Here is a 144,179-nt window from a genome sequence, read left to right on the forward strand (position 1 = left end):
TCTACATTAAATTAAACGCAGAAAACCCTGTTTTATTTATCTATTTAACAATCACAGGTAACCAGGTGGGACACAGCTTTAGTGTAAGTGGATTCCAATTAGTAATCACATTGCCACAGCATGGCAGGTGCTATCAGTACTCCACTCACCAGGGATGGGGTTCCATTGCCAGGTGGCTGGCACGGAATCCAGCTCCAAAACCCTATTTTAGAGTCTCATTTCTGAGACCACTTTCAATACAAACTGTGTAAGGTCGAGTTGGAGATTTGTGTGCAGAAGGATTATTGGGGACTCTTGGAATAACCTCTGTAATGGAGTGATGGAGGCAGGGTTGAGCTGAGGGAGAAGTTGAACTGTGAACAGTTGGCAATAGGGGCCTCCAACAATCCCATGGGTGCTCTGGAGCTGGGCTTTCCTTTCAAATTCATTCTAAGTTGAAACAAGGGACAGGCCTTGTTTATTGGGCAGCCACTAAATGGGATGCCCCTGGAGAGGAGGCAAAACCTGGGGCGAGACTTTGGCAAATGGACTCAGCTGTGAGCTAACAGCAACCGATAAGCTCAACAGCTGGGGGATTGAACGCCTGGGTCCTGAAGCAGGCATCTGGGCCATGGGCCAAATTACTCCCTACAGGACCTTTCCATTTCATAACATTGGAAAGCCGTTTAACAAAATGAAATATTTAAAAAATTAGTTTCTTTGCATGTATAATTATCAGTGAAGTAAGATTTTCATTGCCAAATGCTAACTGTGATAGGATTTGAGATACTTATTCAACAGGCTATGCAATACAATCCTGAATGCTGAAGAACATAAACAGGGTGTGTTCTCCCATGCTGCTATTCAAAAAATCTTAAAATTTGCAGTTGTAACCTGTTTACCTGCAATCTTATATCCCACCACTTTAATCAGAGAAATATTTAAGTATGTGTAGCACACAGCAGATAGTGTTTTCTATTTAGTACCTAATACACAGGAATATTTGAACATTTTTAAAGGCTTTCATTCCTGAAGTTTCTGGTTAATATGACAGGTAACTATCTGTGGTTTTTACAGGTATGTTAGTAATCTTATACCCGAAAGTGTGACTTCATATTGTGGTATAATTACTTAGTCACGTCAGGAAGTTATACTTCTCCAAAAGATAGGAGCAATAGAAGAAGGTGGGACATTTAAACCTTTGGAATTATATACATGGCAAAAATTTTATGGGCTTGGACCTATGACTTGAGCTTGGCTTGAGAAAATGTGCATAAGTTGATTCTTGCTGTTTTTATTGGCTTAAAAAGGAAATAAATAATGTTAAAAAGTATTTTAGAAAGCATGACTTATCTCAACTGCGATAACTCGAAGTTAGCTGACCTTGAATGAGGGTCACATCAATTTCACAATTACTCTTTCCTGCAACAGAATGCCACATAAATATTCACTCTGAAAGCACCCCTATATTATATGGTTTGGTTTCAAAATGTAAAAAAAAAAATTGTAATAGCATTCAAAAGGCACAGAAAGAGTAAAGATTAATACTGTTTTAATTGGTTTCTCACAGGTTATGCCCAACAGTTTAAAGTTAGGCAGTCCTACTGAATTCTGAAGTGTTTCTCTATCTGTAGTATGGAACACATTCAAATTAGAGCAGAGATGCGTCTGGGGCTAAAATATAAGCTGTCTAAAGGTCACAGCACAATCACAGCAACAAGGAGTCTAAGGAATTCTGATCATTATAATCACTATAAAATATTATTCCTACTTGTATTTCCTTTTTTCTCTTGAAGACAGGTGGCATAGCTTTCTACTGGCACATAAATGGTGGCATAGGATGCAAAACGGTGGAACAAGAAATAGAAATGCTAAGTCACTTCAGGGATTTAGCAATGGCCTTCGAAATACTTCCAGATGAAGTATTTCTGTAATATTCCTATTTCCTATTACTTGAGCAAAGATCAAGAATCACTTCTAAACGCCGGTTTCAAGCCTTTGTTATCTATGTATAGTAATGAATAAATCTGCCTCATAGTTTCATCCTGTTTCATGACTTCATAGTTGCCAATATTCTTGAAATCGACAACCACAAATCATAAAGAATCATCCCACTCTGCCCGTCCCTTCTGCAAGACGATTACTTCCCCTTCTTTCCAAATGAATTTCCTCCAGGGAGTTTCTTCTGCACTAGGTGGGATAGGAGAAAAATGCTTTTATAATCCAAGTTCATCATACCCCTAAAGTATATTAAAATGTGAAATTAATGATGTTCATCCTCCTCACAAGAAAAGAAAGCCCATTAAATTTGATTCAAAGTATAAATTTATGTCAGCCAGCTGTCTTGAGACCTAATCTATGTCCTTTTATTGAAGTGTCCCTGATGCTTTTTGAGCTGGTGGTCATCTTAACATCCAAACAATTTTTAGAAGAAATTAGTTTCTTCAAAGCTGTTGGTTATAAGAGGATATTAGACCAAAAAACAAAACAAAGCCAAACAAAAAAACTGTTACTAAATGTTCCTTTCTACATTGGGAGTATCAAAGAAGGATACACACAACTGTTCTTTCTTTTAACTGCTTTTGTAGTCAGTGGAATAACCTGGAGGGCTCACAGTTGCCATAACTATATGCACCTGGTCCCGTACCCATATGGCTAGATAATATTTTGAGATATTTATGGGTTGTTGTTTTGTTTTTCCCATCCTTCATTTTTCCCTTTCCATTCTACCATTTAAGTTGGTAGTAAGCTTTGTGTGTCAGGGAAGAATGCAGGGTAAGTCCAGAAATTTTATTGGCCGTCGTTTCCAAAAGTCAAAAACCTAGAGAAAGAATAAAGCCTGAGAAAATAAGCTTGGAGAAGCAGAAGAGAAAGAGACATGATTCTCCTTATTAGTGAGAGCTCCAACCTAGAGAACCTAGGCTGTTGGCCTCACTTGCGAGAGGAGCTGTGCATTGCTCCCTGGCCTCAAAGAGCTGGTCTCCTGATGCACTTCAGGCCTGCGGTTCCTGGCCTTGCAGGAGGTTCCTCTGCTCCATTTGAGGCAGCACAGTGCCTAAGTGCCAACTGGAGGCCTCAGAGAACCACTGTTGGCTTGGCCACTGAGGATGGCTAGAGTGACCAGAATAGATTGGAGATTGTTATTTCCTGGACATCATGTAAGATGATCAAATTTTAGAAATCCTGGGGCTCTTCTGTGGGGCTCAATAATGCTGCAAAAGTAGTTTGCCACCATTACAGTGGGTTAAGGACTCAGAAGTTTGTTCATTTAAAAATTTATTTAACATATATTTATTAAAAGCAACCAATAAGTCAAACACTGTTCTGATGGCTTAGACACATTCATGAACCAAAAGAAGATCCCTGCCCTCATGGAGATGAAATTACTTTCTGAAGTCATATTTATGTGAGCAGTCCTGTTCTTCACTGATTTCCTCCTTCTGACCCAGGGCCCTTTGCCACCCCCAGCCTTGGGGCAGAGAGAGGAAAACAGTCCAAGGTGACTGTTAGGGACCCGCAGGTTGGGACGGGGCAGAGGGAGAGAAACACTGTGGACACTATGATGAGGGAAGCCCCCGCCCCCCCCGAGGAAGAGTGCTGACAGGGGCATACAGCTCACAGGATCCTGGGCCGCAGAATTCACACAATTCTTCTTCTTTGGATCCGCAATTTTGTCTTCCTTCACCTATTGCTGCACTGACTTTTTCCCCTCAGGTGACGCTTTCCCCAACCCCCTCCCTTTCCGCTCCAGCTTTGGTGATAGCTGGTGCAGTCCACACCGGTATTTTGTCTCACAGGCTCTTTGCCAGGATTACTTCACAAGCTGCTTGTCTGTGTGCTAATGTGATGAGAACAAGCAGGCTTGTCTCCTAGAAACAGATTCTTGGTGACACCAGTTGTGATTGTCTTTTGAAAAGCTTAGTTCAAAAGGATAATGTCTTCAGACCAGATAATTTCTGAATTTGCCTGTTTCACAAGTCACCTTAGTATTTTTCTGGTCTCTCTGACATGGTGCACAAGTGGAACAATCAATCATCATTTTCCTTCCATCAAGGGCAACTGAACTTATGTCTCCATTGGAGAAGAAGTAAAACAATAAGCAATCAGTCTACATTTTGTAGAGTATTTCCACTTCAATTCAATTTATTTTTGTCCTTTGCTTTTCAGTGTGTCCCATATAGGCTTTATGTGGTCCTGTTGTAAGCACTGTACTGTCAATGATTTAGTGAGAAGCAAGTCCAGAAATATCTTAACTACTCTTCTATAACACTATCATGGGAGTAAATACCTTCCATTTATTTGCCCCACACAGAAAAATCAGACTTCCTTCATCTTCATAACAGCAACAAAATGTGGTTCGGAATTGTGATACAGGAGCACTGGAGTAGGAGTCATACACCTGTTAGTTGTCTCAGCTCAACCCCACGAGCTGTACTCCTTAGATAACTCACTTAACACTCTTGGCCTTGGTGTCCTCATTTTACAGACAAAGGGGTTAGGGTGACTGGCTGGTTCAGAAGAGCATGTGACTCTTGGTCTTGAGATTGTGAGTTCAAGCCCCCCAGTGGGTATACAGATTGCTTAAATAAACATTTTTTTTAAAAGGGGGGGCTAGATTAGGTTATCTCTAGAACCCCATCCAGCTCTAAAATTCTGACACCTATCTTTATTATTTAAGCTGCCACACTAGAAAAGAGGTTTAAAAGCATGTTCATCTATTTCCTCCTCTACTTGGTTCATTTAAGTAGTAGAAGCCATTTTAAATAGTGTCTACATGGCTGACAAGTTTAAAAAGCGAAGATTTACAGGGTCCTGTCTGGGTCAGTTGGTAGAGTTTGTGATTCTTGATCTCAGATTTGTGAGTTCGAGCCCCATGTTTGGGGGTAAGAGTTTTACTTAAAAAAAAAAAAAAAGATTTGGAAAGTGACCACTAACCAATGAAACATAGATCCTATTTACAGAAATGTTTGATCGGGACCCAAGTAGCTGTGTTCAAATTCAAGCCGTTTGTTCCCCACTAATCTTATTAACAGTTGTCCATGGGTGAAGACCAAACTGGAAGGGTCTCACTAACAGAAAACAAATGAGAACAATTCCTCTGCTCATAGCTATTTTCCCAGAAACCAGAAAAAATCTTACATACCTGTGCCCCTCTTTCCACTAAGCGTCACACATAACTCTTCTTCAAGCACGGAGTTTAAGGAAAATCTAGGGGAGCAGAAATCATGGACACTCTAGTTGATGTCAGACTATGACCAAATACATAGCACACATCGTCAACTGAGACACCTTCCCTATGGACTGCTAATATTATTTCACACTACACATTTGAGAACGCACCCTGTTAGTAGGTGACCATGAGCCCTGGTTTAGTTGCCTCTTGTCTCAGCCTAATTCTTAATATGACCCTTTTTACTCCCCAAAGTGTCCTGTTTTGACAATAAATTATATGGTCATTCTACCTAAAATTTCTACCCTGGAAAACCAGTTAGTCAAAACCTTTTTCTGAGTTAAGAGTTTTTAAATATGTTTTGTGGAGGATTCTTAGATATGAATTGATTCTCCTTAGTAATATGAGTTTTCAATAGTCAAAATGGTAGGGTGAATGGGCTTACAGAGCTGGGACATTGAAATTAGTAAGACAGTATTGAAATAGCAACATGTATGAAGAACAATGAAATGTTTAAATATTTGGTCCTGATCATATGAAATGTGGGAAAAGACAGGCAAAAGGATGCATACCAGGTTATTATGGGGAAAATTAAATATCCAAATAATGAGAACTGATTAAATATAATATGGTAAAACCTGTACTGGCATAGTTTTTATCCATTAACATTGTGTTTTTAAATAGTAAAATCAGAAACAAAAGTGTACAGATTTCACATTGAGGTGGAATAGAATTCTCTAAAATAAAAGAAAGTAGGATCATGATATAGAGGTTAAGAATTTCTGTTTGAAAAAAAATAGGATGATCACAATAAAAATATTTATAATGTATGTGGGAAACAACTACTTATTAAACAGACCTCGAATTTATTTTTTTAATATTTTAAAAAGATTTTATTTATTTATTTGACAGAGAGAGAGACAGGCAGCTAGAAAGGGAACACAGGCAGGGGGAGTGGGAGAGGGAGAAGCAGGCTCCCAGCGGAGGAGCCTGATGTGGGGCTCGATGCCAGGACTGTGGTGGGATCACGCCTTGAGCTGAAGGCAGACGCTTAACGACTCAGACCTCGAATTTAATGAAAAGAAGCCTGATATTCCAATAGGTAAATGCATAAACAAATCACACACAAACATATACAGAAAGTCCAATGGCCAGTAAGACATTTTAGAAAATGTTCAGGCTCACCAGTAATTAATAACCAGCTATATAATTTAAAGCCAGATTTTCCTCATATAAAATGATTTGCTGTTTGAAGTGACTGGCTTCTAATGCAGAAATTGATCTTATAAAACTACAGATATTCAAAGATCTAAAGCATATATCTATACAAATAGGCCAATGGTACTACTCAAATGAAGACTTGGGCAGGCTTGGAAGCACAGAAAAGATCCACGAGGAGACCCTTGGTAATCCTCGCCCACCCACTGTGCAGGGAAGAGATGGAGACGAAGGTTTCTGACTTGGAATATATCTGTGGTGACAACTGGCAGGTTGAACCCTAATGTCAAGTTAGATACAAGGGTCAGGAATAATAATAATAATAATGAATATTATTGAATGCTGTGTGCTAGGCATTGTGGTAAGTGCTTTACACGAATTATGTAATTCTCACCAAAACTCTTAAGAGAAATTTTATTATTTTTATCTAGTTCACAGATGAGGAAACATCAGTACCTGAATCCAGATTTTTCTGACAACAATGAACATCTTCTTAGCCATTCTGTATAAGACTTTTAAGTAGTTTTTCATTCAAGAGATATGTACTAGACCTGTATTAAGTTCTGAAAATTTAACTGATAGGAAGACAGAGGTCTCTTGTCCTTATAGAGTTTAGAGTGTAGCAGGACCTTATGGTCTGATGGTGCTGCTGACAAGCTCAGGCTTGCCGTGAGATGAACACATTAGGCTCTCTTAGCCTGATGCCATTGACGCTAATTCTTTTGGACTGACGTTTATGTCTAATTCCTTCCATATGCCTTTCTGTGCAGCAGGGGCTGGAAAACTGAAAGCTATCTTTCCCAGAATTGCTTGCAGCTAGGGTTCTAAGTGAAAGTTGGATTCCTCCAATCAGATATACTCATGAGCCATATGGAGTCAGCTGTCAGGTGGAGGCCATCAGTCTTCCTTCCTTCCTTGCTTCCTCCCTGCCTGTATCCCTCCATTTCTTTCTTTTTTCTTTTCTTTCTTTCTTTCTTTCTTTTGTGAGAATATTGAAGTTCTACTCTTTTAGCAGTTTCAAGTAGACGTTACAGTGTTATTATCGACTATAGTCATCATGTTATATATTAGTTCCTTAGAATTTATTCATCTTTTTTTTTTTTAAGATTTTATTTATTTATTCGACAGAGATAGAGACAGCCAGCGAGAGAGGGAACACAAGCAGGAGGAGTGGGAGAGGAAGAAGCAGGCTCATAGTGGAGGAGCCTGATGCGGGGCTCGATCCCATAACGCCGGGATCACGCCCTGAGCCGAAGGCAGACGCTTAACCGCTGTGCCACCCAGGCGCCCCAGAATTTATTCATCTTTTAACCAAACGTTTGTACCCTTTTACCAAGCTCTTCTTATTTCCCCCACTTGTGAGCTGCGGCAACCACTTTTCTACTCTTTCTACGAGGTTCACTTTTTTGGAGTGATTCCATATATGGGGCACCTGAGTGGCTCACTTGGTTAAGCGTCTGCCTTCGGCTCAGCCCATGAGCCCAGGGTCCTGAGGTCCAGCTCCCTGCTCAGCGGGGAGCCTGCTTCTCCCTCTCCCTCTGCTGCTCCCCCTGCTTGTGCTTTCTCTCTCTGTCTCAAATAAATAAATAAATCTTTTAAAAAATCTTCTTCTACCTTCAGTCAGTAATCCTTGACACCAATAAAGCAAGATTCTTCCCATCCAGTTTCTCTTGTTCTTAGCCTGGAGCAGTGGTCCAGTGGCCTCCAAGTCTTTTTGGTCATACACCCCTAACTAAGAAAGTTTGAGCAAGCAATGTCTCGGTGTGTGTGTGTGTGTGTGTGTGTGTACATGTGTGAAATGTACCACCGAAATATTATGTACATCATAAAACATCCACAAATTGAATTAAAATATAAAAATCAAAATTCTGGTTTTTTTATCTTGCATGCCATTGTGTGAATTTGCACCCTCCACGGGCTACACACACTACATTTTAAGATTAATACCCTGAAGTTCAGAGCAAAGTTCAAAGGAGCCAACCTTCTGCAGTGATAAATCTTCTTTGGCTCCTCCCACAGGAATATTTTTTTTTTAAAGATTTTATTTATTTATTTGACAGAGACAGCCAGCGAGAGAGGGAACACAAGCAGGGGGAGTGGGAGAGGAAGAAGCAGGCCCCCAGCGGAAGAGCCTGACGTGGGGCTCGATCCCAGAACGCCGGGATCACGCCCTGAGCCGAAGGCAGACGCCTAACCACTGTGCCACCCAGGCGCCCCCACAGGAATATTTTAAAACTAGTTTTTGATGGCTTTTTAGTTTCTTAGTGCCCACGAATAGTCCTTACATTAAGCCAGAACTAACTTAATCCTTGATTTTTCTTGTTCTTTTCTGACTTATCATATTTCTTTTCCTTCTCTTACTCTCTGTATTTGCAATCTTGTTTTCACTCAAGCAATCTATTTCCAACATATTTTAACATTTAAACCATATGCATTTACATTGACTTTACAAAATATTGTTTCCAGCAATATTGACAGGATACACACACAAACAAGGAGGGAGGGGATTTCCTTTAGATTCTGCTTGGATTCTGCCCAAGATGGAAAGGACCTGGAAGCCTTTCGGAGACTGGATAAACTGCCAATTGGATGAAAAATTGTAAAGTACATTGGGATTTTCCACATGTAAAAATATATAAAAGAAACATGCATAGAAATAAAACCTGTACTACATTTCACTAGAAATAGCTCTTTATCTAATACATAATAAGAGCTGTGATCTCAGCGATTTGGCCATCATATCCTCGATCGATGTCAAAAGCCTACAGGCTGGCCAATAAAAAAAAAAGCAGTATATTGTTAAAAAGAAACCCTTATGGGTCAAATTTGAGGCGTTTAAAGATACATTCACTTTTCTTTCAGAAGACAACCACTGTTACCAGTTCTTTTGCATCTTTTCAAATATATCATATATAACATTAGTAATAATGTACTATATAGACCATTCTGCATCTTTCTTGTTTTAAAATTATAGCTTAGCAAAGGTTCTAGTCAGTAAAGGAAGAGGACCCTCATTCTTTTTTATAGTTTCATGAAAAGCTGTAAGATAATTTGTTTACTCAATTATTTATTTAACCAATATTGATGGTCAATAGCACCAGTCTTTAGTTATTACAAATATTGCTGCATGAATAATCTTACACATGCCATTTTACGTATGTCCTAATGCGTCTGTAGTATGAATTCTTAGAATTCAATTGCTGGTCAAAGAATGGTTTTAACTTTTATAGGTATTGGCAATTATTGCCAGCAATAAATGAAAGCGAGTAATGTGTTCTTTACGATGCTAACGACAGTGCTGTCTAGTTTAGTAAGCACTCACATATTCATTCGGTGATCCAATTATGGTTGTAAAATCAAAGCACAATATGGGACAGAAATGGGAGAAACACAATCTTCAAGACTAAAACATGATGATTATTCTCCATGATGAATTCAAAATCAGCTCATGTTAGACAAAGGAGTTTCTGAGTTTATTGTTCCCTTGTCCTGGGCGGGGAACCGAGAGAGAACTCAGAGGTAAACTTATGATCTAAACTTTACTCTAAGCCTACAAGCTTGCATCACTTAGCTGCCATGGATGGCCCTGACTTAAAAAAAAAACAACAAAAAAACCCTTCGTTTTAAGAAAGAAGGGTAATGTCATGCTTTCTAAATAAAAAAGCAAGAACAAATCACTTTCACAGAACTGTTTAGAGGAGGAAAAAAGCTTGCTTTGTCTTCCAGGTGTGCTCTTTAAGAAATGCCTGTTAATGCCTCAATTGAAGTCAACCTACTGAGCAGAGAATACTGCTCAGCATTATCTCCAGTTGAAAGCATTCAAGCTATAAATGAAATCCTACTGGCAGGGAGGACGGCATCAAGATGTCCATACCTCTGAGTTGAAAATAGACAAAGACTAAGGAGTGAACAGCAGATGTGACTGTTGGGCAAGATGGTCGGTGCTCTGGCACTTGGGTTTCCATTGAGATATGTCACTTGGCACCATTTATATCTTTACCTCCAATGGTGCAGATTATAAGTGTCACTGCCTTTGTGGTTACATCAGCTCTGTTAGAAATGCAAAAGCTCTGCAAGAGGACCAAGCCTTCTGCTCTTAACGACACACACGGAACTTTGCCCTGCTTTGTGAGCTAAACACATGGACTCGGCTGTATTCGCTGATACATAAATTCGCTGATATACATTCGCAGAGGACAGACAGGCCCTGTCCTGGGATAATGAGTCAGTCGGGCCCAGTGTTGCTGCTCTGTGATTCTGTGATGCTGACCCAATTCAAACAGGTCTAAACTCAGTTCTACTCCTGTTTTTTCACGCATGGCTTAAGCCTTGAATCAACCTAGACCGTTCACTCCACAGTGCTTAGCTCAGGCCACTGCACGCTGACCTCTTATTCATGATCTTAGTGCTAGGGGCTTTAATCTTCACTCTGATCTGCTTGCCCACAATTTGAATTTTGCAGGGACCTCAAGCAAGGGGTAGCTCAACACTTGCATCTTCATCTGCTTTGCTGTTACAATCAAGATAGCCACGTGCTTCCTCTCTCTGAGAGCTGGTGCTGATCCCCAGAGCCTTTGTCCCCCTCTAGCAGCTTTACTGGCCTTCTGGGGTCCTGATTAGAGTCTCTCCAAATCAGGGGAGCCACAGAGTGCAGTCAAAATACAGGCTTTGGAGCAAGACAAATACAATCTTGAAGCACAGCTTGATTCTTTCCGGCTGTCACTCTGAGCAAGTCCCTTAGCCACTTTGCTCCAGCATTCTCACCTGTAACATGGCGACAGCGGTGTTAACATCACGAGGCTTTATTGATAGGAGTGGAAGCAATAATGTGCATAACATTTTTGGCAAAGGCTGACAGGATCTAGGCACTTTATTTTTATTGCTCTATCTTGCAGCCACCTTTAACCAGAGCCTTTTCCCCTCCAATCTATGAGGGCTGTGGCGGTCCTGATGACTTGTATATTAAAGAGATGAGGGGGAAACAATTTTTCTTCTCTTCCAATACGACAGATTTGTGGATTCTTCCTCTTCACGATCCTGAGTAAAAGACAGAAGTGTTCTTAGGTGTGCTGTTGGGGTATGGCCCAGGTAACCTTCTCCTCAGTTGAGAGGGAGGGTCTCCTATGGAAGGTCCCAGCTTGAACTCTTCTTTTAGTGCTAGAAATGGTTTTTCACAGGGGTCCTGCTGGCTGTGAAAATGCAGACTTTCAGCACAGAGCTTACACAACCACGATCTCCATTATTATCTTTGGATTTAATAATAGTGTGGGAAGAAAGCGCATTAGAAATTACTCTTTCATCACGCATATCCTTACCTTGAGAAGGCCAATAAATGTTAGTTAATGTACAGACCAATAAAACTACAGATAAGTAAATCAGACTACTTTGTGCACAAGGTCATGAGGAAAAGTAACAGGTGCGATTGTTGACACCAAGCACTCAAAAGGGGAGTTTTCTTGCTCTGCGCTGAAGAGAGATGCAAAATTGTTAGTTACTATTCTTTTGCAAAAACCTTCCAAGTCTGATGACCATTACTGAGTTTGTCTTCTGGCACTTCTTACCAAGTTAAAAAGCTCTAATTTTTAAAAAGGCTTTTAGATATTCTGTTTTTCAATTGCTTGATTCGACTTTAAATTCTTCTTAAATATCTCCATATTTTTAAGTAAAAATTGTGGTGATCACAGTTTTCCAATGAGATTTAAACCACTGCTGATTATAGTTGCAGTTATCTTGTCCGATGCTTTATCACCTGGAAGATTAGAAACCCATGTTTCTGATGTACCAAAAACAATCTGCAATCTAAACTTGGATCCAGGAACCCCCGCCCAAGAGAACGAAGTTTAGCTGCTTTGAGAGTTGTTGGAAGCCTGTAACTAGTTCTTTCGTATGTGCCTGTGGGGATTTGGAGTTTGGGAAGACAGGGAAATGTCAATCAGTGGCAAACCTAAAAGGCTGGCAATAAACAATGATAGGTAGCTCCTTTTCTCTTGTAAACCTACGGAAGGAACCAAGAGAAGAAATACAGAAACATGTGAGGCAACAAAATCACAGGATAGTTTAGACTTGGAAGGAACTTGCTGTTCTTCTGGTTTAAACGCTTTACTCAACAGGTGATGCTCCAAGACTGTGATGCTAGAAATTGGCAGGTACAACTCTGACATAAGTTTAATTTTAATACCAATTTCATGGATGATGAAATTGAGGTAACTCAGACAGTAAGTGTAGAGCTGGAATTTGGACCTGCGTTTGGTTGTGTTTGGGCCTAAGTTTTAGCCTCTGTGCTCCTCATACACATACATCTACGAGGTGTTTTCTTGCACTGATTCACTTGCATTTGTTCATCATGAATGACTGTATCTGCCCCATTGTGTTTTGCTTATATTCCCTAAAGGAGTTAGGTGGTTTTAGTGTAAGGAAAAGACATTCTCTTATGTTTAAGAGACTTGGACTAACACTTGTTTCTTTCCCCTCTCGAGAATTTATAACCTACAAGGTTTCCCAGGAGATCAAATTGGCAGAGGAAAAGGGCCAGGAAGTCAGGCAAGGGCACAGAAAGGCCAAGCCGAGGATCCTACAAAAAAATAAACAAACAAACAAACAAAAAACTGGGGGTAAGATGTGGGGAGTAATTACCGAAGGACACACCTAGTAAACTAAAATACTGAACATAATACTGGTCATGCTTCAAAATTGGAAAATAATGTTGATAAAGTCAAACTGAGAGGCTGAGTCAAAAGGATGCCCCTATGGGGGGTGGGGGAAGGACTCACTGTTTTCCCACAGGCTGGCTTGAAGTTTTAAACATTTCATATATCCTTACATGATAAGTAGACAGGAGGAGAAAAGAAAAGTAGCAGGTCCCTACATAAGACACATAGCAAAAGACATATTTATTTCAAAATATAAGTATTAAATCTCTACCACTTCACCCATTCAATAATTAAAGTTTATTGAGCACCGATTCTGTGCCAAGCCTTGCATGAGATGCTACATATCCGTATATAAGACCCCACTCCTGACCTCAATCAATTTATGGCCCAGCAGGGGAGACAGTAAGCAGATGTCTGCAATACAATGGGCAGGCAATAAGACCATAGAATTTTACAACGATTTAAACAAGCAACTCAGCTTGGGGTATCTGGGCTATAATCACAACAATTCCTTTTGAGTTGTGGGATCTTTTGAAGGATGAGTGGAAGTTTATCAGATGAAAACAAAGGGGAGAAGATATTTCAGGTGAATGGCACTGCATGAACAAAGACACAGAATTATGAAAACACAGGGATGGAGGGTCTGGAGAACTGTGCGAAGTTAGCATGGCTCTAGCTAGAGGACCGAGGGTGGCGGCTATTACAGTTGACCCCTGAACAACATCGGGGTGAGGGGTGCTGTCTCCCTATGTAGTTGAAAACCCGCATCTAAATTTTGGCTCCTTAAAACTTAACTACTAATAGCCCACTGTTGACCAGAATCCTTACCAATCACATAAACAGTCGATTAACACATATTTTATACATTGTATGGATTATATATCTGTTCTCACAATCAAGCTAGGCAAAAGAAAACGTTAAGAAAGTCACAAGGGAGAGAAAATACAGTTACAGTACTATACTGTACATATTGAAAAAAATCTACATTGAGAGGGACCTGCAGTTCAAACCCATATTGTTCAAGGGTCAGCTGTATTATACTAGCTAGTTATAATGAAAGTGTTAATAGTTATTATAACAAGTTAGTTCCACATATGCTAATGCCAGACTGGAGTGCAGGTTGAGCAAGGCTGGGTCTATGAGAGTGAAAGTTTCTGTATATGATAGATTATTAAAGATAAGATAAAAAGCAGCTTCATATCAGAACGGTGGACAATATAACCAAGCCTATCATTTCCGGAGTTTAAGGAAGTCTTGACAACAAAGAGAGACAGCGAAGCGGACCACTTCCCCGAGACAGCGGTGGTAAGTGCTTTCTTGAAGACCAGATGAAACTGAGCAAAACACTGTAGAACAAACAGAATGAATAAACAGACGAATCTGTGCAATCCTCTTGGATTTCCTTTTAAAGAACATGTCTAGAGAAAAGAGTATGGCATTTGGAGTCTCAAAGTCTGAGGTTTGCATTCTGGCTCCGCCATTTGCTAGCTACGTGGCCGGAAACAATGTAACCTCCAAGAGTCTCAACCCCCTCCTGTGGAAAACGGAGGCGCGGACAGTGCCTTGCGGAGACGCTGCAGTGAAAGGCCCAGCACAAGGCCTGGCACGCAGTGTGAACCCCCAACATGAGAGTTACCCTTGCTGTGATCTCAGCGGGCTTGCTTCGAACATGTAATTGAACTTGCTGCCTTCTTCAGAACAACTCTAGAATAAGTCCTTTGAAATAAGCTATGTTCCACGAACCATGGGTGTGGGAGGGTTGTATGTGGTTGGCGGTATGGCTACGGATAGGTGAGCAGTTTTTGAAATAGTTTTAGAACAAAGAAAAAAAATCCCACTTTATACAGCAGGTGAAAGATAACTATGTAAAGCTTTTTACCAGTCTATGTTATACAGAGATCGTCAACTCTCAATGAAGCCACAGACCTTACAAAACCTAAGTTCCACAAGTCAGGGTCATCTTTATGTTGTTCAGTATTATCCCTGGTGCTGAGCGCTTACCTGGCACATAGCAGGCACCAAATAGCCATCTGTTAAATGAAGGAAGAAAGAAAGGAACGGCATTGAAAGGGTTTGGCATGCTCAAAAATGGCATAACCTTAACATAATCTAAGGGCAAGTTGATAAGCATTTTGGGGATATATTGCCTTCTTTATATTGACACTGAGATAATCGAGGTCATATTTTCCCACTAAATATTCCTTAGTACAGTGGCGCCTGGGTGGCTCAGTTAATTGACCATCTGACTCTTGGTTTCCGCTTGGGTTCTGACATCAGGGTTGTGAGATCGAGCCCTGCGTTGGCTCCATGCTCACTGGGGAATCTGCTTGAGATTTCCCCCCTCCCTCTCTTTCCTCCTCTGCTTGTGTGTGCTCTCTCTCTCAAAATAAATAAATAAATAAATAAATCAATAAATCAATAAATCAATAAAATCTTTTAAAAATTTTCCTTAGCACCATTTTCAGAGAGAAATATTCACAGGTAAAGTTCTTAGAAATTCCCGGTGGGTAGGTTTATAGAGTTCACATCTGAATGGCCATTGTTATGTAAAAAGATTGAAGGAACCCAAATGATAGTGCAGTTTTACATTCCTCCTGTAACAGAAACCCAGGAGCCCTCAGATGATTTCTGTTCTCTTCTCTATTTTCAGCCAAAATAGGTCCTTTCTGCCTCTCTCAAACTTTCCCACTATTGCATAATCCAGGAGGTCCCCGCGGACCTTCCCTTGTTGTTAAGCAGAACTGACAGAAGAGTGATATTTTCTATTTAAGGAAGAGCTTGGAAGTTACCAGCGGATTCTCAAATAGCACTGAAAAACAAATGCTGGTACCATGCGCAAGATGTTTTGTCCCTTTGACTTTTACTTTCTTGCCTCTAAATGTCAGCTCTTAAACCGCAGCCTGGTGACCACTGACGTGGGGTCACTTGCTATCAGTTCTTTAGAAGGCAAAATTTAGGCTTTTATTTTTTGTTTTCAATACATTTAAGAAAGAATGCCTCACATCTGCATAAACGATCCTGGAAATTCCATCTTGAAGTTTCATATTCAAAATGGTATAGTACCCTTGTTCCTTTAAGAGGGCCCTGATTAAAAAAAAATGCCTCTAAACAAACAAACAACAAACAAAACACAACCCACACCTCACAAGGTGAAGAGGTTCTGGACAGTATGCAGTTTTGATAATATGCCATTTGGAGAGTGATCTCTCTTTTCAGTACCTAACTGGCATTTTTTCTCAATTAACCTAAATTATTGCTAATATTTTTCATAATTATTTAAAACATGTTCATGTCATCACATTTAAATCCTATGAAGGGCAGAGGGACTAGACCTTTATATAAGCAAACCTCCAAGACACTCCAGGTTTAGTTCCAGACCACCACAGTTAAGTGAATATTGCAATGAATTTTTTGGTTTCCCAACACAAACAAAAGTTAGGTTTACACCATATGGTAATCTATTAAGCGTGCAATAGCATTATGTCTGAAAAACCAATGTACATACCTTAATTTAAAAATACTTCATTGCTAAAAAGTGCTAACCATCATCTGAGAATTCAGTGAATGGTCATCTTTTTCCTGGTGGAGGGTCTTGCCTCAATATTCATGGCTGCTGACTTATCCGGGTGGTGGTGGCTAAAGGCTGGGGTGTCTATGGCAATTTCTTAAAATAAGACAACAATGAAGTCTGCCCCATCAATTGACAAATTCCTTTCACATATGATTTCTTTGCAGCATATGATGCTGATTTGATAGCATTTTACCCCTAGCAGAACTTCTTTCAAAATTGAAATCATTCCTCTCAAAACCTTCTGCTGCTTTATCAGCTAAGTTGATGTAATATTCTAAATCCTTTGTTGTCATTTCAACAATCCTCACGGCATCTTCACCAGGAGGAGATTCCATCTCAAGAAACCACTTTCTTTGCTCATCCATATGAAGCATCTCCTCATCCATTAAAGTTTTATCATGAGATTGGAGCAGTTCAGTCTTATCTTCAGGCTCCACTTCTAATTCTAGTTCTCTGGCTATTTCCACTACATCTGCAGTTCCTTCCTCTCCTGAAGTCCTGAACCCCTCACAGTCATCCGTGAAGGTTGGAATCAACGTCTTCCAAACTCTTGTTCATGTTGATATTCTGATCTCTTCCCATGAGTCATGAATGGTCTTAATGGCATCTAGAATGATGAATCCTTTCCCCAAGGTTTTCAGTTTACTTTGCCCAGATCGCTCAGAGGAATCACTACCTATGGCAGCTGTACCCTTACACAATATCATTTTTAAATAATAAGACTTGAAAGTCAAAATTCCTCCTTGGTCCATGGGTTGCAGAATGAATGTTGTGTTAGCAGGTGTGAGAACAATATTAATCTTGTATGTCTCCATCAGTTCTGTTGGGCGATCGGGTGCACTGTCAATGAACAGTAATATTTTGAAAGGAATCTTTTTTTTTCTGAGGAGATCTCAAGGGTGAGCTTAAAATATTCAGTAATCCATGTTGCAATTAAACCATGCTGCTACTATCCAAGGTTTGTTGTTCCGTTGATAGAGTACAGGCAAAGTAGATTGAGCATAATTCTTAAGGGCCCCAGGATTTTGGAGATGGTCAATGAGAACGGGTTTCAATTTAGTCACCAGCTACATTAGGCCCTAACAAGAGTTAGCCTGTGTTTTGAAGCCAGGCATTGGCTTCTGTTCTCTAGCTGTGAAAGTCCTAGATGGCATCTTCTTCTAATATAAAGCTGCTTTGTCTACATTGAAAATCTGTTGTTTAGTGTGGCTACTTTTATTAATTTGCTAGATCTTTTTTTTTTTTTAAGATTTTATTTATTTGAGAGAGTGAGAGCATGAGCAGGGGCAGGGGGAGAGGAAGAAGCAGGCTCCCTGCTGAGTAGGGAGCTGTACCCCAGGACTCTGGGATCGTGACTTGAGCCGAAGGCAGATGCTTAACCAACTGATCTGCTCAGGCACCCCTTTTTTTAAAGATTTTATTTATTTATTTGAAAGAGAGAGAGCACAAGCAGGGAAGAGAGGCAGAGGGAGAGGGAGAAGCTGACTCCCCACTGAGCAGGGAGCCTGACACAGGGCTCAATCCCAGGGCCCCGAGAACATGACTAGAGCCAAAGTCAGACACTTAACCAACTGAGCCGCCCAGGTGGCCCTTAGGTCGACCTTGATGACTTGCTGCTTCACCTTACACTGTTATGTTATGGAGACGGCTGCTTTCCTTAAACGTCATGAATGAAACTCTAATAACTTCCAACTTTTCTTCTGCAGGTTCCGCCCCCGCCCAGCCTCCACAGAACTGAAGAGAGTCAGGGACTTCCTGTGGATTAGGCTTTGGCTTAAGGGAAAGTTGTGTGTGGCTGGTTTGATCTTCTATCCAGACCACTGAAACTTTCTCCATATCAGCAATAAGGCTGTTTTTCTTTCTCTTTCTTTCTTTCTTTCTTTCTTTCTTTCTTTCTTTCTTTTCTTCTTTCTTTCTTTCTTTCTTTCTTTCTTTCTTTCTTTCTTTCTTTTTTCAGATTTTATTTATTTATTCGACAGAGATAGAGACAGCCAGCGAGAGAGGGAACACAAGCAGGGGGAGTGGGAGAGGAAGAAGCAGGCTCATAGCGGAGGAGCCCGATGTGGGGCTCGATCCCACAACGCCAGGATCACACCCTGAGCCGAAGGCAGACGCCCAACCGCTGTGCCACCCAGGCGCCCCTGTTTTTCTTTCTTATCATTTGTGTTTCACTGGAGTGAACTTTCAGTTTCCTTCAAGACCTTTTCCTTTGCGTTCACGACTTGGCTAACTTGTGCAAGAGGTCTGGCTTTCAGCCTTTCTTGGCTTTCAACATGCCTTCCTCACTGAGCTTAATAATTTCTAGCTTTTGATTTAAAGTGAGAGACGTGTGACTCTTCCTTTCACTTGAACACTTAGAGGCCATCGTAGGGTTATTAACTGGCCTAATTTCACTGTGTCTCAGGAAATAGAGAGGCCCCGAGGGGAGGGAGAGAGATGGGGGAATAGCCAATTGGTAGAGCAGTCAGAACACAAACATTTATCAATTCAGTTTGCTGTCTTAGGTGGGTGTGGTTCACAGTGCCCTAAAACAGTGACAATAGTAACATCAAAGATCACTGATCACAGATCACCATAACAAGTATAATAAAAACTCTGAAATATTGTGAGACTTATCAAAATATGGCAAGAGGTATGAAGTGAACAGAATGCTATTGAAAAAATGATGCCGATTGACTTGTTTGATTCAGGGATGCCAAAACCTTCAATTTGTAAAAAGAAAAAAAACAGTATCTGGAAAGTGCACTAAAGCAAAGTGCAAAAAAGGAGGCGTTCCTGTAATTCCAATTTAACCAGTCCGTGGATATGGGCTTTTCCGGGGGGGGGGTATTATCTTGGGTTTATGGCTGTCTTCAGCCAAAGGCAAGTCCCAGAGAGGGACTCAGCTCAGAGAAAGTGATTGCTAACACTCCCAGAAGCTGGAAGGGTGCGCTCCAAACCCGAGGCAGGGGATCCTGCTGGTACACCTTGGCCTTTAAGCAGAGATGGAAGTGGGACAAGGGTGTGTGACTCTGCTCAGAGCTCTGGCTGTGTTCATTTTTAAATCATGGCAGCTCATCTTTAATTTTTAAATTAGTTTTAAACTTTTAAATCATGACATATATCACACTAGAGAACTCACAATATAGGTATACCAAATAGACCATTTCCAATACCTTGGAAGCCCCCACATAAGTCTCCTTAATTGTATCCTCTCCAGAGGAAGCTGCTGAGCTAACTTGTGTATTAATCATTTACTGTCTACTCTTTATAGCTCCCCCCCTTTTTTAAAATTAAAGACACGAGACAGATTGGGTTAGAGGAAACCATTCAACCTACAACATGATTTTTTCCCCTTACAATCATCTTATTTCAAGCGTGCTTAAACACATCTCTACACGCATTACACAATGGTTGTCCCATCCATTCACCGATACAGCACTGCCCTCGACATGCCAAGCAGGGAACACCCCTGCCAATATCTTCTTTACATGTATTCTTAAACACTTCTCTCATGCATTCTTTTTATGGCTTTTTAAAGACACATAAGTATCTATTCCTAATCAATAATTTTTAGTTTAGTTTAAATGGAATCATCCTACTTTAGTCTCCTCATGCTTAACGTGATCTAATTTAGTTTTCTTTTTTATGATCATAGCTGCAGCTTGTTCTTTTTTCTTTTCTTTTTTTTTTTTTTTTAAGATTTTGTTCATTCATTTGACAGGGAGAGACCAAGAGAACACAAGCAAGGGGAGCAGCACGAGAGGGAGAAGCAGACTCCCCGCTGAGCAGAGACCCCGATGTGGGGCTCAATCCCAGGACCCTGGGATCATGACCTGAGCCGAAGGCAGACGCCTAACCGACGGAGCCACCCGGGCACCACAACTTGTTCTTTTTCTTTACTGTATATTATTACATTGTATGATGAGTTACTATGCAATGTGATTGATTTCTTTTATATTGTCTGATGTTGTTGGTTGGAACTTTAGGTGCTAACTTGTCTATGAGAGTTTGTTTTTTAAAAGAGGTTTTATATTTAACCAAAGCCTTAATCTCTAGTTGTTGACTTCCAGACAGGGGCACAAAACATATATAAATATCCTTTTCAAATAGGAACTTTTTGTTTTGATAGAAATGTCTTCCACTTAATCATTAGAGTCTGTTGACCTGTGATGGTTAGTTTTAGTTAAAGCATAACTAACATCATAAAAATTTTTCAAAAATAAAATCAATGTTTTATATTGATAAACTGTGATTCTACAGTAGAAAGACTACATGAAGAAATATGGTAAAAATAATGAGGTTCAAAGAATAAGCAAAATCAATACTAATTGTGGTACACAAAAACAAATTTTGTGTACGAGCATCCCATGAATAACTCTGATCATTTGAGTTTTATTGCTGTGATTATCAAACATGGGGCCTCAGCCCCGAACACACCTATTCAAGATGATGAATCATGGGCAGTGTATTAAGAAACGTTGAACTTCAGCCTACAACTCTAAGGAATTTGGCTAATTGCTTGGGTTTTTACCATACAGTAATGTGAACAGTTTTTCAAAAAAGATTAATTTGCTAAGTATACATTGCTGGAAATGACCTTTCTCTAATGGTTTTCCTGATGAAGAAGAAATTCCTACAAGACTCTTTGGCCCTCAGTATAATTTCAAGTAGCTAACGACAGAACAAATCAATGGCTTTAATTATCTGCTGGCCAAAACTAAACTAAAACTCTTGAAAGCAAAAGCCCCAGCAGGGGTTTGTTCAAAAATCATTTTAAAACATCTAAAATGGCTAAATATTCTTGATTCAGAAAATTTTCTTTGAAGGAGGATATAAATTCAAGATCTGGAAGTGCCTTTCCTTTCCCATGAGTTCAGATTCATTAAACTCTCAGGTGCAATGGTTTTTCCCCAGGAGGGAAAAAGGAAGAAGGTGTGTGTGTGTGTGTGTGTGTGTGTGTGTTGCGTGTGTGTGCTTCCCCCCAAAGGAATGCTGTTCTCTAATTTTTAATTATTGTAGACTTTTTGTATCAGGGCCAAAATTCAGCACTGTCCTTACGATGTTTACAAAATGATGGCTCTATAGGTAATAAAGTAACGCATGAGAACATTCATTACTCTGTGTGTGCTTGCAGGACTCTGCTAACTCTACTCAGGCAGGAGAGATTTGCTGCCATCATGTTTAGTGTGCGAGCTTGTGTGTGTGTTTGAGTAAGTAGTTCACCCCACCCAAGTAAGACAATAAAATGTTGTTAGAGATTCGGGAAGGGGACCAGGTAGCAGAAAACACATGTGCTTCCAAAGTCCATTACTCTAAGAAGGATAATCTGTGAGAAAGAGCAGAGGGAGGTCATCTGTGGTTTGGGTGGCTTGGGTAGAACCGAACGGAACCATCATCTAGACCCCTTATCCACGTCTGGAATCTCTGACTAATCGCACCTGAGACAGCATGCTGGTCCTGGATTTCATACCAATGAAATTAGCCATTCTGAGCTGGTAGTCTGCTTTCTTTCCTTTTATTTATTTATATAACTTAAAGATTTTACTTATTTGAGAGAGAGAGCAAGAGAGTGTGTGAGCATGAGCAGGGGGAGGGGCAGAGGGAGAAGCAGACTCCCCGCTCAATCCCAGGACCCCAGGATCATGACCTGAGCTGAAGGCAGAGGCTTAACCAACTGAGCCGCCCAGGCGCTCCTATTTAACTTACTTTATTATTTCTTAAAATTCCAGTACTGTTTAATACAGTGTTATATTAGTTTCAGGTGTATTGCTTTCTTTAGTTATACAGGTAACTTTGTAGCCTTGCAAAGACTCTAGACATCATAGAAATGATGACATAAATCAAAATAATAATTTTAATACTTCTCCGTACACCTAGAGGTAAGTTTTAAAATCACCATTATAATCTGCCTCTATTTGTTACTTAACACATTTAATACAATCAAGGAGATCTGGCATTTTGTACTTGTGATTTTATTTATTTTTTTAAGTATTATTTATTTTTTTTAGTAATCTCTACACTCAAGTTGGGTTCGAACTCATGACCCCGAGATCAAAAATCCCATGCTCTTCCAACTGGGCCAGCCAGATGACCCTGTACTTGTGATTTTAATTTGAAATATTTAATTAATATTAGTCATGTGATTTTTATGAGGAAGGTATTAGATATAGTTTGAAAATAGTATTTGCCTAAAGGAATTGGATATTTCAAGTCTTTATGCTCAGGTTTCTTAGCACAATTTAACTTAGGAAAGTTTAATTAAATATTTGGATCTAACATGTTGGGTGTATGAAGGCCTTGAGATACATTGAATTTCTATGATTATTGTTTAACATGCTTAACTGAAATATAATTAATTGAGGTATTAATTATTTGGAGTAAATTACTCTGTTGAACTTATTATTTATTGGAATATTAATCGAAGATCAAGTAAAAATTTTATAGAAAAATTATGTGTATTGAAAACAACCAAATATTTAAGTTGAACTCCATGTTTAAGAAACACAAATCTTTATGATATACCAAAGATCCCTTTTTAACATTAAGGAACTCAGCAAATGATTAGGTTTTTCTGGGAAACTAATTTCCCCAATTCCTGGCAAGTATGAGTGACTGGAATACTCTCTCAGGGTTTGGTACAGAGAACAGAATTCACTCGAACACAGTAGAATTTCTATTCATACAACAGTGTACGAGTAGAAAGACTTTGGGGGTTCACACACTTGTGCAAGAGCTGGGAGAGCAGAAGTCAGGAGGCCAGCTGCTGCTGGTCTTACCATCACACCTGTTGGTATCCTGGCTGCCAATACGCATGGAGCTGGTGACTGGACATGGGTACACTTACATCTATTGGGACTTGCTTGCCAAAAGCTATAGCAGCTGGAACGTGGCCTCCGTCTTCCTCCCCACCTGCATCGTACTGGCAGAACCTAAGCTGTATCCCAAACTCTAGCAGTGAGAGAGTGAAAAAGGTAGCTTCTTGCCTCCTAGCCCCTAGGACACAGGAGGGAATTTGGAAGAGGTGGGACTGGGTGTCGAGATCCCAAAGACAAGATCCGTGAAGCAAAAAGGCCACCAATCCATACAGGCCTATTTATTATGACATGACATTATTTCCTAACACCACAGCATGCAGGTCAGAAATTGGATGCCTTTCATCAGATAGAGCTCCTGGGGGATACAGAGTATTAGTCAACCATAGGTGGTTTTCCAGTAGAAGTTTTAAAAATGTTTGTGACCTAAATTAGACTACTTAATGGCTCTTTTCATTTTGTAGAAACTATTTCCTCTTGACATTTGTCAGCAAATACATTGTAGAAAACAGGCTTCCCTAGTCACATAGTTTTACAAGGATTACATTTCAGGCACTACATTCCCTCCCCCCCAGGCAATATGTCCCAGAGTCTGCTTCCCAGAGGAAATAGGACACCCTTAAGGTCAAACCTGGGCCTTCCAGTTCCCTCTTGGAAACGTATGTATTTTCCTATTAAGTAGAATTAATTTCACAATGTGGCTGAAGACTGCTTTGTAAAGAGCCTTATCAACAGAATAAATGGATCTGAAGTCCAAAATTAACTCACCAAATTTACTTCTCTTTTTTTTATGTTCTTGCTAGCAGTTTAATCTTCTAGTTGGCGTTTTGATCTAGGACAGAAGCACTGTATCTTCTGGATTGGAAATTTTCTTAATTTGATTTCTCTCTATATAATAGTGTCAAGAAGTGATAGTTACAATTAAGTTTGATTGCGAGATATAAAAACTAAAATAATAATTGCTTACACCCAATAAAATTTTATTTCTCTCTCATGTGTGCAGTGTCTGAAGGAAAGTGCCCCAAACTGGTATGACCAGGTTCCACTGAGATCCTATCCTACCACACCAGAGTGTGGCCTTTATCCTTGTGGTCCAGGCAGGTAATACCAGCATTCCAGGCAGAATGGAGAAAGGGGGAAAATGAGGGCAAAGGGCATGTGCCCACTGTGTTAAGGAAGGTTTTGAGAGGCAGGGGGGATCATACATTACTTCCATGCTGCTGGCTAGCATTTACTCGCATGCCTTCAACTCGGCTGCCATGTGAGTCAGGGAAATACGGTCTTTACACTGGGCAGCGCGTGTCTTGTCAAAAATTCTATTGTTGGGACAAGGCGAGAAAGGATGTAGTGGGGGCAATGAGCGGTCTCTGCCACACACATACTTTCATACACACAAAAACACCTACTTCGGAAAAGTATCAGGATACTCTAAAAAAAAAAATCGCTTTTTTTTTTAGAAAAGGAAATTAAGCTCTATTGTTTGACCCGATGCATTATTTACCCAAAGTAGCACAAATGCCTTTCTTGAATAGAAAAACTTATTCAATATTTCCTCCTGGGTTAGCAAGAACACATTATCTGCCACTGCAACTCTGGCAACCAAGGGAGTCCTTTCACTCTGTGCTCCTAGGTTTCTCTGACTTGGGTTCTTCAGGAGGACAGAGTTTGGTGTGGATTACAGATCAGCAGAAGAAAAGTGAGAAGGAGGAGGCATGAGGAGGGGCTGGAGGGGACAAGGAGATTCAGCAGGGAAGTCTTCTCTCTCTCTCTTCATTTCCTAACTACATTACTTGGAGTTCCCTGGTTTGAGGGTTCTTTGCTTTTCTTTTCCACTTTCCCACTTTTCTTGCCCACTACGGAATTTGCTTTCTGCTCTAAGATGGTTCCTGGGCCACTGTGAAAAGCAGGGAAATGAAACTGGAGGCAGAAGTTGAAGGCTGGGGACGCCTGGGTGGCAGCCCCATCTGCAGGAGGTCGTCAAGGCTACCTTGTATTAGTGCCCAGGCACCAAGCATAATGAAAACATCACCTCATTTTATTCCCTGAACAGTCCTACGAAGCGGTAATTGTCAACTCCATTTTACCAGTGACTCAGAAAGTTAAGGTAACTCCCCAGAGTCACACAGCCAGGGAGAGATAAAGTCAGAATTCCAGTCCATGTTGTGTCTACTGGCCAAACTGACGTCTCACTGAGGAAATCAGATTATCCAGGCACCTCAGGCTCCGCCCCAAGTTTCTTCTAAGATGATGTGGTCCATGAAGGTATAACTTGGGTTCCATAATCACTAAAGGTGAGGAGTGATAGATGTCAAGAAAAGGAGAATGAAAAAGAGGCACAGTACTTCTGAAATGATTTTATTCCATCCCTACCGTTCAGCTGAGCACCAGTTTTATCGTCTTTCATTATTCTCCTTGAAGTCATGATTATTGGTTTAACTGCAGTTCCCAGCTCTTCCATCATTCTTTGTCCACAAGCCCTCACGGACTTTGTCCTAAATGCAACAGCCATGCAGTCAAACTCGTTCTTTCCCCTGTGGCATTTGAGACAACACTTCTCTTACAGGCCAAATGAAGTCAGGTTGCTAAAATAATGTTTAATTCTTAAAAAAAAAAAGTTGAATTCTTTCTTCTTCAAATATCCTTACAGATGGCAGACGATGTTGGTTGACTACTCTGCTGCCCCTTTTGTCCTTGCTCAATAAAACCCCGACTGTGTCCAAGTATTTCCCATCCATGTGTCTCAGGGGAGGTAGGCCCAGCCTTGGGTGAAACGTGGTCGGTTTGAGAAAGGAACAGTAGTTTCATTTTCCTCACCAGGAATTGATTTAGGAATGGACAGGTGATAGAATGCCGGGCCATATGAAATGAGGGATATCTGATGGAGGCTTCTGGGAAATTTTTATTAAAAAAAGGATGCAAGAAAGGATTGCTTGCTCTTCTGGGCTTTAGACACGGCCCTGTAAAGGTGGCATATTTGGAGCTGCTGCAACCATTTTGTCAACGTGGAGAAATCAACCAGGGGACAAATGCAAAAATGCTGAGGATGGCAGAGCAAAAAGATTGAAGGAATCTAGATATTTAAAAAAAATATTTTATTTGAGAGAGTGAGTGAGAGAAAGCATAAGCGGGAGGGAGGGAGGTAGGGAGGCAGAGGGAGAAACAGGCTCCCTCCTGAGCAAGAAGCCTGATGCAGGGCTGGATCCCAGGACCCTGGGATCATGACCTGAGCCGAAGGCAGATGCTTAACTGACTGAGCCACCCAGGCGTCCCAGGAATCTAGATTCTTGATGACTTCAGTGAGCTGCTGAAATAACCAAGCCTGAGCCTCAACCTGGTCTTCCTGTTACACAAAGTAAATACATTTATTGTTTAAGCCTCTTGAGTTGAACTTCTTTGTTACTCAAATGCAAACGAAGTCTCTTAAGCGATAAACTAAAGCAGGAGAAATAGAACTATGAGATGAGGAAGAGGGTCACTTTAGGTATGAGCCACCAGAAGTGCGAATGTGCTACTTAGTATGTTCACACATAATTCTTATAAAAAGCTGTTCAGGCAATACCACAAAAATAGATCACTTCTATTTTTAAAATTAGGAACTGCAAAAATCTCTAATTAGAGCAAGAGGTAAAACAAATTCCCAAGAAAAAAATTGTCAATTTTCTAAATATTAAAATTTTCACACACTCTTATTAAAGGATCTCAATTCTGACAAATCCTTCTGGCTAAAAATGCAGGTATCTTCTTAATAATCCTCTGCCTCTCAGGCTAACCATTTCTTGTTTTATGAGAGACCTATTCCAGAAGGTCTGTATGGGTCTAGAGTTCCCCGACTGTCACCCTATGGATGATGACGTTCATTCCCCAGTTCCCAGATAACACGAAGGATACTGTAAACTGTACGAGTGTCCATCACAGAGACGTCTGTTTCACTCAGATGCACGAGCACTTTCTCATAAAGGTGCATCTCACTGGTCCTCAGCTCCAGGAGTAAATGTTCAATACATGGATGTTGAAAGATAATTAAAACAAAACTCCCAAAGGATTACTTGTTACTGGGAAGAACATCGTATTACAGTTGTGGGAAAATCTGCAAATTTGAACTTGTTTTTTATTCCTTGCCAGATGGACTGTATGTTAGTAGCTTACGGTGAAATTCAGGCCTGTGAGAGATTTACCTGCTTCTTGATGTGAGATTTATGATGAGGTTTGATCAGCTGCGTGTAGGAACGTCTGTAGCTGCCTCGACCTGCTCCTCGGGGCTAAGAACTGCCTTCCGAGCTGCCTTCCTGCCTGTAGATGACCAGACTCCGGGTGGGGATGAAACAAAACATTCAGGAAGTAATCCTTAATCTATTGAATCCTTGGTTTTCAGATTTCACTAAATCATGGCTAAACCCAGGTTTGGTTACTGAGTAATCCGGGCCTCAGATGAACCAGACTGGCCTGCGAAGCAGAGAAATCCCTCCTGTCCTCCTGCCTCTGGCCCAGATCACAACACCTACAACAGAAGAATAGCTTCAAGAGTCATCTGAGAGACAAGGGTGTATTGATTCAAACAAAAATCTCCCATTCTTGGGAGATTTCATAATGCACATTGCATGTTAGGGACTCTGAGAAGTCTTGCAATCAGTCTTTGTATAACTCAGCCCTTCTCAAACTTATTTGATTTGGGGCTATTTCTTCTCATATAGCACTTATAAATACCTCCCAAAAGACTTGTTTCCTGAGGAACAGACATTCAGAATCACTTGACTGGGCCATATTTGTTTTCCCCATTTTTACCTGGCCTTCTAAGGGATGGGTGTGTGTGTGTTGTGTGTGTGTGTGTGAAATGGGCAGCTGGAGGGAAGGGGTTGGGCTTTTAACTGAACCAACCATATTTGAAAAGAGAAACTCAAGAGAGAAAAAAAAGCAAAGAACCCTCAAACCAGGGAACTCCAAGTAATGTAGTTAGCATTTATTGGGTACAGACTGTCAGGCAATGTTTTAAGTGCTTTACAATTAAGAAAACATTTAATCCTCAAAACAACCCAATGAAGTAACTACTACTATCATTCCCACCTAACAGATAAAGAAGGCCGAGATTCAGAGTAACTAAGAAACTCACCCCAGCTATTAAATGGAGAAGTCACACTTGGAGCTCAGACTGGCTGGTTCTAGAATCAGTCTTCTTCACTCTCCAAAGAGAGATAAGCCAAAGAGATCCTCACATCTTCCCACTTGGCTTCCTATGGCCTCCCTGCACTTTCTAGCTGTATTCCTTTGGAACATGACCTCTCTTGGCTTCACGTTATTTTCATGTGTAAAATGTAAAAAAAGAAAGAAAAAGGAAAAAGTATATCCTTCATGAAGAGACTGTGAGGAGTGCTCAATATATGTCCACTATTGTTCAGTCAAAGCTAGTCTCACAAGTCTCTACCTATCGGCCCTGGCCTGTCCTCTACTCAGAATAAGACTGTCATCTTTTATACCATATATGTATTGTATAAAAAATATATATCTTTTTTTTTTTTAAAGATTTTATGTATTTATTTGACAGAGCACAGGCAGGGGGAGCAGCAGGCAGAGGGAGGCGGAGAGGCAGACTCCCTGCTGGGCAGAGAGCCCGATGCGGGCTCGATCCCCAGGACCCTGGGATCATGACCTGAGCCGCAGGCAGACGCTTAACCAACTGAGCCTCCCAGGTGCCCCAAGTCCTTCAGGATTTAAAGACAGGTAACACGGCACCTTTCTTCCAGGCTAACTATTACTGGATTCTTTACGTGTGTCTCCCAGACCCTGGCTTCAGAATGCTTTCCCTTCCACTCATACTTTAAATAGCTCTTTTACCAACGTATAGCATTTTGATATCTTTTTCCTGATTATATCATAAAAAGAGAGTTTTCCTTTCTCTTACGGTCCTTAAAAGGTTAAAGTTTATTTCCTAAGAGATGAAATTGTCAGTACCACTATAAACTAAAACATTAAATCTAAAGCAGGATTTTATTTTGAAAAGTTTGTTTCCTTTTTTATTTATTTTCTCTTCCACAACAAATACTTTAGTGCAACAGTTACTGACTCTTAAAATGGGTGAATTACAGGATCGTGCTGAGCGTTAGCTGAACGACTGACTGCATATTTTTCTCCTCTGTTACTTTAATAAGAACTGCATCTTTTCTGATGCAAGACGATACTTTAAGGAGGATTTGACCAGATGTCCTCTAAATTCCCACCTAATCCTTAGATCCTGTGATTTGAGGCTTCTGCAATTTTGTTGAAAGTACAAACATACTGAAGTCGTCCTCATTCCAAAGCATAATAAGTTCATGACACATTTTATTTAGAGGAAATTTCATTTATAACTCTAATACAAATAAATTATATGTATATAAAGATATATTTAAATATATTTATTTTCTATTTCCTTTTTTTATTCTAAGAAATTGCTTCTTCAGAGGGTGATTAAATTCATTTTAAAATGGTTTATCTACTCATGCTGCTTATTTTCCCATTTGACATGTTAATCCCCTATCTTGCCAGATAACCCTTTGGTTATTTCCATCAGGTATAAACAAATGTTTCCAGTGACAGAAAGCCAGGGCAGCGACCTCCCATATGCCAGAACACCATTAAGAATCCTTAACAAGGCAGGAGCCCTTTGGAACTCTTAGCACAAATACACAAAAAGGCCCCGTTCAGCCTGTCAATTCCCCTGATGACATGGGAAGGTTGGGACACATATTTAAAAAAAAAAGAGCTTTTTGTGTGGACCTGTGATCAAAACTGATATTCAACCACACAAGGACCTCCCTCAAAGGTATCCACAGATAGTAAAGTAGTGAGGTTTTTGATAAGCAGAGTGAACAAAGCAGGACATGGGGATCAAACACAGCCCATCTTGTCAGGGTCACAGACCCACTCAATTTACTAAAATCTACCACATTTGTATGTCTCTCCATTGTTACATGTTTTAGTCATTAGCTAATTCCAGTTTTCTTACAGGAAGTGTTTCTTGGTAAAGAATTTAGGGCTTTAAGTAGGGAAGAAATAGAAATAATTACAAAATATTAAAACTTTAGCAATGGAAGTTTATAAGGTCAAATCTTCAAATGTCATGTCAGTCATACCACATATACCATGATACACAAATAAATCAGATATATACAGATACCAACGCAGACAACATTATTTTGGCCTCCTTTCGTGTTTTATATCGAAAGCTCTACTAATACCTTAAAAAACACAGAAACTTCTTGAACATCCATCAGTTACCTAGAGGAATAAAAATGTTCCAAATGTTATTCATCAAAACTCTATAAAAAGAGATGATTTCTCTCTTCAGTATTTAAAAATTGGTATCTAACTAATTTCATTTTGAACTAGGTTAGTAATGAAAGTCTTCTCCATCAAGCTCTTAAAATTCAAAGAATTTTATCTTCTAAATATAATAAAGACTTAAATACACATTCAGATTGAATATGGGAATTTATTTTTCTATTATACTTCTCTGGCCAAAAGGAGCTGAAGGATTTTTTCCTTCTTACTTTTTTATAGCAAACATTGTCAGGTGTTTTTTTTTTTTTTTTTTTTTTTTAAAGCAAAATATAACAATTGTAGTTGAGAAGACTAATTTTATGTAAATGGTATTAATCACAGCTCAGTTAAAAGAACACTTGATACAGATTCGCTTCAACAGATGATGTCAACCTTTCAACACTAGTATTTCTCGTATCATTTCTGGGTGGCCTTGACATATTTTTCCTCAACATGATGTCTTCATATTTTTGCTCTAGAATTCCCTTGACTTAAAATATTGGCTTGAGGAAGATCCCAGGAGATTGAGAGGCTTTCTGCTATTTTTTAAACGTTGGGCAAAGTTGGGTTGATTGATAACGTAATTCATTAAAATGAGCTGTGTTTTCAAGTGCCCTGGGTTCACCCAGCAGTTTGAGAGGTTTTGGTTCCTTTTGTAGCTGAAGAGTATAGAGTCCATTTTTCTACCAGCCCACTGAAGTTGCTGAAAAAGTCCAGGCAATAGATCATACTGAATCCTACTATTTAGGAGAGATCTGCATTTCATAGTGTTGTCATAGGGTAGGTATTTCCTTGAGCGAGACTCATATTTACACAGTGTCAGAGGGGACACTGAATTTCATAACCACAGTTGCCTTTCTCTGTGAAAAGATTTTTAAATTTGCTATGATCACTTTATTTCAATTTCGTTTTCTTAGAGTCATGCAAGCTCTGTGATCTAAATTTCTTAAGTTCATTTCAAATCAGAGAAAAAAATTCAAGAGGATAAAAACAAGCACAAAGTAAACAAACGTATAATTTTGCCATTAAATTTTCTCCTGGATAACTCTGCAAATTTTTCTTGTCGCTTCCATTCTGTTTCAACACTGCAGAACAATACACTCGTGCCTCAATGGCGAAGCAATGTGCATATGAGTGACAAAACGTGGAAATCAGAAAAGGAATATACACGTAAATCAAACTTTTAAAATGCTAGTAATACCACTGCCTCCTTCCTTACTCGTTGTTAACGTTCATTCCACATGGATTCACATTTTGGTTCCGGAAGGTCCTGCACCATAAGCCCAGATCACAAGGACCACAATCTGTGGAGGGTAAAAGCGAGCCTGTGGCCAGTATCTACTGGTAGCAAACTTTCAGAAGTTTTCTGGAAGACTAATAAAATTATATTCTGCTTATTTGTTTTTTTGGATTCTGGGGACCTTGGAAATAGAAAAGGCTAAGAAACAGGGCATGCTTTTTTGAGATTTCTTGGGCTGGAAAGTAGAAAAATAGGTGTTTTCCTTTGGGGCTTTTTTGTGGCTGAGAATGGTGAGGCTGAGATTTCTGAGAGCACTTTTTCGTTTTCCTCAGTCTTTAAGGGAGTGGTAGGCTTTGGCAGTCCGGCTGTTGACAAAATCTGTCTTCTTAAACTGAGCCTTTGGAATAAGCAAACAGAAACGTGAAAGGTAACAACATTTTCACACAAGAAAATGGAGTTTTTAGTGATGTCTCGCCAGGGGCAGACACACGGGCTATTACGATCTGGCTGTTAACTGCAGCCTACACCTTTTTAGTGTTCTTACCTTCTTGTAGGCATTATGGAGCTCCGTGTGTGTCCACAGAGAATAGAGGAGAACAGAAGCAGCTTTACTTGCTTTGTTGGAGGCATAACTGAAAAGAGGAAAAAGGCATTCCAAGATCAGTGAGAATGTGTGGGGCTTCTGGATGCTGTCTTTGGACGTTCCGTAAATCTTCTTTAACTGCTGTTTCTTGGTGGCCGTCCATTAAGTGAAGCCACTCACCATGACAAGAGATTTAGATGGTGAGCTTTGGAGGCCAGGGGCCACATTGAGTTTTATTTTTTTAATTATTAAAAAAATCTTTTAAAACACTAGCACAGGCCAACAAATAGTTTACAGAGCATATTCCTTTTTCTTTTTTTAATGATTTTATTTATTTGAGAGACAGCGAGCAAGAGTGAGAAAGCACAAGCAGGGGGAGTGGCGGAGGGAGAAGCAGGCTCCCCCTGAGCAGGGAGCCTGATGTGGGGCTCGATCCCAGGACCCTGGGATCATGACCTGAGCTGAAGGCAGATGCTTAACAAACTGAGCCGCCCAGGTGTCCCGACAGAGCATATTCCTCATATTTATAAGGACCATATCCTTAGATTTCATAAGTTCTTGATTTATAGAATACAATTTGTATATTTATATACACCATTTACATTTATTTTGTATTACATTAATAAATAAAATTAAATATATTTATATTAAATATTATATATTATTATATAATATTACATATACACTATAGAATAGAAATATATTTGTACATTTATAATACATATATGTAGAATATGAATTCGGGAAAGCATGGCTGAAAAATATATCTACCTCCTAGAATTAGTGACTCAAAGAAAAAAATGCATTTATAGCCATTTATACGCAACTAATCTCCAGCCTAGCCCCTAAATAACAGGTCAGCTATACGACACTCTGGCAAGGAAGGAACAGCAGCCACAACTGGTAGAAGCCCCTTGTTGATAGTTTCTTTTTTGTTTTTTTTAAAGATTTTACTTATTTATTTGACAGAGAGAGAGAGCACAAGCAGGGGGATTGGCAGGCAGAGGGAGAGGGAGAAGCAGGCTCCCCACTGACCAGGGAGCCCAATTCGGGGGCTCGATCCCAGGACTGTAGGATTATGACCTGAGCCAAAGGCGGACACTTAACCGACTGGGCCACCTAGGCACCCTGATTTTTTTTTTTTTCTTTTTTTCCTTCCCTCTCTTTTTTTTTTTTTTTTTGAGACAGGGCAAATGGACACTGAGGGCAAGAAAGAAGTAACAGAGTAGCACATTCCCATCTGTTGCTAAGGTATCAGAAGTTTCCAAAAGTGAGGGCATATATTCTCACACAGTTCCTATGCCTGAATACTCAAATAATTAAAACCATATGGTCCCATGGAGATTTGCTTATAAGCACGGATGACTACTTGAAATAATCATTTCTGTTTTACAGCAATCATTCAATCCTTCCAAAAAGATTGAGCAACTGCTCTCTGCCAGACTCTGGGGACAGGTGAATATTCTGATGAGGGGAACTGACATTCTAACCAGTGCTCCTTTTAATCCTGACTCTGCATATGGTATTCCTTCCCCCTGAGGTCTGCCAGAGTGGGGCTGCAGAGCACAAGGACCTGCCTGCACAGCGCTTGGGAAGGAGACGTGTGTTCACTCCAGGACACCACAAAGCCCCATGCTTGCCTGGGGGGCGAGGCGCACATTTGTCTACCGAGGGTAGAGTCTGTTTGCTTTACAACTCGTTGGAACTGGGGTATAACATTTCGTCTCTTTCTTAGTTATTTACAAATTAACTTGTATTTAACAAGTCAAACAATTCAGAATTGTATAAAGAGAAGAAGATGCCCCCTTTGGGTTCCACGCCTCTAAATTAGCTAATAGTAATAATTTCGTTACACAAGGTTTTCATTCTCTTTATCAATTTTTTTTTTTTAAATGGGGAAAATTGAAAGACACAGAAACAGGGATGTGGGATGACTTCTATACATTAGACCTTCTATTCTCAAAAGGGAATAAGAGATGGAAGAGATTTGATAGAGAAAACCGAGAAAGCAAGAGTTTCTGATTATGTGGCCTCCTACTTCTTGTGTTATTGCTGTTTCTTCTAAGCCACCTGGGGTGACACTGGCTCCATATCAAATTGAGGAAAGGGGCAGTCCCTGTCCATAGGACTCCCACTTTGCCTATGTTTTGCTTGTCTTAAATCATAGCTGTGGCTCTGGGAAACAAATTAATTCATTAGGTCAATAAAAGACTGGAATGTACTACCCAGGGAAACTACGGAGTTCGACTATCTGGATATTTTAGAAGAGAATGGGCAACTATTTGGGAGAATTCAGTTTTTCACTTGCTTGGTTATCAAGGATCTTGAACCCGATGATGGGGCCCAACTTTACAATCTCGTTTTTTGGCCATAATGCCCACGGTACTTGATGTGTGGACATTCAAAACTAGATTTACATATGAGAGTGGTGGTGAGGAATGGGGAGAGAGCCAACAGGCAGATACTATAGGACTTACGCATCGCCTGAGCTGATGGTCATGATTTTCTGCAGGCCTCCAGTGTTTAGAAGATCCCGTGCATTCTGGTAACTATTTTGGGTTATATTGTTCAGAGTGTAGCAGGCAGAGGCTGTAGTCTCAATGAGAAGGTCAGTACTTGGGACTGTGTCAGGAATTATGGAAACCAAATCAGGTAGGGTTTCTTTGGCTACAAAGTGAAAAAAAACAACACTTGATTAGAAGGATTGTTCCTTAATCTCAAGATCCGAATACATTTTGGGTAAAGAACATTTTAAAAAGAAACACAACTGGTTAATGAGCATCTGGAAAGATGTAATCTCTAATACTCAAATTTAAGAAAGATTCTTAAAAAGATTTTTTTTAAAGATTTATTTGAGAGAGAGAGAGACCACATGTACGTACGTGTGACTGTGAGTGGGGGAAGGGGCAGAGGGGGAGGGAGAATCTCCAGCAGACTCTCCGCTCAGCTTGGAGTCCAATGTGGGGCTCGATCCCATGACCCTGAGAGAATGACCTGAGCTGAAATCAAGAGTTGGATGCTCAACCAACTTAGCTACCCAGGCACCCCCAGAAAGATGATATTCTGTGCTCAGCACATTGGAAATCTTTTGACAGAAATGACAACAACAATTTGACAGAAGTGTCAAGAATTAAACATTTTTTCACATTCTTTGATTCAGTAATTCCACTTCTGGAAATTCATCTTAAAGACATTACTTTAAAGACAGAAAAAGCTTTATGCAGAAGTTTTTATTATAGTATTATATATAAGTGAAAAATTATAAAAAGCCTAAATAACTCAATAATAGGAATATGATTATCTCTAACATGTCTGCAAAGATTATGTATCCCAAAAATATTTATGAAACATGTATAACAAGAAAATATTTATGTTAGTATTCTGTGTGAAAAATCAGTACAGTTATTTATAAAGAATATATAACATTTGGAAAGAAAATATTCCAAAGAAACCTGACAAGAAATACATTAAAATATTAATAGGACTTGTTTTTCTACAATACTATATTGATGGTGACCTAAAATTTTAAAAAATTATCTGTACTGCTTAGATTCTTCAATGCAAAAATAATATTATTATTTAAAAAAGAAAAAAAACCCCACTATTTTAAATTTATGTTTTCACTCTATATGTAAGTTCTTGGTTGTAGGGTTTTAATTTGGCTTTTTTTGTGGTAACAAAAGAGGTATTAATATTTGATGATTTGATTATAACTTGTCAAATATATTGGTATAGATTTTAGGTAATATGAATTTATACTTGATTTTTTGCAAGAATTCTTTTCATGTATGTTTTCTTCATTTTCTCTTACTACTTCGGACTCTTCTCAAATGATGGAGAGCATGCTCCCATGGCTCCTCACAACTCTTTATTACGGTGCTGTGTTGATCATGGTTGTATGACAAATACTTCTGCTTAATTTTGTTGTTTCTTCATCTGAGTTGATGTGTCCCGATGACCTGCACTCCTCTCTCTAGGGCACTGCATTGTAACTAGACATGTGTCTGTCTGAATTCCAAAGGGGGCTACGGGTCCCTGAAGACAATGATCACATTCACTTCCGGATTTCCAGCATCAATCGCCATGTCTAAAATGGAGAGGGATGCAATGAAAGGAACTGAGTGACTGTCGTCCTTTGATAATAAGTGGACCTGATTGACAGGAAAGATACACCTTCTGCTCAGACACCTGAACTCTGGTTTTCACTGTCCCTGAAGTATCACGGCACAGTGTTCAGAGATCAGAGCTCAGCCTCTGAAGTCACACTTCTTCAGTTTCAGTCCTGTCTCTGCCACTCAGTGGCTGTGTGGTCTGGGCAAGCTACTTAACCTCTCAGTGCTGCATTTTTCCCAATCTGTAAAATGGGGGAATAATAGTGTCTACTTCACAGGGTTGGTAATATACATACATACATAACTGCATACAAGTAATTAGGAAAGAAAATATGCAAGAGAAACCTGAGAAGAAAGAGCATTAGGTATTATATGCATATGTACATACACACATAACTGGGCCTGGATAAATATATTTATTTTGGGACAATTAAAATGGGATCTTTAATAGTGAAATATAAAATTAAAGGCCTTATCATGATATTGGAGGGTTACAGCTCAATGTCATATTGTTGAGGGAGATTTTACTTAATCCTTAAACTCAATGCCTTAGAAAGCCAAGACATTAGTTGGATGTCTGAAAACATCTGTAACTATAAGTAAATGGGAACTGAGAATCTCAAGATGTGTCCAAATATTTCCTTATAAATATATTATTTTATCTGATCCTTGTAAAAACACCGTGAGGTAGTGATTATTAATCTCATTCTGTTCAGACAGCTAAATCACTAGCCGAGGTGGTGTGTGTGACGAAGTGGCATTGTAGGACGTAGATCCGTGTCATCTGCATGAGATCTATTATTCTGTCACCATACCCAGTGTGCCTATCTTTAAATCTGTAAGAAAATATAAGTTTTTTAGAAAGATTTTATTTATTTATCTGATAGAGAGAGAGTGTGCGCGCACAAGCTGGGGGTGGAGGGGCAGAAGGAGAGGGAGCAGCAGACTCCCCGCTGAGCAGGAAGCCCGACCCAGGCCTCAATCCCAGGACCCCGGGAGCCTGACCTAAGCTGAAGGCAGACACTGAACCAACTGAGCCACCCAGTTGCCCCAAGAAGATATAAGTTTTAAGTTTATTTCTGTAAATCTAAGTAATATGTGAGGATTTCATTCCAGGTCAGCACATGGAAAGTTTTAGTCTAGAAGTCTCTCATGAGAAACAGGATTCATGTATTTCAAACTGATTTTCATTTATTCCTGGCTATGAATACTCTGAATCAAGATGGGTCCTGTCACTCAAATTATATATTTGACATAAAGCTGACTTGGAATTTAAAAAATGCGTTTATCTTGCGCAAGTCTCTTCTCTATACTGTCCTTGAAATGAGAGGACCTTTATCAGTGCATCATCTTATGAAAGCATGGGCTACACAGAAAACCCACAATCATATGGTCAATTACTCTTCGACAAAGGAGGCAAGAATATGCAATGGGAAAGTACCAGTCTCTTCAACAAATGGTGTGAGGACAACCGGACAGCAGCATGCAAAAGAATGAAACTGGACCACTTTCATACACAAAAATAAAATCGATTAAGGACCTCAGTGTGAGACCTGAAGCCATAAAATTCCTAGAAGAGAGCACAGGCAGTAATTTCTCCGACATCAACTGTAGCAACATTTTTCTACATCGCTCTCCTGAGGCAAGGGAAACACAGCAAAAGTAAACTATTGGGACCACATCAAGTGAAAAAGCTTCTGTTCAGCAAAAAACAACCAGCAAAACTAAGACACAACCTACTGAATGGAAGGAGATAGTTGCAAATGACATATCTGATAAAGGGTTATTATCCAAAATGCATCAAGAACTTATACAACCCAACACCCAAAAAACAAATAATCCAATTTAAAAAATGGGCAGAAGATATGAACAGATGTTTCTCCAAAGAAGACAGATGGCCAACAGACACATGAAAAATGCTCATTATCACTTATCATCAAGAAAATGCAAATCAAAACCACAATGAGATATCATCTCACACCTGTCAGTTTGGCTAAAATAAAAAAAAGAAAAAAAACCTCAAGAAACAACAAGTTATTGACAAGAATATGGAGAAAAAGGAACCCTCTTACACTGTTGGTGGGAACGCAAATTGGTGCAGCCACTGTGGAAGACATTCCTCAAAAAATTCCTCAAAAAATTAAAAATAGGACTACCCTACCATCCAGTAATTGCATACTGGGTATTTACCCAAAGAATACAAAAACACTAACTCAAAGGGATACATGCACCCCTATGTTTATAGCAGCATTATTTACAATAGCCAAATTATGGAAGCAGCCCAAGTGCCCATGGATAGATGAGTAGATAAAGAAAATGTGGTGTGCGTGTGCACGCATGTGTATATTATATGGAATATTATTCAGCCATAAAAAAGAATGAAATCTTGTCATTTGCAACAACATGGTTGGAGCTAGAGAGTATAACACTAAGTGAAATAAGTCACTCAAGGAAAGACGAATACCATATGATTTCACTCATATGTAGATTTTTTTAAAAAAAGATTTTATTTATTTGAGAGAGAGAACAAGCAGGGGGAGCAGCAGAGGGAGAGGAAGAAGCAGTCTTCCTGCTGAACAGGGAGCCCGATATGGGGCTTAATCCCAGAACCCCAGGATTATGACCTAAGAAGACACTTAACTGAGCCTCCCAGATGCCCTCATATGTAGAATTTAAGAAACAAAACAAAACCAACAAAGGGGAGAAAAAGGCAATCTGAAAAACAGACTCTTAACTGTAGAGAACAAACTAATGGTTCCCAGAGGGGAGGTTGGTGGGGGAATGTATGATATAGGTGAAGGGGATTAAGAGGACACTGATCTTGATGAGCACTGAGTAATGTACAGAATTGCTGAATCACTACATTGTACACCTGAAATGAATATAACACTGTACGTTAACTATACTAGAATTAAAATTTTTTAAATTGCAAAGAACCCAATAAAGATGATCTCATTAGAATTTTACAGATAAAAGCCTCACTACAATAACAGGCTACAGAACATAAATCAAACAAAACTAGACTTTTGGAGCAAAGTACTTCATTAGTGAGAGGATTTGGATCAGGTTGGTCATAATAAACTCTGCTGTGACTGTCCATAATGGTCCTTTGGCCCTATTCATTAATAAAGGAGGCAGCCAGACCTATTGAACATAACACTGGTTCTCCCTAGAATGCTCAGTGAGCATTACCTACAAGTTACATGCCACTTTAATTAAGAGGACTACTAAAATGACAAACTAGAATATAGACATTGGAACAGAAACTTGCCTCTCTCTCTCCCTCTCTCCCTTCCTTCCCTTTCTTCTTTCCTTTCTTTCTTTCCATTTTATGGTTTTACAAACTAGTGACAAAAATATTATACATGTTAACATGCATGTCACACGCATGTTACAAAAGAGATGGAAGAGACTAATATTGCGGTGGGTGCAACCAAGATATTCCTCTAGGTTTGGCCAAAAGTTAGAAATCAGAAACAAACTTGGGTACACATTACCAGTCTCTAAAACATGCCTAAAATGTAATGAAAAATTTATCCAAAGTTCAATGATTCTGTATCATTCAGTTTGCTTTTGTTAAAATTAACTCTAATAATTTATTAGCTACTAGATGTTGTATGATCCAAATTTAATTATCATTTATTTATCTTTCTGTTCATCTAAACTTTAATCTGTCTACAGGCACAGAGAGATGTCTGGAATAATGTTCACCTAAGATTAACAATGATTGTTTTCTGAGTGGTGAGAGGAAGTATTTTTCCTTTATTTGTGGTGCTTTTCTGAATTGCTTGAATTTTTGAAAATGAACATATATCTTAAAAAAAATTAAAGTTATTGTTCTTTAATACAACCATCTGAAACAACAATTTCCCATTTATCTAGCTTCTGGTTAAAAGTGACAAGTACAGGAATGAGAAGTCACATTGTTAAGCCATTAAATTTTTTTTTTTAAAGATTTTATTTATTTATTTGACAGAGAGGGAACACAAGCAGGGGGAGTGGGAGAGAAAGAAGCAGGCTCCCAGTGGAGGAGCCTGATGTGGGGCTCGATTTAAGTCATTAAATATTAAGAGAAAAAAAGTGTAAATATTATAATTACTCAGGTGAGCCAACAAAATTTAAGATGCAATGTGTCAAAGCCAGAACTCACTCAAAGTAGGCAAACAAAGAAAATAAATAAACATTAAGTATAGTGAAATGCAAAAAAACCCTTTCTCTGCTAAGGCCATCTCCTGCTCAACTGAAGAATTAAATAAAGTGTTTATTTATTAAAAAAAAAAAAAAGTAAAGTGTGGGGCTACATTTGTATCCTCCCCACAGTTAGAGGATGGTAGGACATGGGAGCAACAGCACTTCTACCCTGAAGGCACGAGCATAATTCGGGGAGTGCAGTTACCCTCCATCAGCACCGTTTTAAAGATGGAGTCAACATTTCCTTTGGGAAAAGAAAAAAAAAAAAAGTCAAAGGATGATATACCTGATTAAAGTGCAGCACGGAAGTCCACAAAGGACAATGAGGAGAACACTTTCATAATTTTCAGAGTGCCTAGGGCAAGGTTTCTTTTAGATTCATGAAAAATTTCCAGGCTCTCTCCGGATTTATAATGGGCAGGAAACCATTGTATGAAACCGCCTGTCCAATATTGTGCTGCCGGCTGGCTTTGGAAATGATGTTATTAAAACATAAGCACAGACCTCAGTCTCTCTGGTGCTGCGTGTCTGTGTGTATTCCAAATTAATCCAATGCACTAAAACCAAACAAGAACCTGTTTATAATTTTGGTGGAATTTTGTGGAAAACCGAATTTGAGTTGTCAGGAATGACTAATTTATGGAGCGTTAGGAGGCATGACTGATTTTGGCGTTATCTTCCTATTATCTCATTTTATACTTTTTGACTTGATTCGCAACATTTCTCAGACATTTCTGTGTATAAGGCAAATGAACAAAACATTATATTTGATAGTTTAACAAGTTATCTTTGTCAATAATATAGACTCAAAAAAAGGAGCAAATACTTCATTGTACTCATTTTAAAATTGTCTATGCCAATTTTTTTTAATTTTTAGAATTTTTATTTAAATTAAATTTATTTAACATATAGTGTATTCTTAGTTCCAGGGGTAGAATTTAGTGATTTATTGCGTATAACACCCAGTACTCATCCCATCAAGTGCTCTCCTTAATGCCCATCACCCAGTTACCCCATCCCCCCCACCTCCCCTCCAGCAACCCTCAGTTTGTTTTCTATAGTTAAGAGTCTCTCATGGTTTGCTTCCCTCTGTTTTTTTATCTTATTTTTCCTTTCCTTCCCCTATGTTCATGTGTTCTGTTTCTTAAATTCCACATGAGTGAGATCATATGATAATTGTCTTTCTCTGAGGGATTTATTTCGCTTAGCATAATCCCCTCTAGTTCCATCACATTGTTGCAAATGTATGCCGAATTCAGTATACACTCAGTGACTCCTCCTTTTTGTCTTTTTTGCATGTCCATCCATTTTTTTCTAGTGCAACAGGGACCAAGCTTCTCAAGTGAGGACCACCATGTGTATATTTTCAATGTTTTAGAAGAGCAGTGCTTAAGCAAGCTAAACTAACTGAGTGGGTTAAAAAGACTCCCCCTGATTGCACAGCCGAAGGCTTTTGAAAAACATCAGACATGTTACCTACCTTGTTAATTATAGTTAGTTCTAAAATTTCTCTTCTATAGTAATTAAAACAACAACAACAAAATGCTGGATATTAAGAAAAATCCTATTTGAGGCCCGGGGAGAAAGCCTACCTTGATGCCTGGGTGCGAAGGCCAGGTCTATCACACTTCACCCCTCATATTTTCAGTTCATCATTGTAGAAAATGTGATACATTTTCAATATGTATTCACAACATCGAGACAATTTGTTGACTCACCAATTTCATTCTGCAGAGAAAGATTCCGAGACAAATTTCTCAGCAGGGAGACCGCCGTCTTTTTCACACTTGGGTCACCGACATGCAGCATCTTGCGGGTGTGCTGAAGGCCATTTTCTTTCTGGACGACTGTCTGAGCTACTGACGACGGCATCTGTGGTATGAGACGTGTCTTATCGATACTATTGCATTTGACTTCACACTAATACTGAATTTCTGTAGCCTACTAGAGACTGAGCAAGATGTTTTGAAAACTAGGGCTGTGGTGAAACAGTTGAAGGTATTTCCTTTAAATTCTTATTACATTTTTGGGGGTACTGGGTGGCTAAGTCTGATCAACGGGGGGGAGTCTGCTTCTCCCTCTCCTCCTGCCCCTCTCCCTCCTCATGCTCTCTCTCTCAAATAATAAATAAATAAGATTTAAAAAAATAAATTCTTATGTTCTCAATTTAATTATAGGATAAAAACAGCTATCTAGTATTTTTAGATAGAATATTGGATTTGGGAATCATGGAACACTACATCAAAAACTAATGATGTACTGTATGGTGACTAACATAATATAATAAAAAAAAGAATATTGGATTTGGTTAGTTGCTATTTTTGCATGTTTAGAAATAAAATGGGCCGTCTTTTCCTATCCTTCTTTATTCACATTTTCAGCTCAGCATTATGAAAAGGATATAAGGACAATGTTTTAGAATCAAACACCAGTGTCATGAAATTAGTTGCATAATGTTTTTTTTCCCTTTTCTATTTTCTTGAACTATTTGTTTAATTAATATTTCAGCATATTTGCTGGTTGTTCCTTTGGTCACCTTCTTGCTCACATTTTGGCATTTTATGTATTTTAATGAACTTACTCATTTCTAAGAAGCCTGCTTATTCTGAAGGAGATATTGGGGTTTTAAAGAAAAGACGTACGGCTAGTTAGATTACTCTAATTTTACGTTCTCAATCAGAGGCTGTATGTGCAAATCTTATTTGGAATCAGGCTGGCCACCTACTTTCAGGGGGTCTGAGTACTGACCAGAACATTCCTGGCATCCATAAACCTCTAATACTGGGGTTTGTGTCTATCACTTTATAGATTTGTATTTGAAGCTAACTTGAGGCCACCTGCCAAAAAGTCCTGTAATTCTTGACTATTCTTCAGGGTGACTATCTTCTCTGTCTATCTTTCCGAAACACTGCTTATTTCCTCCTTCCTCCCGCAGACTGTTCTCCTTACATTCTCCACTATACTTTTTAGAACAGGGGGTCTTAATATAGGGCCCTGGATTGGTTTCAGGGAGAGGACAGGAGAACCTTAAAACTATTTTTGTATTGGGCACCTGGCTGGATCAGTTGGTGGAGCCTGTGGCTCTTGATCTTGGGGTTGTGAGTTCAAGCCCCACGCTGGGTATAGAGATTACTTAAATATTAAAAAAAAATCATAAAAAACAAAAGAAAGCCTATTTTTGTGTTTATAATAAACTTTCTCAGGGAAAGGGTATATAACTTTTATTAGTTCTCAAAGTGTCCACTACTCCAAAGAAGTTTAATAATCATTATTTTAGAATGTTTTATTGTAAACAAGTTACACTTTGTCTTTCACTAATTTGCAGAGCACTCCATTAAACTATGTGCTCCACTCTGAGAAGAATCCTTCCTCAGTAGCCATCCAGAGAGGAGGCTACTTATTCTCTACCACTCCTGTGACTTGGGCGCAGAGGTAGGTAAGCGTTCCTTTCTCTTCCCAATGGCCTGTCTAGATAGTGTCTTCCCTCCCATACAAGAGCTCTCCTCTTCTGAGTCACTGTCATCCAGCTCTATCACCCCCATACCGTTTTCTTTGTCATCTTGAAGCCTACTGGTCCTTTCCCAGCATCCACTGGTGGCTTCAGAGCCTGGCTTAGAGCCTTCTCCACCTCCTACTCACTGTAGATGACCGCATTAATTACACCACAGTTCCTAGACTTCCTAAATGTCAATGACCTTCATCTCTCCCATGTATCAGCATTCACTTCCATGGTCATACAGAACCCGTATTCACCCCACAAAACCTTGATTCTGAAAACATAAACTCCAATGCTAGTCCCTGAACACAACTTCCTGTTGTCTTTGCTCTCTCTCCCTCACTCCTACCATATTTCTTCTTCAGCCTCATCAAGAACTCCAGTGCCTTTATCTCAACCTTTACTCCCCACACCTCAATTTGTCAGTCCTCTTCTGCCTTACCTTTCTTTCTTATTTAGACTAAGGTACATGAACCAACACATCAAAAACTATCTTTCGATACCCTTCGCTCTCTGTCATCCCAGCTTATTTCCACCCACCCATTAAAACTGCAAAACTGATTTTATGCTTGGCCACCAAATACTGCTAGAGTAAATAGTGCATTTGTGCAATGATACTTTTTTTTTTAAAGGTTTTATTTATTTTTTATTTTTTTAAAGATTTTATTTATTTATTTGACAGAGAGAAAGAGAGAGAGAGAGAGAGCACAAGCAGGGGGAGCAGCAGAAGGAGACGGACAAGCAGGCTCTCCCCTGAGCAGGGAGCCCGATGCGGGGCTCAATCCCAAGACCCTGGGATTGTGACCTGAGCTGAAGGCAGACGCTTAACCAACTGAGCCACCTGGGTACCCCTGTGGAAGGATATTTCTGCAAATTTATGGTCTCCAGTCTTCACTAGGAACCAAATGTTGCCAGTCAACTTTCTAAACTGCCTGTTGGGGCTTCAAAGCCTTACACCAGAATGCTCCTCCTAAAATTTAATCTGATTATGTTCCTCCTCAGGTTTAAGCCCTGCAGTGACTCTCCATTGTCTCCAGAATGATTTTCAGATGTCTTCATATGGCCTGGCATCCACTTGCCTCTCTTTCCTTATCATTACTGATTCTCTAGGCTATAGCTATACTAAACTGCTATCTCTCCTATTAGAACACAAGCTCCTTTAAAGGAGGACATGGACCTTATCCATCACTTTTTCCCCCCTCAAGGCCTTGTATGGTGCCTAGAACATGAGAGGTCCTATGTAAATGTTTATTGAACTGAACCATATGAATAATATGTTATCAAGTTTTCCTAAAGATTTACTATCATCTCAGGATATCAAGATGTATTAAAAAGTCACAAGGTAGGGGCACCTGGGTGGCTCAGTCAGTTAAGCATTTGCCTTCAGCTCAGGTCATGACCCAGGATCCCAGGATCAAGCCCCACATCGGGTTCCCTGCTCGACGGGGAGCCTGCTTCTCCCTCTCCCTCTGCCTGCTGCTCTGCCTCCCTGTACTCCCCCCCTCTCTCTTTCTCTCTCAAATAAATAAATAAATAAATACATAAAAATCTTTTAAAAAAAAAGTCACAAGGTATTTATTTCTTAAAATTTTTGCTTTAAGATATAAGATGCTTTTAAAATTGAAATCTTGCTTTGTATGTATATTATACTATACCACCTAATGATATATTCTTATATATGATAAAGGGTTCTGGTGTTAGTATATATAAAAAATCATTGGGTGGCTCAGCTGTTAAGCGTCTGCCTTTGGCTCAGGTCATGATCCCAGGGTCCTGGAATTGAGCCCCACATTGGGCTCCCTGCTTGGTGGGAAGACTGTTTCTCCCTCTGGGGCGCCTGGGCGGCTCAGTCGTTAAGCGTCTGCCTTCGGCTCAGGGCATGATCCCAGGGTCCTGGGATCAAGCCCCACACTGGGTTCCCTGCTCCGCTTCTTCCTCTCCCACTCCCCGCTTGTGTTGCCTCTCTTGCCGGCTGTGTCTCTCTCTGTCAAATAAATAAAATCTTAAAAAAAAAAAAAATCATTGAAACATACAAGTCCTGATGAAGTCTGGATCCTCAAAAGATGTTTAATCAACGAGGGGAAAGCATGGCATATTAGTCTTGTTAATTCTGATTCATTGAGGGAAATGAGAAAGTCCAAAGTGCGACGGTCTTTACAATTTGCTCAAAAAGGAAAGTAAACAGATTTACCAAATAGAGATTTTTTTTATTCCAGCTCTAGGAAATATGTGAGAATGACTATTAATAAGCTGGTCAACTATTTGCAAATAACATTTTAGTTCATATTGTCCTGATTACTAATGAGGTTTTAAGCACCTCTTCAAATGTTTATTGGCCATGTCTATATTATCTTTTGTGAAGGGCCTGTTCAAGTCTCTTGCTCATTTCTATTGGGTTACCTTTTGATTGTTAACTTGATGAGTTTTTTTATATTTTCTAGACACCAACCTTTGTTATTTATATATGTTGCAAAAATCTTTTTCTACTCTGTGGTTTGCCTTTTTACTGTCTTAACAATGTCTTTTGATAGCATAACAGCATAAGTTATTAATTTTAATGTAGTCAGTTTATAAAATACGTACTTCATAGTAGTCCCCTTTGTGTCTTATTCCAGGGCATGAAGATACTGCTCCACAGGCTTTATTGTTTTGTCTTTCATATTTAAATCTCATTGCTGTTAGTACTTGTTTTCCAGTAAGGTCTGAAGGTAAGGGATATGTTTTGTTTTTTTCCAACAGATATTAAATATTTTTAAAGTGTTTTAGAAATTTGAAAAATGGTTATTTCAATGACTTTTAACTTTGACTATGTGATGTTTAACTTATTGCTATTGATACATAACTGACATATAACATACATTGTAATAGTTTTGAGTGTAAAACATAATGATATGATATACCTATATACTGCAAAATAATTACAATAAATTAATATTCATCACTGCACATGATTACACTTTTTTTTCTTCTTCTGATGAGAACTTTTAAGATCTATTCTCCTAGCAACTTTCAAATCAAACAGTACTGTTAAGTATAGTCACCATGCTGTGCATTACATCCTTGGGACTTATTTATCTTTTTTTTTTTTTTTAAAGATTTTATTTATTTATTCGACAGAGAGACAGCCAGCAAGAGAGGGAACGCAAGCAGGGGGAGTGGGAGAGGAAGAAGTAGGCTCATAGCAGAGGAGCCTGATGTGGGGCTCGATCCCAGAACACTGGAATCACACCCTGAGCCGAAGGCAGACGCTTAACCGCTTAACCGCTGTGCCACCCAGGCGCCCCGGGACTTATTTATCTTCTAATCGCAAGTTTGTACCTTAATCTTTTCTTTCTTTTTTTGTACCTTAATCCTTTGATTTATAATGTACTTTTAATTTATACTGTACTTACAGAGTTTGCTAAATGGGTAAATTTTATTAATTCTTTCTCTTTCCTTATTTATTATTAGAATGACCACTTTATCTGAACCAATAAATTTTATTAATGTAGTTTTACTGACTAGAAATCAGTCATAATTTAATACTTAAATTACATAACCTATCTTTTAGGAAGCTATCTATTTTACTTTAGGTTCTTTGCCATTTCAGGCACATGGCCATCAACTGCTAGGGCTATCTCAGTTATGAACACAAGGTTAATGGACTGGATGCTTTCTCTGAACAATTTTAAATGCCTTGCTTTTTGTGTTTTTCTATTCAGTGATTCTTTTTAGAAATTATAAAAAACAAGTATTTTTTTATCATACTATTTAAGCATAACAAAAATAGGAAAAGTAATGATTAGAAAGGATATATGTATAGATATATATTTATATATATCAAAATTTTAATAAAAAGCATCTTGTAACTTTAAAGAACATATAATTGTCCCATGGTGCTAATGATTTTCTCCTATATATCTCCAGTCAAATTAACTCTTAACAACTCTGAGTATACATGATACCAGGTCAGTGTAGGCCTCCTTTCAGGGGACCAGACTGGTTTAATATTAGGTATGATTTTAAATGGACACAATTAGGACAGTTATGAAGATATTTCCAATGCTTAGATTCCTTTCGGACTTGGAATGTCCTGGTACCTTAGATTTCTGTTTATTTATTCATCCCAGTTAGATTACTACCTACCACAGGGATTTTGTCTTATTCACTGCTACCTACTTAGCACTATGCTAGTTAGTACCTGCTACATAGGAGGCGCTCAAAAAATGAACGAAGGAACTTAAGATCTAGGTAATAAACTACGTATTCAGAACTTAAGTGGCACAAATATTTCAATCCTTGGGAACATGGAAACACCTCTGGACTGTTTGGATTCCATGCGAGATCTTGGAATGGAAGAGGCTAAAATGCAGGCTTAAAGGGTCAGCTCATACTGAACCATACTCAGCACAGGGAACTCAGACATGCACACACATACACGCACACCACTTAATTCCTGACATTTTCTTTTAAGTTGGCTGAGAGTTAGTAAGAGGGCTTCTGTAGTTTGGGAAAGTGAAAGAAATAGTTTTGGGAAACCTCGCACGGGAAAATGAGAAGGTATGATGACTGTGCATCATTCAGGGCTCCCTGGTAGTTTCTTGTTCCCTCCTCTCTGTGCACAAGTAAATTTTGCAGAAAATCAAAGAGATGAAAGTTTGGTCATTTTCTTTCTTTCTTTCTTTCTTTCTTTCTTTCTTTCTTTCTTTCTTTCTTTCTTCTCTCTTTCTCTCTTTCTCTCTTTCTTTCTTTCTTTCTTTTAGATTTTAAGTAATGTCTACACCCAACATGGGGCTCAAACTTATAACCCCAAGATCAAGAGTCCCATGCTCCTCTGAATGAGTCAGCCAGGTGCCCTACGTTTGGTCATATTCTTAACCACAGTGCTGAGATAAGAGAAATACTGGTTTTAGTGTTTCACAATTTTGTTCAAAACACAGCAAGCTTCTGTGTAAATACATTAAAGAATGAATATGGTTTCTCAAAAATAAATACTATTTTTGGGGCGCCTGGGTGGCACAGCGGTTAAGCGTCTGCCTTCGGCTCAGGGCATGATCCCGGCGTTGTGGGATCGAGTCCCACATCAGGCTCCGCCGCTATGAGCATGCTTCTTCCTCTCCCACTCCCCCTGCTTGTGTTCCCTCTCTCGCTGGCTGTCTCTATCTCTGTCGAATAAAAAAAAAAAAAAAAAAAAATCTTTAAAAAAAAAGTATTGAAATATATCTTTAAAAAAAAAATAAATACTATTTTTGTTATCCATAAGAGTACTTCTCTCTGTGGGGATGGATAATTGGAAACTGGACATACAATGAACAATTTTATGTGTGAGGGGGTTTATTCTAACTTCATGATCAAGATAAAGAATATAAGCTTAGTTCAAATAACTAAATATTTATAGAATCCCTAACTATGTAGTGAGGTGTAAAATACATGGGGAGGGGAATAAGCTTTTACTGTTTTATATATTTTGACTTTGCTGGTATAAAGTAAGTGCATCAGGAAGAGAAGCAGCTCTTTATTTTGTAGTTGAATTTCTGGGATGTAAAGCACAGATGTCCTCTCCAACTCCATACACAGTGGACATCTCTTGTTTTTGCCTGGCCAGGACTCATTCTTCCTTCTGGTAATGAGCCGCTCCTTTAGCATTCCAGTCCATGTGGTCCCAGTGGCAGTGACCCTGCCTGCTTAAACCTATGCCCCTGAAATTCACAGGTGGGCACATCACCCAGACCTGGACAGTCACAACATCCCAGGCTCCTAGCCACAGGTATTGCTTCAGATATGAGCAAGTGAGACTCATTTCTTGAGTTCCAAATGGAGCTATTGAGAAAATAGTAGTTTCTTTTCTGTTGGGGACACTGGACTGGATAAAATGAAAGTCTGGAATCATTGGTGACCTTTGCTATCATATGAGAGGAGCCTTTGAAAATAAAAAAGGGGAAGAGAGAACCCAGAGATAGAGTTATAATTACAATTGCTGGGGCACCTACCCACCATGACAGAAAGAAGACCCACCTTGACTTTCCAGTTAAATAAGCCAAGACATTCCTCTTTTTTGCCCAGGCCACTTTAGGTAGGATTCGGAGACATATAATTGAAAGAGTTCTAAAATAAATATCTAGGAGTCTTTCACTCACAGCCTGATGTGGCTCTGCAGAAATTGAGGCTGAAAGTCCTAGAAAGCTGGACGTCTTGCTGGCAATTACTGAGAACTGTCTTGACTAAAGAGAGAAAACTTTTGCTCTTACTTCACTGTCTTATCTCTGAACCTAATGTAGATACGTATGTCCTACAATGTCATTATTTTTAAAAAGCAGAAGAACAGGGTGATACTCACTGGTCCACTTCCTGCTGTGAGATTCTGTAGAGCTCCCAAGGATGCTTCCTGAGTGTAGTTTCGGACACTCTTGGCGATCAAGGACAAATACATCCGTATCACGATGGAATGCCACAGCCATTCCACACCCTTAGGGTTGCTCTTTTCTTCTGGCATTGGCATGTCCTGATATTGCTAACCACATACACAGTGAAATCCAGAATTAATGCCTTCAAGTGATTTCTACAATTCCGCACCCAAACTAAGGGACCAGAAATACCATCTAGTCTAGAGAGACTGACAATTTGCATAATAACAAGCCCCTGATATGGAAATGAAAAAACAAATATGTATGATTTCCAATCAGTTAACTTTTAGCTCATAATGTCTATTTCTCCTTAACAACACCCAACTTTACTTTTCATAGTAAGAGAAAACTCAAGCATGAAGGATAGGCTGTTCTAGAATAGTTTTCAGGCTGCTGTTAAGCTAAAAGCTAAATTAGTCACAACCACTGTAGAGATAAGAAAAACAGGCCTCTTCCCTCAGTCTTGTTAAGTTGTCTGGGATAACATCAGGATTCTAAATTTACCAGTTGCTCTCCAAGTTCACAAATATGTACCATGATAGTCTGAGGAATAGGAGAGGTTACATTCTTCCAGTTTTCATGGAATGCCAGTATGGACAGTATTCCTTTGTATGGATATACTTTTAGGATACCCAGAGCCAAACATAAGGGTTGCTTTTAATGTTAAGCAATTTATACACCATTGGCTATGCTGCATTAAGCTTATTTCCTAACTTATAGAGCAGATAGCAGTATGATATGGTGGCTAACAGTGCAAATCTGGAGACAGACCACCTGGGATTGAATTCTGTCCCCTCTACTAATTTCTTGGATTTTTCTGGGAAAATTAATTAGCCATTCTGTACTTCTGTTAACTTGTCAATAAATGAGGATATTAATAATACACCTCTTAAGGTTGATGTAAGGATTAAAACAACTTAAAAAAGTGCCTGACATATACTAAGTACTCAGAAATACACACATACATAATTTTTCTTTCAAAGTCCTCCCAGTATACCTCTTTTATTTTCCTGCTTCGACTGCCAAAACACCCAATACTTCTGTTGTTGTCAGTCTGCATAGTCCGGTTGTGGATATAGATACTCTGGGAATATCTATCTGGGAGCTCTGCCTCCAGCTGGTAGGAGAGGTTATGAAGAATGCACACACAGTTCTCCGTGGCCTGAGAAAACAGGACGTGAGCAGTGATCATACACATACAGACACCCCTTTGCAGGTGTGCTATCCCAGGACTTCCTGCGCCTTTAGATTTTACACAGTTTAGTGGATGCCGTGGGGTGTGCTCGACTGTGCCCGGGGGAGTCGAATGAGTGTGGCTAGATCATAAATGGTCACAAGCACAATGCTAAGAAGAAGAGGCTGAATTTCTCAAACCACCGGAGAGCCTTTCTAGTTTACTTCTAAGAGTGTGTTCCGATGATTCCATATTTTAAGATACGTAATTTAGTAGCCATGTGGAGCTGGAAACCAGAACTGTTCGTAGGACCAGTCAGGAGGCTACTGCATGGTAAATATGAAAGATACACAACCCAGGGCAGTAGAAGCAGCACCAGGGAGGAGGAGTGAACCAACTGGGGGGTGTTTCCAAGGTGGAACGCACATGGTTTGCTGCCTGATGGATACAGGATGTGAAGGAAGGCAGGCAGTTGGAGATTATGCAAATTTCTGTTTTATTTGGTGGATGGGGATAATTATTAAGAAGGATTATTCAGAGAAGGAGTAAGTTTGGGAATAAGGGAAGAAATGAATTTAAGTTCGTTATTGCACATGGAGCACTTGGGCTCCTTTCAAATATCTACACAGAGTTGTTAAACAGGTAGTTGTAAATTTGGGTCTGGAAAGTAGACAGAAAAATGGGGTTAGGTAGATATTAATATTTCTAAGCATAGATGGGGAATCTTAAGCTTAGCAAGTGAGTTAATGAATAAAGCTAAACCCAAACAGAATGCTTCCAGAATTCTCTGAGGCATCTTAGTAAGACAAAGTAAGTAATTAAAATGAGAGGTATTTAACACACGAATCACCTTGTCATCTGGCTGATAGTCTGCAATGGTTCCTCTGACATAATGGACCAGGGAGTCGATCAGTCCGTCACACCTTCTCATCACTTTCCTCCCATCAGGGCCTGCTGAACTCATGTTTCTATCAGGAAAAACAGACAACCAACCATAAGACTTAAGCTGTGTATCTAATAGGCCTTTGTTTCAAAGCTTTATTTGATTGATGCTTCTTCCAAGTGTTTGGAAAACTGACAAATTTGTAAAAGCGTGGCAGACAAGTCCTGGGGTCAGTTCATTATCAATTGCCCGACGGTCATCGTATCTGGACACAACCTCTAGCTATATTCCTATAGTATGCCGTCGTGTCAATAAAACCTTTCTGTCTACTTCACTCCAAGCACCAAGGTCACAACATCATTTCCTTAATCTGCAATCTGTTTTTGAGAGGGTAAATATGAAGCAAACACTTTGCAACTAAGAAAATAAATGACACACTCAATGTAGCAGTATACTAGATGTCCAAGTCCCAACCTGTTCGGTGTCTTAACTCAAAGTAACTTAAAGTGACTTAAATTCTCTGGGCTTCAGTTTCCTCATTTGTAAAGACGTAATGTTGGACTCTATTATTTTGGGGTTATATAGCTTTCAGTGTAAACAATTATTGACAAATATCAAACCAGATTTTCTAAAATGTGATGATTCTATAATTAAAACGGCAGAGAGATGTGACAAGAATGCGAAATTCCACAGTGTGTAAGACCTAAGGCAAAAGCATGACCTACAAATATCTTTGCACTTAGTCTATTTCTAATTTTGTGAGGCCATGACACCTTTCTATAAATAGTAACTACATCTACAAGTGGAGGCTGCTTCCTTATAGAGAATTGAAACTTATCAAATATAGCAAAGTAATTTATTCGGGGATCGAATTTCATATTCAGATCATGTTTATTTTCTAGTATGATGATGATGATGACGATGGTGATCCTTTGGATTAAGATTTTGTTAGCATTAACAATCAAAAAAAGTTTTCCTCAAAAATGTTAATACCTCTGTCAACAAAAATGGTAAAAGAACAGCACCTTCAGATTTTTAGAATTTTGAGAACCATCCTTGCTTACTGCCTTTTGTTAACTTTAATCGCTAAGAACTATTCCTATAAAATGTATCAGACCAGTATTTTTTTTTAACTGATACGTAGAGTATTCAAAGTATATTCAAAAGTTTTTGTTTCTAATGCCTCTGTCATTCTGAACATCAAAAGAACTACAATTCTGAGAACTTTCTGGGTCTAATTTTCTTCATCTTTAAAGTAATATATTGCATTAAGTGATTTCAAAAAGACTTTCTGCCCCAAAATACTGCTTTCGATACATGCTATATCAGAGAACAAATGTACCCAGCATGGTATCAAGAAAGGAACACACAGCATTGTACCCCTGCTCCCATGAAAATCACATCTATAGGATGAACTCGACGACAGAAGACCGTTTTAAACCCACAGAGATGCAGTTTCATGATTCAACCTAATAGTTGAGGAGATGAGACTAATATACTTAAACTAAGGCTATCCTAACAATTTAATGGTTGTGGATTGATACCATGAACTTTTAATTTTAACAAAATCCTTTGTGACTTTGGTTTTCATTTGACTATTCCAACTAAAGATTTGCCTCCTTATTTAATTTTTACCGTACCTGAAAAACTGACACTTTGTCCATTAAAAAAAGACAACGCATGGGTTTATAAACTGTAAATCAAACCATTTTTACTATAGTTTTTTTCTCAAGAAATGATCATTTGAACCAAGATCCTGTATCTATTCTCTGAAGAAGCCTGACAGAGACTGAAAAAAGCGTCTTTTCCAGTCATCTTATTTTACACATGGAGAAACGGAGGTGCGAAGAGTTGAAGTTACTTTCCCCGGTGACAGCACAGTAGTGGTAAAGTCGGAACAGGAGAGCTGTTCTTTATGCTGTTCTCAGGGGCGACTCCAGAATAGAGCACACCTCATCAGCATTCATTCACTCTGCCATTTGCTTAGCAAATACCGTATGTCCCCCAACTCCAAGACAACGTTATCGCATGTTTTAAAGCTTCCCCTTGACCTTTTCAACCTCTGGCTTGGAGAAATGACAGTAGTTTAAAACTGCTTTGACAAATCAAAAGGTTTCTCACTAGCTAAACCCGCCACATACCTTGCAGATGGATGACCTAGCTTTGTTAAAAACTTCAGGGTGTTTATTTTGGGTGCGAACGGTAATTCGCTTTGGCGGTACCGCCAGTTCACAAGCACGGACTCTTGTCTCGTAGTTTGGTATTATCCAGACTCTACTTGCTTGAAATGGGACTTATCAGGGTTTTCTGGCAGTTGATACCTTTGTTGACAGAAAGTGCAACCCCACTGCTTTAGTATTTGCTCCTGCATATCAAACATAGCTCCTACCTTACTCAACGGGCCAGAAATATGAACGATAAGGGTGGATTATTTTATAGCGCTATATCCATGAATAGAAGTCACTAGTCAGAAAGGAATTTGTTATTGAACCACTCTGCAAACAAGCAGTAATTATTAAAGTGATATATCTATCTTAAGGCACTAAAATATTTTTTTCAACAGCCAGTACTACTTAAGTTTGTGGGAATCAGAGAATTACCATGGCTAATCTTAGGCAGAATAGAAGTTTTTACAATGTCTCTCTCAAATCCTGAGAAATATTTATTTATAACTATTTCCTATACATAGCCCAAAAGAGGTTTCATATGAAAAATCTCCCCAAGTTACAAATGAAACAATATCAGATATCAATATACGGAAACAATTATCTTCTTGAAAAGTAAAAGAGAATGAGCAAACACACTACTCAATAAAAATTGATTATCAGAGCTACCAGTGAATATATTAGAAATGTTTAATTTAGTGTCTATAATTTTATTTTATTTTTTTTAAAGATTTTATTAATTTATTCGACAGAGATAGAGACAGCCAGCGAGAGAGGGAACACAAGCAGGGGGAGTGGGAGAGGAAGAAGCAGGCTCATAGCAGAAGAGCCTGATGTGGGGCTTGATCCCAGATCACCAGGATCACGCCCTGAGCCGAAGGCAGACGCTTAACCGCTGTGCCACCCAGGCGCCCCAGGTGTCTATAATTTTAACTCAATTAGATGATGGTTTTACTTCCAGAGGTATAATCTAGCCAAAGTCTGAGTAAATATGTGGGCAACTTCCAGGAAGCTAAAATATGTATGCCGTTGTACACTGAATTTTAAAAACCAGATCCTTGGACCGGGGTTGGAGGCTGGTGGCCCAGGCCTCCCGAGAAGGGAGAAGTGGGGAGTATAAACTCTTCACACAAAGGCAGGATTGTTTTGGAGCTCTTCACCTTCCCTGAGCCAGAGTAGGAGGACAACAGCTTGATCAGTTACTTATGCTTGACATGAAGAAGACTTTTTCTAGTAATAGGACTTGCGAAGGGTGGGAAAAAATAGAATCTGAACCTCTGCATGTCTCTAAACAAAACTTTACAGATTTAGGAAGATTCAGGTGTTTAATCTAAAAGCAAATCACTGATTCATGACTCTCTCTAGGACCACTTATCTCACACATTCCTGAGTGTCATAATGAAAAGGAGAAAAGAAAACTAAGCACCCAGAACCTTGCTATAATTAAAAGAAGAATGGAATGTCTTCGTTAAGATTAATGACAGGGTGACTAAACCTTAAATTTATAGGGCAAACCAAAGAATGGACAATGTCAAATGATAAAGACAACTGCAACTTAGTGTGTGTGACAGACATTATAGCAGGCACTTTACAAATACCGTTATCTGTAATTTTCACAAAATTCTCCAAATTAGGGCATGCTAAAATTTCATTTGGAATCCTGACCTGTGACTCTTGTTTAAAATCGTAATTACCTGCTTCTAGTAGGATTTTTACTGGCCCTTCCATAAAAAGTTATGTGTGTGGCTGCATGCAGGCATGCTGTTACAGCTGGCTGGCCAGCACCGAAAGGAGGTTTGTTATAACACAGAACGTCCAAAGCTCTGTGTGTGGTGTATGGTCAACTAGCTTGGGGAAACGAACACTGCATGTTAACTATACTGGAATTAAAACAAATAAAGTTAAAGGCTATAATTACTTACCAGATAAGAATGGCAGACAACACAATAATATGGTTAAAGTGAATCTTTTCAAGACACTTCACCACCAAGTAATTCTAAGAGGCAGAGATTTTTTTTTTTTTAAATGGGGCAATATCTACTGATAATAGGTTAGTTTCCTACTAACGCAGTTTACATGTGTATCACATGCAAGACCTACTACCTATGGGGCCAGTCTTCAAGGTCCAGCTAGCATCCTGACGGAGGGATCATCTCGACAGTTTTACAAATACTGTAGGTACATCTTCATGTTCACCAACAACTATAGGAGTTCTAGTATCGTGTATCGTAAACTGTGCGATAAGGCCCTAGTCCACTAAGTGCTTGGTCAGAGTCCATTCTAAGACCCAACAGGCACTTGATAAGAGACTGGTGGATAAGGAGGCATCCTTCTTCCTCTTGTTATTTGAGATTTAGGTCTGGGCTTTTGTTTGTCTCTCAGCTGATATCTATCAGACAGTTGGGCCTTGTCTGTGATTACCCCAGAGAAAGCAGCAGAGGCAGATTGTTATGGCCCAGAACAAAAAGGGAGCCTCATTTGAACTGGCAGAGGGACAAAAACTCTTTGCCAAGAAAAGGGCTCGTCTGTTACCCTACAGTCAACGTCAGTTCCTGGAGGTATCTGCAAACATCAGTCAAAGTCAACTGTTCGGTCTGCAAACAGAAGCATCATTGGGAGGTAGAACAAAGCTCTCCCATCTACACATCTTTTTCCTTCCAGGACAAGGAACATTAACCAAACAAAAGTATGTCGGCATCTATTACACATCAAGAAACCAGAAGGCAGAGGAGGAGAAAATCTATCCTTAAAAATCCTTTGGTTTTGCTTTCCTGCACTTTTTGGATCCTCCAAAAACATTCTGAATAATCAATGAACCCAGCAATCATCTGGTTGGTAGGTAACAGTCACTTCCTTTGGATTTAGCTGGTTGTTCAAGGTAGAATGCCAAATTCCATTCTGAATCAATTATAAACAGCAAACTACTTTTTAAAATATACCCGGGAGCCACTGGAACTTGAGTAGACCTTCTTGACACGTAAAGGAGATGTCTCGGATGCCAGACAAGGATTGATGAAGATGCTTAAGGCTTAGAGTAAAATCATTTGATGCTCAGATGGTCTGCGACTCCAAAACAGGCACAGATTTTAACCACAGGATAGCAACAAATTCATCTGGGCTTTATCCAAATATATCAACCTGCTCATTTTATTTATCATGATGAATTATAAATTTTTTAATAGTTCTATGATGATAGTAAAGTTTTTTTGGAAAAAAATTTTCAGCGACATAAGATGTAGTTAAAAATAAACTGCTTCCAATTAAAGCCATACACAGATTACTTTTAAATAGGAGGATGCTGAGAGAGTAAAGCTGAAAAGGTCTCACACAAGAAAAAAAAAATCTTTGTTAACTATATAAGCTGACAGATGGTAACCAGACTAACTGTGGTGATCAGTTCACAATGTCTACAAATATCAATCACTATGTTGTAATGAAACTAATGTGTCGATTACACCTCAAAAAACAAACATAAGGATGCTTTAAAAATTCTTGACAAGTCAATCTTGGGAATTTTGTTGTTGTTGTTGTTTAGGACTCAAGTCACATACTGACTGATACAGAAAAACAGGCAAATACAGTCCTCTTGATATAATAAAAATTATTCTTCTGTTACCTTCATTGATTTTTCTTCCTCCATGTTAGTCCTATTTATGTATCCTTAATAATTATCCCACAGCTGAGCCCAAAGCAGGTAGTCAATATTTATGTGTTGATTGATAAGAAAAAAGAGTTTCTTTGGCAAAGAGAAATGTCATATTATTACTAAGAAGTACGACTCCTAATCTGAGCCTATCTGCTAAGGACATGAATAGGATAGTGGAAAATTTAGTCTGAAGAACTGAGACATTTGCAAGGGTTGTAGTTGTGCTGTTTGACAATTCTAATTCGACCTATACTCTTAAGAACACTGGGTTCAGGAAGATCAGAGAGGGGTGATCGGGTAGGCACAGCAGTGTTTGCTTGGTTTGTATGTTTGATTTGTTTGCTTTACTAAATTACTGTTGAGAGATTTCAAACAGAGATTTCAATGACCTAAAACCCCAGAGACTTAGCTTATAAAACAATCATTTTTTTAAATCAAGATTTTATATATCCATTTAAATACCACTTTTCTTAAAAAAGATTTTATTTCTTTATTTAAGATAGAGTGAGAGAGAGAGAGCACAAGTAGGGGAAGCAGCAGGCAGAGGGAGAAGTAGGCTCCCCACTGAGCAGGGAGCCTGATAAGGCTGGATCCCAGGATTCCTGAGCTGAAGGCAGATGCTTAACTGAATGAACCTCTTAGGCACCCCAATATCCATTTAAATACTGCTTACATCTTTTAAATTTACTTAAAGAGAAATTTACAAAATGATTTAATTCAGTAAACTAGACATTTGTTTGTATATTATTGGGGATCAAGAATTCCTGTCCCCTTTGAGGTCCTTCTGGCTGGACTAAAAATCAAATTGACAGGAAACAGATTAAGAGGAGAAAATCAAATAGCATATGTACAGAGAATCCACATAGTCATGGAAATTCTAAAGACAGGCAAAATGAGATATATATATTATTCTAAACTGAGGATAAGGGGGTAGAGTCCTGGGACTTCAGAAGAAAGGAATGCAATTCACAGGGTGAAAAGAAGAGATGTTTGGTAATTAGATGTTTGTCCTGCCATACAGAGGGGACACTCGGATCAAATTTACCTCTGCTAATTACTCTTATTCTGGGAAAGACCCCCAATTTAGAGTTTTCTATGTAGTTAATGAAGGGGCATAAGTTTCACTTGAGCACAAAGGTCTTGATTGCCTTCAGCTCAAAATAATCTTCATGTCAAAGTGGCCCATCTTAGGGTGGCCTATTCTTGGCCCCACAATATCTGAAATACACAACATATAAAATACAATTATGACTGATAGTATAACATTGCTAGAAATATTGCCAATTCCATTATTTATGGTATAGGGGAGCAAATTTTGCCACCCCAAGATAGCCTCTTTGACATGCTATTTTAAGCTGGTTATTTTTAGGAAACAGCAAACACAGGAGAAGTTCTGCCAACCAAGTGGAAGTTACCCTTTTGTAAGAGACATTTACATTCTCTTACAATTTGTAAGGAAAATCTCCATTTGGAAGGGTGTCTCTCTGCTATATCAGGAAGAGAGGGAAGACTAAATCTCTAGAAATTTATCAAAGGAGAAAGCATGGATTTAAAACTGCATAACAGCTTTATTCTTGTTTATTGTGCTTTGCCTGGTAACCTCCCTTAACTGACTCCCCACCCCCAACATCTTTGTCTTCAGCTGAAGATGATATTTAAGGTGATGGCTTGGAGCGCCTGGGTGGCTCAGTCTATTAAGCTTCTGCCTTTGGCTCAGGTCATGATCCTGGGGTCCTGGGATGGAGCCGTGCATCAGCGGGGAGTCTGCTTCTCCCTCTCCCTCTGCCCCTCCCCCTACTTGTGCTTTCTCCCTCTCTCAAATAATTATATAAAATCTTAAAAAAAAGGGTGATGGCTTTAGGCATTTTGCGGAGTTATGCAATTTTCCTGGTTTCTCCCATGTTTACAGGAGGTATACATGTTATTAAGCTTTTGTTAGACTTTCTCTTGCTAATCTAAGCAAATTTGATTATTAAACTAGCCAGAAGAACTCTGAAGGGTAGAGAAAATTTTTTCCTCTCCAACAACAGACTTCATATTTCTATATTTACACATCAAATTAAGAGTTTAAATAATTAACCAAATAACTGTGTTTGAAGTTGATGGTTCAATTGTCTTTATATTTCTGGAAAATCATACTTTAGGTTGAATTACGTGAATACTTCTATCAAGTTTTGGTATTGTTTACACTATTTTAACTAACGTTCTTCTAGTTTTATATTAAATTATTTTCCAGAAATAAAGAACTACATTTAGATTATAGCTTTAAAATGTAGTTCTCACCTGCTTTGGATCTACAATCTCATAAAAAATTGTTATTTGATACTCAGGGAAATTATTAGACCCTCATTTAATTAAGTATCTTAATTATCAAATTCTTAATTGTTTAAATAATCATCTGGCATGTATTTGGCTAAACCAAATAAATCCTCTTCTGTCATGAGTATTTCGAATAAGGGATGAATTAGCACAAGTAAATAGAATGAAAATATACAATTAAGAACATACAGACTCAGGAAAGTTCTGAAGTTTGATATGCAGATATGTGTAAAAAATGAAAATTAGTAACATGATATGTTGTGGGTTTTTTTTTTATATATTGGACAAGATAGAAGTATTCGAATACATTAAAATTTTACATGGAGACATTCTTTTTCCAGAGAGTGGGTATATTGATATTCAAGATCCCCTTTCCCACCCTGTGACATTACTCTTCACCTTGTGGCTAATTAGGAACAAGATTAATAGTTACGGCTTTTCTTTCTAAAGGTAGTTTGCTTCATCAGACCACTCAAATCCACCCCAGTTACATTTATAGTGGTAAGTGACAACAGAAGTTTCTTTTAAGACAGTTATAAATTTTAATACATGTATTATACATTCATCAAAACACATTTACTACACCATGACATGTGGGGGAAAATGAAGTTTAAGTAACTTGCAAGAGAAATGTATTACCAATTGCTTCTCTTCTTTAACGGGCATCTATAGGCACAAAATACAAGAATAAGAAAAATCATCCTAAGCAAAGTGGCAAAATTCTAGGATGGCCTTCAGTTATGGCGATATGATGAAGGTGCCAATGTTATATGAGTTTCTCATTATAACTATATTGAATAATGATAGAGGTGAACCAGTAACAGAATGAAGAGCTGAAGATGGGGAGGGACATTCAAACACCTACTCATCCTTTAAGAGCTCCTTAAATGTGACTGCCAGTTAATTTTTCCCAATGCTCAGGCAACAACAGTTAGGCAACTCAGTGCCTCCAGAACAGTCTTTCATACCTTTTATACTTCTTATCAAATGGATTGTGATTTTCCCTTCAGGTGCCTGTCTTTCCCACTAAACCTGGAGTTCCTCCAGGGCGAGGTAGGTCCCATTCCCCTTGAAAATTTCAGAAATTAAAACTGTGCTTTGAATATAGCAGGCATTCAAGGAACAAATACAGTGTTAGATAAGAGGAAAGACAGACCAAATGGTAAAATACCAAAGAAAGCTGGGCTAGTTTCCTTTCTCAAATTTCTGATAATGGTCCTATAATTGTGGGAGAGTCACTGTCAATTTCTTCAAGAATGAAGGAGACTGCTAACAGAGGCTGCCGAGATGTGTTTGTGTTTGGTCGGAAGTGTCTTCCAGAACTCTGAATCACTGCTCCTGGAAAAAGCATATTTTTCCCATTCTTTACTCTGACAGCTTCCATCATTCCCAATGGTCTTATACCGGTCCACTTAAGTCCAACCAGAACCTGGAGGCACTCTAATTTCTGACCTCTAAGTTGTTTCCATCCCTTTTTCTTCAAGAGAACAAAGACTCAGGGAAGACAAGGGAAGAGAGGAAAGATGGGAGGAAGGAAAGAAATGGGAAGGAAGAAGCCATGAGGACGACATGGAGGAATGGAGAAATAATGATAAATCTTTGGTTGAAATTTGAAACTTCCTCCTGATAATAATTGGTTTTATTTGTCACATCCAAAGGTTTTCCAAAGGTGTGCCAATCAGCGAGGTGGAACATACAGATTTGACAGCCATGTCACATCAATTCCTAAGAAGTTACCTATACTAAATAGAAAAGCAGGGGCTCATCACAATGAGTGTGTATGTAGGAGAGGTGTTAAATTGAAGAAGGCAGCTCATGCTTTTTGGTAATTTACAATTCTATGAATGTCACATAAGTCTTTTGGAATCTGAAATATCTGAAAGAGTATCCTAGTGATTGCAATAAATTATCAAATATCAAATACTGTTACACTTCTTGCCCTAAGTAAATGAAAATAACTGGGGGGAGAAAAAAGAATGGGGCATTTTAGCACGTTTCCTCCATTTAAAAAAAAAAAAAAAAGGAAAATGCTGAAGCTTTGTAATACCTTCCAAGAAAACAAAGGATTTGTCTCCTCTTTGAAAAGGGATGTGTATAGAAAAAAATATGCCTCTACCCTAATTACCTACATTTTGGTGTTAATATTAACTAATAGAAATTCAGTGCCAGTGGTGTGCTGGTAAATGTTTACTTAACAATCAGTTTTCTAGGGGCAAAGGAGTGGGGAGACCTCTGACTTGTAGCATTTGCCAATTTCTGTAGTGTAAATACTCCCACCGTGGCTGATTACAAGCTACCAACATGATGTCATTGCTTGTGGAGTTATTAAGAGATGCTGACAATTGCTTTCACTGGCTCTAGCACAAACTGGAGTATACCATTTTATTTTTCCTCTCCTAACTTGGATTTTACTACTCATTATTGCCAGCATAATATTGTTTAAGATGTTTTCCTCATTGCAAAATTTGTATCAACTTTCAGTGAGTAACTTTAGTCATGAAAAGCATGTTATTTCCAAAGGAACCTAAAGAAAGCACCAAGACCCATGCTGGTAAATGCTGCTGCAGACAGATGCTGACCCTATAGATAATCTGATACCTGACAAATAGGCTGCACCTGCCAGTGTTGGTCTTCTCGAAGGATAAACTCTGCATGTTCCCCTATGTGAATGCAATCTCACTGTACCCGCTCCAGGTGGGCAGAGCCAGAGTCCCTGCTTCAAGTTCATGAACAAAGCAAACATCTCCCCCGCAGAGCAGATTCACTCTACACCACTGCTATAGGCAGACCGAGGGAAGTCCCTCTCAAAACTGATCTCAGTGTCAAGTTAGTAAAGGAAAAAGGTCACTGGTGTATGCAGTTTTTCTCCGAAGGAGACTGAAAAAATTTAGTTACACTAACCTGAGTCAACCACAGTACCAAAGATATTGCTCATGTTGCCAATTCATTGTTGGCTCTACATGCGCTGGGGGAGAGAATACCTCAAATAAACTTACAGCAATTAAGATATTTGCTAACATTTATGACCTTTTCATTCAGCAAGATTCACTTTTGTTAGAACCAGTCAACACCTGTCTTAAAATCTGTTTGGAGAAGCTGTGGTCATAAATAAGCAACTACTCAGCGGACACCTCTATTGTTATGGAAATTGAGACTATTTGATCACAGGTTCCCTAGAGGTCTTTTCTTGCATTCTGCATGCCATCTCCTAGTGACTTTTATACTCATTGTGACAACATCAAACCTGACATTGCCTACGATGCCCTCTCCTCTCCCGGAAATGTCTCCCATTTCATAGGCTCCATCCTTTGTATCTTCTCTGCTTATATGAAATGCAGTACAGAGTTCCATTTGCATAGAACTTCTAAAACAAAAACAATGAGACACAGATGCAATGCCCTTGACAAGACTTGAATGTGACTATAAGTTGGCCTACCAAGCCGTGTGAAGGGCAGAGGTTTTATCCACATCAGCACAGTCTGTAGAAATGTGACAAACATGAATGTGTGAACGTACTAGGCTTTGGAGACAGGTTTCCTGAATTGATTCAGCTTTGTCTCTTACGAGCTGCATGATGTTGGGAATATCAACCTCTCTGAACCCCTTAACTATAAAACGGGGAAAGCTTGCTTTACAAGGGCTACTGTACGAATAAACTGAGAAAATCCTCATAAAGCATTCAGAACAGTTTCTAGAACATAAAACACAATAAATGTCAGCTATTATTATTGCGAATTAGATACACAGGTGAAATAAGAACAGATATTTAGGCATGTACTATGGCATTCAATTGTGTATATTTTTTGCTATATTCTCCTCCTAAAAGTAGTTCAGATCAGTGGTTTGGATTGGCTTTGCAAACACTGTTTAAAAAGGTGTCATATTGATGGGAGTGTATTCAGCTATTACATCTTCTGGAAAATGTGTGTCGACTAAGGCACTGCTTCACTCAAACCAAGTCTTTTATTCCTTGTTCATAAGGGGAAACAGCAGAAAAAGCTTTGTAACTAACACTTTTGTCTTTAGTATATTATTCACCTTTTCAATACACCTTTCCTGTTAATATTATTCTTCACACAGAACTTATCATATTTCTATCCACCCACTGTAGCTAATCTTGCTTACAGAAGAAAAAATTAACCCCTTAACATGACCTTCAAGGTTCCCACAATCTGACCTTAGCCTATGTTTCTAACTTGTTTCATTACTTCTCATCCCAAATTTGATACTCTCGCCAGACTTGATTATTCACTCAGTTCATCATGTATTTTCATATGCTCACTCCTTCATTTATTTTTTTCATTCAAATACTTTATACTTGCTTACTATAGGCCAGAAACTTTGCTAGGTGTTAGGGATTAAAGATAAAAAGAATGCACAGGCTTGTTTGTAGACAATGAGCTCAACATGTGAAAAAGAAGAGCAAGTGGGGAGAGAAGATATAAATTTAAAAACAGAGTGAGTCCCATGGATGCTGAGTTTCTGTCCTAGCCCTTGAGGTCATTGTTCCTGGTGCACTTCCTTCACTTCCACAAGTGACTGTCAACATCTCATGAGCCAATGAATCCTTACTTAGCTTTATCGAATTTGAGCTAAGTATCTCATTTTGAGTTGAAAGAGTCCTGATATTTTAAGAGCTCTGATGTCACACAGTCAGGCAATGGGAGCTACAGAGAAATTTTGAGATGCAAAATGTTTTTAAATAGATCAAAATGTGCTATTAGATCAAAAGTGCAATAAAAAAGCAGTTCTAGTTAACTGTACAGAAGATGGATTCAAAGAGACCATTTAGGCACCTCTTCTCCTGTTCAAGGATTGAGTCCCTAGTCCTTAGAGAATTTCTATTGAAATAATCCACTGAGGCCTAGTTCATTTGGCACCTCTTCTATACTGTCTTTCTGATTCCACTCCGCTGGCGTGAATGGTCCTTTGTTCTGCATTCCTGCAGCACATCCCTTGTACCTCTAACACCATGACTCTAATAATTCGGCTACATCAGGATCACCTGCAAGGCTTGTTAAAACTAGATTGCTGGGACCCACGCCGAGAGTTTCTGATACAGAAGGTCCGGGGTGGGACTTGAGGATTCTAACAGGTTCCAGGTGATCCAGATGCTAATACTCCAGGAGCCACTGCTCTAACATATTTCATTGTAAGCTGTGTTCTCGTTCCTTTGCTCATCTGCAGCTCCTGCTGGGTTAACAGTTCCCTAAGGATTTTCTTATTCATCTTTGTGAAATTCTCAGTAGCTAACATAAAAGTTTACACAAAATTGACATTTGATATGATGTGTAATTAACTATGGAGATAAGATAAACATTTTACCATAATAAATTCTCTTAGTTACCATCTAGATTCCCTCAAAAAATGAAGTGTAACTAGAGAAAATATCAAAAGGCAGAATATATTCTGACCTCTCATGGGTTGCCTAATTTTGATTAAATCTTTTTTTTTTTCCCCCCTGGAGAGAGAGAGAGAGATTAGGCAAAAGACCTGTATACTAACAACAATAAGACACTGATGAAACAAACTGAAGATATAAATAAAGGGAAAGATATACCATACTCATGGATTGGAAGAATTAATATAGTTAAAATGTCCATTTTACCTCAAGACAATCTACAGGGTCAATGCAATTCCTATTAAATTTCCAATGGCATTTTTCACAGAAATAGAACAAACAGTTCTACAAGTTGTATGGAATCACAAAAGACCCCAAATAGCCAAAGCATTCTTGAGAAAGAAGAGCAAAGCTGGAGGTATCACACCCCCTGATTTCAAACTGTATTACAAATCTATAGTAACCAAAACAGCATGTGGACACATAGATCATTGCAACAGAATAAAGAGCCCAGAAAGAAACTTGAGCATAAATGGTCAACTGATTTGCAACAAAGAAGTCAAGAATACTTGGGGAAAGTGGGGAAAGAAGAAATGAAAGTCTCTTTAATAAACGGTGCTGGGAAAACTGTACAGCCACATGCAAAAGAATGAAACTGGACCACTATCTCATACCATACACACAAATTAACTCAAAATGGATTAAAGACTTGAATATAAGACCTGAAACCATAAAACTGTTAGAAGAAAACATAGGTAGTAAGCTTCTTGACATTAATCTTGGTGATTATTTTTGGGGTCTGACACCACAAGAAAAGGTAACAAGAGCAAAAATAATCAAGTGGGATGATATCAAACTAAAAAAGCTTCTGCACAGCAAAGAACACAATCAACAAAATGAAAAGCTCACCTGTGGAATGGGAGAAAATACCTGCAATCATATATCTGATAAGGGGTTAATATCCAAAATATATGAAGAACATACAATAGTAAACACAATTTGATTAAAAAATAAGCAGAAGATCTGAACAGACATTTTCCCAAAGAAGATACAGAGATGGCCAACAGGCACATGAAAAAATGCTCAACATCACTAATCACCAAGGAAATGCAAATCAAAACCACATGGAGATATCACTTCACACCTGTTAGAATGGCTATCCTCAAAAAGACAAGAAATAAAAAGTGTTGGTGAGGATATGGAGAAAAGGCAAACCTTGTGCAGTGTCTGTGGGAATGTTAATTTGGCACAACCACTATGGAAAACATTACAGAGGTTCCTCAAGAAATTAAATATAGAACTACCATATGATTCAGCAATTCCACCTCTGGGTAGTTATCCAAAGAAAACAAAACACTAACCTGAAAAGATATATGCACTCTCATGTTCACTGAAGCATTATTCATAATAGTCAAGAAATGGAAATAAGCTAAGTGTCTATCGATAAGTGAATGGATAAAATCTTGTATAGACATGTAGAATATTATTCAGCAATAACAACGAAGGAAATATTGCCACCGGCAACATCATGGATGGACCTTGAGGGCATTATGCTAGGTGAAATAAATCAGAGAAAGACAAATACTGTATGATCTAATTTATAAATGGAATCTAAAAGAAACAAAACAAAACAAAAATAAAAACCAATGTCATAGGGGTGCCTGGCTGACTCAGTTGGTAGAGCACGTGACTTCTGATCTCAGGGTTGTGAGTTTGAGCCCCACGTTGGGTACAGAGATTACTTAACAACAACAACAACAATAAAAACAAGCTCATAGATAACAGAGAACAGACTGGTGGGATTGTCAGAGGCAAGGAGGGGTGGGCAAAAATGAGTGAAAGGGGTCAGAAGGTACAAATTTCTAGTCATAAAATAAAAAAGTCCAAAGAAACCATAATGGAAATATATTTTTCATATGCCATAAACGAACAAACAAATAAGTTAGTTAGTCCTGGGGAGGTAATGTACAGCATGGCAACTACAGCTAATAATACTGTATTACATATTTGAAAGTTGCCAAGAGAGAAAAATCTTAAAAAGTTCTCATAACAAGAAAAAAGAAATTCTGTAACTATGCATAGCGATGAATGTTATCTCGATTCATTGTGGTGACTGTTTGCAATATATACAAATATTGAATCATTATGTTGTACATCTGAAACTAATATAATGTATAAAAGAATAAAAACATTAGGTTTAAAATTATTTTTTTAACCATGTCAGTAAATTAGATTTTTGTGACTTAAAAAATAGCATGGAGCCTACCTTAAACCCTGGGAGATAGAGAAGGCCAGTCTGCATGGGATTCTGGGTATTCAGATCAGATCTGTTTTCTTTATTGGAACTGACATCCTCGCTCTTGTGAGCTAAGGTGGGTAGCTGCTGAAACCAAACATGCCTAAGACAATATTCTGTTCTTACTTTACCTTTCTCATTGTCTCTACATGCCCCATTGGGAACAACGGGCAATGACGCACTTCTTGTGCTTCTTGTATTTAGCGTGATCTTTATAATTCTTATTGCATCTCCGGGTAATGGGATAGAGCTTTAGAAACCTGGATGCAGTATGTAAGGTATACAGAGAAAAGATTTGTAGAGTGGCATTACCTTAAGCATCCTGTGACGTTGTAAAATATATCAAAATCAAGCAAACCGTTTGCTTTGGGGTAGTCTCCTTCTGGCCACCCCGAGAAAGGAATGATGATATTCTCAGTCAGGATAAGCAAGGCTTCTGTTATCATGAGATTCTTGAGTTTGTCATTCGATGACAAATTCCACAGCAAACCTAGAAAAGCAAAGAGTACTATCAAAACAGTGCAGGGATGGGTCAAAAATACTACTGAAAAGATGAGTTAAGGCCAGCATCCCCAGGTCTGTGGCTGGTTGTTTGGAGAAAAGGGTGAGGGAGACAGCGCCTCTCCCAACCGAAATAATCAGTTTAGAATTTGTTAGATGGCAATGAAGCTGATCCAAAAAGAGAAAGAGAGAGAGAGATTATGATATAAAATTATGCAGGTTCAAATTAGTCAGGAATGTGAATGAAAGTTAGAAATCCTTTAACGTTGATGCTGTTTCTCTTAAAAGATCCCACCATTAAGCTGACCTTACTGAGATAATAAATTCTGGTCTCACCAATGTGGAGACTGGAAATGATCTTATTTTAATAAAGACTTCGATGTTTTTATTTTTATTTATTTTATTTTTTTTTTAAAGATTTTATTTATTTGACAGAGAGAGAGGCAGCCAGCGAGAGAAGGGACACAAGCAGGGGGAGTGGGAGAGGAAGAAGCAGGCTCCCAGCGGAGGAGCCCGACGCGGGACTCGATCCCAGGACTCCAGGATCACGCCCTGGGCCGAAGGCAGACGCTCAACGACTAAGCCACCCAGGCGCCCCTTATTTTATTTTTTTAAAAAAGATTTTCCCCTTTTTTTTTTTTAAGTAATCTCTACACCCAGTGTGGGGCTCGAACTCACAACCACGAGATCAAGACTTCACGCTCTACCGACTGAGGCAGCCAGGCGTCCCAAGACTTCAGTGTTTTTGAAGGGTCATATTTTTTCTCCTGTAGAAGAAGGGAGAGAATATCTCCCTCTGCCTCCTGCTCCCCACTACCTGCAACTTCCACCTGATATTCGCCTCCCAGTGAGAGCAGGAAGGGCCCACAGAAAGTCTTTGCCTATACCTATGCCTGTCACCAGTAGGCTGACCAACATCACCAATTAATATTTATTAAATCCTACCCAGTGACAGACTGTCTGTCCTCCTGGAATTTATGCTAGCTACCTCATGTATTTCCTATATTATAGTTTGGCAGTGAAGGAGATACAAGAGTATTTGATCTATTTGCCAACGTGTATGGCCTAAAGCATTGGTCTGAGGCTGGTACCATTGTCCTCATTCAACTTTCCATTTCCTCTTGAAACCTCTCCCCCTGACCCACCATTAAAGAGAAAGGCTATATAAGCTGACTCAGAAAGAAATTAAGATAACAGCACACTGTACTTTCTTTCTTTTTTTTTTAATTTTTATTTATTTATTTGACAGAGAGGGAGACAGCAAGGAGGGAACACAAGCAGGGGGAGTGGGAGAGGAAGATGCAGGCTCCCAGCAGAGCAGGGAGCCCGATGCCGGGCTCGATCCCAGGACCCTGGGATCACACCCTGAGCCAAAGGCAGACGCTTAATGACTCATCCACCCAGGCGCCCCCACACTGTACTTTCCAGGGCATTTGTGAGACAGAGCCTGAAGCTGGATATCTCAGAGAGAATACAAAGTGGGACATACGTTTAGGATTTGTTTTTCGCACAAATTTGGCATTCAAATACTTCCGATTCAGTGGAAGGACTACGCACCTCTCACTGGCTATTCCAGTGACTCCCGGGACATGTCAAGTTGCCTCACCTTCTTTCGTACCTCAGTAAATGACTCACGCACTAGCACCCAGGGCGGCAGAAAGAGAGAGGGGCAGAAAGAGAAGGGATCTTGATTTTCTTCCCTATTCATCCCTCCACCACCCAGTCAGTAATACTGCTTTGTCTGCATAAAAGAACAAGGAAGAACAAGTATACAGGACCATCTACCTTGTGAAAAAAGCAAAGGTGCTTTTTTTTGGGCTGAATTATGTGGTGATATCATCACCCCTGATTTTAATGACTGAAATAATCATCTGTGCAGTTAAAGCTTGCTAATTATTCAACCATACTAATATTTGGCCCTCCATTTAGCACACTCGAGGCCAAACACAGTCTTTTGACCTTAATCAATTTACTTTGGCTGTGTACCAGTATGTAATTTCTGAACCAATAACCAAATTTCCACTGCAGCCTACACTGAGCTTCTGTCAGATAGAGCGACACTGGGTTGGTGTCCTGTGAGGACTAGCATTCTGGCCCAGGAGGAGGTCTTCTGATCCAACTCCAGCTAGGGATTAGTCAGGAGCAGTGTCCCTCAGCCCCAGGTGTTGCAACACAATGACTTCATTCCTCCCACTTCATCTTGAGGGGCGCTGGACGGGGGAGTGACAAAAGAAAACTTCAAAGGTGGTTGAAAACAACTTAGAGGCAGGTCTGAGGTGGCCGAGTTGTGTGGTTACTAAGCTACTAAAGAGAGTTAAAAAGAAAAGAGAGAAAAGGAAAAAGAAAAAAAGCTTCCTGTTTTAAATAAACAAACAAATTAACAGTCCCTGCCTGCCAGAGGCTTAAAAACATAAAGCATAATGACATTTCCTCTTTTTAAAAAGGACCACACAGGGCACTCAAAGGAAAAGTATACCTTACAACAAAAACCAGAAGAGGATTAATTTTAAACAAAGGGAGTGGAATTTTCCTTCAACAGTCCTTTATAGCTTGGCATGCAGTATTACTTCTATAAAAGAATCTGTTTTGGGAGTGTCAGTATAATTTTTGAATTTTTAATGTAGGATATCGTATAGAAATGTCATGCCTGCCAAATTTTTGTATGGCACAAAGCTAGGAAGGAGCTTAGTGTTCACTAGAGATTCGGGATTATATATACTTAGACACTCCCCCTACCTGTACATACAAAATCAATAAAGGACCAGTTATAAATTGGGAAAATATGTATGACAATAAGAGGTTAATATCCTTAATATATAGAGTTCTTATAAATCACTAAAGATTCAATTGCTAGTAGAAAAATTAACCCAAGCTAAAAAACATTATGATCTACTATACATAGGAAAGCATTTTCTCTAGTAATGAAAGAAATGCAACTTTAACAGCTAGATATCATTTTTTTGTGACTATAAGAAGGCGAAACCAGAACTAATGAGTAGAAAATTCTAGGGGAAAAGATTCTGGCTCACTGAAAATATAAACTTCTAAGAGAGCTTTGAAGAAAACAGAAAGATCTGCTTGTAAGATTCAGCTGTCACTGGGGCTGATAAAAATGAGCTCATCCTTAATGAAAACGCTGACAAGGGTTTTTTTTCTTTTTTTTCTTTTTTTATCCCAAAGCTAGAGAGTTACACAGACTAGCAGTTTCCAAATGAACCTAGCGGCATATCAGAATCACATATTCCTGGGCCACATCCCAAATTTACTGGCCAGAATCTCATGATGGATCTTAGGAATCTGTATTTTAAAAATGATTCCCAGCACCTGGCTGGCTCAGTGGGTAGAGCATACGACTCTAGATCCCAGGGTCATGAGTTCGAACCCCACACTGGGCGAAAAGATTACTTAAAATGATTCCCATTTCTGGCACTGAGAAATGAATGGACCAGATGACCCCTGATAGAGGTTCCTTTCAATGACTTGATTCTAGATACCCTGAGATAGTATTAGGTTTTAGGTTTTCATTGGTCTGACCTTTAACTTCTGGTTAATTTATTCATAGCACCTAGATCTCTATTATAGTTCTTTGTTGCAGCTGATAAGCCTGTCATTTTCTATCACTAAGTTCTCATTTGAGCCAAAAAGAAAGAGAAATGGATTCTGGTAAGGACATACTTTGAATAATTAGCACTTATAACAGAGATAATAATAACTGCATTATCCAGAAATTTATTGCCAACTGTGATATTTGTAAAAAAAAAATAGCTAACTTTAGTAAAGGGACCTTATAAGATATTAAAATCCATGTTTTATTAATATTGCCCTTTAGGACTAGAAATACAATTATTTAACAGAGTCTGCATGACACTTGGGCAGCAAAAATTGCAAGCATTATGATTAAATGAATCCCTGTTATCAGTGCAGGAGGAGGAGGAGGAGCAGGAGGAGAAAAAGGGGAACTAGTGTGTTTAACCTCGTTTTGCAAAGTGATCACAGAACAGGAGGATTTTTTTTTTTTTTAAGTAATTTCCCTTGCATGTATATACTCTTTTCACCTAAGTTTTGTAAATCTGACCTGAAGTACCACACTATTGTAAAGGCCATTTATTCCAAGTTATATATGAACCCAAGGTAACTTTTTGCACGTTACAAATGCAGAAAAAAATAACATACATTTATTTTTAAAAGGTAATGAATATTTTACAGTAAAATGTTTCTGCTATTAAAAAACAGCAATCCAATTACATATTTCCATAAAATGTACAGAGGTCAATATGCATTTTCAACAAATCTCATCATCATCCCGACCCTTCCTTATGTAACATGCAGAAGGACAAGAATCTCCTGCTTCATTCTTCCCAAGGCAGAGCCCTACTCACTCCTGAAAGTGCTCATTACTCAGTGACCCTGAAGATGAACCTCTGAGATCAGTATGTACTGTTCTCATTTCGATTAAAGTACACTACCACGCTCGCTTGGTAAGGGAGGGGAACAATCTCACAGAGGGAAAGTCTTTGATCCTGAAGTCTTTTCATCTGAAAAGGAAAGAGCTTCCCTCCTAGGCTGGTACTGAAAAAGCCAGGAAGGTCAGTGAGTTGATGTTCTCTCCCAAATGAACAAAGCTCTGGTGCTTCTTTTATGCATATATAGAAATCAGATGGTTAACTGTTTTATATCTTGGCCAGAAAAATCAGGGTCTTACCAGAAAACACACTTCATTCTCTTATTTGTGTGTAATCTAGATATTCCCAGGTCACAAGTCTCTCTCTCTTTTTTCAAAGAATTAATTAATTAATTTATTTATTTATTTTTAAAGATTTTTTTAAAAAATTTGAGAGGGAGCGAGGGAGCACGAGAGAAATCAAGCAAGAGTAAGGAGGAGGGGCAGAGGCAGAGGGAGAAGCAGGCTCCCCAGTGAGCAGAGAGCTGGATCTCAGGACCCTGAGCTCATGACCTGAGCTGTAAGGGAGACGCTTAACTGGCTGAGCCACCCAGGTGCTCACAAGTCTCTTTCACATATTCAATCAGACAGCCACAGTTGTTGAGAAACTTAGAGGAGTAGCACTGTTGTTATTGCATACAGCCACAAATGAAGTAAGTGGCATCCTAATATTAAAGGATGCAGAAGTAGTTCTTTAGAAGCCCCTTCTTTCACAACTCCGCTGGGGGGATGGCAGGAGACAGGGAGTAAGGTATGATGGGATGGCATCTGAAAATGCTTCAGAGGAAAAGATGCCTTTTGAGAGGGTTCACCAGGTGGTCAAGGTGTGGAAAGGATTCTAGTCTAAGAAACGGCAGAGACAAAGATACCAAGACATGGAACAGACCAGCTAATCCTCTAGGATTTCAGAAGCTGGGCTGGAAGTGTATGAAAGGAGACACTGCTGCCCACGGTTACCAGGCTCACGTCATAAAATTAATTGTGTGGCATACTCCACAGTATGGACTATCTTAGACGTAATGGGGCAGTATTTTCATATTAGAAAGAAATAACTAGGAGCAGAATGGTGGATCGAGTGGGAATGCGCAATACTGAATCAGAGGGTGGGTAAGAAGTGACTGCAACAGTACACCAGTGGCGTGAAGAGGACCGAAGCACGTCAGTGGTAAGTGGAGAGAGAGGAAAGCTCAGAGAGGAGTGAAGGAGCTCTCTGATCTGAGATTCTTAAAGACAAGCCCTTTCCCAAAGTGTTAAAATGAGTCACTCTCTGCCCCAAAAGCAGTGGGTGGGAGCCACTTTCATGGAGCAAAACACCCAGATAAAGCTAGATTCTGGGCCTTGTGCTCCGCTAGCTGTGTAATCCTGGGCGATCTACTTCTCTCCGCTGCGTGTCACACTGATCATGTGGAAATCATCAATAATGCCTTATGGAGATGTCAGGGGGCACAAAGATGAAAAATGGAAAGTCCTAACTTAGTGACTAGCCTGTAAAAGGGGCTCAATTATAAGATGTTCACCAAATAGACAAGGAAAGATTCACATATATTGTTGTTCGCTTTGTGTTTCTAAACAAAGATCAGACATATCTACATTAAGTCAACAGTTTATTTCTGAGGCCCTGAAAGCACTTACTTGGCTGTTCTATTAATAGAGCTAAAGGAAGTTATTTGGAAGGATTTGTATCAAACATTCAAGCATCAACTCAATTCAATTAGCATGTAATGAGCACCCTCTGGTAGGGGTGTTTGGCTTGTTCTAGAAATCCTGAGAACTGCACAATAAACTTCCATTTATCAGCTCTGTAGATTATCTAAAGATAACTGAATAAGGTTTCTATGGCATTAATACCACAGAACGCTCTCTGACCGTAGTTTCCTATTGCCTAAACAAAAGAAGAGGAAGTGTGGTTCAATGGATTACTTCCTTGACACACACCCACAAATCCTCCCAAGCTCTCTAGCTACAATACGCCCTAACCTCAATACTCTATTATCCAACTCCCTCTAAATGACCAGCAGCTTCTTTTTGCTTCTTCGCTTTGCTAATGATGTTCACGTTGCTGGGAATAACTTTCACTCTCCTTCAACACACCAGTCCAAAGAGTATCCTATGCTTCTTTTAAAGTCCACAAGGAAACATACCTCCTTTGTGAAGTCTTTTTTCGACTGTAAAACAGTGTATCTGTTTGATTCTCTCTTATGGTTGTCATTACTATGTTTTAATGAAGGAAATGTTAGGTTCTAATTATGAGGTTTGGTTTTTTGTTTTTTTTTTTAAAGTACCAACCATTACATAATCGTTCATGTTTTAGTAGAGGGAAAAGAACATCTATAGCCTCTCTAGACTGATTCTCATTGCCTGGCACTTGAAGGCAGCCTTGTAAATGCCGGCTGAATGAACGAATGAATCAATGAATGAGTGAGATCACTCTTAATTTCTGTACGTATTTTAATATAAGTCATAAATACGGAAGGAAATTTCTCATGGGACATGACAGCATGCTGGCAGAAGGGCAGCATAGTACAGTCCTTCATAAAGTTTTATAAAATTAAAATATATCAAGATAGAAAAATATGTGATTATTTTAAGATATAAATGAGCAGAGAAGATAGAATGACAACATTTCTGCAGAAAAAAAGAATGACAACATTTCTACAGAAAAAAAGAACTGTTGAAGGTGCCTGGGAGACTCAGTCAGTTAAGCGTCGGCTCAGGTCTTGATCCCGGGATCCTAGGATAGAGCCCCGAGTCGGGCTCCCTGCTCAGCCTCAGGGAGTCTGCTTCTCCCCCACTCCCTCCCCATCTCCTGCTTGTGCTCTATCTTGCGGGCACACACACTCTCTCTAACAAATAAATAAATCCTTAAATTCAAAAAAAAAGAAAAAAGAACTGTTGTATGGTAAAGGGGACATGGCAGAAGTATAGAACATATTCAATTTAAAATATTTGTGAAATACCTCCTCTTAAAATAAATAACACTGTCAAGCATTATTACTTAAAAATACTTTTCTAGGATATATTAAAAAGTGTTAACTTCTTTGGGCCTTCTTTTTCTCATCTATAAAAGTGAGATTTAATCACCCAATAATACCTAAAAATACCTCAAAACCTTTCCGTGATAATTAAATTAAAAATGTATGTTTCCCACCTGGGCCACTGAAGCTACTTAATTAAAGTTTCCCCAGGGCAATCCTACTGACAATCGCAGTCTGTAATGTAGCAGGGAGCACCAGCAGGGAGCTGATGGCGATGGCAAGGAGGATGAGCTTAGGGAGGGCACGTATTGCATGGAGCACTGGGTGTTACACGCAACTAATGAATCATGGAACTTTACATCAAAAACCAGGGATGTACTGTATGGTGACTAACATAATATAATAAAAAGATATTATTATAAAAAAAAAGGCACTGATGAATGATTTTCTCCTCTACTGCATGTACTATTCATTTAAATGAATCTAGGTCTCTCTTCTCCACGTTTCAAGGATTACTAAAACTGTTGCTTTAATGCTATCAGACTATTTCATCCTTCTAATCTCTTGGGCAGAAAGAAGATATTTATTTGTGCAAATCAGTATTTTGAAATATAAAGTAGAGAACTAAAAAAAAAAACCACATCCAGCCACTCTCATCTTTTTCTCTTTTTTTTAGGGTGCAGGGGTGGGTGGGCTAGGGAGCAGGTATTTTGAGGGGTCCAGGCAATGGAAAGATTGGGGAACAACACTTCTTGTATTCTGACTATTTGATTAAATTGACCCTCTACGTTCAGGCACTATTTGACCTCCTGACTTGCTTTCTTCGAATAGATCCAGGGAGTGGATTATTGAGTATTAATAACTGGGTGTGGTTCCTATTGAGTTTCTTCAGAATGCATGCCTTGGACACCCAAGACAATACTCACACACACGTCCTCAACTACACAGCTGGCTGTTAGTAAACTGATGCATGATTTCCAGGCAGCGTGTCTTGCAAAGTTGTTTTAAAAACATGTAGTCAAAGTCACAGTTTTTAATGAAAAATACTGAGCAAAAGCCTCAAAACAATTTCTCCTTCAGAAAAAAAGGAATTCAAACTTGACCTGAATCTGTGGTCTAACTCAGCAGGGTGACAATGTGCCTTGAAAGCCACCTCTCAGATAATGATGAGCCCGTCAATCATTGGTTCTGGGAAGCTTAAGAAAAAACAGATGGCATAACATATCCAGCTGGGGTACCCTGTTCTACATCCTTTAATATTCCATAAACACTACCTGTTATTTGCTTTTTAGTCTCCAAGTCTCTGGTTTGCTTCAGCACCTGGAGCAGCCGAGGTACCCCATTGAGTTCAGCTACCTCCAACTTGTTGTCATTGTCTTCAAATACCAAGTTTCTCAAGGCCCCACACACGGCTCGCTGAACATCTTCATTCTGAACTTTTAGGAGCTGCAGCAGCTTGGGGATGCCACGAAGCTGATTAACCTGGGGAAGAAGCGGATGTGTATTTCAGGTATTTATTCTGATGTGGCGTTAAAGACATTGGTTGTAATATGAATGAACAGATGAAGTTCACTAATGTGGATTGGAACTCCCACCAAACAACAACAGAGACACAACCGGAGACTCACAGCATACAGCACACACCTGCTATAAGGCAGTACTTCTCACAGAGGAGCTAACAATAAATTTGAGAAGACTGAAACCTAGGAGATAATTGAAGGGGAAAGGAAAGTGACAGGAGGTGGGTAAATGACAGTGAAGTGGATAGAAAGAGTTAAGTTATAAAAGCCTTAAGCATAATGAAGATGAACAGACTTGGGAATGCAAGGAATGAGGAGTTTTATGGAAGAACAGCCCATTACATGAGTGCTTTTTTCCAGGACAGAATTTTACAGTCAATATAAACAAACAGATCTCACCTTCATTAATGGTAGAAATAAAGATTCACTTACCATAGCAACAGTAGTAGCAACGCAAACTAATCCTAAATGCCAGCTATTTTTATGATCAATTGCTTTGGGTATTTAAAAAGATTTATATAAAAATTATGCAAGCATTTTCATTTCAGTAAATAATATAACTTTACACTTTTTGAGATGCTATTTTAAAAATATTTCTCCTATCCAAATATGCAAGGAAGAATGTGCTGTCTGTTACAGAAAGGGCCAGAACAAGGAATAGAAAAATAGATGGTTTAGATTCTGAAATGGATGGTTGTTCAAGAAGAGGTCAAATAATGGCAATCTGAGCAAAGTGATATTCTATTTCAGGCTGCAAATATTATCTAAAAAAATCAAGAGGTGGACACGGGGTTGCTGAAGAAAAATGTTAAGTTGAGGACTGAGGGCTGAGTGTGGAGCCTGATGCAGGGCTCGATCTCACAACCCTGAGATCATGACCTGAGCCAAAACCAAGAGTCTGATGCTTAACCAACTGAGCCACCCAGGCAACCCCAGAAATTTTTAGTAAGAACTTTTGGTAAAGATCTCAGTCATTTTCACCATCTTAATGCAGAAATTTTTAGGACATAACTGTTGTTGTGAATGGGCAAGAGTTTCCCTTTCAGATCAAGTTCATCACCTACAAATGATGCCCTAACTGCACAACAGTTCATGCTCCGGGGCCCCATAACACCTCTTCATATTTTCTATGTGTCATCAAACTCCAGCTTCCCTTTCATAGACAGATAAATGGTATTTAAGACATAATCTTCCAATGTGACATCTTCCTTTGTTAGGATTGGAAAGAAGACTAGCAAGGCAAGAATAAAAGTCAAGGCTTGAAAATAATAATAATAAAACACAGATAAGGCTTCCTTTACCCACTTCCAGGTGTTAAGAGTTTTATATATGTTTTCCAATTAATAGCTTGTTAAGAACCTTAATAGATTAAATACTCTTGGGGCCCCTGGGTGGTTCAGTTGGCTAAGCATCTGACTCTTGATTTAGGCTCAGGTTGTGATCTCAGGATTGTGGGGTCCTGCCCCCCATTAGGCTCCATGTTGGGCATGGAGCCCTGCTTAAGATTCTCTCTCTCTTCTTCTCCTTCTGCCCACCCCCCCACTCCTTAAAAGAGACAGAGAGAGAGAGAAGTAGTCTTTTGGTGCCTTTAAGGCTTCACTGGTAGTAATGAGGAGGACCACTTCCAGTTATTGCTCCCTTCAGAGGAGCCATTCGTTTGCAGAACAGGACACAGTTGGTAGACTGGTCACAGCAATTTTTGTTGGGCTATGTCTAGAGCCATTCTTATATATTTGTGTGACAACGCTAATGAGAAAGATTTCCTAGCTATCAATTAATTCTGGTCCCACAGATCATCTATTTGCTCACTTCATCTATTTCCATTATTACACTTCTTTAAAAGCAGAAAGGCACACTTTATTTTAAAATAGACTGTAACTCAAATGTTTCCCTAATTCCATCAATTTCTATTTCATAGTTAGGTTTTAAAGTGGTTAAATGTATACTCTGTAAACTTCATAAATGCCAGTTATGCTAAATCTTCACACGAGCAGTATAAACATCAGGTGCGAAAAGAAAATCCTGTTTGTCCTGAAGGTAGTCTAAACTTTAGAAATATTTAATTGCTTACTTTATAATTTATAAGTTGCCTTCTTCAAAATATGATGCGAAGTGGCTTACTGGCCATATTGCATTTCCAGATGCGATTACAGAATTAGCCAAAGTGGCATATGGAAGCCTCCACTGACCTGATTGGGGGGGGCGGGTGGCGGAAGACAGGCTTTCCTTCCCCTGTCACCTCTACCCCTTTGGCTTTCAGCACTTGCTCCAGCCCTGAAAGAAGGCACTGCAGACACACCAGGCTCAGATAAAGGCTGAAATCTGCTGCAGCTCTAGTTACTGTAGAATTTGAGTCTCTAGTGTCTAGCACCTAGCTCAAATTGAAAAATAGACTTTAATTACTTTTATCCATTTTTATCAAGCAGAATGATACAAAATCAATATCAAATGTTGATGATATTCTCCTTATTGGATATAACTAGAAGGACGGTTGGTGACGGATTCTGTTCATTAGGACCAACATCAAATGTACTGTCCTTGCCCCCTTTAAATTCAGGGAAGCAGATGGGACCAGAGAGGTTGCATGTGTTTCCCAGTTATACTGAATCCTCAGGGGATTTGTTCGTCCTTTTGGGGAAAGGAGACAAGAAACAGACTAACATGAATGTCTCAGAACTTCAAAAGAGCTTTCATTTGAGATGGTTTCTAAATATATGGAAGGGCTCTATTCTGATTCTCTTTCCTGCCAACTATAAAATAAAAGATGAGGATTTCTGGTGGCAAATGAGCAGAGGGAACAGACTGACTCCTTTGGGGCAAGAGCTCCCTTATGCCCTGGTGCCTTTGCTCTCTTTTTCTTTCCCGTCTGGAACGCTCTGACCACTATGCCTCACTTCCGGCAAAACCCCACTCATTTTGCATGAGCAGGCTCAAATGTCACCTCCGTGAAATGTCACTCCCCTTCTCTCTTTTCTTCCCATTAGAATTAATCACTCCCTGCAAATTGGTATAAACTTTCAGGAAGGCAATTGGCAATATATGTCAAAAACTTTAAAAATATTCTCTTCTAATAACCTTCACTAGGAAATAAATTGAAATGCACACACACATAATTGTAACTACATTATTTATAATAGTGAAAAATTTGAAACCATAAATGTCCAACAAAAGGGAAGACTAGTTAATGATTGTCACATATCCTTATGTTGAAGTTTCCATGGGAGAGGCAGAGCAATGTTAGAACCGACCGATATTTTATTAGTCATTATAGTTCCCTCACCAGTCAAATGGAGATTATCTAAGATTAACAATCTGCATGCAGGGTATATAGTATTCACTCAGCACACGGTAGCTACTACTATCATCGTTAATATGCCACCATTAATATGAGGTATGCAAAATATTGCTAATGTTATGACAAAGTGCTTATGATACAGTGTTCCTGAAAAGAACTGTGTAAAATATCTATGTTTTGCCATTCAAACACAGACATAAAGAAGGAAATGAAATTAGGGAGTTTGGAAGAAATGAAGGGCATATGAGTTATGAAAGCAGCTTGTTATTTTGTATTTTTTTTAAAACAAGAAGCATGTATTTGTGCATATTTTTAAAAATCACACAAAAAACCCCCTACAAAGCTATATATTCAAGTATAGCTATGTACATAAATGCATTTAAGAAGTCAGAGAACAAAAATGATAACAAGAGTGGGAATTGTGGGTATGTTTTTTCTTTTTTCTTACTTTCTCAAATTCTGAGTAATGAATTCATATAAGTTTATAATAAGATTCTGCAAGACAGTTATGGCAGTCAATACTTCAGTGATGAGATCTGAAGCAGGCATACAAATAAGGTCAGTTTTAGACGGTCTTGCAGATTAAATTAAGGGGTTTGTCCTTTCTCCCACAGGCAAGGGGGGCAGCTATTGGAAAGGTCTCCCTTGGTGCTCTGAGGCGACTATCAGAAGTGGTTAAGAATGGAGGAAGGGAAATGAACCAGGAAGCAGCTGGATTAAACATCGTGATAGGGATTAGCACAGTAGCACTGAGTGGGGGAGGGAAAGATGTGGGTAGATTCAAGACACTTTTACTAGCAGTACTAATAGGTCTTAAAAACTGCATGAACATGAGTAATGTTGAGAGGTAAGAATAAAAGAAAGTTCAAAGTCTCTGTTCAAGTTTTTGTGTCACACCACTTGGGTGAACTACCACTCACCTACAAAGAAATAATATGCTCTGATTCATTACTTCGGGGCAGGCATTGTACCATTATCTGACTGCACTGACTGCATTCTCACAATTCCTTCTAGTAGGACTATTATTTCAACTTCAAAGGTAGGTATCCTGAGGCTAAGAGAGGTTAAATATCTTGCCCAAGGTCACTGAGATAACTAGGGTGCTGGGTTCACCCTGCCCCGAGTGACTCCTGAGAATTAACGCTCAAACCACCAAGGGTCCTGCCATCCAATCCAGTAGGAAGAACAAGTTTAGAAGGAGTGTTGGACACTAGAGAAGAAGAGCAAAAGAAGATAATGTGTTCATTTTTTGAAATGCTGATGTTGAGTTCAGGGGGATGTCCAGGAAATAAATGGACACATGGTTTGGAGCCCAGGGCAGAGACGGGGCTGGAGATGCAATGAGTCATCAGAATCTTTATCATATGGGAACGGAAGTTGTAGGAGTGGATGAAACAGGTCAGGAGATGGTGTCGAGGGAGAAAAGTCCCAGGAAGGCATCTAAGGAACATGAACATTTAAGGGACAGGTTAAAGATAAATTTTTCACAGAAGAAACCCAAAGATGCCAGAGAGATAGAAAAAGAACCAGGAGACTCTGGGCCAAAAGAAGAAAGTTTCAAAAAGAAGAAAGAGACCAACCGTGTTAAATGGGCTGAGTCCTAATCAAATAAAATAAGGATTAAAAAGTTGCCACTGGTTTCAAAAGTTTATGATTTAGATTTTTTATCTTTATGTACACTTTGTAATTATTTTTTTAAGATTTATTTTATTTTTGAGAGAGAGAGCGCGCATGTGCATATGTGTGTATGGGGGAGGGGCAGAGGGCGAGCCCCTAGCGCCCAAGGTGGGGCTTGATCTCAAGATCCATGAGATCATGACCTGAGCTGAATTCGAGAGTCAGCTGCTTAACTGACTGAGCCACCCAGGAGCCCCTAATATTTTAAGTAATTTTTACACCCAATGTAGGGCTGGAACCCACAACCCTGAAATCAAGGGTCGCATGCTCTACCGACTGAGCCAGCCAGGTGCCCCTGTAATTGTCTTTTATACATAACTTCAAACACTATAGCACTATGCTAAATATTAGCAGGATTGTGTTAATGTTCTTGGGTTATAACATAATTCTTAAATTTTTCTACCATACATATATATTTTTAGGTTTCAGTGTGATTTTCATGTTTCATTACTCTCAAAACCAGTGTTTGTCCTAGCTTTAGAATAAGAGCCAAGAATGCAAGCACAGCATTAATCCTATATATAAACAAAATGATATTTATAATTAATTAGTAACTTAAGAGATGGTAGAAATCTAGCCCAACTTGAGTAACAAAAGAAAAATTCAAGTATTTCCATATTAGAAAATGAAAGCATGCATAATAATGCCCAGCTTTTTAAAATTGGAAATAGAAAAGATTTAAACATTTATCTGATTTCATCATAGAAACTTTTAGCCCAATTTCATCATAACTTTTAGCCCAATTCTCTTCACCTATATGTACAAAGAAAGTTCATTACTAGTTAAATATATATATATTTTTAAATCCTTATTCTTCCCATGGAACAAACATAGGCAAAGGGGCAGTGAGAAATAACCAATAATTATACAGCTTTTTTTTTTTTTTAAGATTTTATTTATTTATTCAACAGAGATAGAGACAGCCAGCGAGAGAGGGAGCACAAGCAGGCGGAGTGGGAGAGGAAGAAGCAGGCTCCTAGCAGAGGAGCCTGATGTGGGGCTCGATCCCATAACGCCAGGATCACGCCCTGAGCCGAAGGCAGACGCTTAACCGCTGTGCCACCCAGGTGCCCCTATACAGCTTTTAAAACCAAAATATTCTAGGGGCGCCTGGGTGGTGCAGTCGTTGGGCGTCAGCCTTCGGCTCAGGGCGTGATCCCGGCATTCTGGGATCGAGCCCCACATCAGGCTCCCCTGCTGGGAGCCTGCTTCTTCCTCTCCCACTCCTCCTGCTTGTGTTCCCTCTCTCTCTGTCAAATAAATGGATAAAATCTTAAAAAAAAAAACAAACCAAAAAATATTCTAGACATGGGGATAGGTTTTTTGAAGAAACACCTAAAATACATATGCCATGAATAGAAATATTGACAGATTTGTCTTCGGAAGAATTTTTAAATCCTGCATGATGAAAGATGCCATAAAATGCGTAACACTGGATTATATATAATATTACGAATAGATAAAGAACTCCTACGAATCATTAAGGAGATACAGATCTTAGTAGAAAAAAACAGTCAACAGAACTCTTTTGTCTGCCTCTACTTAACTGACCTGCAGGATTACCTACATTCTTTATTCCCTCTGTGAACTCTATGGATTCAAAGCTGCTAGGTTACTAGACATTGGACTTTGAACTCTTATTTCTACTAGTTGAGTTACATGTTTTCCAAGGATAACTTAGGTGTGTTTACCAATGTATTTAGGCCGACTGTACTTGTTACTGTAATCATGTAATTTATTTACCTGTTCTGAAAATGAATGAAATATAACTGTGAAAAGAGTTCTGTCTCTCTGAGAACTGATCTGCATGCTCTGGAAAGACTAGAAAAAGGTAAACAGCTTTAAAAAGCTCTTTAATTATTTTTGGACAAAATTAATGTAAAAGACTAGGGAAAATGTAAAAATCCAGAAGGATTTGAACTCAGATGAATTAGTGCCACTAAGTTCTCATTTCACTTTAAAGAAACTAAAAATTGCAGATGATACATAATGGATATATTTTATGAAAGATTATGACAAACTGTGTAATTGTGTGTGTGTGGTATGTGTGTATAAATTTTTTTTCTCTGTAACTGATTAAATGACCAACTCTTAGTCTTGATTTCAAAAAACAGGAAAATTTCTACCATAAACAGATGGCTTTTTTTTTTTTTTTTTTGCTTATTAGATTAACAGAACCAAACAATAAAGAATAATTTTGTGATGATATATGTAAATGGGCACTGGGACACAATGTTACTGGGTTGTAAGTTTACACAATTTCAGGGAGAATTTATTAGGGAATTATTTATCAAAACTGATAATGACTCAACAGTGAGAAGGACTGGATTTGCCTACCACCTGAAACAACTTTTAAAAACAGATAAAACATGCAATGGTTTCAAGAACTGGACATGTAGCAATGATGGATAGTGATCCCTCAGGGATGGAAAACAAGCAAGGTGAGCCCCACTGCTGTCAAAGATCACTGTCTTGAGAGAGTTCTCAGGCTATAGCGTGCTGAGGGAAAACCCAAATGGAATTCCACAAGCAGAGTGGAGAAGACAGAATGCAGAAGTAGGGATTAATTAGTCCTAGAATAAACGCTGCTCTGGTTCCACCTAAAAAATCTCAAATGCAAGATTTGAAAGGATCAAACTGTTTTCAAGTAACTACATCCTAGAACAAAGCTCAGGAATATTTACAGAAATATAAAAATACCCAGCATCCAACAAGGAAAAATTCATAATACCTGGCATTCAATGAAAAATTTCCAGGAATGCAAATAAGAAGTGCACACAGATATGAGAATTAGCAGACAAGGTCATTCAAGCAGCTATTTTAACAGTCTTTCATATGTTCAGAAATCTTGAGGAAGGATGGAAAATGTTAGGTAGAAAAAGAAGATATAAAAAAAAGACTGAGATTTAACTTTTAGAGAGGAAAACGATAATTTATGAACTGAAAAAAACAAACAAATCCAAATGAGATTGCAGAAGAAAGGATCAGTGAATTTATTTATTTATTTATTTATTTATTTATTTATTTATTATTATTTTTTTAAAGATTTTATTTATTTGACAGAGATAGAGACAGCCAGAGAGAGAGGGAACACAAGCAGGGGGAATGGGAGAGGAAGAAGCAGGCTCACAGCAGAGGAGCCTGATGTGGGGCTCGATCCCATAACGCCGGGATCACGCCCTGAGCCGAAGGCAGGCGCTTAACCGCTGTGCCACCCAGGCGCCCCAGGATCAGTGAATTTAAAGCATAGCAACTAAGCAGATCTAAAAGGAAACATACAGGGGAAAAAAAAAACTAGAGAAAAAGAATAGAGTATGGATGAGCTATGAGACAACTTCGAGCAGCCAAATATGTATGTAAAAAGTTCCCAAAGGAAGGACAGAAAAAATATTTGAACAATTAATGGTTGAAAAATCCAACCAAAACTGCAAAATTTGATGAAAAGTAAAAAATCTAAAAATTTAAGAAACTCAGTGAACTCTCAAGCACAAGAAACCTAAGGAAATCTACACCAAAGCACACTGTGACCAAACTGCTCAATATTAGTGATGAAGAGAAAACCTTAAAAGCAGCTTGGGTGGGCGGAGAGAGACACAATATGCACAGAGGAACAATAAAGATGATAGATCATTTTTTGCCTGAAGAAACACAAGTGAAAAGCAACAACTTTCAAGTACTGGAATAAAAAACTGTCAACCTAGGAATCTACTGCTAGTGAAATCTCTCAAGAGCAAAGACGAAATTCCTTTTCAGACATACAAAAGCTGAAATAGTTAATCACCAGGAGACCTGTACTAGAATAAATGTTAAAGAAAAATTCTTTAGGCAATGGGAAATAACCGATAACATCTACAAAAAAAAAAAAAAAAAAAAAATGAAGACCACCAGAACGACTTAGATGAAATGGATAGTCTTCAAACTGCACAAACTACCAAAGTTCGCTGGGAAGAGTACATAGCCCCAAATGCCCTGTATCACTAAAGAAACTGAATTTATAGTTAAGAACCTAGCTAGCCTCCTTACTGCAGTAGGCAGTGTTTCAATCTCATGCTCTGAAGGCCCTGAGTATAGTTAAGAACCTCCCACAAGAAAACTTCAGGTCCAATTAGCTTCACTGGTGAATTCTACCAAACATTTAAGTTTGATTATCAAACTTTCAGAGAATTGAAGAAGAGAGAACACATTCCAATGTGAAGCTAGTATTACTCTCAATCCAAAATTGGATTAAGACATTACAAGAAAAGAAAATTACAAATCAATACCCTTTATAAATATAGCTGCATAGTTGCTTTAACAGAATTTTAGCAAATCTAATTTTAAAAAGTAACAGTACATCATGACCAAGTGGGATTTATCCCAGGAAGGGATAACATTTAAAAATCAAAGTAATTTACCATATTAGCAAAATTAAGATAAATACCATAGAAATATTTTAATGAGAGAATAAAGCATTTGATAAAATCCAACAACCACTCCTGAGTAAAAAACCAAAACAAAAACTCTGTAAAATTAGAGATAAAGGCAAGTTCTTCAACTTGAATGGAGATTTTTGAAAAACCTACGGCTAACATCATACTCAATAGTGAAAAGTTAAAGCTTTCCTTCTGAAGATCAGGAACAAAAGAAGGATGTCCATTCTGACCACTTTTATTCTTTTTTTTTTTTTTTAAAGATTTTATTTATTTATTTGACAGAGAGAGAGACAGCCAGCGAGAGAGGGAGCACAAGCAGGGGGAGTGGGAGAGGAAGAAGCAGGCTCATAGCGGAAGAGCCTGACGTGGGGCTCAATCCCAGGACCCCAGGATCACGCCCTGAGCCGAAGGCAGAAGCTTAACCGCTGTGCCACCCAGGCGCCGCTGACCACTTTTATTCTAAATAGTACTGAAGTCCTAGTTGGTGCAATTAGACAAGAAAAAAAAATAAGCGGCATCCAAATTGGTAAGGAGAAAGTAAAACTGTCATTATTTGCAGATGACATTATATAGAGAACCCTAAAGACTCCCCCAAAGCTCTTCTAGAACTAATCAATGAATTCAGTAAAGTTGTAGGATACGATATGCAAAAATCTGTTGCATTTCTGTATACCAATAATAAACTACCAGAATTAAGAAAACAAACTCATTTACAATTGCATTAAAAAAATACCTAGGAATAAATTTAACTGAGGAAGAGAAAGATCTGTACACTAAAGATTAAAAGACAATGAAGAAAGAAACTGAAGACACAAATAAATGGAAAGATATTCCATGCTTACGGATTAGAAAAATCAATATTGTTAAAATGTCCATACTACGCAAAACAATCTACAGATTCCATGCTTCCTATCAAAATTCCAATGGTATTTTTCATAAAAATAGAACATACAATACTAAAATTTATATGGAACCACAAAAAGACCCTGACTGGCCAAATTAATCTTAAGAAGAATAAAACTGGAAGCATCACGCTTTCTGATTTCAAAACTATATTAAAAAGCTATAGTAAAAAAAAAAACCAGTATGATATTGGTATAAAAAGATGCACAGATCAATGGAATAGAATAAACACTCCAGAAATAAACCTACACATATATGGTCAATTAATTTACAACAAAGAAGCTGAGAATTCACAATGGGGAAAGGAGCGTCTCTTCAACAAACAGTGTTGGGAAAACTGGACAGCCACATGCAGAAAGAAAGAGGAAAGAAAGAAAGAAAGAAAGAAAGAAAGAAAGAAAGAAAGAAAGAAAGAAAAAAGAAAGAAAGAAAAGGAAAGAAAGCAAGCAAGCAAGCAAGCTGGACCACTATCTTAGACCACACACAAAAATTAACTCAAAATGCATTAAATCTTTAACATGAGACCTGAAACCATAAAACTCTTAGAAGAAAACATAGACAGTAAGCTCTTTGAAGTCAGTCTTTGCAATGAGTTTTTGGATATGACACCAAAACAAAAGGCAACAAAAGCAAAAATAAACAAGTGGAACTAGATCAAATAGAAAAGGAAACCATCACAAAATGAAAACGGCAACCTATGGAATGGGAGAAAATATTTGCAAATCATATATCTGACAAGGGGTTAATATTCAAAATATATAAAGAACTCACATGACTCAATAACAAAACACAACAACAATCCAATTAAAAAATGGGAAGATCCGAACAGATATTTTTCCAGAGAAGACATACGGACGGCCAACATACAGAAAAGGTACTCAGCATTCTTAATCATCAGGGAAATGCAAATCAAAACCACCATGAGATATATCACACCTGTCAGAATGGCTGTTACCAAAAACACAAAAAAATAACAAGTATTGGCAAGGATGTGGTGAAAAGGGAACTCTTGTGCATTGTTGGTGAGAACATAAATTGGTACAAACACTCTGAAAACATTATGGAGGTTCCTCAAAAAGTTAAGACTAGAACTACCTTATGATTCAGTAATTCTACTTCTGGGTATTTATCAGAAGGAAATGAAAACACTAACTCAAAAAGATAAACAAACTCCAATGTTTACTACAGCATTATTTACAATACCCAAGACATAGAAAAAACCTAAGTATCCGTTGATGGATGAATGGATAAGGAAAATGTGGAATATATACACAATGGAATATTATTCAGTCATAAATAAGAAGGAAATCCTGCTGTTTGCAAAAACATGGATGGACCTTGAGGGCACTATGCTGAGCGAAAGACAGTGAACAGATACTATATAATCTCACTTACATGTGAAATCTAAAAACAAACAAAAAACAAAATCAAAGATACAGAGAATAGACTGGTGGTTGCCAGAGATGGGGGGTTTGGCATGGGTGAAATGGGTGAAGGTGGTCAAAAGGTACATACTTCCAATTATAAAACAAATCATGAAGATGTAATGTACATCATGATGACTAGCTATTAATACCATATTGTATATTTGAAAGTGCTAAGAGAGTACAACTTAAAAATTCTCATTACAAGAAAAAAAATTTATAACTGAATGGTGATGGATGGTAACCAGACTTGTGATCATTTCACAATATATACATATATCATGTTTTATACCTGAAAACAATATATTTTTCTATATTACTATCAATATAACTCAATTATAACTCTAAAAAATAAGCAGGAAAAAGAAATGGTGTTAAAAATATTAAAATATAAACTTCTTCCTTCCTTTCAAAAAGAACCACATAAAACCCCCCCAGATTAAATTCCTAAAAACAAAACAAAACAAAACAAAAAAACTTACAGGTTGCACCATACTTAATAGAGAAAGAACAACCAAATGCTCCCCCCTATGATCAAGAACAGGACACGCTGACTCTTACTTCTTTTTAACACTGCACTAGAAGTTCTAACCAATACAGAAAGAAAGAAAGAAAAAAGAAATATAAGTTATCCAGACTGAAAAGGAAGAAACAAAATTGTCTTTATTAGCAGATGGCATGATATATGTAGAAAATCTGATGAATCTACAAATATTCTACTAGAGCTAAGAGTGAATTTAGTAATATTGCAGTAAAACTACAAAATACAACTGAGAGCAATTAAAGAAGACCTAAATAAATGGGTTAGGGGTCAGGTCAGGGGTCAGAAGACTCAATATTGTTTAGATGAAAATTCTCCATATATTGATCTATAGATTCAATGCAATTTCAAACAAAATCCCAGCAGTTTTTTTTTTTTTATAAAGAAATAGATTCTAAAATTTATGGGACTGCAAAAGACCTAGAATAGCCAAAATCACTAGAAAAAGAACAAAGTCAGAGGACTAACACTAGCAATCTTCAATATAAAGCTATATTAATATATAAAACTATAGTAATCAAGACAGTATGAGATTAGCATGAAGACAGACCAATAATAGATCAATGAAACAGAGTACATAGTGCAGAAATAGACTCCCATATATGTGATCAATTCCTTTTCAACAAAGGCACAAAAACAGTTTAGACCCAAAATGATAGTCTTTTCCACAAATGTTGCCTAAACAATTGCATATATATATATATATACATATGTATATATATATATGTAAACATATTTATATCTTTTAAAAGAAACCTCAGTCCACATCTTGCAATATATACAAAAATTCATCCCAAATGGATCACAGACCAACTACAAAATCTGACACTTATAAAACTTCTAGAAGAAAATATAGATTATCTTTGTGACCTTAGAGTGAGTGACCAGAAAGATTTCTTGGATATACCACAAAAAGCACAATCCACAAAGGAAAAAATTTATAATTAGACTCCATAAAATTAAAAACTGTTAAAAGAGGGGCGCCTGGGTAGCGCAGTCGTTAAGCGTCTGCCTTCGGCTCAGGGCGTGATCCTGGAGTTCCGGGATCGAGTCCCACATCGGGCTCCTCGGCTGGGAGCCTGCTTCTTCTTCTCCCACTCCCCCTGCTTGTGTTCCCTCTCTCACTGGCTGTCTCTCTGTCATATAAATAAATAAAATCTTTAAAAAAAAAATAAAAAAAATAAAAACTGTTAAAAGAATCAAAAGATAAAATACAACTGGGAGAAAGTATTTCCAAGTCATGTATCTGAAATAAAAAAAAAAACAACTTTATACCCAGAAAACATAAATGTCAAAATTCAATGACAATTGAACAAAAACCGAAATAAAAACGGGCAAAAGAACTATGAGCTATCACCTCACACCTGTCAGAAATGGCTAAAATCAACAACACAAGAAACAACAGGTGTTGATGACATGTGGAGAAAAAGGAACCCTCGTGCACTATTGGTGGGAACGCAAACTGGTGCAGCCACTGTGGAAAACAGTATGGAGGTTCCTCAGAAAGTTAAAAATAAAACTATTCTATAATCTGGCAATTGCACTATGGAGTATTTACCCAAAGAATACAAGAATATTAATTCAAAGGGGCACATGCACCCCTATGTTCACAGCAGCATTATTTACAATAGCCAAACTATGGAAATGGCCCAAGTGTCCACTGACTGATGAATGGATAAAGAAGAGATGGTATACACACAATGAAATATTACTTGGCCATAAAAAAAGAATGAAATCTCGCCATTTGCAATGACATGGATGGAACTAGAGAGTATTATGCCAAGCAAAATAAGTCAGAGAGAGACAAATACCATATGATTTCACTCACATGTGCAATTTAAGAAACAAAACAAATGAGCATAGGGGGAAAAAGAGAGAAAGAGAGGCAAACCAAGAAACAGACACTTAACTATAGAGAACAAACTGATGGTTACCAGAGGGGAGGCGGGTGGGTGGACAGGTTAAATAGGTGATGGGAATGAAGGAATGCACTTGTGATGAGTACCAGCTGTTGTATGGAAGTGTTGAACCACTGTTTTGTACACCTGAAACTAATGTTACATTGTATGCTAACTAAATGGAATTTAAAATTATTTTTAAGGGCGTCTGGGTGACTTAGTTAAGTGTCTGCCTTCGGCTCAGGTCATGATCCCGGGGTGCTCCCTGCTCAGTGGGGAGCCTGCTTCTCCCTCTGCCTCGGCTCCTCCCCCTTGCTTGTGTGTTCTCTCGCTCTCAAATAAATAAAATCTTTAAAAGTATTTTTTTAAAAAGGAAAAAATGGGCAAAAGATTTGAACACACATTTCAGTAAAGAATACATATGGATGGCAAATAAGCATGTGAAAAGATGTTCAACATCATTAGTCCTTTGGAAATCTAAGTTAAAACACAATAAAATACTACTACAAACCAGCAGGCTAAAATTCAGACTGATCAAATATTAGGATGTGGAGGAACTAGAAGTCTCATACATTGCAGGTGGGAATGTAAAATGGCACAGCTATTTTGTAAATAGTTTGGCAGTTTCCTAAAAAGTCGAACATACAACTACCATATCATCCAGGCATTCCACTCCTACGTACTTATTTACCCGACAGAAATGAATACATATGTTTGTACACGTATGTTCATAGCAGTTTTATTTGTAATAGCCAAAACTCAAATGTCCACCAATGGGTGAGTGAATAAACAAATTAAGGTGTGTCCATACAAGGAAATACTAGTCAACTATACTCACACACACACACACACACACACACACACTTTTGATACACACGACATGGATGAATCTCAAAAGATTAAAGCTCAGTAAAAGAATCCAGAGGAAAAGCATATATACTATATAATTTATGTAAAACTCTAGTAAATTCAATATAATCTATAGTAACAGAAAGCTGATCATTGGTTACCTGGGGACTAGAAGAGGGTTGGAGAGGGGTCAGATGTATGGATTACGAAGGGGCACAAGGAAACTGTGAAGGTAATGAATATATTCATTATCTTCATTGTGATGATTTCATGATGTCAAAACATGGCAAAACTTAAATGGCCCTTAATAAAGATGTTAAAAAACGAGCAAACAAAACTGGTACATTTATACAACAGAAATCTATGTAGCAATTTTAAAAGAATGAAGTAGGACTAATATATACCAAACATTTCCCAGATACAGGGTTAAAGGAAAACAAAGTGTGGGGTGCTATACATAATCTGCCACCATCTGCAATTTTGTTTTAAACAAAAAATGATACCAGTACCAACCCATCCAATAATTGTTTCTATATGCACAGAATATCTCTGGAAAGAGACCCAAAAATTGATGAGAAAGAGAGATAGGGAGAGAAGGAGGGAGGGAGAAAGAGAGAGGACAGAAGAGTGAGAGAGAAGGAAAGAGGGAGATGGGGGGTAGGCCGAGATTTGGTGTGGAAGGGAAACAGTTTTCACTACATACCTTTTTGAACTACGATTTTTTTCCTGCACAAATGTACCACTTTTCCAACAAACATAAAGTGACCTATTGATTCCATTTTGGTGGGTTCTGTCCTATAGAACACTTATGCCAGGATGCCTGGGTGGCTCAGTCAGTTAAGCGTTTGGCTCCTGATTTCGGCTCAGGTCATGATCTCAGCGTCGTGAAATTGAGCCCCACAAGAGGCTCCACGCTCAGTGTGGAGTCTGCTTGAGATTCGTTCTCCTTCCCTCTCCCTCTGTTCCTCCCCCCACTCGCATGCACGTGCGCTCTCTCTCTCTCAAATAAATAAATAAAATCTTCTAAAAGAAGTCTCAAGACTTTTACTTATTTTATTAATTTGTTATTTAAAATTGACCTATAACTGACAAATAACTCAATAAAGATTTTTTAAAATTTAAATAAATTATTGCTTGCAGTTTGCATGGCCACCATAACAGAGGTGAAAACATGATCATTTTAAACTGGACTTAGGATGACACTCACCCTTTTCCGCGCTTCAGACTTCTGGAAGCACTCGTGCTGTATGAAAGTAGCTGCAGCAGAAATCCTGGGTGGCGGTGTGTGGTCGGCATCGAGCATACTCACTGCTCGCTCCAGAGTCATCTCCATGTCTGCATTCCTAGACAGACAGTCACACATTCAGCAGAATTCCAAACCTGCTCCCTCCTGCCTACCAACCTGCCTACCAACCTCATTCTCCAGAAATGACTCAGCTAATATCTGAAAGCACCTAGGACATCTGAGCCTTGGCTTCTCTTCACCCAAAAGAAAAATCAGCACCTGAGATCAGAAGGTACAGGAAGCCAGCAGTAGAAATATTCCAGCTCTGGTCAGACTAGCCTCTGAAAATGTCACTGAATTGAGCAGAATCATAATATATACCAAAGAAAGAAGGCAAACTCTGTTTAAGATAAATATGTGTTGTATGATAATCACATATTAAAAGGTCACTTTAAAGGCACAATATGGGGTGCCTGGGTGGCTCCATCAGTGGAGCCACTTAAAAACAAACAAACAAATAAATAAATAAAGTCACAATAAGTATAATTTAAAATAAATTTGGTCTTCGAAATTAAAAGTTATTTCTGCCATGGTAATGTTACACCTGGGGATGAAATATCTTCCTTCAATAATCATTAGTTTTTCTCAAAGCTGCTCAGAATCTGTTATTTCACCTGGAAATGAGTTTTTAAAATAAGCATTCAAAAAGTTTTCTAATAAATATAACAGTAGGTAAACAGTAAAAGCCAGAAAAATTGAATTTGTTGTGTTCAAATAAGTCATGCTGATGTGACAGAATCCATCACGAAAGGTGACGATTAAACATAATTATAATATGCTTTTTCTTAAAGAAAACAATTTCATACTCATTCTGTTACCATTTGCTTTGCCATTGCAATGACATTTGGTTTAGGTCTATCTAGTAGCACACTTTTGTCCTTTACTAACTGCAGGCATTTATAGTGATGATGAAATCTGATGCAGTTTGACACAAGAGAGAATACTCTATAGAGGACAAATAAAATTGCCACTTGTAAAACAATAACTCCCAAATGCCTCATCGAACTGGTTTTTTCTTCCCTTTTATTTCTGCCTGGAGGGTAACCAGGTTAGGCAACCGATTATCACTGTGGATGTTAACACATTCCTGCTTTCCTTAAGCACTGACTCAGAGAAAGCAGACTCAGCATGGCAACATCTTAGAACTGTGGCTAAACACACGCCTTAAAGGTATCCTAGGACTTTGGCTTCAAAGAGAGCTATACCTGATTCATTCCTGGAAATGGAGAATAAAGAGATAGCTAGGCTGGGTGTTTTCCAGTATTTGCTAACAAGCACAATGAATACAGGCATACCACGTTTTACTGTACCTTGCTCCACGATGCTTTGCAATATTGCCTAATTTGAAGGTTGTGGCAACACCGTGTCAAGCATGCCTATCGGCGCTTTTTTTTCCAACAGCTTGTCTCTGGGTCACATTTTGGTAATTCTCACAATATTTCAAATTTTTGCTATGGTGATCTGTGATCGATGATCTTTGATATTACTATTGTGTTTATTTGGGGGGGCGCCATGAACCACACACACATAAGATGGTGAGCTTGACTGATAAATGTGTGTTCTGTCTCCTTCTCCTTAGGGCCTCCATATTCCCTGAGAAACAGGCTGAAATTAGGCCAGTTAATAACCCTACAATGGTCTCAAGGTGCTTGAGTGAAAGTTGCACGTCTCTCACTTTAAATCAAAAGCTAGAAATTATTAAGCTTAGTGAGGAAGGCATGTTGAAAGCCAAGAAAGGCTGAAGGCTAGGTCTATTGCACCAAACGGTTGGCCAAATTATGAACACAAAGGAGAAGTTCTTGAAGAACTTCAATGGGGAGTCCGCTTCTCCTTTGCTCTCTGCACCTTTCCTCCCCACCCCCCACCTCGCTGCCCACTCGTGCTTGGTCTCTAGCTTGCTCTCTAAGTAATAAATAAAATCTTAAAAAAAAGAAAAAGAAAAAGTGAAACAACCTTATTGCTGATATGGAGAAAGTTTCAGTGGTCTGGAAAGACCAAACAAGCCACAACATTCCCTTAAGCCAAAGCCAAAAGCACAGCAAGGCCCTGACTCTCTTCAATTCTGTGAAGTCTGAGAGAGGTGAGGAAGCTGCAGAAGTGTGAAGCTAGCAGAGGTTGGTTCATAAGGTTTAAGGAAAGAAGCCATTTCCATAACTGATAAGTGCAAGGTGAAGCACTTTAAAAAAAAAATTATTTATTTGAGAGAGAGAGTGCGAGTGCACGCATGCGCGTGCACGCTGGAGGGTGGAGGGTAAAGGAAGAGGGAGAGAAAGTCTTAAGCAGACCCCTCACTGAGTGCAGAGCCTAAGTGGGGCTCAATGTCACCACCCAGAGATTAGGAACTAAGCCGAAACCAAGAGCTGGATGCTTAACCAACTGCTCCATTCAGGCATCCCTCAAGGTGAAGCACTTTTAAAGATACACATTTTTAAATTTTTTGTTTTGTTTTATTTTATTATTATTTTTAAAGATTTTATTTATTTGACAAAGAGAGAGGCAGCCAGCGAGAGAGGGAACACAAGCAGGGGGAGTGGGAGAGGAAGAAGCAGGCTCCCAGCAGAGCAGGGAGCCCGATGTGGGGCTCGATCCCAGAACTCCGGGATCACGCCCTGAGCCGAAGGCAGACGCTTAACAACTGAGCCACCCAGGCGCCCCTATTTTGTTTTATTTTTTATTGGAAAGAGAGTGCATGCAAGTTGGAGGGGGAGAAGAAGAGGGAGAGAGAGAATCTCAAGCAGACTCCACGCCCAGCATGGAGCACGATACAGGGTTTGATCTCACAGACCCTGAGATCATGACCTGAGCCAAAATCAAGAGTCAGATGCTCAATCGACTGAGCTACCCAGGCGCCCCTAGGTGAAGTACTTTTGTAGAAGCCACAGCAAGTTATCCAGAAGATCTTGCTAAGATAATTAATGAAGGTGGCTACACAAAACAACAGATTTTCAGTGTAGACAAAGCAGCTTTATATTAGAAGATGCCGTCTGGGACTTTCATAGCTAGGGAGGAGAAGCCAAGGCCTGGCTTCAAGAAACAGGCTGACTCTTTTGTTAGGTGTTATTGCAACTGGTGACTCTAAGTTGAAGCCAATCCTCACTGACCATCTCCAAAATCCTAGGGACCTTAAGAATTATGCTAAATCTACTTAGCCTGGGCTCTGTCAACGTAACAATAAACCCTGAAGGACAGCACATTTGTTTGCAACATGGTTTACTGAATATTTAGCTGACTGTTGAGACGACTGCTCAGAAGAAAAAGATTCCTTTCAAAATATTACTGTTCATTGACAATGCACCTGGTCACCCTAGAAATCAGATGGAGGCATACAACAAGATTAACGTTTTTATGCTTACTATCACAATATCCATTCCGCAGCCCATGGATTAATGAGTAATTTTGACTTTCAAGTCTTACTATTTAAGAAATGCATCGCTTTGGCAGTACATATACTAAAATTGGAACCATACAGAGAAGATTAGCATGGCCTCTGCACAAGGATGACATGCAATTTGTGAAGCGTTCTACAGTTTTTATAAATCGGGAATAAAAGGCCCAGCATAAGTATAGTCAATGATACTGTAACAGCATTGTATGGTAACAGATGGTAGCTACACTTGTGATGAGCATAGCATAATGTATAAACTTGCTGCATCAATATGTTGTATACCTGAAACCAATGTAACATTGTGTGTCAACTACATACACTCAAAAAAATAAATACATAAAAACACTGCACAAGGCTATAGCTTCCATAGATAGTAATTCCTCTGACGGATTTGGGCAAAGTAAATTGAAAAACTTCTAGAAAGGATTCACTGTTCTGGGTGCCATATAAGAGCGTTCCTGATTCAAGGTGCCTGGCTGGCTCAGTTGAAAGAGCAAGTGACTCTTGATCTCGGGATCATGAGTTTGAGCCCCACGTTGGATGTAGAGATTATGTAAATAAATAAAACTAAAAAAATAAAACAAAGAGCATCCTGACTCACAAGAAGGGGTCAAAATATCAACATTAAGAGAAGTTTGGAAGAAGTTGATTTCAACCCTCACAGATGACTTTGAGGGGTTCAGGACTTCAGGAGAGGAAGTAACAGCAGATGTGGTGGAAACAGCCAGAGAACTAGAATAAGAAGTGGAGCCTGAAGATGGGACGAACTGCTGCAATCTCATGATAAAACTTTAATAGAAGAGGAGTTGCTTCATATGGATGAGCAAAGAAAATGGTTTCTTGAGATGGAATCTACTCCTGGTGAAGATGCTGTGAGGATTGTTGAAATGACAACAAAGGGGTTAGAATATCACTTCAACTTAGTTGATAAAGAAGCCCTAAGGTTTGGACGATTGCTTCCAATTCTGAAAGAAGTTCTGTGGGTAAAATGCTATCAAACAGCATTACATGCTAAAGGGAAACCATTCATGAAAGGAAAAGTCAATCAATGGGGCAGACTTCATTGTCTTATTTCAAGAAATTGCCACACCCCAACCTTCAGCAACCACCACTCTCATCAGTCAGCAGCCATGAACATTGAGGTAAGACCGTCCACCAGGAAAAAGATGACCACTCTCTGAAAGCTCAGACGATGCTTAGCATTTTTAGCAATAAAATATTTTTAAATTAACATATGTACATTGTTTTTTTAGACGTAATGCTATTGCATATTTAATAGATTATAGTGTAAACATAACTTTTATGTCCACTGGGAAAACAAAATATTCATATTTGACCCACTTTACTATGATATTCCCTCTACAGTGGCTGTCTGGAACCTAACCCACAGTACCTTCGAGGTATGTAAATTCTCTTATAGCAGGCTAACCCACTAATACATGTGCAGAGATGAGTGCGTGTATGTGCAGTGTTGTGAATGGTGTGTTTGTGTGTGGGTGGGTGTGACACAGGTGAGGAGGTAAGAGTAATGGGACTCATAACTAAAAACCAATACCCAGTGCTTCGGATACACATGTTCAAACATACCAGTGTTACCTCATGAATATAAGGGTATTAAGAATGAAACAGAACAGTTCTGGCATCTGTACTGAGGATTATATAATGATCTCATATTTTAAAGCTGTGCCTCAGGAGACAATTTAATGGGTAAAAAATGTAGGCTATTACTATTTGAGTCACTTTTATTTAGTATAAACACAGCTTTTAAAAGAGATGAAGGGGCGCCTGGGTGGCTCAGTCGATTAAGCAGTTAAGCGTCTGCCTTCAGCTCCGTCATGATCTCAGGGTCCTGGGATCGAGCCCCGTGTTGGGCTTCTGGATCAGCGGGGAGTCTGCTTCTCCCTCTCCCTTTGCCCCACCCCCCACTTGTGCCCTCCCTCTCTCTTAAATATATAAATAAAAATTTTTTAAAAATTAATAGAAGAGATGAAAATATTTTACATGCATGGACTCCAATGCCTTCACAGAGAAATCAAAACTCTAACACTCTCAATCTCGTGGCAATTTTAAGTGTTTACCTTCCAACACTATAGGTGTTTTAACTGATGAAGGATCATTTATACGAATAGCCTTCTGTTCAATGCAGTTTTTTTTTTTTTTTTAAGATTAAGCCTTTAATCTACTTCGTAAGTCACACATGACTCAGGAAAGTTTGAATTTCCCAACACCGTAACACCCACAAATAATTCCATTACTCTAATCCTTTATTTTCCTGAACATGATTCACAAAGGAGCTCTGCATCCACTACTGGTCAAACTAGTGCTACCTCACTGTATCATTAAAAAAATTCCCAAACCAAAGGAAGACTTCCTCTTCAAGAAGGTCTGCTACAGGTGTGAGGGTGTCGATTTTCTGTCTTGTTACTGTCTGTGAAGCCCAACTCTGTAACACAGCACACATTCTGACCCCAGTCTGGCTCCATCTCCTTGCCATCCTCACCCCCTCCCTTCCCTCCTCTGACTGCCTACCCCATCCTCCAGCCCCGACGAGCTTTAATCCTTCTCTGAACACTGCGTGCCTTCTCACAAGCTGCTCTGATTTTTCTAGAAAGCCCATCATTCTACCTCATTCTTATCCATTCTTCATGACTCAATTCAAATATCAACAGCTCTGTGAGATCTTTCCTGTGTCCCTATCCCCAGCTACAGGTTTTCTGAATTTCCTCCTCTGTTCTCCCACAGCATTCCTCCCCTCCTTCCCTCTCTCTTCCCTTTCTCTTCCTTCCTCCTTCCTACTTCCCTCCCCACTCAATCACAAAACACTTCGTGAAGCCTGTGGAAATGTGGCTTGTGAGATGGGGCGGAGAGAGGTGGGAGAGGAGAGTCAGGAAGAGTTGTTGGTCCTGTGCCCCATGACTGCCTGAACACATTCTCCAGAATTGAGTCTTTTTAACAACTTTAGATAATGTTAAAGTGATGTCAATATAAGTTAAAAATGCAAGAGGAAGCAGTGTAAAATATCTTTGGCCAAAACAGGAGATGATATAGGAAAAAAAATTAAAAATGGTACTTTTTTGTGTGTGCAATCCTTCAGCAACCAGCATTCCTGCTGACTAACAACGCAGCCCTGCCCCAGGCTAGTTCCCAGATACTATATATATTAATAGGGCTACACCTCAGAGGGCCAAATCAATGTGAGATGATGAATGGAAAGCTTCGGGGTGTTGTCAGATGCTCAGGAAACACAAATTCCCCCACTTCACAAAGATTTAAGTGTGATGAAAGCACTGCTTTGGGAATATGCCTCTGGCGTGGGTATGTGTTCCTAGAGACCGTTTTGAGGGAACTAGAAGATTGTTAGCTGAGGCAATAAAGCCTTGAACTGGGCCATTAAAAATAGAAATGGAAAGAAAGATATAGTTGAAAGATACCTGAAGAATCAAAGAACTAAAGACATCAGTAATTAAGAGGATATGGAAGATCTTTTCTGCTCTGTGCCACTCTATGTCATGAGCTTGACTGGTAATGGTACTAGGGATCCGATCTCTTTCCATAGGCTCCATCTACTAATCTCAGAGCACAATGCTCTTTTGTTCTCCGAATTCCCATAACCTACGACTGAATGATGTGTCTTTTTTTCACCGATCCTGTCTTAGACCTTCTATAGTCCATTCCATTTTCTATCTCTGGCAGTGCTGGGTACGCTACAAGAGCCTGATACTCATTTGCTGAACCACCAGTCCCCCACAGGTACAAAAATCATATTTTCAGAAAAACAGATCTGGAATGTTTCACTTGGTAATTTCTTAAACCTTTTTCATCAGTCCGATTTAGACCAGATACTGACTCTCTTTCACTCCAATGCCTTGACTTCCAGCTGCCTTAGTGTAACTGTCTGACCGGCCATTCTTCTTTTAGAAAGAAAAGATCCATTGTTTAATACCTTATGTTACTATGTAGGTTTATAATTGTACCTACCTACTCTGTAGGAATGTTCCACATACATGAAAGAACTCTTCTTTACACATGAGACTTTCACTGGACATAAAAAAAAAAAAAAGTAGATTCCAAAAATGGGCTGGATAGGTTTGAAATGGGAGAGAATGCGGGGCAAAGGAGAACACAGGTCCCAGAGCCAGGACTCTCAGGAGGTGGCCTAGGGAGCTGAACTGCCATGGGGGACACCACAGGAAGGAAGAGACAAGGACACCATAGACACAGGCGTCAGGCACAGACGCCAGCTTGAGGACTTATTTTTCTCATTATAGGAAATACTGCTGAGTCCCTTCCCCTTTTACAGAGAGCAAAAATTTCAAGAAGAGCTCATTTTTATGAATGGCAACTCTCTAGAATGGCAACTTCAGGAATTGTCAAGAATAGAATTCTTACCCTTTATTTTAAATTTCTTGACCCCCAAGTGTTCCTTCTATTCTTTGAAACAGGATTAATTATTCTAATAAAATCTGCCCTGTCCATTAAAATAACTCAAAACAGCATAGTTAATACTTCTAGAATCTGAGCAACAGAATTCTTTCATTCTCTCACCATACATTTATTTAGTGCCCATAATGTTTTAAGGTACTGAGAGTATAAAGATGATAAGACACTCACAAGAAGTTCAAAGTCTAGAGGAGGAGACGTAAGAAGTGAATGAGCACAATGTATTATTTTGGCAGAGACACCCACACGGTGCAGCTATCTAGGGCACCTCGATTACGAAGGGGGTGATCAGGAAATAGGCAGGATCTGAGCCACATCCAGAATCATGAGGAGCCAGGCAAAACCAGAGCTACTGAGGGGAAAAAGAGACAGACAGAGACAGACGGATACAGATACAGATAGATGGGAAAAAGGACGGGAGGAAGGAAGAAGGCAGAGAAAAAGGAAATATATGAATGAATATCTATTAAGTGAAGATGTTCCGAGTGGTTTGTTTTTGCAGGGGACATGTGGGGGATGAGAAAGGGTGGAGGGGAGTGGGACTGGAGTGATAAGCAGAGGTGAAAACGCGGACTGGCCATGTTTTCTAGAAAGTAGGAAAACTTGGTGGAATTATGGAAAGGTTAAAATTGAGGCAGAGAGAAAAAAAAACCGAGGCAGAGAAAGAATCAGATTTGGGAAGATCATTCTCACGGTCAGAGAACAGTTCTGAGCAAGCAAGACCAGAGGCAGAGAGATGCACGCAATGGAGATGGACAGAAGGGTAAAAATTTAAGGCCTGCTGAGGAGGCTGAAATATGGTGATGTGGGAACGTGAAGCATTGAAGATAAGCATGACTTCAGACTTGGAAGGGGCAGGACTTGGAAAACCGGAAGAGGCTGATGCCCTGGAAACGGAGGGAAGAGAGAACTTCACAGACAGGGCTGTCAAATGCTGCCCAAAGGCTGGGTAATAAAGGACCGAATATGAGTCTGCTTTGGATGTAGCAAAAAGGCAGTCATTGGTCATCTGTGCGGATGAGGCTTCCGTGAAATGGTGGGGATGGAAGCCAAAGTGCAGCAGAGTGACGAGAGACTGGGAAGTGACCGGGCGCCTCAAGAAGCATGGGGGCACAGAGATGGAGGAAGAGAAGAATGCCAACTGTCAGAGGATACGGCATGAGAGTTCTGTTAAATCAGAACTGCTAAGATCACTTCGTGAAAATTGTGCCAAGAACAAATCCTAGAATATAGCAGGCATTTCATAAATTTTAAGTTATCCATTTAAAGGTCTTGATTAGCTTTTTCCTCCATAAATAATGACCTCATGCATTTTCTTCTTTATAAGTATGTCCATAGTGACAAAGATCTGCATCCTATAAGAAATGTTAGAAGTCTCATGCTTAGTTTTGTTTTATAAAAAATATTTCCTGGGGTGCCGCAGTGGCACAATCAGTTAAGCATCTGACTCTTGATTTCAGCTCACGTCCTGATCTCAGGGTTGTGAGGTTGAGCCCCACCCCCCACCCCTAAACAGGCTCTGTGCTCACCAGAAAGTCTGCTTGAGATTCTCTCTCTCCCTCTCCCTCTGCCCCTACTCAACCACCCCCCACATGCTCACGCTCTCTCTCTCTCTCAAATAAACAAATCTTTAAAAATTTCCTGCTTCAAGATTAGATGAGTCCTAACATCTTTTATCACCAGTGCTTGCCCAGTCAATGCGTATACTGCACAATTACTCTTAAAGGGATGAGAGGTGACAACTTCCATTAAGCAACTTTAGAAAAACAAAAATCATGTATTTAATGTTTTACCATAATGATACTACATCATTATTTCAGGAGTTACTGATTTAATAATCAATTTCTCAATCTTTTCTCTTAGTAACTACCTCTGTAGATGAAATTTGTACTCAGCATTAAACCTGAATAAGACTTAGGTTCCAAAGATCAGACTGGTTGATCCAGAAAGTCAATACAAGAGGCAGAAGAATGACTTCAAAAATCTGGTTATTTTAATTATTCAGTATTGCCAAAAATATACCCTCCAAATCACTGCTGCTAGAATCAACAAGTAAAAGCATCAGGTATCAAAGGAAGGAAAGAGACACCTAGAAATTAAGCTGCCTTTGCTTATTTAGCTCTCCAGCTCACTTTTAAGCACCAGCAATAAGCATTTTTTCCTTTTTTCCTTCCTTTTTTTCAAAGAGTGATTGAGAAAATGCACACAATTACCCATTTCTTGGTCTACTTTGGAGTTAACTCTCATTCAGAGCAGATTTTCACACAGCAAAGGGGTGGCCATCCCTTCAGCCAGCATCTAATATGGAACAGATGGACTCAATGTCACATTTCCCCACAAAGCTGCCATCGGGGCAGGTAGCTTGGCCCCTGTCCCTGTGGTAAATAGGCTAATCTGTCAATTAGGCAGCTGCCCGAGAAGTCATTGTTTTAACCACTTATCTCTGGAAGCCTTTCTCGGCAGCCCCAGAAATGCCACCTCACACTGCAGGGCTGTGGGAACAGAATGTGCTGGCACTGGCTGTCCTGTGGATGACGAGGGGACTCACCCGAGCTGGGAGTCGGTGAAAGTGCTTCTCTCCAAGAGCAGGTTCCCACTTCCACCTGCTGCCACTTGGCCAACGGTCATGTGTGTCCTCCTCCCGCCTGCATCCACGGTGACGCTGGGCCCGGCTTCCCTCACCATGCGGGCGCTGCGGAAGGAGCTCTGATGCCAGGACTGAGCAGCCCTGTTCTGACTGACAGCCTGCAGGGGCACCAGTGGCCGCATGTGCCCAGGGGCAGGCCCTGAAGTCAGACAGTTCTCCTTCTCCAAGAGGTTTCCCATGCTGTGACTGGTCCCAGGCCTGGGGTACGTGAGCACCACTGGGTTGACAGAGGCATTGTCAAACACGGTGTCGTTCACAGACCCGTACTGGTACTGTCTGTGGTAAGTGTCATAGTGGCGATGTCTGCTCATGCCCCCGGAGTGACTGAAACCAACGATTTCTGAGCGAGCATATCTAGGAGGCAGAAGGAGGGTGGATCTCCTGCTGTCTTGGTGCCGCAGAGTGTGCCCAGCCTGGCTTCTCTGGCCATACTGGTAATCACTGTGTGAGTAATGAAGCCTCTCAGGGCTGCTGTCTGGAGAAATCTCAAGTCTCCTCAGAGGCTGCCTCAAGGATCTTTCTTCCACTGACTTCTGTGAACTGTACTGTGCTGTTCCTCTCCCCCAGCGACTTTCGTAAGTGGCAGTGGCACCTGTCTGCAGAGAAACAAAGTTTAAACCAGGCATAAGTCAGTTTTCATCTTTGTTAAAGACCAAGGACTCCAGGACTATTACATAAGGTGTCCATTTATCTGAATCACATGAAGAAGTTGGCCCCTTTTCTTAAAAAAAAAAAAAAAAAAAAAAAGGGTTGGCTAGTTATTTGTACTAGGATTTGATACTATTTAAAGTTCCCAGTTTTGGGGTGCCTGGGTGGCTCAGTCAGTTAAGCGTCTGCCTTCGGCTCAGGTCATGATCCCAGTGTCCTGGGATCGAGTCCCACATTGGGCTCCTTGCTCAGAGGGGAGCCTGCTTCTCCCACTTTCCACCCTCCCCCTACTCATGCTTGCTCTCTCTCTCTCAAATAAATATTTTTTTAAAAATAAAGTCTCCAGTTTTTCCTGGTGTCCACACAAAATCAATCCTCATATAATTCATTTAGGAAATAACAACATTTAGGAAAGGTAAAAATTAAAAAATAATCTATAGAAGGGGCGCCTGGCTGGCTCAGTCAGTGGAGCATGTGACTCTCGATCTCAGGGTCATGAGTTCAAGCCCATGTTAGACATACAGCTTACTTAAAAAAATAAGAATAAAAAACTAAGATCTGCAGAATTAAAAAAAAAACTATGGAAGTTTAAAAATGTTTTCATGGTAATCTGATAACTAGGGTTATTCTTTGGTTTCCTACCTTTAGCATGTCATAGGTTTTAGTACCAGGCGAACGCCCAACAGCAAAGTCATTTTCAACCAAGTGTAGGTTATAGACATACTCAGGAACACTGCTGGTTCGGTGAAGATTTCCTGCAATCAATCATATAGTAAAATATTAAGTGGGCCAATCAGTAGTTAAAGATTATATAACAATAGTGTATTTTAAATTTAAGTAATTAAGACCAATAACAAGGATCAGGTTTATATTAGTGTTTTTAAGAGCTTAACATCACCCTTGGGTGTGGGAAATGACCAAATGTTATCACAATATTCTTTATGAGATTTCAAAAGTTGAATTAAGAACAAAAATGTATTTTAAAAAATTGGTTAAAAATTTTTTTTTGTAAGAAAAAGGAAGAATGAGGAGAGATGATTTTCACAAAGATCCAAAAATGGGGGCCCCTGGGTGGCTCAGTCAGTTAAGTGTCTGCCTTCGGCTCAGGTCATGATCCTGGGGTCCTGGGACTGAGTCCCACATCCGGCTCCCTGCTCAGCAGGTAGCCTGCTTCTCCCTCTCCTCCCTGGTCATGTTCTCTCTCACTATCTCTCTCTCAAATAAATAAATAAAATCTTTAAAAAAAAAAAACCACCAAAGATCAAAAATGTTTGTTATGACAGTGAGTAATTTGGAAGTCGCTTATTGGCTTAGGTGGTCCATACCATAAACATTCCATTTCTTAAGTCAGAGGAAGAAAGAACTCTATTCCTGGGGTGGGAATTCAGAAGCTTCCTGGGAAGGATATAGGTGCATAAATATAATGCTGACAAACAGAATAGTGACTCAATACTAGTAGATAAGACAGCTTGTAAAAACAGTAAGGTGGGTCAGTGCGGTCGGAAAAAACATCTGCTTGAAAGGGGCCAAGCCTGGGGTTGAGGTATTTGGCACCGTGAGTCAGGCAGGAGAGGAAACCATTCTCTACACTACACATGAGTGCTTCTGTGGAATTACCAGGCTCACTCTTAGTCTGGTGGTCTAACTCAGCCCACTCCCCTACAAACGCTGAGGAGGCAGCCCTTCCCGATCAACTCTGTGTGGATGCATGCCTCTTAAAACACTCCTTTGGGGGGGGGGTTGACAGAAGGCAGTGTTGTGACCCTCTTCTATGCCCTTTACCCTTCCCTCAGCTTTCCATTTGTTCTTCTTTTATAATCTCCCACTGCCTTACCAAAAACAAAACAAAACAACAACCGTAATCGAAATAATCACAGATCTCAGGGTGCCTGGGGTGGCTCAGTCAGTTAGGCATCTGCCTTCAGCTCAGGTCATGATCCTGGAGTCCCTGGATTCAGCACACTGGGCTCCCTGCTCAGCGGGGAGTCTGCTTCTCCCTCTCCCTCTGCCCCTTGCTTGTGCTCTCTCTCTCTCTCTCAGGTAGATAAATGAAATCTTTAAAAATCATCATCATCATCATCACAGATCTCTAAGACCTAGGTAATTTCTGGTTCCCTGATTTTAATCAACATTTCTTTTTCCTTTAAAAATAAGAGGAAAAAATACTCCATGAACTCTCTTAGGTTTCAGACTCGTGAAGGAATCGGAGAATAGAACAACACAGGCAGTCCCTCTCCAACATGATTGGAACATACCAACATACTCTCCCAGCAAGACTGTTGTAAGGTCAAAATTTCAAAGGCTAACAATCGATTCACATTTTTTAAATAGAATCACATATTTTGAGGGGGAGGGGAGATGGAGATGGTTGTGGCCAGAGGTATGAATCCATCCCAAATTGTTTGTACATGTGTCTTACTTCCTGGAGCCAAACAACCTGGCTGGTAAACAGTTTCAGGCCTCAAAGGTCCTGGGGGGAGGCAGGCTTGTAACCGTCACCTTCTATAGACCAGAGAAGTTGAGGTAAGCCAGGGATCTCCTGTTTCTAGAGGACTGATTTCTCCATAAGGGCAGGCAAAAGCTCAGGTAGCCCCTTAAGTTTTAGCCTCAATGACAGAAAACTTCTGAAACCTCCACATGGAATGAGGAAAAGGAATTCTTTACAACCCCAGAGCAAAGGCTGTAATGTCTTACGTACTCAAATCTCCATGCCCGCAGCCTGGGGCTCCTGCCCAGCTTGCCAGCTGGCTGAGGCTGTCCTAGGCCCCAACTCTGCCCTCAGTGATCCTTCTGTCACCCCAACTCCCCACCCCAGGCTATCAGAAAAGTAGGGCAGCAGGCCACACCTGCAGGTGTGGAAAAGGCGGCTAGCTGGGCAGATCCAGAGAACATCCTGGCTCTAATACTGAAGGGTCTGTGGACTAGGGTGCTCTCAGCATTAGTGATGTCAAATTTATGGTCTCTCAAAAAAGTCATTTCGGAATTTAAATTATATGAAAACTGAACATATGAGTCAGGGACAATCTAGAATGGAAAAACACTAATGACATTATGTGGATGGTTGCTAGAACTATTAATTCCGGTTACATGGCCGATGATGTAAGGGTGCAATTTTAAAAACCCATGACAATTTTTTCCTGGGCCCCTCTAGCCCATCATCACCTGCAGTATTAAGTATTATCCGTGCCCTACTTCCAGGAGCAGGCAGACATTCAGGAACAGTTAATAGGGGACTACTTCCATTTTCAAGCTGAGATTCCTGCAAGGATTTTTTAAATGTGTAAGAATCTTTGGAAAAGATCCAGTGAAACAATGTATCCTATCAAAATAGCCAATCACTGAGTTTTATAATCAGTCCTATTGAAGTAAAATGTTTAACTTCCATTGTTGCTGGGGGCTGTAAGTCTTTTTAAAGCAACTTAAATGAGCTCTTTATATTTCAATATTATTTTTCTTTAAGGAATTCAAATTATTTTTTATGTTTCTTTCCAATATTCTGACATGCAGAGCCAGCTCCTATCATCTCCTTAACAAACAGGGAAACTTAATTACTTGTTTTAGATTGCAAAGCAATTTTGTATCATGTTTGAACTCTTGAGTTCCTCATTTCCACTGGTCTCTACTGGTTTGACTGCATTGTAGTTTTTCTGAAACTGCTATTTACCAATGCTCTGGAGGGATCATTATCATAGGTTTTGATAAGAAAACCAAAAGCAACCATTCTCTTTCCTCTAGAATCTTCAGCTGGGCAACTCCAAATACTCTGTAACTATTAATTCTTTATTTGCTGACATAAATCCTTATAAGGAAGCTTCTCCCTCAGTTTTTAGATGAATGAACCGAGACCAGTTTACTGGTTCCCAAAATAACTACAACACAGTTGGGAACAAGGAATAAAATAAGCTTGGATCTTTAAGCCATAGACTCTCTTCCTATGCTAGATAGGCTGTGACTCCTGATACTTAGCTTGCAGGTTTCTCTGGTTAAAAGGCCAATCTAAAACAAGCAATGCACACTGATCTGCCTAGGCAGTCACGAGTTTGCCATCAGTAGAGTGGCTTAAAGATGAATGAGCAGCTGTATTCCAAGATTTTATTTATTTATTCGAGAGAGAGAGGGAGAGTAGAGGGAGAGGGAGAAGCAGACTCCCCACTGAGCAGAGAGCTTGATGTGGGGCTTGATCCCAGGACCCTGAGATCATGACCTGAGCCAGAGGCAGACTGAGCCACCCAGGCGCCCCTGTATTCTAAGATTTTAAAGAAATTTTGAACTGGGTAGAATTTTCAAAAAAAAAAAAAAAAAATATATATATATATATATTAATCAGGATGGAAACTAATCTGTTTAAGGCAAGTCATTTTCTGTTCAGAGGATAAAATATATAATAATGACTACCAAACATATGTAATAACTCAGCCATGCCCTTCTCCAAAAACAGAAAAAAGAAAGCAAACAAAAACATAGCATATTTCAGGCACATCCTGCTTTAAATAAACCAGCATGAAAATTCAGATTTTCTAACATGGAAAATGAGGGTATCATTATATTTCAAAGAATTTGTTTATATCACAAAATGAGGCAGGTATCTTCCCAAAACAGAAAAAATCTGTTAATCTGGCCTGGAGCCTCCACTCTACTATCACTTCTATGCCTTAGTTTCCCATAATTCTGGTCACTAACAGTTGCTGAGAGAGAGGTTTCCCCGAGAAAGCATATATTCAAATGCTTTTAAAATTGTAAAGCAATATGCAAAAATAAGACAGCGTTTTCTAGAATTTGGGTTATGAAAATTTGTTTTTTACCATTTCTCATGCAGTAATCTGTTCTAGAAAGAGGGATAAACTAGAGCGCATGCTTTAATTTACACTGTGTTTTATCTCGGAATTTTTATTCTGGTAAATTTACTAGTGGTCTTGAATTTAACTTTCTCTGGTTATTTGTGATTGACCCAGCCACTGTGGATCACAATGACAGTACTGTGATTTTTCTAGCCATTCATTCATTCATTTTTCTAGCCATTCAGTGTGTACATGTGCTTCTTGTGTTTCCTAAAGAAGGTGATGATTTATAGGAACTATTTCAAATTAGTAATAATTCCATACCTTTCCATCTAAGAACGCCAGAGACATTTTATGGAGCCCATTTTAAGGGAAATGAAGAAGGTAGTTACAGAACAACTTTAAACTCTGCCTCCTCAAGTAATAAGCAATTCCGGTCAAAGCAATGATAGAGTAGGGGTGGGGTGATGGGAGTTGGTTTTGATGGTGGAAGGATTCCAGACTGCTCAGAAGACTGCAGAGGTGTAGACCTCACAGGATAATGTAATTTTCTCTCTTTCCTGGTCTGAACGTGAATCTGAATGATAGGACTTCCTAAGCAGCTGTTAGGGAGAAAATATCTTGGTTTCTGGTTATGTATGTCAGTATAGTCCAAAACAACGGATTATTGTTAGGGTTAAAAATAAACTGACTTCCATAATCAGTTTTTTGTTTGTGGGTTTTATTAGCAGCTTTGTTACCTAATTGGTTAAATTTAATACATTTATAAAGTCAAACTGACAAGCCTCTAACTGTGACTCTCTTACCTATATCTGAGCATGTTTTAAAAATCAACTACAGGGGCGCCTGGGTGGCACAGCGGTTAAAGCGTCTGCCTTCGGCTCAGGGCGTGATCCCGGCGTTACGGGATCGAGCCCCACATCAGGCTCCTCCGCTATGAGCCTGCTTCTTCCTCTCCCACTCCCCCTGCTTGTGTTCCCTCTCTCGCTGGCTGTCTCTATCTCTGTCAAATAAATAAATAAAATCTTTAAAAAAAATAAAAAAATAAAAAATAAAAATCAACTACAGCCTCCCTTACAGTAAACAGATGATTGAGAGCTGCTAAATGAGCAAACAAAACCTTATATAACTTGCTTCTATTAGAGTAGCATTTGCATTCAGAAAAGCATCTTTTCTTTCAAGCTTCTAGTATTTTCTGAGATGGTTAAAAACTGATTTGGTTCACCCTAAGCTCTAAGAAGAGAATTTGCAGAACTGGAGAGAGAAGAAATTCCCATGAAAACAGGTATGGTTAAATGTATAGATAGGAATCAGCAGGCGTTCACTGCTAGTATTGATTTGAATGTGCTACAAGACGTTGCCTTCACAGTGTGGGCTGACAATGGTCTTTTGGTGGGAGGAGAGCCCAGAAGTCTAAGAGCTATCATCTTCTTGTATTTGGCCTTTCTGCAGCAACCTCTGGGGAACAGCAGTTCTCTTCCTTCACATACCTTAAGAAGATTTAACTTCTTCCCTAAGAGTAAAATTGGGGGCGTTATTACAGGTGACAAAGGGCATCCTGAAACTTATCTGTATAGAGAAATTCACATTTAAATGGCTCCTTAAAGTCATTTACTAAAAAAGTAGGAGCTTAAAACATGAATTACATTAGGAGCCATCAAGAACCCTAAACATACAACAGGACTCCAGAACTGGTGAAGGATTTTTCTTTGCCTGTGTGGGCCTATGACACAAGCTTCATTTCCCTGGATTTACATTAAAAAAAAAAATACTTCTTTTATCTTCTGTTCTTACTTTCTAAGAAAAACGACCAGATATTTGTGGAAATCACAATTCTAGAGCATGCATACAACTCAGGTGAGTACTTGCTCAGGCTGGAAAGTGAATGGAATTTGGTTTAAAAACGATGGCAAAGATTTATTTTAAAGTAGGTCAGAGTCTGTCCATGCTCTGCCTCATGGAAAAATTAACAGAAAGTGTGCAATGCCGCTTATTGTGACCAGTTAACACAACTTACATAATCGACTACGAGCAACAGCTGATATATTGGGTATACGGTTGGAAAGCACGAACTAGGACTTTCTTACAAAGCTGATATTTCAGGAGTCAGCACTGGGGAAATAGTGGGAAGGTGACTATCCCAGGGACAGAGCAGCTCTCCTCGCACAATGGGCCACATGCGCCATGTACCACTGTGCAACTAGTCCGGGGCTATTGTCCCTCACACAAGAAACCAGCCAGCCACTGGAAGGCCTTATTTCTTGGAAGCCCCCTAAGCAGCTTGAGGTTATCCTCGGATAGATCTGTTTATGGCATGTGGGGGACAATCCTCAAATTACTGCTCGAGATAGCCACAAAAGTACATATTAAAAAGGACCCTTATATACTGCAGGTGTCTAGATTATGCATTTCATCAGTAGCCGGAATATATGATTATAGAACATGTGATTTTAGGCACACTGATGAAGTCCTAAGTTGATACATCCTGGAAGTTTCTAAATCTATTAATTCCTGTCACTTGTCTCCTTACTTTGGCATTCCTACTAATTCATTCGCAGACATACCCGATAATGATTACTTTCGAACTGCAATGACAAATATCACATTATACTCAAAACAGTGCAAATAATGGTCAAAAAGATGAATTTACAGAACTCACAAACTTTTTTTTTTTTTTTTAAACTCACTACAGGTTTTTGTAATGAGTCTCAAGTCATTATATCCCCACTGCCTCTCACGTGCCAGGGCTAATCTCTTCCCTCCCAACTCATTCATAGCTGCTGTCCCTTCTCCTTTAAAATTCTCCTTGCGCCAAATCTTCCAAATGTATTTTCAGAAATCCCCTGCATTTTTCACATTTCTCTCCCGCTGAAACGTCTTCAGTGACTTGCAAATATCAAATCTTCAACTTGCATTCAATATCTCTCTCTCTACCCTCTGAGATAGTGTCTATCCAACAACACAACTTTACTGAGTTTTGAGGGGGCGGGTAAGAGGTTAACCAGGCCAGAAGAGGAGAGGAATGAGGGTGGCAGGAATAGGAACACCAAGTAAGATAAGTCACACGTGTTTGTTTGGTGGGGCATGGGAGGAGGGGGTGATAAGATGAAGTTTGAGAAGTTGCAGGCATCAGACCATGAAGAACTTGGAATGCCTTGCTGAATGAGAATTTTACTCACAGTGGAATAACTATGTTGATAAGAGCAAGGAACTGAAGGAATTTAAATCAAGAAATGATGTAGTGACACTTTAGAAAGTTTACTCTAGTAGTGAGGTGAGGAATGAGTTGGAGTGAGGCCAGATTCAAGCAGGAAGGGTTTGTCTTATCTTCTAGGTAAATTTTCACATCCCGACATAAAGAATCACATCTTTTATTACTGCTTCTAGCACAGTCCTGCATCAGCACTTGACAAGTTAATTGTTAATTAGTCATATTTCCTTAACCATTTGAAATATCCTAGTTACACAAATTCAGTTTGCACTTAGGGCTTCAGGCCAACATCCACCTTGTGACATCCATCCTGTGGGTCGCCACAGTGGAGCCCAAACGTAAGGATGGCAGTCACACGTGTGCTCTTTGCCTTGGTGTGGATAGAAGGTGCCCAAATATTTTTTGTGTCTGTCATTCTGGGAATATAGAGAGGAGAAAAAATTTCGTTCCCCCTAATGTAGGCAGACTCTTTCTTCCTCAGTAGAAAGGCTATGTTTCTTTTAGCAAGGTTGATTCTACATCTGGATGTTAAATATTTTTTGTCATTCTCTTATCTGTATGGCTTGAGATTGACCTGTAATATTTTGGTGGTCTATGAGTTCCTATTATCTGTCAAGAAAAGTTCCCATTTGTTTTCCTCCTTCAAAGACAAAAGGTAACCCAATACGATAATTCTGATATGACCCTCCTCACTCCCATCCTTTACATGTGTTAGTGAGATTTAGATTTAGTGGGAATAATTTATTAAGCTTCTAATGAGCAACGTTTTCTTCTGGAAATCAAGACATTTCAGTACTTTGATCATGATGCTTTCACCAATTAACAGTATTAAGCCTAATTCTGATTATTCCAAGAATATAAGTATGTGGATTCTTCTAATGGTAATGGTGAGTTGTGTTTCCAAATGCTCAAGGGAGGCTCTTTTCTTTGAAATATGCATTTCTGTCTAAATCGACATATTGGGTTCCCTACTTCATTTTAAGCACTTAAGAAATAACAACTGTTTTTATGTCCAATATCCAATCACCCCTAATGGCATTACACAAAAGATAGAAAATAGATTTTTAAATATTTCTATTGTTAGAGGATCTGAAATTCTGTTACTCCTACCATAAGTCAGGCAAGCGAGATGGTTCACTCTAATCCAAAGATCTCCTCATTTTTTCTATTCCCACTTGCGATGCTGCCTGCTACTGTTTACTTCCCCCAGGAGAAGTATGGTATTTATGTCTTCAAACATTTGTGTACATGCACAAAATAGCTGGAGTCGAACATTTATCTCAGAATTGTATAATTTTAAATTTTTGGATATCATCTGAGATGGAACCAAATGATCTTTCATAGGACTTATCAATCAAGTCTGGCTTATAAATTCTAGAGGTTCTAGCAACATATTTATTATATTTCTTACTAATCATAGATAGGTTGCCAATAATATGCTTACTTTTTCAGAAAAGGAAAAAATAAAGCTTTTATTGATCAGGCCAGAAATTCAATTTTAACTATATTCAATTGAACTAAATTCAATGTTAACTATATCTGAAGATAAAATAATGCAAATATGTATATCCTTATTTTAATACACGAGAAAAAAGTTTTAAAGCCGATGACCAAAAAAGCACTTTAGAAGAATGAGCCAATGCGAACAACAAATACCTCGAATATCTAAGTCAAGTGAATTCCCCTCTGTTCCCATCATTGGAACCACTAGGACAGGGCATAGATAACATTAAAGGAGCCCTTTTAAAAAACTAAATAACAGTCTTCTCTTGAAGGGAATGTCCTGCATTTTATCTGTGACACATAGAGCAATGAATTTTTATAATCAAAATCAAACGTTGTTATAGTTCCACTAATTCTGAAAGATCCCCACCACACTCTCACTCAAGACCTTATTCATAAAGAATGTGTTCTCACTATTTCTAATAGTGTGGAATATAGTTTTTGTGATATTTTGCTAACATTCTATTTCCTTTTATTAACTATAATGAGAAGAATTTCTAAAAAACAAAACAAGGGGTGCGTGGGTGGCTCAGCTGGTTAAGCGTCTGCCTTTGGCTCAGGTCATGATCCCAGGACTCTGGGATCCATGGGGCTCCCTGCTCAGTGGGGACCCTGCTTTTCCCTCTCCTTCTGCCGCTCCCCCTGCTTGTCCGTGCTCGTGCTCTCTCTCAAATAAATAGTGTCTTTAAAAAAAACCCCACAAAACTAAACTAAAAACCCACACACACTTTTTCTGTACTCACTGCAATCGATCTGCTGAACACTAAACAAAAAGTAGCCCATGGGCAGTATTAGGCAGACACAGAAGTACATTAAATCAGGTGGCACTACTGACATACTACATTCAGAGCAGCCTAGGCATGTCTCTGCCACCCCACCATCAGACTCTTTTTTCCCCCCTCTCCTGATCCCTCCCACTTTCTGAAGGACTAGCCACCTCGCTCCCAGAACTGCTTCATTCCTGGAATTCCTTTTTGGCAAACACATAAATGCATACAGGATTTGAACACCCCCCAAGTCTGTTCTCCCCAATAACACAATTAATAATAATCTTTCTTGCTTCCTTAACCAAGTTTCTGTCCTTTCTCCAGAATTTCCTCTGATCACAGATATTCAAAACATCTTGAACAGGGAAATTAAGTTAATGACATGCTTCAAGTTTTTATGGCAGATTTCCTAAAAAGTTGCAAATTTTAATGAGGATATTGTTCACTGTGTTTTACAAGTATTAATACAACAATTTAAAACAGGACTTTTCCCATTCAAGCACCTGGGGGAACCGTGTATTAAGTATAGTAGTACTTTCAAAGTAAGTGTAATAAATAGGATATGGACACTTTAAATTTTTTCATTTGCTGATACTTGCAGTTCTTAAATGTCTTCTCTGTGATGTTTATAAAGTGATTTTTAAAATTCCCTACAATACACTCACTCATTTCACAATGCTGCTACATACCTCTGATCCCCTGTCCCTGGATCCCACCCCCCTCACACCCGCCACTCCCAGGAATTACAGCCAACTTTAAAATGTTCAACACAGTTTGAAACAGCAACAAAGGTTAGAATGATTTACAATGAAAACCACCCACCTATACACTGAGGCATTCAAGACCCTTGCAGGATATTTATCAACAAATCAGCCTCATTTATCACAGCTCTGTTTCAGCAGATTATCTGCTGCCCCAATCTTGCAGGTATGTCAACAATTCAGAATTCTCCAGGGCTCTGGAACTAACAGCAGTTAACACCAGGGTCCTTTCTTCCCAGACTTTTCTTGTGTTGATACAGGAGACTTTCCAGACCAGCCCTACTGCAACAATTGCGTGTCTGTTTCAACTTTAGAGACAGGATAGTAATACGGAAATAATAAAAACAATACTCACAACCATCACAAGCCCCCAGGCCTTTTCAAAGAACTTTAATTAACATACACGAACCACCCTCGGTAATCGTTCCATGGCGTGTTAATGTTAAATTCCTTTGAAGCCGATTTCCTTTTTAAGTCTCAGAAAGCTGAGGCTTTAGAATAAGTAGGTGTTCGCTGCCTTATCTCCCTGCCTGACTTGTACTTCTGTGTAGGCTGCTGAATGTACTTCGGCTTGCAGGGAAGCTCCTGTTGTAATCAAAATATTTCAAACACTTTGTTTCTTAGTAGGCAGAACCATTCAAGTAGTTGCCCTAAGCATTAGAGCAGAAGCACCACGACATGTTCTACCACATCAATTCTGTGAACTATGGAACATTCCCACTGCTCCCTCCTGGAACGCTCTTCCTCCAACCATCGACCCCTGTCCAGTCCTACTGATTTTTTGAGATCTAAAATCCCAATTCCTCTAAGAAGCTTTTCAAAATCCCCTTTAGCTGGTAGTCTAACTTGTACTTCCAAACTCCGTAATGTGTTAGCTGTTCTTCTTTTGGGTTGCTTACTATTTTTTATGTGATAACACATTTTTTAGAGGGAGGTTTCCTTCTTCAGACTTTAAACTTCTTGCCTGAAAGCAAGTGCAGTCTTTGTTTAATCCAGCACCTGCACAGTGCCCTGCATGAAGAACAGATTCATCTGATAGTTCTTGAATTCACCAAGCAATATGAATTTACTATGTTGTAGGGAGGACAGATCATGTGTGGGTTTGGGGCAAAGAAACCAATAAAAGTTGAGAGACTGATGCATTCTTCATATGTGAAGTGGAGCTTCATATCCATCTTATGCAATTGTTTTAAGGATTTAATGAAATGCAAACATTAGAAGATTTTAGAACAGGGTTAGGCACACAGTAGACGCTCAGCAATGCTCCCTTTCATTTTGTTGATTTTCCCCATTCATTGAATACGGCTGTCTAAATCCTCTTCTGGTTAGCCATTTTTAGAGGATAAGAAATAACATTTAATGTGCATCCCCTGTGTCCCCCAAGCAGAACACCCTAGTTTGGTTTCAGTTTAACACGGGATCTGTACAAACGGTGCAATGACGCCACTGATCAAAAATTGGCCTCAGTTGTCACACTCTCAAATGTAAATTTAGGGGTTTTTTTTCCATGTACTGTGGCAGTTCAGTATTGTCTAGACCTCCCTACTCTCAGAACTACCTCAATTTTACTTAAAGGAAAATGAGAAGAGACCAGGGAGGACTCGGGGTCTAACAAAAATCCCATTTTGTATTAATAACCAAAAAGCTTAACGATGTAACTGATGAGTGGTTTAAAAATTCAGGCTTGGTGGTTTTAATACTAGTTCTCCTACTTACTGTCTGTGGGAACTTGAGTATTACTTAATTGCTTAGTTTCCTCATCTGTAAAATGGGGAGTAAAACATCTAGGACAAAAGTTTGTTGTTGTTGTTGTTGTTTTAAACATAACCATACAATGAATGCAAACCACGTAGTTCAATTCTTGGCACACAGTAGGGAATTGCGTTAACTACAATCATTAAATATCTTCTCTTTACCTTTCAAGTATGTAAATATTGACTGCCTGATCCTTTAGGAGTCTTTCACACAAACTGAAAACAATATAGCCTCCCAGGGTCTGCTGTTTTAAATCTCTGTTCTGGTCTGCAAGCATTTTTCCCCCCTAATGGGTTCTATATTTGCCATTGCCCAAGTTATGTCCTAAAGAAACAGTTCAACAATGCAGCAAACAAACGGATATCCCAACTTAATCAATTAGTTTCCCTCTTCTCTTTTCAGAAATAAACCTATAATGCTTTTATAATAAAGAAAATAAATCAAACAACTAATAAAAGTGTTACTGTGCGGCTCTGATTATCTGACTTTTAGCATGTTCTCTAATTTTCACAGCTGGTTTACCATCTTCCCTTCCACCTCCCCTATCAATTACTAATATAGTGTAATTGTTGTTTTTTAAACCCCTTTCACTTCCAAGTTTAATTTTTTGGAGAGACCAGGGCTGTGCCCAAGAGGACATCCAGTGGCCTTAGCAAAGCGGGTGAGGCTGCTGCTGGCCGGGCCAAAGTCCCCTTCCGCCTCCTCCGCGGGGTGGTATGGTTGTTCCCTGGCCCAAAGCCTCCTACTCAATTTTTTTCACTTCCTAGATTAACCACTCGCTCCGTACACAGGGTGGAGAGCCCCGAAATACCTGGGCGAGGCACCACAATCGTAATTTACAGGTTGTAAGAGGGAGGGCCAGTACTTTCAGGTTTTCTCTTTCAAAAAATTTATAGAGCGGTCATAGACTCTTAAAAATCTAATAAAAGCTAGGAGCATTTTCCTCCAGAAAAATGATCATACCAATTTTCTGCACAGAATCTCGAAGTGTTTATAGACTCCCAGAACCTCCAGATTAAGTCTACAATATTGGTGGTGGTGGGGGGGGTGTTAAGGGGTGAAAATCTTGTATTAATTTTTTCACATATATATGTATCTGCATTTAATATATGTAGATGCATATACGAAGAAGCTGAGAAAGAGTGCTTTTCCCAAGTAAGTCGGTCAGAGTCTGGAGGCGCGGCGGGTCATACAAAGGGACCGCGAGCAACAGGTGGGCAGAACAGCAGGTTCCGCACCCTCAGGAAGCAGCGAGTCGAAGCAACAGGGCGCTGAGAATGAGGGAGGGGAAGGGATAAGGGGTGGGATGGGGGCGGTGCGGGGGGCGGCTGGGCTCCACTCACCGTTGCCCACCAAGCTGCGGCCCTTCCGGGCCAGGGTCTGCTGCACCTGCTCCTGGATCCGCAGGCTCTTGGCCGCCTGGCCACTGCGGCTGCTGCTCCCCGCCAGCTTCAGCTTGGCCTCGGAGGGCAGAGCCAGGCTGGAGCTGTCCAGCTGCCCCAGGATCTGCTGGCCCAGGACTGTCCGGATGTAGCCGCACTCAGTCGGGGAGCCGGGGGCTGCCATGGAGCCGGAGGGGGCGACGAAGCCGCTCGCCTGCCGCGAGACCTGCGGACGAAGCTGCAGCGGAGCCAGGGGCACTGGCGCGAGCCCCGCCCCGCCGCCCCGGCCCCGCCTCCGGCCCCACCCCCCACGCCTGGTGCGAGGCCCCAGCCGGGGGGAGCGCGGCCTCAGGAGGAAAGGCCCAGCTTCCCCCCAACCCCTCCGGGCAGGGGGCGCGGCTCCGGCCAGGCACGCGCACTCGGCCTGGGAGCGGGGGCGGGGCCGGCCGCGCACAGACACCTGGCGAGTCGGCAGCCCCGCGGGGAAGATGGGTGAGAGGCGGGGTCCGCCCGGGGCCGCGCAAACCCTCCAAGTCACCTCGGATACCGCCTGCCGGGGCCGCGCCCGGCTCGGGTTGCAGTGCTCCGCGTCCGCGCAGCTCTGGCAGAGGATGTGATTTCCGCTTAATTGCAGAAGCAGCCGCCCTCTAGGCAGGTGCGCCCCGAGAGTCACTTCTGATCCTGGGTTAAGATTTGCTTGTGGGATCCCCGAGTGAGCAGTTTATCTGGTTAGGCAGCCTCTGTCACACTGCTCAACATTTCATGGTTTTCCTGGACCTGAGGGTGAGAAAGGTCAGGCAGAAAGGGCAGCAGGAGGGAAATGTGCCAAAAAGATGATGTGTGTGAAATAAAAGACTTTTTTAAATAGTTTTTTTTTTTCTCGTACAACTTCAGGGGCTATGTACTTTTTGAACAGATGCAGTCCCAGAAACATATGTTCTTCCTCATTCAGAGCTTCTGTTTTCTCTTGTAAATACACAAATTGTACCCAGTACACTCTTGCTCACCCACTCCCTTACGAACACACCCACACAGAGAAACTCCAGTAAGAGGCTCTAGAGAAGAGTACGCTTTTAAAAGGTGATTCTGTTTAATAGCCCTGCTAATGTCGTCTTGTTTATGATGGGCTTTTTGTAGAGGGCCCATGGAAGTGGCCTCTGACTTTCAGTTGCATCTTCCACAACTTATATTTATCTTGCTATTAATTATGTTTCACGCGCAGTTGACTACTGAGAACTTGAGAGTGAAGCTCAACGGAAAGGGTCCTTGGCCTTAAAGTTTGCAACAATCACTCGTCCTGATTTTCCTCTTAGGACTTGAGAGGCAGAAAGAAAAACATCTATTCCTGGTATTAAGTAAGATAATATTCTCTTCAATTGCTTGGGTTTGTATGTTCACTTTCCCTCAAATCTCTCATATACTGCAAACTTCCACTTGTTCAGGTCTGAAGTGGCTGAAGAACACAGCTTCCCCCTTCTCCTGTGCATACACCTCTACCCTTACACACACACTTCATGCATGGGTACACGTGCTTCCAGGGAGTGAAGAGGAAATCAAGGGGCCCAAAACCCAGACAATGGAGTGGTGATAGTTCTGCCAGCCTTTCTCAGCTGGCCACAAGCCTAAGGCCACTCGGAATGTAATGCTTAAATGAAGTCATGTGGATGGCGGATCTTAATTCCTCACAGCAGGACCAGTCCTGAAGTAGACTATACCTTGTGAAGAGTTCAATTACATAGCCAGATGTAAACATTCAACTCTGATGCTGAGATTCAATTGAAAAGATCAGTGAACTGAAGGGGCAGTGATGATAGAGGCTTCCAACATCAGACTCAGTTCCTGTCCCCTCCTTTTTTCTCTCTTCATCTCCCTACTTATGGCCTCTTCTTGCAGCCCTGATAGTGCTGCATTGAAAGACATTGCAGTACCAGCCCCCATAGGGACCGCTAAGGTATCCTTGATTTTATGCCTGGAGAGCCATAACTGACAAGGTCAGCTCTGCCTTTATCTAGACCCCTAACCAGGGGACTGGAGAGGAATTTTTTTCAATTTCTTTATTTGAGCCAAACTTCGTTTACCTTTTTCCTCTCAAGTTGTTTTTTTTTTCTTATTAAGTTGATGTTGTAATTGACCATCCTTTTAGGTAGGGCACGTAGAAATCTTGTTATGGGATAGGTAGCTGATTTGACAGGAGGAAGATGGTTAAAAGCCTCACTCACACTTTGTGAGGGAGGCAGATCTGGGTTCAGATCTGATATTGCCCTTTGTGAGTAGTGCGGCCTTAAGCAAGTTTCTTTACATTTTTTGGGCCTCAATTCTCTTACCAGGAAAATGGGAGCAATAAAAGTACCTACCATAAAGTGCTGCTGTGAGGATTACATAAGAATACTCAATAAGTAATTGTTTAATGCTCTTTAATATCTTCTGGGATCCACTTTTGGATTTTCTCACCTCCTTCAGGTCTTTGCTCATATGTCGACTTATCTCAAGGAGAGACATACACATATACACAGATCACTCACTATCTCCCCTTGCTGCTTAATTATTTCCCATAGCACTTATTTTCATTGAACATGCTTTATGTTTTACTTATTTAATTGTTGATTGTTTCCTACTGAAATATAAGCTTCATGAAAGCAGGGATGTTGTTTTGTTCACTGCTGTTCTCCAGGCCCTAAAATAATGCACATAGGAGACAATAGATATATGTTAAATGAATGAATCCTGCATAAAAGCACTTAGTATATTACACGATATATAATGAGTGCTCAACAACTGTTAGTCAGCAATAATTATTTAGGCTTTCAAAATCTTGGTAACTTGTTATCTTTTAAAAAGTCACTTAGATATCATTATATATTCTAGGTCTTCTACTAATTAGCTGTGTAATATTCCCTGTAAATAAAAAACAAACTAAACTGAAATAATTTTTCAATACTTTCGTAATTCAATGGTTCAGTAGAACATTGAATTAAGATAAACATATAAACTCATTAAAAGGATCTCTTTGGATGTGAGAATCCTATTGCAATAGCAATAGTTAACTACAGGGTGAGGAAGTAAGCGGACTCTGGTATTGTGCCCCAAAACACAGAATAGATGTGTTTCTACTCCAACAGAGCGCGAGTCCTATCATGTTCTTTGCATTTCCTGGGAATGCTGCCTAGCTGACTTCCTAAACTGTGAGCAAGCCCTCATATTAAATGCTAAAGGTAGCTTCTGGCCAACAAATTGTGACATGGAAATAAAATGCTGGTGAATACTTTTGTGGTATTTGGCTGTTCTGCAATCTGCTACTTTTTAGTATGTTGGTTCAGTTTTGAAAATGCTCCCATTTCTTTTGTTTTTCATTTATCAGCAGAAACTAATCAAAGGGGAAAAAAAGGTAAAACCACAGAAATGTTGAAGTGGATTGTAAATAACAGATAACTGAATTATGAGGTTACTTCTGTTGGAAATATGCAATAAGGATTCAAAAAATTCTTGAGTTTTAAATTTGCATTTTTACCTGATTTATACATTATAGTCTTAAAGCACTAATCTTTTATTGTTTTCAAATATACAGTTAAGATTTCCTCAGAGTAACCTTTATTTTCTTTAACTATTTATAAATTCCAATATGCACAAAATTCAGGAAGTTACTAGAAGACTATAGTATAAACTTTAGAGCAGACATGTTCTTTAATGTTCATTAAAATACTAATGGCATCAAAACTCATTCATATTTTAAAAAATAAACTAATACATTTTCATGAGTGTCTTTCATGAAACATTTTCCTGTTACTATTTGTAGGCTATTAATATCTATTACTTTTATTTATTTATTTTTAAAGATTCTATTTATTTATTTGAGAGAGAGAACAAGGGCAGGGACAGAGGGAGAAGCAAACTGCCAGCTGAGCATGGAGCCTGACTCAGGGCTTGATCCCAGAGCCCCAAGACGACCTGAGCCAAAGTCAGATGCTCAACTGACTGAGCCACCCAGACGCCCCAACATCTATTATTTTTAAAAAAATATTTCCTAAATTAGTATAAGAGACCTGGCAGATAGAAATTTAAAACAAACCTCAGGTTTTATTTCTCCTTTTAGCAAATGGTATGTTGCCAAGGCAATGGGTAACAGTTTTATCATTAGCCACATACAATGAAACTGAATTAGGAGTGGAAAAGGAAGCTCTGAACATGTACGTGCTGAACACCACTCTGTGATGGGGACCTCAGTGGCAGGGAGCGTTAAGGTGTTTATCTTTAATGCAGATATTCATCTTGTCTGCTATTTTGGCTACATTGTCAGTATGTAGGTCTGAAAATTATTCTTTTTAACAGACCCCAAATGTGATGTGGGAGGTGGAAACCAGGTGGGCAACCATAAGAGCTGGCAATGAGCGATTTGTTCATAGTTACTGAGGCTTTCAAGACAGTTCCCTTAGGGGCAATTGGCTGGCTTAGTCGGTAGAACAGGAGACTCTCAATCTGAAGGTTGTGAGCTCAAGCCCCACATTGGATGTAGAGTTTACTTAAAAAAAAAGGAGAGACAGTTCCTTTAAATCATGACTCATGGGCATGTATGAGCTCAGCACCTTCTGGGGGGATGACTACAGCTGCTACATTAATGGTTGTCAGCACTTTCATCTGATAACCGGAGAGGCTGAAGGGAGGGAACAACTTGGTGGATTTCCACCGTACATTCTTGGTTTCATAAGAGACCATGTTCCTCACTTCTTTGTCTTTGCCATAGAACCTAGCAATGAGATAGCTAGCAGGTGTTCAATAAATAGCTTGTTGAGTATAACCTCTCATCTACAAGCATTTTGATTAATTAATTTGCCTCTGAGTGGGCCCAGGTACAACTGAGCAAAAGGAACCTGAAGGACGTAGCTTGGCCTAATACAAAATCTCAATGTAATTTGAATGCCTAGGAGGGAACAATGTTTTTGTTGTTGTTGTTGTTTGATATTTTTAAATTTAAATTCAATTAATTAACATATAATGTACTATTTGTCTCAGGGGTACAGGTTTGTGATTCATTAGTCTTACATAACACCCAGCACTCACCACAACACATACCCTCCCCAGTGTCCAGCACCAAACCACCCTATCCCCCCTCCCCTCCAGCAACCCCCAGTTTGTTTCCTATGGTTAAGAGTCTCTTACTGTTTGTCTCCCTCTCTGGTTTCATCTTGTTTCATTTTTTCCACAATTCCCCTATGATCCTCTGCCTCGTTTCTTAAATTCCATATATCAGTGAGATCATATGATACTTGTCTTTTTCTGATTGACTTATTTCACTTAGCATAATACCTTCTAGTTCTATCCACGTCATTGCAAATGGCAAGATTTCATTTTCTGATGGCTGCATAATATTCCATTGTGTATATATACGACATCTTCTTTATCCATTCATTCGTCAGTGGACATCTGGGCTCTTTCCATAGTTTGACTATTGTGGATATTGCTATTTTAAAAACTGGGGTGTAGGTGTCCCTATGGATCACTACATTTGTATATTTGGGGTAAATACCCAGTAGTGCAATTGCTGGGTAGCTCTATTTTCAACATTTTGAGACACCTCCGTACTGTTTTCCAGAGTGGTTATACCAGCTTGCATTCCCACCAACAGTGTAGGAGGGTTCCCCTTTCTCTGTATCCTCACCAACATCTGTTGTTTCCTGACTTGTTAATTTTAGCCATTCTGACTGGTGTGAGATGGTATCTCATTGTGGTTTTGATTTGTATTTCCTTGATGCTGAGTGATGTTGAGCACTTTTTCATGTGTCTGTTGGTCGTTTGAATGTCTTCTTTATAAAAATGTCTGTTCATGTCTTCTGTCCATTTCTTGATTGGGTTATTTGTTCTTTGGGTGCTGAGTTTGATAAGTTCTTCATAGATTTTGGATACTAGCCCTTTATCTGATATGTCATTTGCAAATATCTTCTCCCATTCTGTCGATTGTCTTTTGGTTTTGTTGACTGTTTCCTTTGCTGTGCAAAAGCTTTTTATCTTGATAAAGTCCCAATAGTTCATTTTTGCCTTTGTTTCCCTTGCCTTTGGAGACGTGTCTAGGAAGAAGTTGCTGCGGCTGAGGTCAAAGAGGTTGCTTCCTGTGTTCTCCTCTAGGATATTGATGGATTCCTGTTTCACATTTAGGTCTTTCAACCATTTTGAATCTATTTTTGTGTATGATGTAAGGAAATGGTCCAGTTTCATTCTTCTGCATGTGGCTGTCCAATTGCTCTAACACTATTTGTTGAAGAGACTTTTTTCCATTGGATATTCTTTCCTGCTTTGTCAAAAATTAGTTGACCATAGAGTTGAGGGTCCATTTTTGGGTTCTCTATTCTGTTCCATTGACCTATGTGTCTGATTTTGTGCCAGTACCATACTGTCTTTGTAATAGAGCTTGAAGTCCGGAATTGTGATGCCCCCAGCTTTGGTTTCCTTTTTCAACATTCCTTTGGCTATTCAGGGTCTTTTCTGATTCCATACAAATTTTAGGATTATTTGTTCCAGTTCTGTGAAAAAAGTTGATGGTATTTTGACAGGGATTTCATTGAGTAGATTTCTCTAGGTAGCATAGACATTTTGATAATGTTTGTTCTTCCAATCCATAAGCATGGAACGTTTTTCCATTTCTTTGTGTTTTCCTCAATTTCTTTCAGGAGTATTCTATAGTTTTCTGAGTACAGATCTTTGCCTCTTTGGTTAGAGTTATTCCTAGGTATCTTATGGTTTTGGGTGCAGTTGTAAATGGGATTGATGGAAATGGGATTGATGTTTAGTGATTTTTAACCTTATGAAGGTATCAGAGAAATTCAGAAAAAAATGATTTTCTATAACTTTGTAGAGGATCTAGCACTGCAATGTCATGCATTGTTTAAATTTTAAAAATTACTGCATTATACGCTGTCTTGGATTGTTCGGAAATTATATGAATGTAAGATATTGATTGATACATGTGTATTTTCATTCATGAATAAATTATCTTCATTTTTAATTTGTGTCCTTTTCCATATATACTATTAGTTCCTTGAAATTCTATAAAGGGAAGTATTACATTCTGTATAAAAAAATAATACTAATAATCTGGCTTGGATTTTAAAAGCCCCATCTCCCCACTACTTTTCTTTCCCAAACATCATTGTAGAATGATATTTTAAACATCCTTATAGAATGGTAGAGGGATGTGATGTGTGCTTGAGGCCAGACAGTACTGGATTTGATTTGTTGCTTTACTGTGTGACCTTAGGCAAGTTACTTAAACTCACTGAGTTTCAAGTTCTTTATTTGGTATGTCCTGTTATTAATAGTATTGGCCTCTCAGGTTGTTAAGAAGATTTATTTAGATACTAAATATAAAACACTTTGATCTCCTAGTCCACACTTAGTTCATTTATACACAATTGCAAATCCAACATTTTGGAGTTTAAAACAACATTGATTTCTTTCTTATGATCTGGTGGTTGACTTGAGAGTTCTATGGGTTTAGCCTAGGTTCACTCATCGCTGAGGTCAGCTGGTGGCTTGGCTGGAGCTGGTTAGTCTAAGACAGCCATACTCATGAGTCTGGGAACAGCTGGAACAGCTAGAATGGTTGGACCTCTTTCCATATGCGTCCCATCTTCTAGGATGCTAGTTAGGCTTCTTTACAGGGTAGTCTCGAGCAGCATTCTAAGAGAACAAGAGCAGAAGTAATAGGCCTTTTTAGGCCTAGCTTCTGGCACTTGCTTAATGCTGTTTTGACCACATTGTATTGGTTAAAGCAAGTTACAAAACCAGCCCAGATTCAAGGAGTGGGGGAAGAAATGCCATCTCTTAAGGGAGAGACGACAAAGTTGTATTACAAGAGGCATGCATGCAGGGATGGGAGATGTGGTGGATATCTTTGCAAACCATCGAAAACCCTTAGTGCCCAATAAATGGTAGCTGCTGTTATTATTTATCATTATCAAGATTTGGTATACCTCTCAGAACTTAGCAGGATTGTTATTATCTTTTAATGGCTGGAGGAGCAAAGCCAAAGGAAATCAGTATTGATTTACCTGTGATGAGAGGATCCATGTAGCTCTCTGCCTGTTACATCAGTGGAGTTTAAACTCTATTCAGCGAAAACTTGGATATCTTTAGAAATCAAGTGCAGTTAATTCAGACATGTTTCATTGGATGCGATGCATTCCCTGCTGGTCCTCTACTGGTTCAAAAGTGGATGGAGTTCCAGTGTGTTCACCGTCTCAGTGATGTCACTGATGCTTGAATGATCATCATCTTGGATTTTATTCAGAGTACACTCATTAATAACTTTAAAAATTAATAACTTTAAAAATACATAAATGAATCTCAGAAGTGATGAATAGTATAGTTTCACTGTATTGTGTCATTCCTACTTATAATGGTAAGAGAAAAATACATAATATCTTTACAATAGTAAGAAGAAACATTTGCTATTCACTAGGAATACAGTTGCTGTAGTACAAAAGAACAGCAATTGCCAAGAGAGAGTATGAATGACAAAGAACAGGCAATTGTTATTCCAACCCCATTATTTTACATTTATATTCCATTATCATCTTAGTGCCAGCTGCTATACAAAATGCCATAAAAAGTGTGGCTTAAGGGGCACCTGGGTGGCTCAGTCTGTTAAGCGGGGTCCTGGGATGGAGGCTCCCAACCCCCCCTCCTCGGGCTCCCTGCTCAGCGGGGAGTCTGCTTCTCCCTCTCTCTAACCCTCTTCCCTGCTTATACTCACACTCACTCTCTCTATCTTTCTCTTTCTCAAGTGAATAAATAAAAAAATCTTTAAAAAGAAAGTGTGGCTTAATGGCAACAAGTATTTATTTCTCACAGTTCTGGGGGCTGGAAGTCCAAGATCAAGACACCAGCAGATTTGGTGTCTGGTGAGAACCCACTTCCTGGATCACAGAAGGCATTATTTTACTGCGACCTCACGTGGCAGATGGGGAAGAGATCTTTCTGGGGTCTTTTTTATAAGAGCACTACTCCCATCCGTGAAGGCTCTGTCCTCATAGGCCGACCACCTCTCAAAGGCGCTACCTCCTAATAACATCACATCGAGTTTTAGGTTTCACATATTAGGGAACCCAAACATTCAGACCATACCAATTATGTTCTGTTCTCTTTTATCAGATCTGCAGCCTCAATTTAAAAATTGTCCAGGGGCGCCTGGGTGGTTCAGTCGTTAAGCGTCTGCCTTTGGTTTAGGCGTGATCCCAGAGTCCTGGGATCGAGCCCCACATCAGGCTCCTCTGCTGGGAGCCTGTTTCTTCCTCTCCCACTCGCCCTGCTTGTGTTCCCTCTCTCACTGGCTGTCTCTCTCTGTCAAATAAATAAATAAAATCTTTAAAAAAATAAATAAAAATTGTCCAGGTAGGGCTTAGGTGGTGAGGCTAAGCGTCCTTCCTCATATCTTGATGAAATACAACTGTGCATTCGTTCTTTCCTCTTCCTGGAAGATGCTTTCCCCAAATCAGCATGAGGTTGATTTCTTCCTGTCATTCAAATCTGTTTAAATATCTCCTCCTCAGAAAAAAATTTCTCTGGCTGGCTGGTTCAGCTGGTGGAGCATGCTACACTTGATCTTGGGGTCATGAGTTTGAGCCCCACACTGGGTATAGAAAAAAAAAAAAAAAAGAATTTCCCTGGCCAACCAGTCTGAAATACCTACTCTGCCACTCTCTACAAAGCACTTACCTTGTCCTGATGGTTGTCTTCTTTATAGAGGTATATATGTTCATATGTGTTATTTCCCTCCTAGAATGTAAGATTCCTGCAAGCAGAAAATTTTTGTTCACCAATTCATCCATAGTGCTGAGAATCCATATGTATAGTAAGCTCACAGTATTTGTTAACTGAATGCATAATAGAAATATATTTTAATTTTAGTTCCTCCCTCTTCTTTAATACAGTTTATATACTTATTTTTAAAGATTTTATTTATTTATTTATTTATTTGATGCAGAGAGAGAATGAGAGCACAAGCAGGGGAAGTGGCAGCTGGAGAGAGCGAAGCAGATTCCCCGCTGAGCAGGGAGCTCAATGAAGGACTCCATCCCAGGACTCTGGGGTCATGACCTGAGCCTAAGGCAGACACAACCAACTGAGCCACCTAGGTGCCCCCTTTAATATAGTTTAAATGTGAGGACAATTTTTTTGTATCTTTTTGTCGTGGAAAGAAAAAAGCTTTATAATGAAAGATGGGATTCTGATTTACTTATTTCATTATCTTTTTTTTAAACTTAATGCTTTGAGTAATAATGTGTTAAATGAAGGTAAGGTTAAGCAATCATCTGTTTTCACAATTTGTTTTGCTCTTGGAACCTGAAACCTGGAGCTTACTGCAAATCTCCCAGAGTCACCCCGTTTAGTTAGGGATCGTGTGGCAATTTTGTAAAGGGCAAGGGCCTTTTGGAAAGCTCTGGATTTCCATGGTTTCAGGGACAGGTCTAGACAGAACACATACTTCTGCATCTCTGAGGTCACTTGTTTCATTTTTACAATCCAAGCTTTCTTGCAGCAACTAAAATTCCCTAATATCCACTTAATTGAACTAAACTAGTTCAAATTTAGAACCTGTCCAGTTCTGCTCTTCTTTTTTTAATACCGAGAGAGCGTGGGAGCACTGGGGGGTGGGGAGGTGGGCAGGGGCAGAGGGAGAGGGAGAAAGAGATCTTAAGCAGGCTTCATGACCAGCATGGAGCCTGACAGGGGGCTCGATCTCACGACCCTGAGATCATAACCTAGGCTGAAATCAGGAGTTGGCCACTTAACTGATTGAACCACCCAGACGCCCCATAGTTCTGCTCTCTTTAAGCTTAAAGTGTTATAGCTCAGACAGCAGCAAACTTTTTGAAGAAATATTCTGACTATAGAACCAAAGTCACCTAGGAATCCTAGTGACTGTCCTGTGATACAGAAAAGGAGGTAAGAAAGGAAGTCCTCCCGAAGTTATGACTGTGCAACAGCTTTCATGAAAATGGTTGAGAATGATTTGCTCTGTATTTTGAATGGCCTTGCTGATATTTCGATGTCGTGTATTTCAGCAGAAACATCAAGCTTTGAGGCCATGACTAACAAGGCAATTATTGACTCAATGAACCAAATTTCAAAGACATTATCAGGAAAGTACTTAAGTGGGAAAGTGACCCCATCAGCAATCAGTTGCATAAAGGATCAAGACAGCCTTAATTATCCTGGCATTCAAGATCTTTCTCATCAGCCTTACCCTACCAAGCTGACTTTATCTCACAGTATGGAACTCTCCAGAACAAACATTCTAAAGCAGGCAGGCTGAAATTCTTTTCACACGCTAAATTGTTGGTGTTCATTTCCTCCTATTTTCAGTGACTGCCTAGTTTACATCTACTGCATCTTTTAAGGTCCATTTATGTTTCCTCTCCCTAACAAGGCTGACTTCATCTGCTCTTATGGGTTCCCCTATGCTCCACCCCAGACTCTTTAAAATCATTTGGTTTTGCCTCCTGAGAATTAAATGAGATGACATTTTTAAAGAGCTGAGCCTAGTGTTCAGAACAAACTTGCTTGTTTTATGTTTGCTTGTATATCTGAGGTACTGAAAATAAAAATTAGTAAATGAAAAATTAATAGTAAATGCATGATGAATAAAGAACTATAGCATAATGGTTAAGAGTTAGCCTCTGAAATTAGATAAACCTAAATTCTTTTCTCTGTTTGCCATTTATTACTTATTTAACCTTGGTCAGGTTACTAGACTTCTCTAAGCCTTAGTTTCTAGCTTGAAGAGGGCAGGGTAATAAATACTACCATATTTATTAGGGCTAATGTGACAAGTGAAATAACAGGAAAATTCTTTATAAACCATAAAGCACTATGTGAATGTTAAATATTATCTTGCATATTTTAGAATTTTTAGATACATGCCATCAAAGTAACAGATTGTTTTGAAACTAGCAATATGCAAGATAGTAGCTAGGAACTTGGTATGCAAAAAGAATAAGGAACATTCTTGCCCTAGAGGCCCTTCCATCATAGATAGGGAGATAAAACAAAAATATGTCAAAAGTTAAATAACAATAGCATGTCAAAAATCATTCAAAGCAACAGTAAAGGAGGTGGTACAGGATGATCTGACAAATAAATTGGAAATTTAAACAGTATTCCTGAAAGTCCTAGGCATAAGAGATTGCTTTCCAGTTGGTGCAGTAAGTATAGAGATTGTGGTAGGGTATTCATCGAGCATTATCTTGAGGATAAGTAGTGTTTAATTAGGTGGAAAGTGGTAGAGGGTTTTAAGAAGGTGGGCAGCAGAAGTGTGGAGATAGAAAAGTGAGATTGTTGGAAGGCTGATAAAACTAGTCGGACTAGAATAAATCTGGCTAGTGTTCCCAAACCAGTTGAACATTAGAATCAAAGAGGAGGGGTGTTTGGGTGGCTCAGTTGGTTAAGCAGTTAAGCATCTGCCTCCGGCTTGGTTCATGATCCCCAGACTCCTGGGATCATGAGCCCTGAGTTGAGTCCTGCTCCCTGCTTAGTGGGGAGTCTGCTTCTCCTTCTCTCTCTCCCCTCCCCCTGCTCCTTCTCTCTCTCTCTCTCTCTCTCACTCACTCTTCCTCAAGTAAACAAATAATAAAAATCTAATCTAAAAAAAAAAATAGAATCAAAGAGGAAACTTTAAAAATTGTACAGATTCCTGGGCTCCAGTCTGCACAATTAAATCAGAATCTATAGGCTTGAAAAAGCTTTCAAGGAGATTCTGATCAACAGCCAGGTTTGGAAACCACAGATAAAAAGGATTAGTGGGCCATAAAGGGAGAAATTTAGTTGAGGTCCAAACTACAGAGGCCTTAATGTTGGGAGCAGATTTTGTACCTTATAAAACACCATGTCTCAAACTTTAATAATGTACGAATATATATATATATATATTTTTTTTTTTTTTTTTAAGAAAAGTGTCTCTGGGAACCCTATGAGAAAACTACAGAAGTCAGTGAAGAGTCATAGAAAGTTTTGGGGAGTGGAGGTGTTCTAAGGTATGAATCTGAGATTCTGATCTCTTTACCTGAGATTCTGATCTCTTTACTTACAGTCTCTGGAATGGCCTGGGAGGGAAAAGAAAAGTGGAGATGAGATGGTAAACTAAGAGTCCTCAGCTGCGGTGCAGGAGTCATGGGGGTCCTAGGTGATTCCGGGGCTCTAGAGCATGTGTTTTTTCAGCGAGATGCAGAGGAAGGAATGGTAGCAGAAGAATTTGTTATGTAAGAGGGATGTTTAGCAGCTTTCAAAAGGCCCCTAAAAAGTTTGGTTGTTTAGAGGGTTAAGACTGCTTCTTTCCTTTTCTCTGTCTCCTTTGGCTCTCAACACAAACAACTCTTGGGACACTTTTGCAACTGATTTCCTTGAGAATTCCAAATTTCCAGTCCTGCCGTTAAAAACCTATTCCTGTATAACTTTTCCCTGGTTAGCTTATACATTTAGAGTAGTGGTCTGTACTTAGGGATCTGTAGGGTTAGGGATCTAGGACTCTTTTAGAGTTCTGCAAAATAACACTATTTTCATAATACTAGTGAAACTTTCTCTGCCTTTTCTGCTATGTTCACATTTGCCCTGACTGTGGAAAGCAATGGTGGGTGAAAGAGCGCAAGTCAGTGGTCCTGCCCCATGCTAGGAGTCATGGCCATCTCCACTGCCACACACTTGCAGGAGAGAAGAGAATACCAGTTTCACTTAAGAGTATCATTCATGGAAGACTTACAATTATTAATTCTTTTAAATCTTGACCCTTGATTACATGTCTTTTAGAAATTCTGTATGACTGGAGTGTCCAGTTGGCTCAATAGGTAGAGCATGTGACTTTTGACCTCAGGGTTGTAAGTTCAAGCCCCACGTTGGGTGTAGAGTTGACAAAAAAAAAAAGTTCTGTATGACTAATTGGAGGTACACATATAGATCTGCTGCTGTGTCTGAGGATTGCCGTGAGGAAAAGCATTCGTGCATCTGTTTCAGTTGTGAGTGAAACAAGTCCCCTTTTTCAGGAGATAGCATTGTTCACTTGTAAGAAGGACTAACAAAATATGATTATTCAGAATTGGGTATTTGGCAGGTATTTTTTTGAAAATAAATGAAGTCTATCAATTCAAAGACACCAACTACAAGTATTTATTGCAAATGACAAGATTTCAAACTTTTCAGTAAAAATGAGAAATTGGAAAAATGTGTCGCCATTGTGACTTTAAAAGCTTCCCATATTTTTCTGAGATTGATGGTGATATTAACAAATATGATTTTTTTGTTATCGTATAATAAGATGTACCAACATTTAGAAGACATACATAACTCAATGAGCCAACATTTCTGTTACAATCATGCATGGATGAAAGAGCTAGTCAGAGTGCTAAATAGACAAATGGATTTTAGTGTGGACAGTAAGAAAAATTCATTAATGTAATTTTAAATTCCACATCACAATGAACCTTTAAGATTCTACCACTAAATTTTCATGTAGTATCAAATAAAATGTTCATAAATATCCCAAAAGGCTACTAAACCACCCCATGCTTTTCCAGCTGCATATCTGTGTGAGGCTGATTTTTTCCCTACACTTCAATAAAACAACTTATCACAACAGATTAACTGTAGAAGCAGGTATTAGAATCCAGCTGTATTATTATTATTGCTCTTTTTTAAAGTAATGTCTACACCCAGTGCAGGGCTTGAACTCACAACCCTGAGATCAAGAGTTGCATACTCTACTGACTGAGCCAGCCAGGGACCCAGAGAATCTAGCTGTCTTACATTAGCTTCAAATGTATGTAAATTTCACTCTTGTCATTTCATTTTGGAAAATACCGTTGTTTTTCCAAGAAATATGCCTTTTATGCTAATACATAATGGTTCCATTATTTTAAAAAATTCTCAGTTTTAATTTCTAATACAATAAATATTAATAGACATGGCCATCACAATCAAAAGCACTTTGGGTTCTTTAAAAATGTTTGAGAGTGTAAAGAGTTATGGTGACCAAAAATGTTAAGAACTGCTGCTTTAATTGACATTGTCCCACCACTTCTATAGTTTTCTATCTAAACAAGAGCTGATGACAGGAGAAGAGATGTGCTACAAAAAGTATCATGACTGTTCCTCAAAAAGTTAAACATAAGATTACCATGTGATCCAGCAATTCCACTTTTAAGTGTACCAAGAATAATTAAAGCTGCTACTCAATGGAGTGAATAAGTCATGGGGATTAAACATACAGCACGGGGAATATAGTCAATGTCATTGTAATAGTGTTGTACAGTGACAGGTGGTAGCCACACTTGTTATGAGCACAGCATAATGTATAGAGAAGTTGAATCACTATGTTGTACACTTGAAACTAATGCAACATTGTGTGTCAACTATACTTCAAAAAAAAAAAAAAGAAAAAAGAAAAGCCTGCTATTCAAACAAATACATGTACATACATGTTCATAGCAGCACTATTCAAATTATTCAAAGATGGAAATGCCCCAAATGTCTATCAACAGGTGAATGATAAACAAATCATGATATATACGTATAATAAAATGTTATTAAACCATAAAGAGGAATGAAGTACTGATACATGCTATAACATGGATGGACCTTGAAACCATAATGCTAACTGAAAGGAGCCAGATACAAAATGTCATATATTGTATGATTCCATTTGTATGACATAATTGAAATATGTAAATACATAGAGGCAGAAAGCAGATTGGTGGTTGCCAGGAGCTGGGAGATGGGTAAGAGAGGTATTAGCTTAATGAATACAAGGTTTCCCTTTGGAGTGATTAAAATGTTGAAACAAACAAACAAAAAAGACGTGGAAATTTAGTTAAAAGTGGTGGTTGTACAATATTGTGAAGGTAATTTATGCCACTGAATTATTCACTTTAAATCAGTTTATTTTATGTTATGTGACTTTCATTTTAATTAAAAAAAAATCACAGCTGGGTGATCACCAGATAGGACCTGGTATCTAGCATAGATTCAGAATTTCTTTTTCGATTTTAGTCAAGTTAGCAAAATGAGTGATATCTGTTTTCTTTCTGTTGGCAGTGTTTCAAGTATCTGGTGCTAGTATAATCATTGTTTTGGCTATTCGCAGACTTAGCAATTCAATTTTTGCTTTGATATTCTTCCCAGTTGTTATGTCAGGAAAAAGGCAGAATTAGGCAGTATGCTAAAATTGAATCAGTATTTCTTACATAAATGATCTGTTTTCAGTCACAAATCTCCTTTGAAGTCTAAAGGCAAACAAAAAACTTGAGATTGTTGACACATTCTACCGAAGAGCTGAAAGGCACTGAGTTGTAGAAAGAACACAAGAAGGCATCAGAGCCTTTAATTTATCAGCTAACGACAGGGCCACTAATTGTGTTCTTTGTCCAAGGTATGGGTTTTTCTGTCCCTTGCTCTGCAAAATTTTAGGAAATGTCCTATACATGTTGGATTGTCACACAGCAGTTGGCTCACAGTTCTGGGGTTTGTCATTGACTCCTCTTTCCTAGTAACCATAAATGATACGACTCATCAAGAAGATTGCATATTATGTCATTATGCAGGGCTCTTGTATTTAACTTGTAGTCTAATTTTCCTTGAAGTTGGCACACTGAGTACTTAATAAATTGGTCAGTAGTACAGTGAACATATTTCTGATAAGACAAAACAGCATCTAAAAGAGAACAAAAACTGGGGCGCCTGGGTGGCTTAGTTGGTTAAGCAGCTACCTTTGGCTCAGGTCATGATCTCAGGGTCCTGGGATAAAGCCCCATGTGGAGCTCCCTGCTCAGTGGGGAGCCTGCTTCACCCTCTCCCTCTGCTGCACCCCCTGCTTGTGCTCTCTTGCTCTCTCTCTCACTCTTTCAAATAAATAAATAAATAAATAAATAAATAAATAAATAAATAAATAAAATCTTAAAAAGAATAAAATAAAAGAGAGCAAAAACCAAAGAAGGTATTTGCATTAGAATTTCTGACTTTAAGTTTGGAGTGTGTGGGTGGCAAAATTCTGGCTTCAATGTCTTCATTTGTAAAGATCCATTAATAGAACTAGCCACATAGGGTTTTATGAAAGAATGTACAAATGTATGTGAAATGTCTTATATGGGATATAATATAATTGGCATACAATTGGCTAGGAAAGGGAGTTATTTTTCTAAAAAATACATTTGACATAAAACAATGTGTAAATTTAGCAAGGGAGTTTGTTTTTATTATTAGGAATAATGCTGGAACTAGTATTGTTCTTGTCATAAAAGGGAGGACTAAATGGCAAAGGGAGATAGCTCAGCTTTCCTTCAGTTGAAAAATAGACATGTAAGTAAAGCAAAATATATAATTACTGCAATTATGAGAATGTATACTGTGTAATACTTAAGGAATAGAAAAATAAAGAGGCGATATCAAGGTAAAGAGATGAAAGAAAGGTTTGAATGAGGGATAGGGTGCTTCCCAAAAGTTTGGTCTAAGTGACATATGAGGATGTGAAAATGTAAAATTATTTATTTGTATAGAAAACCAGGTCAGCTTACATTCCCTAATGTTATAAATTAGAAGTGTAGCACAAAGTGGAACAGAGATTTCTAAACCTTGCTGATACTCAGATCACTTTGAGAGACTTATAAAAATGTAAATGCCTACACTCCACTCCAGACATTCTGATTCTACAATTCTTGGGTAGAGTCCAGTGACCTGTGTTTTTAAAAAGATCCCCAGATGAATTTTGATACATAGCTAATTTGAGAACAGTAGACATGGGAATGAAATATTTGTCTTGGTCCGGCAGGATCCGCTCAGTCCCTACAACAGAATTCCCTTTTCTCTGCAGAGCAAGAAAAAAAAGCATGGTGGAATAACCCAATTTAAAACTGAAACGGTCATTAGCTTTTAAAAAAATGTTCATGAAAAAAAGATTAAAATGTCCGTTTGTCTCGTTTTTCTTTTCTGGTGACTTACAAAGGAGCCAACTTCTAGTCTCTGAAGCTGGAGATAAGCTACAGCAGTGACATCAAGTGGTTGTTATAGGGTATCTTCCTTTTTATTATTTGGGACTTTGACTTTGATATTTAAGGGAATTAACTTAAACAGGGTGTTGTTTTCTTACTCCCTCCCCCCACCTCACCAGTTAGTGAAGTGTTCTTTAGTTTCTGCATACCTCATTCACCAGAAATGCTGAAAGAATGAAAAAACAACAAGCAAAATCTGACCCTGACATGTGATCCTTTGAGTGCTATCCAATACATACACCTTTGTTTAGTTGTTTCTAGAACCAGGTGGTTTCAGTGAAGTGAAAAAAAGCCTAAACCAAACTCTACATGCAGAAACTGATAATGCTGATGACACTCTCAGCATATTTAAAACAATGTGACTCGGGGTGCCTGGGTGGCCCAGTTGGTTGGGCCTCAGCTTTTGGCTCAGGTCATTATCCCAGCGTCCTGGGATCAAGTCCAATGTCCTGTTGGGCTCCCTGCTCAGCAGGGAGTCTGATTCTCCCTCTTCTCCTCCCCCTCTGTTCTGGCGTGCCCACATGCGCGACCCCTCGCGCACTCTCTCTCTCTCAAAAATAAATAAAATCTTTAAAAAAAAACCCACCAAAACCAGAATGTATTAAAACAACGTGACTCAGGAAACGAGGAACCACTGCAAACTTGACTAAAGTGAGAATACTTTGGGTGCATGCCAAGTAAACTCATGAGACTAAGATGAAGGTCAAAGCTCCTTTCATAAACATCAATGGTAAGCTGACACTTAGGTATCCAAAGGATAACAACATTCAGAATGTCTTGATTAAAAACAAACAACAAAGTAAAAGTGGATTTGGAAAGCTTTCTTACTCCAAAGACCAAAAATGTTTATTGATCTTTCCCACTTTATGCAACTCAATAAGTGGAAATCAGATTTTATAGTAGAGAAATTAAGAAGTGGTTATCAGGATTTTTACGGAATAGCAGCATTCATCAAAGATTTTCTTTAAACAGTGACCTCACCAGTATATTTATACTATGACTGGGTTTATCAAAATCTGATATACACAGTTTAAAGAAATGCATTTGCTAAGGAGAATGAGACACACCCAAATTACAAACAAAAGAAGAGGAAGTTGGGCAATTAACTGGCATATGGACAAGAGAAGTGTATTTAGTTAGTTGGACTGTGGTGCTTCAAAAGACTGGTAGAAGAACATTCAATTGTAAAGAAAGAAAAATAGAAAAATTGGATTACCCTTGGTCCCAGGGACCATCGTTTTGATTATGAAAACAACTGCTGTGGTGAGAACTGCACAACAAAGTCACTCATCACAGGAAAGTCCTCTTTACTTTTCTTTCTGTGTCTCTCAGATGTCATTTTTCTTATTTTCTATTCGTTATGTCTAGCCTATGCTTTTAAATTCTGAAAATAAAAGGAAATATGTTGCATTTTCAAATTCTAAATTTAGCTACCTTCTAAGTAGGGGCAAGAACTGGTCCTCAGTTTAGCTCCTTGATGCTTACTCATTTTAAGTCATAAGTAGAAAGCTGATACATTTAGACAACTGGCAGAAGGAAACTTTATATGAAAACTAAAAACAGCTGTTAGCTGATATGGTGGGTCATAGATTTGTTGCCACAGATAATTCAATGATCAGAAATAACAAACAAGGAGAGAACTTGTATGAATTACTATCTATTTTTGAGCTAAATGTTCTAAAATCTGTGAATGACTGAGTGATGAGGCATCCTCTACATTTCCCATTCGTAGGTGAATAATAGGGAGAGATTGATGAGTAGTTTTCTTTAGCCTCTCGGTAATAAACAGTTCCAAAATGAGGAAGACTAGGTTACTTTGCCTTAAACAGAGCATGTCCCTGGATTGAAATACTGGGAACTTTACAAATCTCTGTGAAATTATCTAAAGGCTCCAAATGAGAGGATTGAGTTTTCACTTATTTTACCCAATCAGATATTAAAATGGATTGAGCAAAATTGTGTCTGTTTAGGCCACAGACATAGCATAAACATTTACATTATAGTCAATAATAATTGTCCTTTTCCCAAGTCATTCCATACATCTCCCCCCCGATTGAGGATATAATAAGGACCCACTAAGCATGAAATAAAGTTGGAAGAGTAGAGCAGGGCCAGAACATGGATGACTCTTACCTTTTCTTCAGCAATAAGTGGATGTTGTCAAGAAAATAAAGACATGATTGAGTCTGTGTCTTGGGGAGATATAACTGGTAGTGGTATGGAAGACATATTTGTGAAGGATGAGACCAAAGTCAGGGAGACAGACAAATACCGTAGCTGGAGAAATGGAGAGGAGGGTAGAATTAATAGGGTTGGCTTGTGTGAACTAGTACTTTTTTTTTTTTAATTTAAAAAGAGTGAATGCTCAAAAAAAAGTTAAATGAATATATGCTGGCCATTTGTTGAGGAAAGGGAATAGTCAGCGATGACAGTAAAGTTTCGAGTCCTAATAGATGGGTTAAGACTAAACTCATTCTATTCCATCAACATAGGCATTGCTGCCAGTGTCCTGCCAGCCTGAGACCCTTTGCATGAATTAGAAAAGGTTATCTTTTTAAAAAAATTGTCATAATACAGTGGTATTTTTTTGGACAAGATCATTTACTCTCATCAGTGGAAAAATTTTATAATAAATGCATAAATGTGATGTCTTTGATTGGAATAATGCCCTTTGGATGTAGTGGGTTGGGCAATACCCATCCTACACAACCATATGCAGTGTTCTTAAGTGTTGCTTGTTCTTAAGGAAATCACAACCTTTCATTTACACGAAAGGAAAGAAGAAAATGTGATCAAGAGTGCCAACTGCAGCAGAGGCAAAACAAAATCAGAAAAATTCAAAGAATATTAGATGCAACAGTTAAAAGGGTTATTGGTGATTTATTGAGACAGGACTTTGATAAAATTGATAAAACTTTGGGCTGAAAAATCCTATAGAGATCTTTTAAATCCCTTTTCCTTTCCAGTTTTAAATGTGGCAAAACTGAGACCCAAGACTTTCGGGGGTGTACTCAATCTGTTGGAGTACTAGCATTCTACATTTCTTTTAGTCTTGGGCTTGTGTCTTGTATTCTTCTATCTTTATGATTGTTTTCCATTAAGAATTTTCTGAGCTAATATTCTTCTCTAATTACTTCAATTTGGGACATGTGAAAGGCTAACGGGCAAATTTTGGTAAGTCAAACTGGCACTGGGGGTGAAGAACGTTACTGACAGCATGGGATATACTAAGGATCTTCTACATTTTTAAAGGAAAACTCAGAATTTCTTTCAGTACCTACTTTCATCCAGAGGAAGGCGCTTCTGTGCATCTTATCACTGGCATAAGTTTCCATGTCTCAGGGTAGATGAGCAGGACGAGGAGAGATGGGTTTAGACTAGGTAACAAGAGTGTTTCCTTTCTATTCCTGTGTACCACAGTGATGATGGTAAAAGCTAAACTGTCCAGAGTTGAGCAATTACCAGGAGGTGAGGAGTGGAGCAGTGTGGGGGACTATTTATAAAAGAAGTTTGGCAGAGAGTGACAAGAGGTTGCTAGGAGAGGAAAATAATGACCTTAAAGAAAAAAATAAAAGGGGTAAAAACACAGTCTTTACTGACATTTCTTGTTCAGTCTCTCCCCTGGAGAGACTCATTTCCTTATTTTTTCCTTCCTTTGGACTCCCTTAGAAAATTCATTTTCTTTAGGAAGTTTTTCCTAAAAATAATAATCACATCATATACTACTATATACTCATATGTGACTTTTTAAAGTTATGTGTTGTTATATACTTTTGCATACGTTCAACTTTTAAAAGTTCGGTCTTTCAGAAATCAGTGTGACTCATGTTTCTTGTATCCAACCCCAATACCTCTTGCCACACACACACACACACCCACACACACCCACACACACCCCTCACATATACAGACAGTAAAATATTGTTCTTGTTTTTTGCTATCCTCTTCAAGTCATTCCTAAGCCTTTAATCCACTCAAAATATTACTGAGTACCCAATGTGATGAAGTGATGGATACAAAGGGAGGCTGATGTGATTCTGGCTGCCTTGCCGGTGCCTGCTCCTGGAGGCTTGAGTGCCTGTGTGGCCAATGCAACTGTTCATCTCCCCAACAGTTGTTGTCTCTCTTCCTTCCTGCTAATTGAACCTTGCTTTAGTTGAGGTATTAGACAGGTAGCAATGGGCTCAGGGAAGTGAGGCCCACCCATTGGTACAAGAGGTGAACCATAACTCACTAAGCCAATCACATTAATCTCACTCTTCTTTGCCTGTGGGAGGATGGGCTTAGTTCTAGTTATGGCAAAGGGCTCTAAGGGAAACCATCTGAAAATATGAGAGAAACATGTTCTTCCTTGATAACAGAGAGATCACGTGGTAGGAAGGTACTAGGGTCTATTTTGCTCAGTATACCAGTCGGAGGAAGTACTAACCGAAACAATAGTAGCCATCTTGTGACCTTACCATAAAAGCCAAGAGAATCTCAGAGATTCTAACCCAGAACACTGACAGCTTTGAGTCACTAAACTGCTTGGATCCACTTACACCTCGACTTTTTGTTGACTATGAGTTATGTCTTTTTGGTTTAAGCCTCCATTAATCAGTTTTGTTGTTGTTGTTGTTATTGATACTTGTGTCTGAAAGCATCCTAGTAGAAGGTCTGATAGAAGCCCTGACCATGAGGGTAGTGTAGCTAGGTGGGAGAAAGTTCTAAAGCTGAATCAATTCAGGGAGGTTGTTTGCTAAGGAAAGTGTAAAATAGTACATCTGGAGAAAGAATAATTATTGGGAGCTGAGAGTAAGGAGATACAGAGAATGCCCCCAAAATCTAACCAACATCTGGAATGGAAGATCAAAATAAATACTTATTAAATGTTGCGTAAAGGATGGTGCTCACTGTCAAACGTAGCATATGTGATAAGGGTAAGGAAAGTCAGAGGCCAGGAAGATAAAGATCATGATGAAATGCATTTTAAGGAATCTTCTTAGAGGGATAGTAATCCCATCATGTGGACCCCACTCTCGTGAGTTCACCCAAACTTAATTACCTTCAAAGGCCCTACCTCCAAATACCTTCACACTGAAGGTTAGGGCTTCAAAATATGAAATTTGAGGAATGAAACATTCAGTCTGTAATACTCTTTAAGCTTTGATTTTCTCATCTGTAAAAAGAGGAAGCTGATGTGGGGCCAAGGATGGGCCTTGGCATGAACATTATTATTATTATTTTTAAAGATTTTATTTATTTATTTTAGAGAGGGATAGAGAGTGTGAGCAGGGGGAGGAGCAGAAGGAGAGGGAGAGAGAGAATCTCAAGCAGACTCCATGCAGAGCACAAAGCCTGATGCAGGGCTTGATCCCAGGACCCTGAGATCACGACCTCAGCTGAAATCAAGAGGTGGACGCTTAACTGACTGAGCCACCCAGGCACCCCAGCATGAACATTATTTTGAGTTAAAAGCAATCAATACCCAGCAGATTCAGGAAAAGCTCTTTACCTCCCCCTCAACTGCCGGATTGTATCAGGAAGAGAACTATTAACAGAGATTCTACTTTACCTGAGAAACTTATCTACATAATAGGGCAACCTTTGTTTTCTTTCTTTTTATTTTATTTTATTTTATTTTATTTTATTTATTTATTTATTTATTTATTTATTTATTTATTTTTTTCAACCTTTGTTTTCTAAACATCTCCTTTCACCTTCCTGCTAATGGTCATTCTCCCCTTTGTATCCTCAGAGCCCTCTCCCATCCTTAGCCCAAATAAGCATCATGTTTCCTGACTGTCTTTGGAATTTCTTTGTGTGGATTCCCCATACATATGCTATTAAATTTAATTCCCTTAAGTTACTCTGTCTCATGCCAATTTGATTCTTCTTGCAGCTTGAAGGACCTTTGAATGGCAGAGGGAATTCTTCCTCCTTGACACTAATAACTATCTCATAAGGTTATTGTAGGGATTAATGAGAAATTAATAAATGTAGAGCATTCAACTAAGTAGTAAGCAGTTGATAAATGTTATTATTATTATTATTATTATCGTAGTCTTTTTGTATTATTGTATTATTATTATTTTAACCTTTGGTGTTGCCTTTTTGGTACCTGGACTCTTCTTAACTCTCTAATGGCTAACATATCTCAGTCAGGAGCAGGTAGCCATTGGCAGATCAGTGAGCTGGGAGGCCGAGATCTGATTCAAATACTAACACATGTTCTGAATGCTTACTTACTGTGGACATCTTATTCAACATTATTTTTGTGGTCATATCCCTATAGACATTTGACACAATTGTGTAGGCTGGGCCAGTAACCATGTGTCCCTAACCCAGGCTGATGACTATGAGACATATAAGTGGGGTATGTGCTACATAAAGAATTCAATATATGTGGATGTTATGTGTGAATAACTGAGAACTGAGAACTACATCAAAATAGAATAAAATGAGTAGATTTCAATTCACTTTAATTTAAATAAACCAAAACCAATAACAAAATTACTGAAAAATTTGCTAAATGCACTGAAAGTCACTAGGAATATAAAGATGTTAATTTGACGGCTTACCTGCAAAGGATAACAGTCTGATAAAGAAACATGTGAACAAATAATTATGATAAAGGAAAGCAGGCATAGGGCTAGAAAAAAAAATTACAGAGTAAAG

General features: G+C 39.1%; 1 protein-coding gene and 1 non-coding gene across 3 annotated transcripts; one reads left to right on the forward strand and one right to left on the reverse strand.

The window, feature by feature from the left end:
• Positions 1-30,830: 30,830 nt before the first annotated feature.
• On the reverse strand, positions 30,831-119,781 carry PKP2 (plakophilin 2). Of its 2 annotated transcripts, none has more exons than XM_026502120.4 (13): positions 119,464-119,781; positions 105,988-106,100; positions 104,599-105,293; positions 94,148-94,283; positions 77,696-77,903; positions 68,817-68,994; positions 52,705-52,822; positions 51,678-51,842; positions 50,614-50,787; positions 42,520-42,673; positions 34,976-35,165; positions 32,460-32,547; positions 30,831-32,312 (listed from the first exon to the last, which is right to left on the reverse strand). In XM_026502120.4, the coding sequence occupies exons 1-13, from the start codon at positions 119,684-119,686 to the stop codon at positions 32,244-32,246; spliced, it is 2,511 nt and encodes an 836-aa protein (XP_026357905.2). In that variant the 5' UTR covers positions 119,687-119,781; the 3' UTR covers positions 30,831-32,243. The 2 variants fall into 2 exon arrangements, with proteins under 2 accessions (XP_026357905.2, XP_057174806.1); XM_057318823.1 differs by lacking the exon at positions 34,976-35,165 and having other exon boundaries at positions 30,831-32,196; positions 32,231-32,312; positions 119,464-119,773.
• LOC113258111 (U6 spliceosomal RNA) lies at positions 97,652-97,756 on the forward strand. Its single transcript, XR_003317127.2, has one exon. It is a non-coding gene; the product is annotated as a U6 spliceosomal RNA (small nuclear RNA).
• Positions 119,782-144,179: the final 24,398 nt, after the last annotated feature.

The sequence above is a fragment of the Ursus arctos genome, unplaced genomic scaffold, assembly GCF_023065955.2.
Source record: "Ursus arctos isolate Adak ecotype North America unplaced genomic scaffold, UrsArc2.0 scaffold_26, whole genome shotgun sequence".
Lineage (NCBI taxonomy): Eukaryota > Metazoa > Chordata > Mammalia > Carnivora > Ursidae > Ursus > Ursus arctos.

Excerpts from the sequence above, each read along its gene's own strand:
- PKP2 (XM_026502120.4), bottom strand. The coding sequence starts at position 119,686 with ATGGCAGCCCCCGGCTCCCCGACTGAGTGCGGCTACATCCGGACAGTC. Across the intron at positions 52,823-68,816 it reads AACGTCACAGGATGCTTAAG|AAACATGAGTTCAGCAGGCC; the intron begins GTAATGCCACTC and ends TTTTCCTGATAG. Across the intron at positions 32,313-32,459 it reads TCCATAATGCCTACAAGAAG|GCTCAGTTTAAGAAGACAGA; the intron begins GTAAGAACACTA and ends CTTATTCCAAAG.